General features: G+C 45.5%; 2 protein-coding genes across 7 annotated transcripts; both read right to left on the reverse strand.

Moving 5' to 3' along the window:
- Positions 1-61,538: 61,538 nt before the first annotated feature.
- On the reverse strand, positions 61,539-108,398 carry GNAS (GNAS complex locus). Of its 6 annotated transcripts, XM_070419687.1 has the most exons (15): positions 106,924-108,398; positions 106,244-106,734; positions 105,890-106,018; positions 73,629-73,701; positions 70,673-70,717; positions 66,525-66,579; positions 66,324-66,443; positions 65,609-65,706; positions 63,290-63,344; positions 63,115-63,188; positions 62,973-63,031; positions 62,750-62,870; positions 62,447-62,577; positions 62,294-62,361; positions 61,539-62,038 (listed from the first exon to the last, which is right to left on the reverse strand). In XM_070419687.1, the coding sequence occupies exons 1-15, from the start codon at positions 108,396-108,398 to the stop codon at positions 61,892-61,894; spliced, it is 3,141 nt and encodes a 1,046-aa protein (XP_070275788.1). In that variant the 3' UTR covers positions 61,539-61,891. The 6 variants fall into 6 exon arrangements, with proteins under 6 accessions (XP_070275788.1, XP_070275789.1, XP_070275791.1 ...); XM_070419688.1 differs by lacking the exon at positions 105,890-106,018; XM_070419690.1 differs by lacking the exons at positions 105,890-106,018; positions 106,244-106,734; positions 106,924-108,398 and adding an exon at positions 77,244-77,566.
- Positions 73,629-121,527, reverse strand: LOC139013592 (neuroendocrine secretory protein 55-like). Its single transcript, XM_070419693.1, has 2 exons — positions 120,431-121,527; positions 73,629-73,701 (listed from the first exon to the last, which is right to left on the reverse strand). Exon 1 carries the CDS (start codon positions 121,199-121,201, stop codon positions 120,473-120,475), a length of 729 nt encoding a protein of 242 aa, XP_070275794.1. The 5' UTR covers positions 121,202-121,527; the 3' UTR covers positions 73,629-73,701; positions 120,431-120,472.
- Positions 121,528-127,478: the final 5,951 nt, after the last annotated feature.

Genomic DNA, 127,478 nt, shown 5'->3' on the forward strand with positions numbered 1-127,478 from the left:
AACATTAATTATATATAATTGAAAATATAATATTTCACATATATGTGTAATTATAAACTATATTGTAAAAGTATGTGTACTAATATATTATTAAAGATCCATAATATCATGTAATCTGACACAAATAGGATTTATGACTCTTCCAATTATTAAGAGAATTAAAGTATTTTGACAGGGTCTGGCCCTCAGTAGCATACATTTGACGGCCATGGCTGTGGATACAGGAGTAGGAAAGGCCTACAGTGCCCGGCAGCTGGTGGAGCCTGTGCAGCGCTGCGCTCATGACTGTAGGTACCTAGCGTGTGAGTGTAAAACACAGAGCAGCCCTGGCGCGCAAGGTGGTTGATACACACGGCACTCAGTGACCTTTCCTTGGGTTTTCTCTGCCACGAAACCGTATCATCCACACCTCGTGTCGCCATCACCTTCTACGTTCTCATGATTTTAATTCCAATAGTTATCAATGTTTTAAACTGTACTGGAAGCAAAACCTGACCTTCAGAGCAAAATGAATCTGTAGTGACTGCAGTGGGCACTGTTTTGTTCTCACTGAGTCGAGAGCAGTAAGAATATCGCTGGCTGTTGGATCCGTACACAGACCTTAGGGAGGTGCCCAGGGCTCAGGAAACACCCAGAGAGACCCCAAAGCTCTAAGGCTTTCCTGTCCCCGTGGGGCTGTGAGGGGGCGTCCCAGTGAGCCCCTCAGGATGGGAGTGGTGCTGGCCAGGTCACCTTGCTCACCCTTTGCGTTCCCGGGCTAACACCCTCTCACCAGGGTCTGGGTCCTGTTTGCTGTGACTCAGTTCCTCTCCTACTTTGTACAGAAGTCTGTCAAGAGTCAGGCTCAGGAGACAAAGTCTCAATTTCATTTCAGGAAGAACCAAATGAGCAGGAAGCACTAATCTACGTTAATCTAGCAGAAACTGTAACTAATGTAGAACAGTATAATAAACTGTATATAATGCAATGTGGTATATCACCTTATATCTGTGTATTTATATATGAAATATGTTATAAATAGCAATGCATAGTGATATAAAAATATACTACTTAATAATCTATAAAATAAGTATATATAATATATACTTTTATGTATATAAAATGCCCAACACGACAGCAATCTTCTAAATGTTACCAACTTGTTGAACCAGCTTTGACAAACCCAAACACACCGTACATAAGATTAACTCAAAATGGATTAAAGCCTGGCCAGAAGATACCTATAGATACCTATATCTATTTACATATCTATATCTATATCTATTTACATATATATAATATCTATATCTATTTACATATAGATATAGATATAGATATAGATAGAGATACAGATACAGATACAGATACAGATATAGATATAGATATAGATATAGATATAGATATATAGATATATATCCTTGGGCAAGGGAAACAAAAGAAAAAGAAACACCAAACTAAAAAGGTTTTACACAGAAAAGGAAACCATCAACAAAATGAAAAGACAACCCACTGATCATCAACAAATCAACAAATGACAATTGCTGGCGAGGATGTGGAGAAAAAGGAACCCTCGTGCTCTGCTGGTGGCAATTCAGACTGGTGCAGCCACTGTGGAAAACAATATGGAGTTTCCTCAAAAAATTAAAGTGGAATTCCCATTTGACCCAGTAATACCACTTCTAGGAATATATCCCAAGAAACCAGAAATGCCCATCAGAAAACATATATGCACCCCTATGTTCATAGCAGCACAATTTACAATAGCTAAGATTTGGAAACAGCCTAAGTGCCCATCAGCAGGTGAGTGGATTAAGAAACTGCAGTACACCTACCAGGGGTCCTCAAACTACTGCCCGCAGGCCACATGCGGCCCATTGAAAACATTTATCCGGCCCGCCAGGCGTTTTTGCCGCCGCTGTGTGCATAGGAATTTGTTCATAGTTTTTTTTTAAACTATAGTCCGGCCCTCCAACAGTCTGAGAGACAGTGAACTGGTCCCCTGTTAAAAAAGTTTGAGGACCCCTGATACACAATGGAATACTGTGCTGCTATAAAAAAGAAGGAACTTTTACCATTTGCAACAGCATGGATGGAACTGGAGAGCATTATGCTAAAGAAAATAAGCCAGTTGGAGAAAGATAGATATCACATGATCTCACTCATATGTGGGACATAATGATCAACATAATTTGATGAACAAGAATAGATCCAGAGACAAATGGTAAGGGAGGGGGGTTAGAAAGCAACCAAAGGACATATAAGCATACCCAATGGTCACAGACACTGGGGCAGTGGGGGCTTCCCCGGGGTGGGGGCTCAATTGGGGAAAAAGGACACACATGTAAAACTTTAGACAATAAAAGAAAAAGAAAAAGAAAAGACAACCCACTGACTAGGAGAATATATTCACCAATGATACATCTGATACAGGAAGTTAATATTCAAAATTTATAATGAATTTATAAAACACCACATTAAAAAACAAACCATCCTAGTAAAGGGCAAGGGGCCTTAGCCGGTTTGACTCAGTGGTTAGAGTGCTGGCCCATGGACTGAAGGGTGCTGGGTTTCATTCCAGCCAAGGGCAGGTACCTCGATGGCAGGCTCTACCCTGGCCCTGGTTGGGGCACATGTCACAGGCAACCAATCAATGGGCCACTCTCACATCAGTGTTTCCCTACCTCTGTCTCTCCTCTATTTCCACTGTCTCTAAAAATCAATAGAAAAATATCCTCAGAGGAGGTTTAACTTCATTCATTCATTCATTCATTAAAAAAATAAAGGCAAAAGACCTGAATAGACACTTCTACAAAGGCACATAAAATGGCTAATAGACATATGAACAGATGCTCAACGTCACTAATCATCAGAGAAATGCGCATTAAACCACCCTGAGCCTGTCTGGTGAGGTTCAGTGGTTGAGCATCGACCCATGAACCAGGAGGTCAGCGTTCCATTCCTGATCAGGGCACATGCCCAGGTTGTAGCCTTAATCCGCAGTGAGGGGTGTGCAGGAGGCAGCCTACCAATGGTTCTCTCCCATCATTGATGTTTCTCTCTCACCCTCTCCCTTCCTCTCTGAAATTAATAAAACTGTATTTTTTTTAAAAAAAAACACAATGAGATATCACATCACACCTGACAGAATGGCTATCATCAATAAATCAACACACAACAAGTGCTGGTGAGGATGTGGAGAAAAGGGAACCTTAGTGCACTGCTGGTGAGAATGCAGACTGGTGCAGCCACTGTGGAATCCAGTATGGAGCTACCTCAAATAATTAAAAATGAAATCGCCTTAAGACCCAGCAATTCCACTTCTGGGAATATATCCAAAGAAACCCAAAACACTACTTCAAAAGAATATATGCACCCCTATGTTCATCGCAGCATTATTTACAATAACCAAGATTGGGACGCAGCCCAAGTGTCCTTCAGTAGATGAGTGGATAAAAAGGCTGTACATTCACACAGTGGAATATTACTCGGCCATAAAAAAGAAGGAAATCTTACTCTTTGCAACACCATGGAGCAACCTGAAGAGTATTCTGATTATAAGTGAAATAAGCCAGTCAGAGAAAGACAAACACCATATCATTTCACTTATATGTGGAATCTAATGAACAAAATACACTAACAATCAAAATGGATCAGACTTATAGACACAGAACAGACTGACAGCTGTCAGAGAAGAAGGAAATTGGGGGGCTGGGTGAAAGAGGAAGGCGTTAAGAAGGAGACAAACACCTCAGAGACACAATATTAAAAGAATATTACCATTTCCATATGATAATGAAGTGGTTATAGTTGTGTATGGAAGCAGTTATGGAGTTCTATTTGGGGTAATTTCTCAACTGGTTGTACAGTGAGCTGTCATTTTAGGGTTGAAGGCTTAGTACTTTGTTATCATGTACTGCTGTTTGGGATTAACCTGTGTTACCTGATGCGTTTTCCGTTGCCGGTTATGAATTAAGCAAAGGCCTCTTCTCTTTGGTGAAATACAACCTTTTCACTTGGACTCTTGTACCTGGAGACGAATAACAACTATCCTGGCTGTTCCAGTGACAGTAATTCTACTTCTGGGAAAGGCAAGAAAATTTGAGTTTTTCATGAAAACTTTCTGTCCCAATAGTCTGATTTCTTGCTCTTTTTTTACCATTTTTACTCAGACTCCTCAGAACCCTCACACTGCAGAGCCTGTTAATTACCATCCAACATGCTCCCTCTCTCCCCCTCCCCACTCCACTGTATTAGTTTGAAATATCACATTATTTTGTTTCTGTGCGTACACCTAAAAGATTACATGTCCCCAAAAATATAACTATAATTTCCCAAACATGCATAAAATGTTAACAGTAATCACACATAAAATATTAACACTAATATTTTTAAAACAGTACCAAATATCCAGTTTACTGTTCAGATTTTCCTGATAATTTTATAGTTTTCTAAATTGTCGGTTGTTCAAATCAGAATTCCAAATAAGCTGTATTTTGGAGGATGCCATCTGCAAAACCTAAAATGTTCTAGAGGCAAACAACCCAGTTCCTTCAACAACTAAATTGTAAGGGGGGTTTTAAAAAGGAGAAGGGGGGAAACACACAAATTAAAAAAGATTTAAAAGACATTTAGACCAAATGCAGCATGTGGGCCCCACCGCCCCAGGGCCTCCTCTGTTTTCTTCTAGAAGCTTTATTGTTTGCCTTCCACAGGCTATTGATGTCCCCATCTTGACTGAGGTATCACCGACAATTATAAACATGTATATGTTTACGACGTACAACCTGATGCTTTGATATATGTGCACATTGTGAAGACATCACCGCAGTCAGGCTAATTAATACATCACCTCACATAGTTACCATATTTTTTTTCTTTCTAGAAACAACACTATAAGATCCACTTTCAACCAAAGAACTTATATGCATGTACACATAACCAATGGACATAGATAATGTTGTGTTGAAGGCCTGTGGTGGAGATTGTGTTGGGGGGAAGTGAGTAAAGGGGGAGAAATTAGGGGACACTTGTAATACTGTCAACAATTTTTAAAAATGTATCTCCAAATGTATATTTGGAGATTACAAGTGGCCGTGCAGTAAGTGTATACAGCACAAACATGCTCCAGGACCAAACTGGAATTACAACTAAAATACAGAAAAACTTCCTGAATAATCAACAGAAGACTCCCAGGAGAGAATCCTGATAACTGAGGACAAAAAGTGGAGACCACATGGAGACTGGTGGGAGGGGCGGAGGCACAAAAGGGCTGGCCAGGGTCCCACAGACTGCAACTGAGGTTCTGGAGAGATATCTCAGCTGTGGGCGTTTGCCACTGAGAACTCTGGGATTTAGTGCCCAAGCAGGGCCCCTCATCAGAGTGCACCAGAACTGAGAAAGGTGCCCACATAACATCTGGCTGTGAAAAGCAGCAGATGGCTGGAAATTCAGGTACCTTCTTAAAGGGCCAATGCACAACATTTTCTGTAGAGCCACCCTCCTTGTGCTTCTGGAGAGGGAAGGCCAAGTGGACCAGAGCTTTGTGAGCGGAATCTAGGATCAGGGGCTCTGGGGTTAGAGATCAGAAAGCAGACACCCCAGTTTTCTGTGCTGAGTCATTCCCTCACAGTGCAGAGGTCATAATCACATGCAGACATTTTTTTATACAGACAACACAGCCTACGTGAGAAGACAGTTGATCCACTTTATTGGAAAAAACCTTGCCCCACAGGACAGAGTTGTTCAGCCCCATTAAGAGACTGAGGAATAACAATTAGCACACCGGCAGAAGCAATTGCCCCACCCTGTTTAATAAAAACTCTTGCCACAACTATGGAAGATTGCCTGAGCACAGTTCAAGACAAAATCCTATCAGTTTGTTGACACAAGCAGTCTCTGCAGGCTTTGAATCTTTGCCTGATCTAATTAGTCAGAAACTTTTGACATATCCTGCACTATAGATTGAGAGGCTTAGCACATCTACTTTAGACAGGTAGTGAAAACGAGGAGGCAAGGAAACAACCCCCAATTGAAAGAACAAGAAAATTCTCTAGAGGAAGAGATTAATGAAATGGAGATAAAAAATTTATCTGGTGCAGAGTTTAGACTAATGATGGCAAAGATAATCAGCAGCATGAGAAAAGCTAGAGTAACTATGAAAACAGAAATGAAGAATGACAGTACAAAAAGAGAACACATTGGGAATAAATACACAGCAGATTAGAGGAAGCTGAGGCTCTAATCAGGGATTTAAAAGACAGGTTGAAAAAAAATCCCTCAATCAGAGAATCAAAAAGAAGAAAAAAAAACAATTAAAACACAGGAGGATAGCTTAAGAGATTTATGAGACAATGTGAAATGCAACACTATTCAAATAGCAGGCATGCCAGAAGAGATAGAAAGGGAGAAAGAGAACATTTTTGAAGAAATAATGATAGAACAGTTCCCTAACCTGGTAAAGGAAAAAGTCACACAAGTCTGGAGGCACAGAGAACCCCAAGCAAGTGAAACCAAAACAGACCCAAGCCCAGACCATTAATGATTAAAATGCCAAAATTTAGAGATAATGAGAGAATCTTAAAAGCATCAAGAGAAAAACAAACTGTTACCTACAAAGGAGCTCCAATAAGTCTGAAACCTGATTCCTCTTCAGAAACTCTACAGGCCAGAAGGGAATGGCATGAAGTACTCAAGGAAAGGTAAAGCAAGGATCTGAAACCAATATTACTATATCCAGCAAGGCGATCATTCAAAATAGACAGTGAAATAAAAAGCTTCCCAGATGAGGAAAGGCTAAAAAAGTACATTATCACCAAGCCAGCATTACAAAAAATGCTAAAGGGACTGCTTTAATGAGAAGAAGAAATAGAGAGAGAAACCTGGCCATACAGAATTACAATGGCAATAGATATGTACCTATCCATAAAACCTGAAATGTAAATGGGTTAAATGATCTAATCAAAAGGCATCGGGTACCTAAATGGATACAAAATATGACTGAAATATATACTGTCTATAAGAGACCAACCTCAGAACACAAGACATACACAGAATGAAAGTGAAAAGATGGAAACAAATTTTCCACCAAAATGGAAAAGAAAAGAAAGCCAGAGTAGCAATACTCAGATCCAACAAAATACACCTCAAAATGAAGGCCATCGCAAGAGAAAACAAAGTCACTAAAGGGATTAATCCAACAAGAGGATATAAGCATGATAAACATATATGCACCCAATACTGGAGCAGATAAATACATTAACAAAAAAAACTTAGAGAGGACTTTCAGGGAGAAAGAGACAACAATACAGTCATAGTAGGGGAATTTAACAGCCCGCTGACTTCACCTGATAGATCTTCCAGACAAAAACTTTACAAGGAAACAGTGACTCTAAGGGTCACACTGGATCAGATGGCTTTAATTGACATTATAGGACATTTCACACCAAAGATGCAGAATATACATTCTTCTCAAGTGCACATGGATCATTCACAAAGATAGATCACATGTTAGGACACAAAACAAGTCTATACAAGTTCAAGAAGATTGAAATCATATCAAGCATCTTCTCAGATCACAGTGGAATGAAATTAGAAATCAACTACAGTAAAAAACACCCAAAAACACTCAAACACCTGGAGACTACAGCATGTTATTAAACAATGTATATGGTTACCAAGAAGATCAATAAAGAAATAAAAATTTTCATAGAAAAAAATGAAAATGAACAAACAATTACCCAAAACTCTGGAAGACAGGAAAAGCAGGCCTGATAGTGAAGTTTAGAGCACTACAGGCCTACCAGAAAAAAAAAAAAAAAAAAGGAAAGGGAAAGAAAAATTAATAGCAACCTATTTAACCCCACAACCTAAAGAATTAGGAAGAACAAGAAAAGCCCAGAGTAAGTAGAAAGGAGGAAATAATAAAGATCAGAGCAGAGCCATGACCTGTTTGGCTCAGTGGATAGAGCGTCGGCCTGCAGACTGGAAGGTCCCAGGCTCGATTCCGATCAAGGGCATGTACCTTGGTTGCGGGCACATCCCCAGTGGGAGGTATGCAGGAGGCAGCTGATCGATGTTTCTCTCTCATTGATGTTTCTAACTCTATCTCTCTCCCTTCCTCTCTGTAAAAAATCAATAAAATATATATTTTTTAAAAAGATCAGAGCAGAAATAAATGACATAGAGACCAAAAAACTAATAATTGTAAATGAAACGAAAAGCTGGATCTTTGAAAGGATAAATAAGATTAATGAACCCTCAGCAAGATCCATAAATAAACAAAGAGAGAGGACCCAAGTAAATAAAATCAGAAACCAAAGTGGAGAAGTACACACTGTCACCACAGAAATACAAAGGATTGTAAGGAAATACTATGAACAACTACATGCCAACAAGCTGGACATATAGATGAAATGGACCAATTCCTAGAAAAATACAATCTCCCAAAAGTAAATCATGAAGAATCAGAAAAACTGAATAGACCAACAACAATGGATGAAATAGAAGCAGTAAACAAAAGACTCCCAGCAAACAAAAGCCTTGTCCAGATGGCTTCACAGGAGTGTTTTACCAAACCTTCAAAGAAGAACTACACATATAATTCTCAAACTATTCCAAGAAATCCAAGAGGAAGGAACACTTCCAAGCTTTTTTTTTATGAGACCAGCATTGTCCTAATTCCAAAACCAGATAGAGACACTACAAAGAAAGAGAATTGCAGGCCAATATCCCTGATGAACATAGATGCTAAAATCCTCAAAAAATATATTAGCAAATCAGATCCAGTAATATATCAAAAAGATCATACATCATGACCAAGAGGGATGTGTTCCAGGGATACAAGGCTGGTACAATATTAAAAAATCAGGAGACCAAGATGGCGGCGTAGGTAAACACCGGAGACCGCTGCCGCAAACAACCATTTCAAAAATACAACTAAAAGACGGAACGGACATCACCCAGAACCACAGGAAGGCTGGCTGAAGAGAGACTCTACAACTAGAAGGAAAGAGAACAGCAAACCGAGGCTCAGAGGCGGCGCAGTGTGGAAAATACAAAGGTACCGAGGTGCGCGCGCAAAACGGGCTGGTGGCTGAGGGCGCGGTTGTCGTTTTCGGTCGGGAGTGAGTCTCAGACTCTGGGCTCCAGATCCGGGCGAGTCTCTAGGGACCCAGACTCAAACGGGAGAAGCGGGATTATCCGGCATCAGTTGGAACCTGAGGGCAGCTTTCTCTCCGAGGTTTGCAGCAGCTGCCAGGGTTCTGAGAAGCAGAGCCTCTGGGAACGGGACTGAGAGCGGCCATAACTGCTCCCTCCGCCCGCCCTGTTGATCCCGCCCCGCCCAAACCCTGCGCACAGCCATTTGCCGATCGCCTCAGGCAAAGGCTGGATTAGCGCCTCCCCAGAAGGCAGACGTTTTCCATACAGCTGATTCCTACAGCCAGTCGGCCTGGTGGTCAAATCCCTCTAGTGTTAACTACAACAATTAAGGCTTGGCTAGAACAAGACTGCGCACAAAGACCACAAGGGGGTGCACCAAGAAAGCATAAAAGATGCGGAGACAAAAAAACATGACAGAAATGGAGGATATGGAGCTAAGAATCGCAATTTTGAGGGCTTGCTATAAACTTGTGCAGAGCCTCACGAAAACTAATGAGACCCTCGATGCTACGATAAAGAAATTAGAAAGTAAGCATACACGGACTGAAATAAAGAATATTATACCAAATAGCAGACCAGAGGAGCACAAGAATCAAACCAAAGATTCGACAAAAAACACCCAACTGGAAAAGCAAAATGAAAAAAGAATCCGAAAGTGTGAAGATAGTGTAAGGAGCCTCTGGGACAGCTTCAAGCGCACTAATATCAGAATAATAGGGGTGCCAGAAGATGAGAGGCAGCAAGATATTGAAAACCTATTTGAAGAAATAATGGCAGAAAACTTCCCCCATCTGGTGAAAGAAATGGACTTACAGGTCCAAGAAGTGAAGAGAACCCCAAACAAAAGGAATCCAAAGAGGACCACACCAAGACACATCATCATTAAAATGCCAAGAGCAAAAGACAAAGAGAGAATCTTAAAAGCAGCAAGAGAAAGAGACTCAATTACCTACAAGGGAATACCCATACGACTGTCAGCTGATTTCTCAACAGACACTTTGCAGGCCAGAAGGGAATGGCAAGAAATATTCAAAGTACTGAATACCAAGAACCTACAACCAAGATTACTTTATCCAGCAAAGCTATCATTCAGAATTGAAGGTCAGATAAAGAGCTTCACAGATAAGGAAAAGCTAAAGGACTTCATCACCACTAAACCAGTATTATACGAAATGCTGAAAGGTTTCCTTTAAGAAGAGGAAGAAGAAAAAGGTAAAGATACAAATTGTGAACAACAAACATGCATCTATCAACAAGTGAATCTAAGAATCAAGTGAATAAATAATCTGATGTACAGAATGAACTGGTGATTACAATGAATCAGGGACATAGAAGGGGAATGGACTGACTATTCTTGGCGGGGGGGGAGGGGAATGGGAGATGCGGGAAGAGAATGGACAAAAATCGTACACCTATGGATGAGGACAGTGGGTGGGGAGTGACGGCGGAGGGTGGGGTGGGAACTGGGAGAAGGGGAGTTATGGGAAAAAAAGAGGAACAAATGTAATCAGAACAATAAAGATTTACTTTTAAAAAAAAATCAGTAAAAGTGATACATTACATAAAAAAATTGAAAGACAACAATCACATAGTCATATCAGTTGATGGAGAAAAAGCACTTGACAAAATCCAACACCCTTTCTTGACAAAAACCCTCAGCAAAGTGGGAATAGAGGGATCATACGTCAACATAATAAAAGCCTTATATGACAAAACTACAGTCAACATCATACTCAATGGGCAAAACAAAAACCATTTCACCAAAGAACATGAATAAGACAGGGATGCCCACTTTCACCACTTCTGTTCAACATAGTACTGGAAGTGTTAGCCATAGTGATTACACAAGTAGAAGAAATAAAAAGTAAATAAATTGGAAAAGAAGAAGTAAAACTGTCATTATTAGCAGATGACATGATACTGTACACAGAAAACCCTAAAGACTCCATCAAAAAATTATTAGACTTAATAAATGAATTTGGCAATGTAGCAGGATACAAAATTTTTTTTTTCGCTTAAAGTATTACAAAGGGTATTACATAAGTGTCCTTTTTTCCCCCCCGCCCTTGACAAACCCCTGCCCTCCCTTACCCCCCAGTGTCTTATGTCCATTAGTTATGGTTATATGGGTGCATACAAGTCCTTAGGTTGATCTCTTACTCCCCTCCCTCCTGTCCCCCAACCCTCCCTGGCCTTCCCACTGCAGTCTGACAATCAGTTTGAGGCAGCTCTGCCACTGTATTTATTATTGTTCAAAAGTTTGTAATGGTCTTAATTATCCATGAAAGAGTGAGATCATGTGGTATTTTTCCTTCATTGACTGGCTTGTTTCACTTAGCATAATGCTCTCCAGTTCCATCCATGCTGTTGCAAATGGTAGGAGTTCCTTCTTTTTAACAGCAGCATAGTATTCCATCGTGTAGATGTACCACAGTTTTCTAATCCATTCATCTACTGATGGGCACTTAGGCTGTTTCCAGATCTTAGCTATGGTGAATTGTGCTGCTATGAACATCTGGGTACATATATCCTTTCTGATTGGTGTTTCTGGTTTCTTGGGATATATTCCTAGAAGTGGGATCACAGGGTCAAATGGGAGTTCCATTTCCAATTTTTTGAGGAACCTCCATACTGCCTTCCATAGTGGCTGCACCAGTCTGCATTCCCACCAGCAGTGCACAAGTGTTCCTTTTTCTCCACATCCTCTCCAGCACTTGTCGTTTGTTGATTTGTTGATGATGGCCATTCTGACAGGTGTGAGATGGTACCTCATTGTTGTTTTGATTTGCATCTCTCGGATGATTAGTGACTTTGAGCATGTTTTCATATGTCTCTTGGCTTTCTGAATGTCCTCTTTTGAAAGGTGTCTATTTAGATCCTTTGCCCATTTTTTGATTGGATTGTTTATCTTCTTTTTGTTAAGTTGTATGAGTTCCCTATAAATTTTGGAGATTAAGCCCTTATCAGATATGACGTTGGCAAATATGTTTTCCTACGAGGTGGGTTTTCTTGTTGTTTTGTTGATGGTTTCTTTTGCTGTGCAGAAGCTTTTTATTTTGATGTAGTCCCATTTGTTCAGTTTCTCTTTAGTTTCAACTGCCCTAGGAGCTGTATCAGTGAAGAAATTGTTTTGGCATATGTCTGAGATTTTGTTGCCTTTGTATTCTTCTAGAATTTTTATGGTTTCCTGTCGTACATTTAAGTCCTTTATCCATTTTGAGTTTATTCTTGTGTATGGTGTAAGTTGGTGGTCTAGTTTCATTTTCTTGCATATATCTGTCCAATTTTCCCAACACCATTTATTGAAGAGACTATCTTGGCTCCATTGTATGTTCATGCCTCCTTTGTCAAAAATTAATTGAGCATATTGGTTCGGGCTAATTTCTGGACTCTCTATTCTATTCCACTGATCTATATGTCTGTTCTTGTGCCAGTACCAGGCAGTTTTGAGAACAGTGGCTTTGTAATACAGCTTGATATCTGGCATTGAGATCCCACCTACTTTGTTCTTTCTCAGGATCGTTGCAGCTATTCGGGGTCTTTTTTTATTCCAGATGAATTTTTGGAGAGTTCATTCTAGATCTTTGAAGAAGGCCATTGGTATTTTAATGGGAAGTGCGTTGAATTTATAGATTGCTTTGGGTAGTATGGACATTTTAATGATGTTGATTCTACCAATCCAAGAACATGGTATGTTCTTCCATCTGTTTATGTCTTCCTCTATCTCTTTTTTCAACGTCCTGTAGTTTTCTGAGTAGAGGTCTTTAACCTCTTTAGTTAAGTTTATTCCTAGGTATCTTAATTTTTTTGGTGCGATGGTAAATGGGATTGTTTTTCTAATCTCTCTTTCTGAAAGTTCACTATTGGTGTATAGAAATGCCTCAGATTTCTTGGGGTTAATTTTGTATCCTGCTACATTGCCAAATTCATGTATTAAGTCTAGTAGCTTTTTGATGGAGTCTCTAGGGTTTTGTATGTATAATATCATGTCATCTGCAAATAAGGACAGTTTTACTTCCTCTTTTCCAATTTGGATGCCTTTTATTTCTTCTTCTTGCCTAATTGCAATGGCTAATACTTCCAGTACTATGTTGAACAGGAGTGGTGAGAGTGGGCATCCCTGTCTTGTTCCTGTTCTTAGGGGAAATGGTGTTAGTTTTTGTCCATTGAGTATGATGTTGGCTGTGGGCCTGTCATATATGGCTTTTATTATGTTGAGGTATGATCCTTCTATTCCCACCTTGCTGAGAGTTTTTATCAAAAATGGGTGTTGGATTTTGTCGAATGCTTTTTCTGCATCAATTGATATGACCATGTGGTTTTTTTCTTTCAATTTGTTTATGTGATGTATCACATTTATTGATTTACGGATGTTGTACCATCCTTGCATCTCTGGGATAAATCCTACTTGGTCATGGTGTATGATCCTTCTGATGTACTGCTGGATCCGATTTGCTAAGATTTTGTTGAGGATTTTGGCATCTATGTTCATGAGGTATATTGGCCTGTAATTCTCTTTCATTGTGATGTCTTTACCTGGTTTTGGTATTAGGGTGATGCTGGCTTCATAGAATGAGCTTGAAAGTGTTCCTTCCTCTTGAATTTTTTGTAGTAGTCTGAGGAGGGTAGGTTTTAGTTCTTCCTTGAATGTTTGGTAGAACTCCCCTGTGAAGCCGTCTGGCCCTGGGCTTTTGTTTGCTGGAAGCTTTCTGATGACTGCTTCAATTTCTTCCATAGTTATTGGCCTATTGAGGTTTTTAGATTCTTCCTGATTGAGTTTTGGAATGTTGTATTTTTCTAGGAATTTGTCCATTTCCTCCAGGTTGTCTAGATTGTTGGAGTAGAGTTGCCCGTAGTATTGTTTAACAATCATTTGTATTTCTGTGGGGTCTGTTGTTATTTCGCCTCTATCATTTCTGATTTGGTTTATTTGGGACCTCTCTCTTTGCTTCTTGGTGAGCCTGGCTAGGGGTTTGTCAATCTTGTTTATCCTTTCAAAGAACCAGCTCTTGGTTTCATTGATTTTCTGTATTGTTTTTTTGGTCTCTATTTCATTGATTTCTGCTCTAATCTTTATTATCTCCTTCCTTCTGCTCACTCTGGGGTTTTCTTGTTGCTCTCTTTCTAATTCTTTGAGTTGTAGAGTTAGATGATTAACTACCATTTTTTCTTGTTTTTTGAGATAGGCCTGTAGAGCTATAAACTTCCCTCTCAGGACTACTTTCATTGTGTCCCAGAGGTTTTGGATTGTTGTGTTTTCATTGTCATTAGTGTCCAGGATGTTTTTAATTTCTTCTTTGATGTCATCGGTAACCCAATCAATATTTAATAACATGCTATTCAGCTTCCAAGTGTTTGAGTATTTTGGGTTGTTTTTATTGTAGTTTATTTCTAACATTATGCCATCGTGGTCTGAGAAGATGCTTTTTATGATTTCAATCTTCTTGAATTTGTGGAGACTTTGCTTGTGACCCAATATGTGATCTATTTTTGAATATGTCCCATGAGCACCTGAGAGGAATGTATATTCCGCAGCTGTGGGGTGAAGTGTTCTGAAGATGTCAATTAAGTCCATCTGATCTAGTGAGTCATTTAGGATTGCTGTTTCTTTGTTGATTGTTTGTCTAGCGGATTTATCCAGTGATGTCAGTGGTGTATTAAAGTCCCCTACTATGATTGTATTATTGTCAATCTCTCCCCTGATATCTTCCAGAAGTTTTCTTATGTATGTGGGTGCTCCTGCATTGGGTGCATATATGTTTACCAGGGTTATATCTTCTTGTTGTATTGATCCCTTTAGTATTATGAAGTGGCCTTCCTTATCTCTGGTTATGGCCTTCACTTTGAGATGTATTTTGTCCGATATAAGTATTGCTACTCCAGCTTTCTTTTCCTTTCCATTTGCGTGAAAGATATTTTTCCATCCCTTCACTTTCAGTCTGTGTGAGTCCCTTCTAATGAGGTGGGTCTCTTGTAGACAGCAGATGTATGGGTCATGTTTTTTTATCCATTCAGCCACTCGATGTCTTTTGGTTGGAGCATTTAGTCCATTTACATTTAAAGTTATTATTGAAAGGTACTTGTTTGTAGCCATTTCTTTTTGTGTGTGTGTGTGGCTGTTTTCTTTCTGAGCTTGATATTTCTTCTTTTTACACCAGTCCCTTTAGCATTTCTTGCATGGCTGGCTTGGTGGTGATAAACTCCCTTAGCCCTTTTTTGTCTGTGAAGCTTCTTATTTCCCCTTCAATTTTGAATGATAGCCTTGCTGGATAGAGTATTCTTGGATTCAGTCCTTTGCTTTGCATCACTTTGTAGATTTCCGTCCATTCTTTTCTGACCTGATGTGTTTCTGTTGAGAAATCATTTGATAATCTAATGGGAGATCCCTTGTATGTTACTTTCCGTCTCTCTCTTGCAGCCTGTAAGATTCTCTCTTTATCCTGAACATTTGCCATGGTAATTATGATGTGTCTTGGTGTGGGTCTTTTCGGGTTCACCTTGTTTGGGACTCTCTGGGCTTGTGTGACTTTTTTCTTCCCCACCTCAGGGAAGTTTTCTGATATTATTTCTTCGAATAGGTTTTCTAATCCATGTTCATCTTTCTGTTGTTCTGGCACCCCTATTATTCGTATGTTGTTTCGTTTCATGTTGTCCCAAAGTTCCCTTAGGCTCTCCTCCTGTCTTTTAATTTTTTTCTCCATTTGCAGTACAGTTTGAGTGTGTTTTGCTTCCTTGTCTTCTAATTCACTAATTCGGTCCTCCACTTCTCCCAGTCTACTGTTGATACTTTCAATGGTGTTTTTTATTGCAGCTATGTCGCTCTTCATTTCTTCTTGGGACTTACTTAAGTTGTTGATTTTTTCATCTGTTTCTTCTAGCTTCTTGCATAAGTAGTTGAGTTTTTCATCTGTTTCTTCTTGCTTCTTGAACATCCGGTGCATGTACTCTAGGAACCTTATTCTGAATTCTTTTTCCGTCATGTTGCATATCTCTGTCTCACTTAGCTGCTTTTCTGGCGAGTCCTCCTTTTCTTTCCTTTGGCCATGACAGGCCTACCTCGGAAAAAAAGAAAAAGAAAAGAAAGAAAATTAATAGCAACCTATTTAAACCCATAACCAGATGCATAAATACGTAAACAAAGAGAGAAGACCCAAGTAAAAAAAAATCAGAAACCAAAGAGAAGTAGCCACTGACACCAAGAAATACCAAGGTCTGTAAGGAAATATTATAAACAACTACATGCCAACAAGCTGGACATGTGAATGAAATGGACAAATTCCTACAAAAACACAATCTCCCAAAAGTGAATTAGGAAGAATCAACAAACCTGAATAGGCCAATAACAATGGATGAAATAGAAGCAGTAATCAAAAACTCTCAGCAAAAAAAGCCTTTGTCCAGATGGCTTCACAGGGGTGTTTTACCAAAGAAGCACTAACACCTATACTCCTCAAACTATTCCAAGAAATCCAAGAGGAAGGAACACTTCCAAACTCTTTTATGAGGCCAGCATAATCCTAATTCCAAAATCAGATAAAGACGCTACAAACAAAGAGAAGTGCAGGCCAATATCCCTGATGAACATAGATGCTAATATCCTCAACAAAATATTAGCAAGTCGGATCCAGTAATATATCAAAAAAATCATACACCATGACCAAGAGGGATGTGTTCCAGGGATACAAGGCTGGTACAATATTCAAAAATCAATAAATGTGCTACATTACATAAACAAATTGAAAGACAAAAATCACATGATCATATGAATATATTCAGAAAAAAACATTTGACAAAATCTAACATGCATTTTTGATAAAAACTCCCAGCAAAGTGAGAATAGAGGGAGCATAATTCAGCTTGATAAAGGCCGTATATGACAAACTTACAGCAAACATTATACTCAATGGGCAAAAATTAAAACCATTTCCTCTTAGAACAGGAGCAAAAAAGGGATGTCCACTTTCAACACTCTTATTCAACACTAGAGGCCCGATGCACAAATTCATGTATTGGTGGTGTCCCTCGGCCTGGCCGGTGATTGGGGCCGAAGTGGGGGCTAGGGGGTGTCTGGCCAGGGGGAGGGACTGAGGGAGTTGGGCCGACCTGGAATAGGGACCACAGGAGTTTGGCTGTGAGAGTGCATTGACCACCAGAGGGCAGCTCCTGCATTGAGCATCTGCCCCCTGGTGGTCAGTGCACATCATAGCAACCAGTCAACAGGTTGTTCAGATGTTTGGTCACTTAGGCTTTTATATATAGAGATAGTACTGATAGTCCTAGCAACAGTGATCAGACAGGAAGAAATAAAAGGCCTCCAAATTGGAAAGGAGGAAGTAACAATCTAATTATTCACAGATGACATGATATTGTACATACAAAACCTTACACACTACACCAAAAACTACTAGATTTAATCAATGAATTTGGCAATGTAGCTGGATACAAAAGCAACACCCAAAAATCGAAGCCTTTTTTATACACCAATAATGAATTCTCAGAAAGAAACACTACACAAGCAATCCCATTTACCATTGCAACAAGAGAATAAAAATACTTAGGAATAAACTTAACCAAGGAAGCAATAGACCTGTACGCAGAATACTACAGGACATTGAAAAAGAGATAGAAGAAGATATAAACAAGTGGAAGAATATACTGTGTTAATGGATTGGTAGAATCACCATCATTACAATGCCCACACTACCCAAGGCAATCTAAAGATTTATTGCATCCCTATCAAAATACCAACAGCAGATTTCACATCTCCAGAACAAATACTCCAAGAATTTATAGGGTACCAAAATGGACCCTGCATAGCCTCAGCAATCTTGAGAATGAAGAACAAAGTTGGAGGAATCACAATACCAGATTTCAAGTTATAATAAAAAAGCGCCATAATCAAACAGCCTGGTACTGGCACAAGAACAGGCATATAGATCAATGGAACAGAACAGATAATCCAGAAATAGATCCATGCCATTACACTCAATTAATATTTGACAAAGGAGGCAAAAGCATACAATGGAGTCAAGACAGTCTCTTCAATAAATGGTGTTGGAAAGATTAGACAGATACATGGAAAACAATGAAACTAGACTACCAACTTACACCATACACAAGAATGAACTCAAAATGGATAAAATACTTAAATGTAACTTGTGAAACCATAAAAATCCTAGAAGAAACCATAGGCAGCAAAATCTCAGACATCTCCGGTAGCAATGTTTATGGATACATCTCCCAGGGCAAAGGAAACTAAGGAGAAAATAAACATATGGGACTACATCAAAATAAAAGACTTCTGAACAACAAATGAAACCATCAACAAAATGAAACGGCAGCCCACCATATGGGAGAGCATATATGGGAATGATACATCTGAAAAAGTGTTAATATCCAAAATATATAAGGAACTCATACAACTTAACAGAAGGACGGCAAACAATCCAGTTAAAAAATGGGCAAAGGACCTAAATATACTCCAAAGTGGACATACCGATGGCCAAGAGACATATGACAAAATGCTCAAAGTCACTGATCATCAGAGAGATGCAAATTAAACTAACAATGAGATATCACCTCACACCTGTCAGAATGTAGTACAAGGCCGGTGGGAATGCAGACTGGTGCAGCTTTTATGGAAAACAGTGTGGAGATTCCTCAAAAAATTAAATATGGAACTGCCATTTGACCCAGTGATCCCACTTCTAGGAATATATCCTAAGAAACCCGAAGCACCAATCAGAAAGAAGATATGCATAATTAGGATTTAAGGCTCTTCCAATTATTAAGAGAATTAAAGTATTTTGACAGGGTCTGGCCTTCAGTAGCATACATTTGACGGCCATGGCTGTGGATACAGGAGTAGGAAAGGCCTACAGTGCCCGGCAGCTGGTGGAGCCTGTGCAGCGCTGCGCTCATGACTGTAGGTACCTAGCGTGTGAGTGTAAAACACAGAGCAGCCCTGGCGCACAGGGTGGTTGATACACACGGCACTCAGTGACCTTTCCTTGGGTTTTCTCTGCCACGAAACCGTATCATCCACACCTCGTGTCACCATAACTTCTACGTTCTCATGATTTTAATTCCAATAGTTATCAATGTTTTAAACTGTACTGGAAGCAAAACCTGACCTTCAGAGCAAAATGAATCTGTAGTGACTGCAGTGGGCACTGTTTTGTTCTCACTGAGTCGAGAGCAGTAAGAATATCGCTGGCTGTTGGATCCGTACACAGACCTTAGGGAGGTGCCCAGGGCTCAGGAAACACCCAGAGAGACCCCAAAGCTCTAAGGCTTTCCTGTCCCCGTGGGGCTGTGAGGGGGCGTCCCAGTGAGCCCCTCAGGATGGGAGTGGTGCTGGCCAGGTCACCTTGCTCACCCTTTGCGTTCCCGGGCTAACACCCTCTCACCAGGGTCTGGGTCCTGTTTGCTGTGACTCAGTTCCTCTCCTACTTTGTACAGAAGTCTGTCAAGAGTCAGGCTCAGGAGACAAAGTCTCAATTTCATTTCAAGAAGAACCAAATGAGCAGGAAGCACTAATCTACGTTAATCTATCAGAAACTATAACTAATGTAGTACAGTATAATAAACTGTATATAATTCAATGTGGTAGATCACCTTATATCTGTGTATTTATATATGAAATATGTTATAAATAGCAATGCATAGTGATATAAAAATATACTACATTAATAATCTATAAAATAAGTATATATAATTTATACCTTTATGTATATAAAATGCCCAACACAACAACATTCTTCTAAATGTTACCAACATGTTGAACCAGCTTTGACAAACCCAAACACACCGTACATAAGAATAAACACAAAAGGGATTAAAGCCTGGCCAGAGGGCTCAGTTGGATGAGCGTCGTCCCATGCACTGAAAGGTTGCTGGTTCGGTTCAGGGAGACATATGAACAGATGCTCAATATCACTATTCATCAGAGAAATACACTTTAAACCACCTTGAGCTTGGCTGGTGTTGATCAGCGATTGAGCATCGACCCATAAACCAGGAGGTAAGAGTTCTATTCCCAGTCAGGGCACATGCCCAGGTTGTAGGCTTAATCCCCAGTGAGGGGAGTGCGAGAGGCAGCCGATAAATGATTCTCTCTCATCATTAATGTTTCTCTCTCTCTCTCTCTCTCTCTCTCTCTCTCTCTCTCTCCCTTCTTCCCTGATGTCAATAAAAATTGAAAATTAAAAATTAACATGCCTTATGACCCATTATTTCTACTTCTGAGTATATATCCAAGAAACCCAAAACACACTTCAAAAAAATATATGCACCCCTATGTTCATCGCAGCATTATTTACATTAACCAAGATTGGGACGCAGCCCAAGTGCCCATCAGTAGATGAGTGGATAAAAAAAGCTGTACATTTACACAGTGGAATATTACTCAGCCACAAAAAAGAAGGAAATCTTACCCTTTGCAACACCATGGAGCCACCTGGAGAGTATTCTGTATATAAGTGAAATAAGCCAGTCAGAGAAAGACAAACACCATATGATTTCACTTATATGTGGAATCTAATGAACAAAATACACTAACAATCAAAATGGATCAGACTCATAGACACAGAACAGACTGACAGCTGTCAGAGAAGAAGGAAATTGGGGGGCTGGGTGAAAGAGGAAGACGTTAAGAAGGAGACAAACACCTCAGAGACACAACAGCTGCTGGGGAGTCGGGGGGAGGTGGGAGAGGGTAACGGTGGGTAAAGGGTGGTGGAAGGAGACGTGACGGGGGGATGAGCACACAGTACAGTGTGAGGACGGTGTGTTATAGGATTTTACACCTGAAGCCGATATTTTACTAACCAATGTCACCCAATAAATTCAGTTAAAACTTATAAAACAAAAATAAAGAAATACAAAAGAAAAGTTGCCACAATGGCTTATTTTAGGGCAGGGATAGACACTGACTCTCACAACTCACATGAATTTAAACTCTCACAGTGAAGGTGTGGGTTTCAGATGATGCTCTGAATTATACCTGCAGAGGGGCTTGCCTTGACCGGATATGTGAGTTAATTGTATGTCCCAATTTAAAACTCCTAATTGAAAAAAAGTAAGTGACTTGTGAATTCAGTATTTATTTGAGTCGGTTTGAAACCAATCCTTTCTTTTTTGTAGAAAGAAATACAAGACTGAGCTTTTCCTTTCAGCACAGGAGAGGGTTTCTCCAGGGGGAACCTGGAGTGCATGAGTCACATTGTCCCCAGGTGCACACCAGGGCCGCCTCTGCTTTCTCCACTACAGTCACTACTTATAACAGCAAAGGCCTGTCCTGGCCGGTGTGGCACAGCTGGTTGGGTGTCACCCATGCACTGAGAGTCACTGCTTCCATTCCTGGTCAGGGCACTTGCCTGGATTTTGGTCTCAATGCCCGGTGGGAAGTGTGTAGGAGGCAGCGAATCAAATTTTCTCTCTCACATCCCTGTTTCTGTCTCTCTTTCCCTCTCCTTCCCCGCCCCCCTCTCAATCAATCAAAAAATATTTTATAAATAAATTAATGGCCGAAACCAGTTTGGCTCAGTGGATAGAGCGTCGGCCTGTGGACTAAAGGGTCCCGGGTTCGATATCGGTCCAGGGCATGTACCTGGGTTGCGGGCACATCCCCAGTGGGGGATGTGCAGGAGGCGGCTGATGGGTGTTTCTCTCTCATCGATGTTTCTGACTCTACCTCTCTCCCTTCCTCTCTGTAAAAAATCAATAAAATATATTTAATAAATAAATAAATAAATAGATGGAAGGGCCTTAAGACAAATGTTTCAGCAGTAAAAGATAAAGTACTACTGACACTTTCATTTACTGCTGAAACTCTAATAAGAATATTCCCATTTCCATATGATAATCAAGTGCTTATAGTTGTGTAAGGAAGCAGTTATGGAATTCTATTTGGGGTAATTTTTCAACTGGTTGTACAGTGAGCTGTCATTTTTGGGTTCAAGGCTTAATACTTTGTTATCATGTACTGCTGTTTGGGATTAACCTGTGTTACCTGATGCGTTTTCCATTTCCGGTTATGAATTAAGCAAAGTCCTCTTCTCTTTGGTGAAATACAACCTTTTCACTTGGACTCTTGTTCCTGGAGACGAATAACAACTATCCTGGCTGTTCCAGTGACAGTAATTCTACTTCTGGGAAAGGCAAGAAAACTTGAATTTTTCATTAAAACTTTCTGTCCCAATAGTCTGATTTCTCTCTCTTTTTTTACCATTTTTACTCAGACTCCTCAGAACCCTCACACTGGAGAGCCTGTTACTTACCGTCCAACGTGCTCCCTCTCTCCCCCTCCCCACTCCACTGTATTAGTTTGGAATATCACATTATTTTGTTTCTGTGCGTACACCTAAAAGATTAGATGTCCCCCAAAATATAACTGTAATTTCCCAAACATGCATAAAATGTTAACAGTAATCACACATAAAATATTAACACTAATATTTTTTAAATAGTATCAAATATTCAGTTTACTGTTCAGATTTTCCTGATAATTTTATAGTTTTCTAAATTGTTGGTTGTTCATATCAGAATCCCAAATTGGTTGTATTTTGAAGGATGCAATCAGCAAAATCTAAAATGTTCTAGAGGCAAATACCCAGTTCCTTCAACAACTAAATTGTAAGGGGGGTTTTAAAAAGGAGAAGGGGGGAAACACACAAATTTAAAAAGATTTAAAAGACATTTAGACCAAATGCAGCATGTGGGCCCCACCCCCCCAGGGCCTCCTCTGTTTTCTTCTGGAAGCTTTATTGTTTGCCTTCCACAGGCTATTGATGTCCCCATCTTGACTGAGGTATCACCGACAATTATAAACATGTATATGTTTACGATGTACAACCTGATGCTTTGATATATGTGCACATTGTGAAGACATCACCGCAGTCAGGCTAATTAATACATCATCTCACATAGTTACCATATTTTTTTTCTTTCTAGAAACAACACTATAAGATCCACTTTCAACCAAAGAACTTATATGCATATACACATAACCAATGGACATAGATAATGTTGTGTTGAAGGCCTGTGGTGGAGATTGTGTTGGGGGGAAGTAAGTAAAGGGGGAGAAATTAGGGGACACTTGTAATACTGTCAACAATTTTTAAAAATGTATCTCCAAATGTATATTTGGAGATTACAAGAGGCCGTGCAGTAAGTGTATATAGCACGGACATGCTCCCAGGACCAAACTGGAATTACAACTAAAATACAGAAAAACTTCCTGAATAATCAACAGAAGACTCCCAGGAGAGAACCCTGATAACCAAGGATAAAAAGTGGAGACCACATAGAGACTGGTGGGAGGGGCAGAGGCACAAAAGGGCTGGCCAGGGTCCCACAGACAGCAACTGAGGATCTGGAGAGATATCTCAGCTGTGGGCGTTTGCCACTGAGAACTCTGGGATTTAGTGCCCAAGCAGGGCCCCTCATCAGAGTGCACCAGAACTGAGAAAGGTGCCCACATAACATCTGGCTGTGAAAAGCAGCAGATGGCTGGAAATTCAGGTACCTTCTTAAAGGGCCAATGCACAACATTTTCTGTAGAGCCACCCTCCTATGCTTCTGGAGAGGGAAGACAGAGTGGACTAGAGTTGTGAGAGCAGAAGCGAGGATCGGGGGCTCTGGGATTAGAGATCAGAAGGCAGACACCCCAGTTTCCTGTGCTGAGTCATTCCCTCACAGTGCAGAGGTCATAATCTCATGCAGACATTTTTTATACAGACAACACAGCCTACGTGAGAAGACAGTTGATCCACCTTATTGGGAAAAACCCTGCCCCACAGAACAGAGTTGCTCAGGCCCATTAAGAGACTGAGAATAAAGGCCGGGAATCCCGCCCGGGACCCAGGCCGGGGCGGCTGCTGCTCAGACCTGGACGCCTTCCTGGCCTCCCTCTCCTGCTCCCGCGCATGCTGCCCCTTTCCCAGGGGCTGTGGGCTGCTTCGCCTAGCAGTGGTTCTCGACCTTCTGGGCCTTTAAATACAGTTCCTCATGTTGTGACCCAACCATGAAATTATTTTCGTTGCTACTTCATAACTGTCATGTTGCTACTGTTATGAATCGTCATGTAAATATCTGATATGCAGGATGGTCTTAGGCGACCCCTGTGAAAGGGTCGTTCGACCGCCAAAGGGGTGGCGACCCACAGGTTGAGAACCGCTGGACGGGCTGTGGTTGTCCCAAACTCTGATCCCTTAGCCCTCCCTGGAGAGTGAGCCTAAACCTTTAGAATCAGACACTGAAGGAAGCTTGACAAACACTGTAAAGTGATCTAAGTTGTTTGCTCAAAGTTTGGACTTGAGTTTTGGGTTACGAACCCTGAACCATCAAGAAAGTTCCCGAGTTGGGAACTTACAAGATGGTGTGGTAAAGAATGTCCCATTGCCCCTGGGACACGTTTGAAAGCTTTTGCTGTTGAATGTTATTGTTATTGTGACGTTGGCCAGAGGGGGCAGAGGCAGTTGAATTTCTGTACCTACTCTCTCTCCTGCCATGTTTTTTTCTTGTGTCATTTTCTATTTACCTGAAGAAGAAGAAGGAGAAGGAGAAGGAAGAGGAGGAGGAGGAGGAGAAGGGGGAGGGAGGGAGAGGGGGAGGGGAGGAGGAGGGGAGAGGGAGGGGGAGAGGAAGGAGAAATTTTCATTATTAAGCAGACTAATAGCCACAGGTGGAAAAGCAGGTAACTGAAATGAGGTTGAAAGTTAGTAAAATTTAGGGACACGACTGCAGGCATGGATATTCATTAATAAAGCAAGTTTTGGGGCATGTCGAGAGTAGACTTGTAAGAGTCCTAGCTAAAGATGAGACAAGCTAGTTTGTAAAATTGTGTTAACACCTGTGTGCTAGTGGTTAGGATGGTTTACATGAGACAGTGTGTGCACTACGCCTGGAGTATCGCTCCATACAGGAGAGCTTAAAAAAATAAAAATAGTTTTCATTAATAAAAAAGAGAGAGAGAGAGAGACTGAGAATAACAATTAGCGCACAGGCAGAAGCAATTGCCCCATCCTGTTTAATAAAAAAAACTCTTGCTGCAACTATAGATGATTGCCTGAGCACAGATCAAGACAAAATCCTATCAGTTTGTTGACACAGGTGGTCTCTGGAGGCTTTGAATCTTTTTCTGATCTAATTAGTCAGAAAGTCTTTGACACTCTCCTGCACTACAGATTGAGAGGCATAGCAGATCTACCTAAGACAGGTGGTGAAAACCAGGAGGCAAAGAAACAACGCCCAATTGAAAAACAAGAAAATTCTCTACAAGCAGAGATTACTAAAATGGAGATAAGAAATTTTTAGGATACAGAGTTTAGAGTAATGATGGCAAAGGTAATCAGCAGCATGAGAAAAGCTATAGTAACAATGAAAACAGAAATAGAGAATGACACAGCACAAATAAAGAACACATTGGAAAAAACACACCGCAGATTAGAGGAAGCAGATGTTCTAATCAGGGATTTAGAAGACAGGGTTGAAAAAAAATCCCTCAATCAGAGAACAAAAAACAAAATTTAAAAAAAAAATTGAAAAAGGAGGACAGCTTAAGGGAGCTATGGGACAATGTGAAATGCAACACTATTCAAACAGCAGGTATGCCAGAAGAGTTAGAATGGGAGAAAGAGATGATGTTTTAAGAAATAATGACAGAAAAGTTCCCAAAACTGATAAAGGAAAAAGTCACACAAGTCCAGGAGGCACAGAGAACACCAAGCAAGTAGAACCAAAACAGCCCTACGGAAAGACACATCATGATTAAAGTGCCAAAAATTAGAGACAAAGAGAGAATCTTTTTTTTTTCTTAAATATATTTTATTGATTTTTTACAGAGAGGAAGGGAGAGAGATAGAGAGTCAGAAACGTCGATGAGAGAGAAACATCGATCAGCTGCCTCCTGCACAACTCCTACTGGGGATGCGCCCGCAACCCAGGTACATGCCCTTGACCAGAATCAAACCTGGGACCTTTCAGTCCACAGGCCGATGCTCTATCCACTGAGCCAAACCGGTTTCGGCCAAAGAGAGAATCTTAAAGGCAGCAAGAGAAAATCAAACTGTTACCTACAAAGGAGCTCCCATAGGGCTGACACCTGATTTCTCAACAGAAACTCTACAGGCCAGAAGGGAATGGCATGAAGTACTCGAGGTAATGGAAAGCAAGGATCTGAAACCAATATTACTATATCCAGCAAGGCGATCATTCAAAATAGATGGTCAAATAAGAAGCTTACCAGCCGAGGAAAGGCTAAAAGAGTACATCACCACCAAGCCAGCATTACAAAAATTGCTAAAGGGACTGCTGTAATGAGAAGAAGAAAGAGAGAGAGAAAGCTAGCCATACAGAATTAAAATGGCAATAAATAAGTACCTATTGATAATAACCTTAAATATAAATGCAATAAATATTCTAATCAAAAAGCATAGGGTACCTGAATAGATACAAAAACATGACCCAATTAGATGCTGTCTACAAGAGACCCACAACAGACCAGAAGACACACACAGAATGAAAGTGAAAAGACGGAAACAAATTTTCCATGAAAATGGAAAAGAAAAGAAAGCTGGAGTAGCAATACTCAGATCGAACCAAATAGACTTCAAAATGAAGGTCATCACAAGAGACAACAAAGTCACTAAAGGGATCAATCTAACAAGAAGATATAAACCTGATAAACATATATGCACCCAATACTGGAATATATATATACACACTTAGAGAGGACTTTAAGGGAGAGATAGACAACAATACAGTCATAGTAGGGGAATTTAACAGCCCGCTGACTTCACCTGATAGATCGGCCAGACAAAAACTTTACAAGGAAACAGTGACTCTAAGGGTCACACTGGATCAGATGGCTTTAATTGACATTTACATAACATTACACCCCAAAGCTGTAGAATATACATTTTTCTCAAGTGCACATGGGTCATTCACAAAGATAGACCACATGTTAGAACACAAAACAAGTCTCTACACGTTCAAGAAGATTGAAATCACATAAAGCATCTTCTCAGATCACAGTGGAATGAAATTAGAAATTAACTACAGTAAAAACACCCAAAAACACTCAAACACATGAAGGCTACAGCATGTTATTAAACAATGTATATGGGTTACCAAAAAGATCAAGAAAAAAAATAAAAATCTTCATAGAAAAAAATGAAAATGAACAAACAATTACCCAAATCTCTGGGAGACAGGAAAAGCAGTCCTGATAGCGAAGTTCACAGCACTATAGACCTACCTCAAAAAAAAAAAAAAAAAAAAAAGGAAAAGAAAAATTAATAGCAACCTATTAAACCCCACAAGTTAAAGAATTAGGGAGAGAAGAACAAGAAAAGCCCAAAGTAGAAGAAACGAAATAAAGATTAGAGCAGAAATAAATGACACAGAGACCAAAACAGGAATACAAAACATCAATGAAATTAAGAGCTGGTTCTTTGAAAGGATAACCAAGATTAATGAATCCTCAGCCAGATGCATAAATAAACAAAGAAAGAGGACTAAAGTAAATAAAATCAGAAACCAAAGTGGAGAAGTAAACACTGTCACCACAGAAATACAAAGGATTGTAAGGAAATACTATGAACAACTACATGCCAACAAGATGGACATATGGATGAAATGGACAAATTCTTAGAAAAATAAAATCTCCCAAAAGTAAATCATGAAGAATCAGAAAAACTGAATAGACCAACAAAAATGGATGAAATAGAAGCAGTAAACAAAAAACTCCCAGCAAACAAAAGCCTTGTCCAGATGGCTTCACAGGGGTGTTTTATCAAACCTTCAAAGAAGAACTAACACCTGTACTCCTCAAACTCTTCCCTAACAACCACAAGGAAGGAACACTTCCAAGCTTTTTTTTTATGAGGCCAGCATTGTCCTAATTCCAAAACCAGATAGAGACACTACAAAGAAAGAGAATTTCAGGTCAATATCCCTGATGAACATAGATGCTAATATCCTCAAAAAAAAAATTAGCAAATCAGATCCAATAATATACCAAAAAGATCATACACCATGACCAAGAGGGATGTGTTCCAGGTATGCAAGGCTGGTACAATATTTGCAAATCAATAAACGTGATACATCACATAAACAAATTGAAAGACAATAATCACATAGTCATATCAATTGATGCAGAAACAGCTGTGACAAAATCCAACATCCTTTCTTGATAAAAACCCTCAACTAAGTGGAAATAGAGGGATCATACCTCAACATAATAAAAGCCTTACATGACAAACCTACAGTCAACATCATACTCTATGGGCAAAAACTAAAGCCATTTCACCTAAGAACAGAAATAAGACAGGGATGCTCACTTTCACCACTACTGTTTGACATAGTACTGGAAGTACTACCCATAGCGATTGGACAAGATGAAAAAAGAAAATGTATTCAAACTGGAAAGAAGAAGTAAAACTGTCATTACTCGCAGATGACATGACACTGTACATAGAAAACCCTAAAGACTCCATCAAAAAATCATTAGACATAATAAATGAATTCAGCAATGTAGCAGGATACAAAATTAACACACAGAAATCTATGCCATTTTTATACACCAACTAGAGGCCCAGTGCACAAAATTCGTGCACTGGGGGGAGTCCCTCAGCCCAACCTGTGTCCTCTCGCAGTCCAGGACCCCTCACTCCTTACCACCCGCCTGCTTGCTGCCCCTTCCCACTCAGCTTGCTGCTCCTTAGTGCTGCAGCAGAAGCGGGAGAAGCTCCTGCCACCACCCCTGGGCTCACCAGCTGTGAGCTCGGCTTCTGGTTGACATCTGCCCCCTGGTGGTCAGTGCACATCATAGCGAACAGTCATTCTGGTCATTCTGCCATGATGGTCACTTAGGCTTTTATTATATAGACTAGTAGCCTGGTGCACGAAATTTGTGCACATTAAAAGGGAATTAATTAGCAGAGATATTTTAATATTGCTATTTGCCATTTCTCTATAATAGAAGTGTGAGAGATGAAAAGAAATTAGTAAAATGTATATGAAAATAATATATAAATTTATTAATAAATAAACAGTAACAAAAGGATATAACAACAGAGGCATGGTATAAAAACGACAAAAACATGATATGAAAACAACAAAAACATGATATAAAAACAACAGTGATGCAAACAATGACGGATAAAGTGATTAAACTTATTCTGATATCTCCCAGTACTCCACATTAAGAGTGAAAACACTTTCAGAGTACTTGACTATTTCCCTTGTGCTGAAGTATTTAGAACTTTAACTTTAACGTCACATGCTCTTTAAACTCGAGAGAAAGCAACATTTAACTGACCATGTGCAAAAACAAGTTCAGGTAGGAATATGCCTACTCTGTCTAGAGTTTGTCCTTGTGATTTATTAATAGTCATCACAAATGCTGGCATCACAGGAAACCGTCGTCGAATCAATTTAAATGGGAGGCCAGTGTTAGATGGGGACAAATTAATTCTTGGAATCAGAACAGCCTCTCCCTCTGCAGATCCTGTTAATACTTCAGCTTCAATAATGTTAGGTCGTAATCTTTTGATAATAAATCTGGTACCATTACAAAGACCCCATTTACTATTGAGATTTCTCAATAGCATGATGATTGCACCCACTTTCAATTTTAATTTATGACATGGCATTCCCAAAGGAGTAATACTATTAAGAAATCCGATGGGAAAATTTTCCTTTTCAGCATTATCTGTGGAATCAATGGAATCATCACTCAAATATGTGTGAAAATCTCCATCGAGTATATCTAAAATTTCTTCATTTAATTTTTGAACGTGCTCATTTTTTGGACAAAGAATTGCAGGTTTAGATATATTTTTAATATTATCTATAGATAAAGTATTTCCAAAGGTAACTTCAATAGATCCATTACAAATCATTTCATAGGAGATTTCAATAATATCCATTCCTAAATGAAAACTGCTATCAAGTTTGCCATCTCCAAGTTTTACTAACCATCTACTATAAACAGAATCCTCTGATCTCATATTTGTTGTAAGAGACAACTTTCTGAAACATCTCCAAACATTGCAGTACTTTAAACTCATTTGTACTATGGCCGATCACATAGCATGCGGTACAATACTGAGACATTGTCGAAACTCCCCTCCAAGAAGGAGAACTTTCCCACCAAATACAACATTCAAATTCATAATTTCTCTTAGTAATCTGTCTATGGAGTTTATAGCATGATTAGATGCCATGGTGCATCCATCAATAATGAGAAGTTGGGCCTTTTTAATAGTTTTAGCAACTTCACTCTTTATATTGAGTCTAGAAATTGAAGTTTCATGTAATGGAATCGGGAATTTATATTGGGAATGAGAGGTGCTTCCATTGAGAAGTAAATTTGCAGCAATTCCTGTAGATACCATGGGTAAAACCGTACCACCATGACGTCTAATATAATGTATTAAAACTTTACACAGATATACAGGTGAATAGGATTCCTAGCTGGCAGGCCCCTGACAGCAACCTGGCCACCTGTCGATTCCATGAGGAATGGGGTTCCCTCCTCCCTCTTGTCAGGGTCTGGGGTGCAGGTGAATGGGGTTCCTAGCTGGCATGCCACTGACAGCAAGCTATCCAACAGCAGATTCTGTGAGGAATGGGGCTGCCTCCTCCCTACTGTCAGGGTCTGGTTTGAAGGCTGGACTCAGTACTTCCAAGCTCTGCTCTGAGGGAGGGTTTCTGCCTGAAACCTCACCCTCCGGGAAACAGCTGGGGGAGGGCGCAGCCATTTCCAAGACGATCCCTGCAGGACTGACTCCCTTCCGGTTGGTCGAGCTTCTGGATGTGATGTTACACTCAGGGTTTTTATATAAGTAGATAGTGAACTTACAGAAAGGGAAATTTCAAAAATCATCCATTTACCAGTAGACCAAAAAATGAAGATACCTAGGAATAAACTTAACTAAAGAGGTAAAAGACACATACTCAGATAACTATAAGACACTGAAAAAAGAGATTGAGGAAGATATAAACAAGTGTAAGAATATACCATTTTCATGGATAGGTAGACTCAACATCATTAAAATGTCCATACTATCCAAAGCAATCTATAGACTCAATGCTCTCCACATTAAAATACTAACAGCATATTTCACAGACCTAGAACAAACTCTCCAAAAATTCATCTGGAATAAAAAAAGACCCTGAATAGCTGCAGCAATCCTGAAAAAGAAGAACATAGTAGAAGGATTCTCAATACCAGATACAAGCTGTATTACAAAGCCACTGTTCTCAAAACTGCTTGGTAGTGGCACAAGAACAGACATATAGACCAATGGAATAGATTAGAGAACCCAGAAGACGACCCAAACCAGTATGCTCAATTAACATTTGACAAAGGAGGCAAGAACATACAATGGAGTCAAGACAATCTCTTCAATAAATAGTGTCAGGAAAATTGGACAGATACACGCAAAAAAATGAAACTAGACCACCAACTTACACCATATACAAAAATAAACTCAAAATAGACAAAGGACTTAAATTTAAGACGGGAAATCATAAGAATTATAGAGGAATCCACAGGCAGCAAACTCTCAGACATATGCCGAAGCAATATCTTGACTGATACAGCTCCTAGGACAATGGGAACTAAAGAGAAAATAAGCCAATGGGACTACAACAAAATAAAAGCCTTCTGCACAGCAAAAGAAACCATCAACAAAACAACAAGAAAGCCCACTACATGGGAGAACATTTGCCAATGTTATCTCTGATAAGTGTTTAATCTCCAACATTTACAGGGACTCATACGTAACAAAAGGAAGATACATAATCCAATAAAAAATGGGCAATAGACCTAAATTGATACTTTTTGAAAGAGGACATACAGAAGGCTAAGAGACATATGAAAACATGCTCAAAATCACTAATCATCTGAGAGATGAAAATCAAAATGAAAATGAGGTACCATCTCACACCTGTCAGAATGGCTACCATCAACAAATGACAAATGCTGGCAGGATGCAGAGAAAAAGGAACCCTCCTGCACTGCTGGTGGGAATGCAGACTGGTGCAGCCACTGTGGAGAACAGTATGGAGTTTCCTCCAAAAACTAAAAAGGGAACTCCCATTTGACCCAGTGATCCCACTTCTTGGAATATATCCCAAGAAACTATAAACACCAATCACAAAGGATATATGTACCCCTATGTTCATAGCAGCACAATTTACAATAGCTAAGTGATACAACCTGAGAACAGCCTAAGTGCCTATGAGCAGATGATTGGATTAAGAAACTGTGGTACATCTACACAATGGAATACTATGCTGCTGTAAAAAGAAAGGGACTCCTACCATTTGCAACAGCATGGATGGAACTGGAGAACATTATGCTCAGCGAAATAAGTCAGTCAGGAAAGATAAATATCACATGATCTCACTCATTTGAGGAATATAATGAACATCATAAACTGATGAACAAAAACAGACCCAGAGACAGAGAAGCATCAATCAGACTGTCAAACCTAAGAGGGAAGGCAGGGGAGGGTGGGGGAAGGGGGAGTGATCAATCAAAGGACTTGTACACATGCATGTTAGCATAACCAATGGACACAGACAGTAGGGAGGTGAGGGCACGAGGGGGGATATGGGGGCAATGGCGGGATAAGGACACATATGTAATAGCTTAATCAATAAAGAAGCAAAAAAAAACGAAAACAGAGAATGACACAGCATAAATAAAGAACACATTGGAAAAAATACACAGCAGATTAGGGGAAGATGAGAATAGAATTAGGGAATTAAAGGACAGGGTTGAAAAAATCACTCAATCAGAGAACCAAAAAGACCCAGAGACAGAGAAGCATCAATCAGACTGTCAAACCTAAGAGGGAAGGCAGGAGGACAGCTTAAAAGAACTGTGGGACAACGTGAAATGTAACAATATTCAAATAGCAGGTGTGCCAGAAGAGTTAGAAAGGGAGAAAGGGAACATGTTTAAAGAAATAATGGCACGCCCTAGCTGACTTGGCTCAGTGGATAGAGCATTAGCTTGCAGACTGAAGGGTCCCAGGTTTGATTCCAGGCAGGGCACATGCCTGGGTTGCAGGCTCAATCCCCAGTAGGGGGTGTGCTGGAGGCAGCCAATCAATGATCCTCTCTCATCATTGATGTTTCTCTCTCTCTTTCTCCCTTCTTCTCTGAAATCAATAAAGAAATATATTTTTAAAAGAAGAAAGAAAGGAAGAAAGAAAGAAAGAAAGAAAGAAAGAAAGAAAGAAAGAAAGAAAGAAAGAAAGAAAGAAAGAAGGAAGGAAGGAAGGAAGGAAGGAAGGAAGGAAGGAAGGAAGGAAGGAAGGAAGGAAAGAATGACAGAAAACTTCCCTAACCTGGTAAAAGAAAAATTCACACAAGTTCTGGAGGCACAGAGGACCCCAGGCAAGAACAACAAAAACAGGCCCACACTCAGACAAACATGATTAAAATGCCAAAAATTAGAGACAGAGAGAGAATCTTAAAGGCAGCAAGAGAAAATCAAACTGTTACCTACAAAGAAGCTCCAATAAGGCTGACACCTGATTTCTCATCAGAAACTCTACAGGCCAGAAGGGAATGGCATGAAGTACTCGAGGTAATGGAAAGCAAGGATCTGAAACCAATATTACTGTATCCCGCATGGCGATCATTCAAAATAGACGGTCAAATAAAAGGTTTACCAGAAGAGGAAAGGCTAAAAACGTACATCACCACCAAGCCAGCATCACAAAAAATGCTAAAGGGACTGCTATAATGAGAAGAAGAAATAGAGAGAGAAACTTAGCCATACAGAATTACAATGGCAATAAATAAGTACCTCTCCATAATAACCTGAAATGTAAATGGGTTAAAGGATCTAATCAAAAGGCATCAGGTACCTAAATGGATACAAAAACATGACCCAACTATAGGCTGTCTACATGAGACCCAACACAGACCAATAGACACACACAGAATGAAAGTGAAAAGATGGAAACAAATTTTCCAAAAAAATAGAAAAGAAAAGAAAGCTGGAGTAGCAATACTCAGATCAAACCAAATAGACTTCAAAATGAAGGCCATCACAAGAGACAACAAAGGTCGCTAAAGGGATCAATCTAACAAGAGGATATAAGCCTGATAAACATATATGCACCCAATACTGGAGCACATAAATATATTTTTTAAAAAAACTTAGAGAGGACTTTAAGGGAGAGATTCACAATAATACAGTCATAGTAGGGGAATTTAACACCCCGCTGACTTCACTGGGTAGATCTTCCAGATAAAACTTTACAAGGAAACAGTGACTCTAAGGGTCACACTGGATCAGATGGATTTAATTGCCATTTATAGGACATTTCACACAAAAATATAGAATATACATTCTTCTCAAGTGCACATGGGTCATTCACAAAGATAGACCACATGTTAGGACACAAAGTAAGTGTCTACAAGTTCAAGAAGATGGCAATCATACCAAGCATCTTGTCAGATCACAGTGGAATGAAATTAATAAAAGTACCCAAAAACATTCAAACACATAGAGGCTACATAGCAGGTTATTAGACAATGTATATGGGTCACCAACGAGATCAAGAAAGAAATTTAAAAAATTCATGGAAACAAATGAAAATGAACAATTACCCAAATCTCTGGGACACAGTAAAACTGTCCTGAGAACAAAGTTCACAGCAGTACAGGCCTACCTCAAAAAAATAAATAAGTAAAAAAGTAAAGAAAAGAAAAAAAAATTTAATAGCAACCTATTTAACCCCCCAACGTAAAGAATAAGAGAGAGAAGAACAAGAAATGCCCAGAGTAAGTAGAAGGAAGGAAATAATAAAGATTTGAGCAGAAATAAATGACATAGAGACTAAAGAAAACAATACAAAACATCAATGAAACCAAGAGCAGGTTCTTTGAAAGGATAACAAGATTAATGAACCCTTAGCCAGATGCATAAATAAACAAAGAGAGAAGACAAAAATAAGTAAAATCAGAAACCAAAGCAGAGAAGTAACCACTGACACCACAGAAATACAAACGTTTGTAAGGAAATACTATGAACAACTATATGCCAACAAGCTGGACATGTGAATGAAATGGACAAATTCCTACAAAAATACAATCTCCAAAAAGTGAATCAGGAAGAATCAGAAAACCTAAATAGGCCAATAACAATGGATGAAATAGAAGCAATAAAAAAAAAACTCCCAGCAAATAAAAGCCCTTGTGCAAATGACTTCACAGGGGTGTTTTACCAAAGAGGAACTAACACTTATACTCCTCAAACTATTCCAAAATATTCAAGAGGAAGGAACACTTCCAAGCTCTTTTTATGAGGCCAGCATTACCCTAATTCCAAAACCAAAAATAGACACTACAAAGAAAGAGAATTACAGGCCAATATCCCTGATGAACATAGATACTAAAATCCTCAAAAAACATTAGCAAGTCAGATCTAGTAATATATCAAAAAGATCATACACCATGACCAAGAGGGATGTGTTCCAGACATGCAAGCCTGGTACAATATTCGCAAATCAATAAACATGATACATCACATAAACAAATTGAAAGACAAAAACCACATGATCATATCAATATATTCAGGGAAATAAACATTGGACAAAATCTAACATGCATTTTTGATAAAAACTCTAAGCAAAGTGAGAATAGAGGGATCAAAACTCAACTTGATAAAGGCCATATATGACAACCTACAGCAAACATTATACTCAATGGACAAATTTAAAATCCTTTCCCCTAAGAACAGGAGCAAGACAGGGATGCCCACTTTCACCACTCTTACTCAACATAGTACTGGAAGTCCTAGCCACAGTGATCAGACAAGAAGAAAAAATAAAAGGCCTCCAAATTGGAAAGGAGGAAGTAAAAATCTCATTATTTGCAGATAACATGATATTGTCCATAGAAAACCGTAAACATTCCACCAAAAGAACTACTAGATTCAATCAATGAACCTGGTAATGTAGTAGGATACAAAATCAACATGAAAAATCCATGCCTTTTTGCTACACCAATAATGAATTCTGAGAAAGAGAAACTACACAAGCAATGCAATCTATTATTGCAACAACAAAATAAAAATACTTAGTAATAAACTTAACCAAGGAGGCAATAGACCTATACTCAGAAAACTACAGGACATTCAAAAAAGAGATAGAGCCCTACCTGGTTTGGCTCAGTTGATAAACAGAATGCTGGCCTACAGACTGAAGGGTCCTGGGTTCGATTCTGGTCAAGGGCACATGCCTGGTTGCAGGCTCAATCCCCAGTAGGGGGCATGCAGGAGGCAGGCAATGTTTCTATCTCCTTCTCCTTCTCCCTTCCTCTCTGAAATCAATAAAAAAAAAAAAAACACAGTAAAATAAAAGAGAGATAGAAGATATAAACAAGTGGAAGAATATACCATTTTCATGGATTGGTAGAATCCACATCATTAAAATGTCCATACTACCCAAGGAAATCTACAGATTTAACACAATCCCTCTTAAAATTTGAACAGAATATACCACAGATCTAGAAAAAATACTCCAAGAATTTACAGGGTACCAAAATGGACCTCAAATAGCTGCAGCAATCTTGAGAATGAAGAACAAAGTTCGAGGAATCACTATACCAGATTTCAAGTTATACTACAAAAGAACCGTAATCAGAAGAGCCTGGTACTGGCACAAGAACAGGCATATAGATCAACAGAACAGAACAGAAAACCCAGAAGTAGACCCAAGTCATTATGCTCAATTAATATTTGACAAAGTAGGCAAGAACATACAATGGAGTCAAGACAGTATCTTCAGTAAATGGTGTTGGGAAATTAGACAGATATGTGCAAAAAAAATGAAACCAGAGCACCAACATACATCATACACAAGAATAAACTCAAAATGGATAAAAGATTTAAATGTAAGTGGTGAAACCATAAAAATCCTAGAAGAAACGATAGGCAGCAAAATCCCAGACATCTCTTGTAGCAACATGTTTACAGATACATCTCCTAGGGCAGTGGTCGACAAACCCTGGCTCACAAGCCACATGCGGCTCTTTGGCCGCTTGAGTGTGGCTCTTCCACAACATACCACGTGTGGGTGTGCACGTACAGTGCAATTGAATCTTCATGGCCCATGCACAGAAGTCGGGTTTTGGCCTGGGCGAGTCTATTTTGAAGAAGTGGTGTTAGAAGAAGTGGGGGTACGTTCACTGAGGTCGATCCCTCAGATTGAGGATGTTTTTAGGAAAGGCGAGCTTAGGAGTACCCTAATTAAGTTAATAACAATGTACCTACCTATATAGTTTAAGTTTTAAAAGTTTGGCTCTCAAAAGAAATTTCAATCGTTGTGCTGTTGATATTTGGCTCTGTTGACTAATGAGTTTGCCGACCACTGTCCTAGGGCAAAAGAAACTAAGGAGAAAATAAACAAATGGGCCAACATTAAAATAAAAAGCTTCTGCACCACAAATGGAACCATCAACAAAATGAAAAGGAAGCCCACTGTATGGGAGAACATATATGGAAAGGATACATCTAAAAGAGGCTTAATATCCAAAATATATAAGGAACTCATACAACTTAACAAAAGGAAGACAAACAATCCAATTAAAAAATGGGCAAATGACCTAAATAGACACTTCTCCAAAGTGGACATACCGATGGCCAAGAGACATATGAAAAAATGCTCAAGGTCCCTATCATCAGAGAGATGCAAATTAAAACGACAATGAGGTATCACCTCACACCTGTCAGAATGGCTACCATCAACAAATCAACACATGACAAGTGCTGTCAAGGATGTGAAGAAAAGGGAACCCTCTTACACTGCTGGTGGGAATTCAGACTAGTAAAGCCCTTATGGAAAACAGTATGGAGCTTCCTCCAAAAATTAAATATGGAACTGCCATTTGGACCAGTGATCCCACTTCTAGGAATATATCCTAAGAAACCCGAAGCACCAATCAGAAAGAATGTATGCACCCCTAGTTCATAGCAGCACAATTTACCAGTATAATAACTAAGATTTGGAAACAGCCCCTGTGCCTATCAGTAGATGATGGGGTACATTTACACCATGGAATACTATGCAGCAGTAAAAAAGAAGGATATCTTACCCTTTGAGACAGCATGGAGGGACCTGGAGAGTATCATGCTAAGTGAAATAAGTCAGTCAGAGAAAGACAAGTATCACATGATGTCACTCATATGTGGAATCTAAGTAATAAAATAAACTGATGATCAGAGTGGATCCAGGGACAAGGAAGCATGGAGCAGAGTGTGGAATGTGAGAGGGAAGGTGGGGAGGTAACCAACCAAGGACCTTGTATGCTTACAAGCATATCCCAAGGACACAGACAAAGAGGTGGTGAGTGCCTGGAGCAGTGTGGGGCGGGGGCCGGCTGGAGCAGGTCAATAGGGGAAATAAAGGGACATATGTAATATTACTACAAATTTTTAAAAGGAATTATTTTTAAAAATAATAGCAAAATAACATTAAATATAATACAAATTAAGTACCATTTAATGCAGAATATTATATCCCACTATGCATATGTAACTACAAGATGATGCAAAATATGTAAGTATGTAATATTATATAACAATATAACCACAAGCTATATTAATCTATCATAAAACATAATGTAGTATTGTATAATAAATTACATATAACGTCATACATAATATATCACCTTATACATGTGTAAATATAATATGTGAAATATGTTATATATAAATGTGCTAATATAAAAACATAACACAATATTAATTATTTATAAAATATGTTATGTAGTGTTGTATGGCATTAATTATGTACAATTGAATATATATTTCACATATGTGTAATTATAAACTATATTGTACAAGTATGTATATTAATATATTATTAAAAATCCATAATATCATGTAATCTGACACAAATAGGATTTAAGCCTCTTCCAATTATTAAGAGAATTAAAGTATTTTGACAGGGTCTGGCCCTCAGTAGCATACATTTGACGGCCATGGCTGTGGATACAGGAGTAGGAAAGGCCTACAGTGCCCGGCAGCTGGTGGAGCCTGTGCAGCGCTGCGCTCATGACTGTAGGTACCTAGCGTGTGAGTGTAAAACACAGAGCAGCCCTGGCGCGCAAGGTGGTTTATACACACGGCACTCAGTGACCTTTCCTTGGGTTTTCTCTGCCACGAAACCGTATCATCCACCTCGTGTCGCCATCACCTTCTACGTTCTCATGATTTTAATTCCAATAGTTATCAATGTTTTAAACTGTACTGGAAGCAAAACCTGACCTTCAGAGCAAAATGAATCTGCAGTGACTGCAGTGGGCACTGTTTTGTTCTCACTGAGTCGAGAGCAGTAAGAATATCGCTGGCTGTTGGATCCGTACACAGACCTTAGGGAGGTGCCCAGGGCTCAGGAAACACCCAGAGGGACCCCAAAGCTCTAAGGCTTTCCTGTCCCCGTGGGGCTGTGAGGGGGCGTCCCAGTGAGCCCCTCAGGATGGGAGTGGTGCTGGCCAGGTCACCTTGCTCACCCTTTGCGTTCCCGGGCTAACACCCTCTCACCAGGGTCTGGGTCCTGTTTGCTGTGACTCAGTTCCTCTCCTACTTTGTACAGAAGTCTGTCAAGAGTCAGGCTCAGGAGACAAAGTCTCAATTTCATTTCAAGAAGAACCAAATGAGCAGGAAGCACTAATCTACGTTAATCTATCAGAAACTATAACTAATGTAGTACAGTATAATAAACTGTATATAATTCAATGTGGTAGATCACCTTATATCTGTGTATTTATATATGAAATATGTTATAAATAGCAATGCATAGTGATATAAAAATATACTACATTAATAATCTATAAAATAAGTATATATAATTTATACCTTTATGTATATAAAATGCCCAACACAACAACATTCTTCTAAATGTTACCAACATGTTGAACCAGCTTTGACAAACTCAAACACACCGTACATAAGAATAAACACAAAAGGGATTAAAGCCTGGCCAGAGGGCTCAGTTGGATGAGCGTCGTCCCATGCACTGAAAGGTTGCTGGTTCGGTTCAGGGAGACATATGAACAGATGCTCAATATCACTATTCATCAGAGAAATACACTTTAAACCACCTTGAGCTTGGCTGGTGTTGATCAGCGATTGAGCATCGACCCATAAACCAGGAGGTAAGAGTTCTATTCCCAGTCAGGGCACATGCCCAGGTTGTAGGCTTAATCCCCAGTGAGGGGAGTGCGAGAGGCAGCCGATAAATGATTCTCTCTCATCATTAATGTTTCTCTCTCTCTCTCTCTCTCTCTCTCTCTCTCCCTTCTTCCCTGATGTCAATAAAAATTAAAAATTAAAAATTAACATGCCTTATGACCCATTATTTCTACTTCTGAGTATATATCCAAGAAACCCAAAACACACTTCAAAAGAATATATGTACATTTACACAGTGGAATATTACTCGGCCATAAAAAAAGAAGGAAATCTTACCCTTTGCAACACCATGGAGCCACCTGGAGAGTATTCTGTATATAAGTGAAATAAGCCAGTCAGAGAAAGACAAACACCATATGATTTCACTCTTATGTGGAATCTAATGAACAAAATACACTAACAATCAAAATGGATCAGACTCATAGACACAGAACAGACTGACAGCTGTCAGAGAAGAAGGAAATTGGGGGGCTGGGTGAAAGAGGAAGGCGTTAAGAAGGAGACAAACACCTCAGAGACACAACAGCTGCTGGGGAGTCGGGGGGAGGTGGGAGAGGGTAACGGTGGGTAAAGGATGGTGGAAGAAGACGTGATGGGGGGGTGAGCACACAGTACAGTGTGAGGACGGTGTGTTATAGGGTTTTACACCTGAAGCCGATATTTTACTAACCAATGTCACCCAATAAATTCAGTTAAAACTTATAAAACAAAAATAAAGAAATACAAAAGAAAAGTTGCCACAATGGCTTATTTTAGGGCAGGGATAGACACTGACTCTCACAACTCACATGAATTTAAACTCTCACAGTGAAGGTGTGGGTTTCAGAAGATGCTCTGAATTATACCTGCAGAGGGCCTTGCCTTGACCGGATATGTGAGTTAATTGTATGTCCCAATTTAAAACTCCTAATTGAAAAAAAGTAAGTGACTTGTGAATTCAGTATTTATTTGAGTCGGTTTGAAACCAATCCTTTCTTTTTTGTAGAAAGAAATACAAGACTGAGCTTTTCCTTTCAGCACAGGAGAGGGTTTCTCCAGGGGGAACCTGGAGTGCATGAGCCACATTGTCCCCAGGTGCACACCAGGGCCGCCTCTGCTTTCTCCACTACAGTCACTACTTATAACAGCAAAGGCCTGTCCTGGCCGGTGTGGCGCAGCTGGTTGGGTGTCACCCATGCACTGAGAGTCACTGCTTCCATTCCTGGTCAGGGCACTTGCCTGGATTTTGGTCTCAATGCCCGGTGGGAAGTGTGTAGGAGGCAGCGAATCAAATTTTCTCTCTCACATCCCTGTTTCTGTCTCTCTTTCCCTCTCCTTCCCCGCCCCCCTCTCAATCAATCAAAAAATATTTTATGAATAAATGAATGGATGGAAGGGCCTTAAGACAAATGTTTCAGTAGTAAATGATAAGGTACTATTGACACTTTCATTTACTGCTGAAACTCTAATAAGAATATTCCCATTTCCATATGATAATGAAGTGGTTATAGTTGTGTAAGGAAGCAGTTATGGAATTTGGAGAAATTTTTCAACTGGTTGTACCATGAGCTGTCATTTTAGGGTTGAAGGCTTAATACTTTGTTATCATGTACTGCTGTTTGGGATTAACCTGTGTTACCTGATGCGTTTTCCATTTCCGGTTATGAATTAAGCAAAGTCCTCTTCTCTTTGGTGAAATACAACCTTTTCACTTGGACTCTTGTTCCTGGAGACGAATAAGAACTATCCTGGCTGTTCTAGTGACAGTAATTCTACTTCTGGGAAAGGCAAGAAAATTTGAGTTTTTCATTAAAACTTTCTGTCTCAACAGTCTGATTTCTCTCGCTTCTTTCTCCATTTTTACTCAGACTCCTCAGAACCCTCCCACTGGAGAGCCTGTTAATTACCATCCAACGTGCTCCCTCTCTCCCCCTCCCCACTCCACTGTATTAGTTTGAAATATCACAATACTTTGTTTCTGTGCGTACACCTAAAAGATCAGACGTCCCCCAAAATATAACTGTAATTTCCCAAACATGCGTGAAATGTTAACATTAATCACACATAAAATATTAACACTAATATTTTTTAAGTACTTTCAAATATCCAGTTTACTGTTCAGATTTTCCTGATAATTTTATAGTTTTCTAAATTGTTGGTTGTTCATATCAGAATCCCAAATTGGTTGTATTTTGGAGGATGCAATCAGCAAAATCTAAAATGTTCTAGAGGCAAATACCCAGTTCCTTCAACAACTAAATTGTAAGGGGGGTTTTAAAAAGGAGAAGGGGGGAAACACACAAATTTAAAAAGATTTAAAAGACATTTAGACCAAATGCAGCATGTGGGCCCCACCCCCCCAGGGCCTCCTCTGTTTTCTTCTGGAAGCTTTATTGTTTGCCTTCCACAGGCTATTGATGTCCCCATCTTGACTGAGGTATCATCGACAATTATAAACATGTATATGTTTACGATGTACAACCTGATGCTTTGATATATGTGCACATTGTGAAGACATCACCGCAGTCAGGCTAATTAATACATCATCTCACATAGTTACCATATTTTTTTCTTTCTAGAAACAACACTATAAGATCCACTTTCAACCAAAGAACTTACATGCATGTACACATAACCCATGGACACAGACAATGGTGTGGTGAGGCCTGTGGTGGGACAGGGGCTGGCTGAAAGGGGGTAAAGGGGAGAAATTGGGGGAACCTGTCATAGTGTCAACAATGAAAAAAATATCTCTCTTAGCAAAATTCAAGTCTACAATACAGTAACTATAGTCACATCGCTGTACACTAGATCTACAGGACTTACTTGTTTGCATAACTAAAACTTGACCCCTTGAATGATATCTGTCCTTCTCTCCTCACCCTAGCCCCTGGCAACCACCATTGTAACTCTTCGCTTCTATGTGGTTGACTATTTTAGATTTCACATATAAGAAAGTTCATGCAGCCCTAACCGGTTTGGTTCAGTGGATAGAGCATCGGCCTGCGGACTCAAGGGTCCCAGGTTCGATTCCAGTCAAGGGCATGTACCTTGGTTGCGGGCACATCCCCAGTGGGGAGTGTGCAGGAGGCAGCTGATCGATGTTTCTCTCTCATCGATGTTTCTAACTCTCTATCCCTTTCCCTTCCTCTCTGTAAAAAATCAATAAAATATATTTTTTTTAAAAAGAAAAAAAGAAAGTTCATGCATAATTGCCTTTCTCTATCTGGCTTATTTCATTTAGTACAATGTCATCATCTTCATCCATATTATCATAAACAGCAGGATTTTCTTTTTTTAAAAGACTCAATAATATTCCATTGTAAGTATATGCGGCATTTTAAAAATCCATTTCTTCATAGACAGATTGAGGTTGTTTCCATATCTCAGCTATTGTGAATAATGCTGCAATGAACATGGGACTGCAGAAATCTCTTCAAGTTCCTCATTACATTTCCTTTGGATATATAACCAGAAGTGGGATTGCTGGACCACATGGCACTTTAATTTTGAATTTTTTGAGGAACCGCCATACCCTTATCTATAGATGCTATTGCAACTCACAGTCCCACCAACCATGTACAAGGACTTCCTACTCTCTCCATACTTACCACAGTTATCTCTTGTCTTTTTTGTAATAGCCATTCTAACCGGTGTGAGGAGACATCTCATTGTAGTTTTGATTTGCAGTTCCCTGATGATTAGTGAAGTTGAGCATATTTTCATATACCTGTTGACCATTTGTATGTCTTCTTTTTTCTTTTAATCCTCACCCGAGGATATGTTCATTGATTTTTAGACAGAAACAGAGACAAAGAGAGAGAGGGAGGGAGAGAGAGAGAGAGAGAGAGAGAGAGAGAGAATATATCATCGATTTGTGAGAGAAACATTGATTGGTTGCCTCTCATATGCACCCTAATTGGGGATCAAACTGCAACCCTTTTGGTGTATGGGATGACACTTCAACCAAGTGACCCACCCAGCCAGGACCTGTGTGTCTTCTCTTGAGCAAATCTATCCAGGTCCTTGTACATTTTATAATCGGGTTATTTGGTATTTTGGCTATTGAGTTGTGTGTGTTCCTTATACAGGCATACATCGTTTTGTTGTGTCTTGCTCAGTTTTTGTTGTATTTTGGTAATTCTCGCAATAGTTCCAACTTTTCACTATAATTATAGTTGGTACAGTGACCTGTGATCAGTGATCTTTGAGAAATCATTTGTGAAAGGAAGAATCAATTGATGTGGCAAACTTCATTGTTGTCTTATTTTAAAAATTGCCAAAGCCACCCCAACCTTCTGCAACCCCTCTCATCAGTCAGCTGGCATCAACATCAAGGCGAGACCCTCCACCAGCAAAAAAGATTATACCTCACTGAAGGTTCGGGTGATTTGGGGTGGGGGGAGGACGGGAGCGGGCTGGAAGAGGTTAATGGGGGGAAAAGGAGGACTTATGTAATACTTTCAACAATAAATATTTTTTAAAAAGAGCAAAATAAAAAATAAAATGCCTGATTTTAAAATCAAGGTATGTATATTGGTTTTTAAAGATATAATGCTATTGCCCACTTAATAGACTATAGCATAGTATAGCATAACTTTCATGTGCACAGGGAACCAAAACAATTAGCTTGGCTTGCTCTGTTGCGATAATCCCTTTATTGCAGTGTCCTGGAACCAAAACCGAGTATCTCTGAGATCTGCCTGTATTTTTTGGTTAACAACCCCTTATCAGATGTACGATTTGCACATATATTCTCCCACTCCATGGTTTGCCTTTTTCTCTGTTGATTGTTTCTGTTGTTGTGCAGAAATTTTCTCATTGGATGCATTCCCGTTAATTGATTTTTGCTAGTACGCTACTGTTCTGATTACAAAAACTTTGTAACACATTTTGAAATCAGAAAGTGTGATGCCTCTAGGTTTGTTCTTCTTGTTCAAGATTGTGTTGGCTATTTGGAGTCTTTTGTCATTCCACATTAATTTTAGGATTTTTTTCTATAAAGAACACCTTTGGGATTTTGATAGAGGTTGCATTGAATCTATAGATCATTTGGGGTAGAATTGACATTTTAACAATATAAATTATTCCAGTCCATGAACATGGATGTCTTTCCGTTTATCTGAGCCATCTTTAGCTTCCTTCACCAATGTTTTATAAATTTCAGTGTACCAGTGTTTCTCCTCTTTGGTTTAGTTTACTTCTGAACAATTTATTCTTTTTGTTGCTATATAAACGGGATTGTTTTCTTAAATTCCTTTTTGGAAAGTTTATTATTTGTGTATAGAAATGTAACTGATTTTTTTTATCCTTAACCTTACTTAATTCATCTATTAGTTCTAACAATTTTGTTGTTGGTGGTGTTGAGTCTTGAGCTTTTTACACATATGATAATGTCATTTGCAAACAGAGATAATTTTACTTATTCCTTTCCAATTGAATGCTTTGTATTTCTTTTTCTTGCCTAATTGCTCTGGCTACAACTTGCAGTACTATGCTAAACAAAAGTGGCAGGAGTGCCCTGGCCTGTTTGCTCAGTGGTTAGAGTGTCAGCCCATGGACCGAAGGGTTGTGGATTGGATTCCTGGTCGGGGCCATTGTACACTGTTGTAGGTTCCCCAGCCTTGGTAGGGGTGCATGTGGGAGGTGACAATTGATGTGTCTCTCTCATGTCAATGTTTCTCTCTTTCTCTCCCGTCCTCCCTCCCTTCCATCTCTCTCTCCTTCTCCCCTTCCATTCTCTCTAGAAATCAATGGAAAAAAATATCCTTGGATTAGGATTTAAAAAAAAAAAGTGGCAGGAGTGAGTATCCTTCCTTGTACCAGAACGTAGAGGAAAAGCTTTTAATTTTACCCCATTGATTATGATGTTAGCTTTGCCTTTTCATATATGACCTTTTTTGTGTTGAGGTAAGTTCCTTCTATACCGATTTTGTTGAGAGTTCTTTTTTTAAAAAATTTATTTCAGAGAAGAGGGAGAGAGAGAAAGATAAAAAACATCAATGATGAGAGAGAATCATTGATTGGCTGCCTCCTCTATGCCCCACACTGGGGATCTAGCCCAGGAATCTAGCCATGACCTCCTGGTTCATAGGTCAACTGTCAACCACTGAGCAATACCGGCTGAGCAAGAATTTTTTTTAAATCATGAATGGATGTTAAATTTTGTCAAATGTTTTTCTGCATCAAGTGAGTTAATCATGTGGTTTTTATCCTTCATTTTGGTAATGGGGCATATCACATTGATTGACTTGCATGTGTTGACCATGCTTGCATCTCAGGGGTAAATCCCACTGGGTCATGATGTAAGATCCTTTTAATGTGCTATAACATTTGATTTGTTGGTATTTTATTGAGGAATTTTGCATCTATGTTCATCAGGAATATTGGCCTATAGTTTACTTTTTTGTGGTATCTTTACTTTTTTTTGGTATCAGGGTGATGCTGGCCTCATGCAATACGTTTGGAAGTATTTCCTCTTCTATTATTTTGGAAGAGTCTAAGTAGGATTGGCATTAATTTATCTTTATATTTTTGCTAGGTTTTACCCATGCAACCTTCTGGTCCTAGACTTTTCTTTGTTGGAAGGCTTCTGGTTACTAATTCAATCTGCTTATTTATCATTGGTCTGTTCAGGCCTTCTATTCCTTCTTCTTTTCTTTTTTTAATCCTCAACCAAGGATATGGTTTTATTTATTTGAGAGGGAGAAACACTAATGTGTGAGAGAAGCATCAATTGGCTCCCTTCCATATGTGCCCCGACTGGGAATCGAACCCACAACACAGGTATGTGCCCTGACTGGGAATCAAACCTGCAACCTTTTGGTGTATGGGGCGATGCTTCAAAGAAATGAGCCCCCAGCCAGAGCTCTATTTCTTCTTGATTCAGTTTTGGTAGGTTGTATGTTTATAGGAATTTAGCTATTTCTTCTAGGTTATCCAATTTGTTGGCATATAATTGTTCATAATCATCTCTTATGATCCTTTTTCCCCCCTGAGTCATCTGTTGTAATATTTCCTCTTTCATTTCTGATGTTTGAAATTTTAGCATTTGTTTTTTTCTTAGGGTAACTAAGGTTTGTTTATCTTTTCAAAAAATCAATTCCTACTTTCCCCCTATTGTGTGTCTATGCTCTATTTGATTTATTTCTACTTTATATATTTTTTCTTTTGCTAACTTTAGGCTTGGTTTGTTCTTATTTTTCTAGGTCTTTGACGTATAACGTTAGTTTGTTTATTTGAAACCTTTCCTCTTTTTTAATGTAGGTTTTGTCACTATAAGCTTTCCTCTTAATACTGCTTTTGTTGCATCCTGTAAGTTTTGGCATACTGTATTTCATTTTTGTTTGTCTCAAGATACATTTTAGATGTCCTTTTAATTTCCTCTTGGACCAAATAGTTATTCAAGAATGTGCTCTTGAGTTCCCACATATTTCTGAACGTTCTCATTTTCTTGCAGTTATGCTTTCTAGTTCCATTCCATGGGAATCGTTGGATGGAAAGGTCCCTGGAATGATTTTGATCTCTTCCATTTGTTAGGACTTGTTTTGTGACCTAACATGTGATTTCTCCTGGAGGATGTTCCATGTGCACTTGAAAGAGTGTGTATTATTCTACTGAGTAGAAAGTCCCTTCCATTTCTTAGGTCTACTTGGTCTGTCATGTTGTTCAAGTCAGCCATTTGTTGATTTTCTTTCTGGATGTTCTATACATTATTGAAAGGCTATTGATTTTTGCATGTTGATCTTATAAACCTGTTCTTTACTAAATTCTCATATTTTAGTAATTATTTTTCTGTGAATATTTTGAGGGAGTTATGATATTTAATTATATCATTTGCAGTAAAGGATAGTTCTACTTCCTCCTTTCCAATTCACTGACCTCTAATTGCTTTCTTTTGTCTAATTGAATTGGCTTCCATGTTTGATACAATAAGTATGGTGATATGAGGCACCCCTGTCTTTTTTGTTTCTTACTTCTGCCCTTAGTGGAAAAGTTTTTAGAGGTTCATCATTAAGTAAAATTTTGGTTATTAGAGAAAAAAATATTTTATGTATATATGTTATATATGTATATGCATTATACTATACAAATTATATATATGTATGTTATATATAGTATACATATATGTTACATAGTCATATGACATTTTCATTAATTAAAGTTATTGAATTTCTAAAAATATAAATGGGTATTAAATTTTGGCAAAACTTAATTTTTCTAATATTGAACCAACATTGAAGTCATAGGATATATCTCATGTAGGCATGACATATGATTTTTTAAAATCTAACATTGTATTCTGCTTGCTTAAATTTAAAGATTTTTATATTGATACTCATAAGTGAGGTTAGTTTATCATTTTACTTTTAGATGCAATCTTTGACATGGTTTAGAGTCATTGTTATACTTCATAAAAATAATTTTGAAGTTTTCCTTTGGTTCTACTCTGGAATAATTTAGCTAGTATTGTAATTATTTGATCTCAAAAGATTTGATAGAATCCCCTGTAAAACTATGTGAGCCTGGTGCCTTTTTCCTTTTCCTCATTAAAAAACTTTAAAATATAATATACATACTGAAAACTGCACAAATCATAGATGTATTATAGTTCAATGAATGTTCTCAACTGGAATACGCTTATTTCATAACCTAAGTGCTGATGAAGCAGACACTTGCATCCAGGAGCCTCCTCAGGCTTCTTCCCAGCTTCCCACTCCAAAGTGCCTGGAGGCATTTTATCTCGCTGCTCTCCAACTATGCTCTATACTTTTTTCTGTGAAAACTGGGATTCAATTTTCATAAACAGTATTTATCTGGACAATTATCTATTTCATGTAGGCTTTCAAACTGACTTACACAGAATTACACAAATTAATCTCTTATGATTTGAAAGTTTTTTACTTATCTTCCATAATCCTTACAAACTATAGGCGGTGCACATATCTTTCTAGATATTTCTTCAAAATCTAAATGATAAATTCCTGTGTGTGTGTGTGTGTGTGTGTGACAGTGCTATTGAATAGGCATTTTTCTGTCAGCCTAGCTAGCTGTGTATCTATCCATATACCAATTTATCTTGCTAGCTGGTGGAGAGAAGAGAGAACATCAACAAAGCATTTGCATTCCTGATATAGGAGGGAGTTGACTGAGCTGCCCTTTTCCTCATCTTTCTGCCTTGGGCTAACGCCATGATACCATCTTACAGCCTTGAGAGAGAAGCCAAAAGACTTGTGGAGGCATTGGTGCTGCCACTGATGAGCTGCTGAAATCACACCAGGAACCACCTACCTGTGGAATGCTCGGTGAGTGAGATAGAAGCCTCTGTTTTTCTATGCCACTCCAAGTAAAGATTCTGTTATTTGCAGCTGAACACATACCTAATTGATACAGAGAATAAAATAGGTAAAACCAGAAAAGTTTACTCATGTATAGTATATGAATGTTTAAACACAGGACAATTATGATAGAGACACTCAATTACCCAACCCCAGAATAGCAATTATTGGGTAGCAATTACTCAAATTAAATGGTGATTGCAATGGCCTTTTAGTGTAACCATTGTTGAAAAAATAATTTGCATGAATTATTCACAGTGTTTTAGATGTAATTTACCTTTTTCATTTTTGTGCAGTGCAAATTTGGGTACATCTTGTAGAGATGCTAAGGGTACATTCTCATAGTTTCAAAATGATTACTTGAGATAATCCGTATCAAGGGCCTGGGACAGTTCTTGGCACATAGTAAAGTGCTCCATAAACATTAACTATAATGTTTTATTAACTGATATTAATCAGAAATAGTGCTATTTGTCCTTGGATGTCTAGTTCCTTCTTATCTTTGTATTCCCATAAGAAAAGTCACCTCCTCCAGGAGGCCCTCCTGGCTATTCTATCTAAAGTGGAATCCCTCTCTAGATATATCCCATTCCCCAATGTCCCCAACTTGACATTACATGTAGTTCTTTTGATTATTTATTTGGTAAATGTATATCTCCCCTAATCCAGTATAAACCCATGAGAGCAGTACTCCTAGTGGCTGGCAGTGATTACAGATCTCTACATTTGTTGAATTATAAGATGACTAAAATGACCAAGAAAACACACACATTATGGTAACAGAATGTCATTTGACAAAGAAGGGACATTTATTTTTATGTAATTTTGCCCGTATTTAAAAAAATACATGAAAGTGGGTAAAAATTCTGCCCATATCTAGGCCCTCTTTATATTAGGCCTCATTCAGGGGCTTAGTCATTTATTATTATTATTATTATTTCTCTAAAAGATCAATGAATAGACTTCTGAGGTGGAGGACGCAGTTGATTGACTCATGGGTGTCAGCAGCTCCCAGATAAAAAATGGCAGAGGAGTAAGTGGATGCTGCACAAACATGCTCCCAGGACCAAATTGAATTACAACTAAAATACAGGAAAACTTCATGAATAATCAACAGAAGACTCACTGGAGAGAACCCTGATAACCAGACTGGCAGCCAAATTGAGGAGACAAAGAAACAACCAACAAATGAAACAACAAGAGAATTCTCCAGAAGAAGAGATAAATGAAATGGAGATAAGAAATTTATCTGATCCAGAGTTAAGAATAATTATGGTAAAGATGCTCAACAGTATGAGAAAACATATAGTAATTATGAAAACAGAAATAAAGAAAGACATAGTACAAATAAAGAACACATTAGAAGGAATACACAGCAGATTAGGGGAAGCTGAGGACAGAATCAATGAAATAGAAGACAGGGTTGAAAATATCACTCAATCAGAGAACCAAAAAGAAAAAACAGTTAAAAAACAAGAGAGCTTAAAAGAGTGGTGGAACAACATGAAATGTAACAATATTTGAATAACAGGTGTGCCAGAAGAGGCGGAAAGGGAGAAAGGGCTAGGGAACATGTCTGAAGAAATAATGGCAGAAAACTTCCCCAACCTGGTAAAGGAAAAAGTCACACAAGTTCATAAGGCACAGAGAAACCCAAACAAGAAGAACCAAAACAGGCCCACACCCAAACACATCATAAATAAAATGCCAAAACTTAGAGACAGAAAAGGCACACACCCAGACTCAACATGATTAACATGCCAAAAATTAGAGACAAAGAGAGAATCTTAAAGGCAGCAAGAGAAAAGCAAACTGTTACCTACAAAGGAGCTCCCATAGGGCTGACACCTGATTTCTCATCAGAAATTCTACAGGCCAGAAGGGAATGGCATGAAGTACTCAAGGTAATGGAAGGCACAGATCTGAAACGAGTATTACTATATCCAGCAAGGCTATCATTCGAAATAGACTATCAAATAAAGACCTTCCCAGACAAGAAAAGGCTAAAGGAATATATCAGCACCAAGCCAGCATTACAAGAAATGCTAAAGGAAATGCTGGTTTGAACAGAAGAAATAAAAAGAGAAACTTAGGCTTACAGAATTAAAATGGCAATAAATAAGTACCTATTAATAATAACCTTAAATAAATATAGATTAAATGCTCCAATCAAATGGCAGCTGAATGGCTAGGAAAACATGACCCAACTATATGCTGTCTACAAGAGACCCACCTCAGACCAAAAGACTCACACAGGACAAGAGTAAAGAGATGGAAAAAAAACTTTTCTCTGCAAAAGGAAAAGAATAAAAAGCTGGAGTAGCAATACTCAGATATGACAAAATAGACTTCAAAATGAAGGCCATCATAGGAGATAATACTAAAGGGATCTATCAAACAAGAGGATATAACCCTGGTAAACATCTAGGCACCTAAAATAGGACCACATAAATATATTTTTAAAAACTTCTACAGGATTTTAAAGGAGAGATAGATAATAATACAGTCATATTATGGGGCTTTAACACCCTGCTGACTTCACTGGCTCGATCTTCTAGACCAGTGTACAGCAAACTGCATATCGCGAGCCACTTGCGGCTTTTTGGCCGCTTGAGTGTGGCTCTTCCACAAAATACCACGTGCGGGCCCGCACGTACAGTGCGATTGAAACTTCATAGCCCATGCACAGAAGTCGGTATTTTGTGGAAGAGCCACACTCAAGGGGCCAAAGAGCCGCATGTGGCTCATAAGCCACAGTTTGCCGACCACTGTTCTAGACAAAAACTTAACAAGGAAAGACTCTAAAGGACACACTGGATCAGATGGATTTAATTGACATCTATAGAACATTTCACCCCAATGCAGCAGAATATACATTCTTCTCAAGTGCACATGGGTCATTCACAAAGATAGACCATAAATTAGGACACAAAACAAGTCTCTATAATTAAAGAAGATTGAAATCATATAAAGCATCTTCTCAGATAACAATGGAATGAAATTAGAAATCACTACAGTAAAAAAATAAAAACCAAAAATATTCAAACACATGGAGGCTAAATAGCATTTTATTAAACAATGCATGGGTGACCAATGAGATCAAGAAACAAATCAAAAACTTCCTGGAAACAAATGAAAATTAACACACAACAATCCAAAATCTCTGGGACATAAGAAAAACATCCCTGAGAAGGAACTTCATAACACTACAAGCCTACCTCAAAAAACAAGAAAAATCAGCAATAAACTATTTAACCCTACAACTTAAAGAACTAGAAAGAGAACAACAAGAAAAGTGCAGAGTAAGTAGAAGGAAGGAAATAATAAAAATTAGAGCAGAAAAAACAATATAGAGACTAAAAAACTAATACAAAAAAATAAATGAAACCGAGGGCTGTTCCTTTGACAAGATAAACAAAATTGATGAACCATTAGCCAGACTCATCAAGAAACAGAGAGAAATGACCCAAATAAATAAAATCAGAAATGAAAGTGGAGGAGTAACCACTGACACCACAGAAATACAAAGGATTGTAAGGAAATACTATGAACAACTATATACCAACAAGCTGGACAATGTAGATGAAATAGACAAATCCTAGAAAAATGCAATCACCCAAAACAGAAGCAGGAAGAATAAAAAAACCTGAATAGGCCAATAACAACTGATAAAATAGAAGCAGTAATCAAAAAACTCCCAGCAAACAAAAGCCCAGGTCAGGACAGCTTCAGAGAGGTATTTTACCAAACCTTCAAAGAAGAACTGACACCTACAAGTATACTCCTCAAACTATTTCAGAAAATCCAAGAGGAAGGAACACTTCCAAAGTCTTTTTATGAGGCCAGCATTACCTTAATTCCAAAACTAGATAAAGACACTACAAAGAATGAGAATTACAGGCCAATATCCCTGATGAACATAGATGCCAAAATCCTCAACAAAATATTAACAAATCGGATCCAATAATATATCAAAAAGATCATACATCATGACCAAGTGGGATTTATTCCAGACATGCAAGGCTGGTAAAATATTCACAAATCAATAATGTGATACATCACATAAACAAATTGAAAGACAAAAATCACATGATCATATCAATAGATGCAGAAAAAACATTCAACAAAATTCAACACCTATTTCTGAAAAACGAACAAACAAACCTCTCAGAAAAGTGGGAATAGAAGGAGCATATCTCAACATGATAAAGCCCCATATATGACAAACCTACAGCCAACATCATACTCAGTGGGCAAAAACTAAAATTATTTCCCCTAAGAACAGGAATAAGACAGGGATGCCCACTTTCACCACTCCTGTTGGACATAGTACTGGAAGTACTAGCCATAGTGACCAGACGAGAAGAAGAAATAAAAGGTATCCAAATTGGAAAAGAAGAAGTAAAACCGTCATTATTTGCCGATGACATGATATAGTACATAGAAAACCCCAAAGACTCCAGCAAGAAACTACGAGATTAATAAATGAATTCAGCAATGTAGCAGGATACAAAATTAACACCCAGAAATTTATGGCTTTTTTATAACTCAATAATGAACTCACAGAAAGAGAAACTAAAAAACAATCCCATTTACCATAGCAACAAAAAAATTAAGATACCTAGAAATAAACTTAATTAAGGAAGTTAAAGGCCTGTACTCGGAAAATTACAGGACATTGAAAAAAGAGATAGAGGAAGACATAAACAGATGGAAGAATATACCGTGTTCATGGCTTGGTAGAATCACCATAATTACAATGACCATATTACTCAAAGCAATCTATAGATTTAATGCATTCCCCATTAATATGCCAATGGAATATTTCACAGACCTAGAATAAACTCTCCAAAAATTCATATGGAATTAAAAAAAAAAAGACCCCGAATAGCCACAGCAATCCTGAGAAAGAAGAACAAAGTTGGAGGGATCACAATACCAGATATCAAGCTATATTACAAAGCCACTGTTCTCAAAACTGCCTGGTACTGGCACAAGAACAGACATATAGACCAATGGAACCAAACAGAGAACCCAGAAGTAGACCCAAACCATTACGCTCAATTAATATTTGACAAAGGAGACAAGAGCATACAATGGAGTCAAGGCAGTCTCTTTAATAAATGGTGTTGGGCCCTAACTGGTTTGGCTCAGTGGATAGAGCGTTGACCTACGGACTGAAGGGTCCCAGGTTCAATTCCGGTCAAGGGCATGTACCTTGGTTGCAGGCACATCTCCAGTAGGGGGTGTGCAGGAGGCAGCTGATCAATGTTTCTCTCTCATTGATGTTTCTAACTCTCTATCCCTCTCCCTTCCTCTCTGTAAAAAATCAATAAAATATAAATTTTAAAAAAAATAAATGGTGTTGGGAAAACGGGACAGACACATGCAAAAAAATGACACCAGACCACCAATTTGTACCATACACAAAAATAAACTCAAAATGGATAAAGGACTTAAACAAAAGAAGGGAAACCATAAAAATCTTAGAAGAATCCATAGGCAGCAAAATATCAGACATATGTCGTAGCAATATCTTTACTCATACAACTCCTAGGACAATGGAAACTAAGGAGAAAAAAATGAGTGGGACTACATCAAAATAAAAAGCTTCTGTACAGCAAAAGAAACCATCAACAAAACAATAAGAAAGTCCACTGCATGGGACAACATATTTGCCAATGTTATCTCTGATAAGTGTTTAATCTCCAAAATTTACAGGGAATTCATACAACTTAACAAAAGGAAGATAAACAACCCAATCAAAAAATGAGCAAAGGACCTCAATAGACACTTCTTGAAAGAGGACCTACAGAAGGCCAACAGACATATGAAAACATGCTCAAAATCACTAATTATCTGAGAGATGCAAATCAAAACAACATTGAGGTACCATCTCACACCTGTCAGAATGGCCATCATCAAAAAAATCAACAAATGACAAGTGCTGGTGAGGATGTGGAGAAAAAGGAACCCTCATGCACTGCTGGTGGGAATGCAGACTGGTGCAGCCAATGTGGAAAACAGTATGGAGTATCTTCAAAAAGCTAAAAATGGAACTCCCATTTGACCCAGTAATCCCACTTCTAGGAATATATCCCAAGAAATCAGAAACACCAATCAGAAAGGATATATGCACCCCTATGTTCATAGCAGCACCGTTTACATAGCTAAGATTTGGAAGCAGTCTAAGTGCCCATCAGCAGATGAGTGGATTAGAAAACTGTGGTACATCTACACGATGGAATACTATGCTGCTGTGAAAAAGAAGGGACTCTTACCATTTGCAACAGCATGGATGGAGCTACAGAACATTATGCTAAGTGAAATAAGCCAGTTGGAGAAAGATAAATATCACATGATCTCACTCATTTGTGGAATATAATGAACAACATAAACTGATGGACCAAAATAGAGCCAGAGAATAAAATGTTTTACAATAGAATTAATCTTGTAATTTGCAGATTTTTAATACTTCCTACAACTTTTGTGATATTACACTGTGTTAGTACAGTTTTGGTAATATTATTATATTTAAAATCTTTTTTCTTAACATATTAATGTTTATTGCAGGTAATATTATTATACTTTAAATCATTTTTCTTGAAATATTAGTGTTTATTGCATGTAAAAAATAAAATACAAAATAAAAGAAAGTCATTTCAATAAATGATGTTGGGAAATGGTGCTTCATAGATACATGCCAAAAAATCGAAACTAACCACCAACTTACACCATACACAAGAATAAACTAAAAATGGATAAAAGACTTAAGTATAACTTGTAAAACCTTACAAATGCTAGATGAAACCACAGGCAGCAAATTCTCAGACATCTCTTGCAGCATTATGATTACAGATACATCTCCTAGGGCAAAGGAAACTAAGGAGAAAATAAACAAATGGGACTCCATCAAAATAAAAAGCTTCTGCACAGCAAAAGAAACCATCAACAAAAAGAAAAAGGAGCTCACTGCATAGGAGAACATATTTGGCAATAATACATTTGATAAAGGGTTAATATCCAAAATATATAAGGAATTCATAAAACTCAACAGAAGAAAAATAAACAATCCAACTAAAAAATGGGCAAAGGACCTAAATAGACACATCTTGAAAGAGGACATACAGATGGCCAAGAGATATATGAAAAAATGCTCAGTGTCCCTGTCCCTGACCATCATCATCAAGATGCAAATTAAAATAACAAGGAGGTATCATCTCATACCTGTCAGAATGGTTACCATCAACAAATCAACAAATGACAAGAGCTGGTGAGGATGTGGAGAAAAGGGAACCCTGGTACACGGCTAATGGGAATGCAGACTGGTGCAGCCATTATTGAAAACAGTGTGGAGATTCCTCAAAAAATTAAATATGGAACTGCCATTTGACCCAGTGATCCCACTTCTAGGAATATAACCTAAGAAACCCGAAGCACCAATCAGAAAGGATGTGTGCACCCCTATGTTCGTAGCAGCACAATTTACAACAACTAAGATCTGGAAACAGCCCAAGTGCCCATCAGTAGATGAGTGGATAAAAAAGCTGTGGTACATTTACACCATGGAATACTATGCAGCAGTAAAAAAGAAGGATCTCTTACCCTTTGAGACAGCATGGAGGGACCTGGAGAGTATCATGCTAAGTGAAATAAATCAGTGAGAGAAAGACAAGTATCACATGATCACACTCATATGTGGAAACTAAATAACAAAATAAATTGATAAACAGTGTGGATCCAGAGACATGGAAGCATGGAACAGAGTGTGGAATCTCAGAGAAAAGGTGAGGGAGGGTTGGTGGTTGGGAGGTAATCAACCAAAGAACTTGTATGCATATATGCATGACCCATGGACACAGTTAATGTGGCAGTGAGGTCCTAGGGCGGGGGAGCAGTTTGGTTTGGTGGGGGTCAATGGGGGAAAAAGAGGGACATATGTAATACTTTCTACAATAAATAATTATCTATATATATAAAAGGGTAATATGCAAAGTGTCCCCTTGGGAGTTCAACCAGGAGATTGGGAGTTCGATCACTGACTATGACATGCACTGACCACAAGGCAAGGAATGAAGGAAGGCCCCTGCTGGCAGCTAAAAGGCCCTGATCGGACCTCATCAACGGCCAGGCCTAGGGACCTACCTGTGCATGAATTTTGGGCACCGGGCCTCTAGTCTATATATAAAAGCCCAGCGACCAAACGGCAGAATGACCAGGACGACCGGTTGACCAGTTGCTGTGACACGCACTGACCACCAGGGAGCAGATGCTCAACGCAGGAGCTGCCCCCTGGTGGTCAGTGCTGTGGGTGAGTGGATAAAATAACAAATTGCTTGTTCTTGTACTTTGCCCATGACTGGAATGAGCGGCGTTCCCACAAATGGTGGATCCCCACAGGCCAAGCCCCCCCACCAATGCATGAATCTGTGCACCGGGCCTCTAGTAAAAAAAATAATTTTTAAAAATCAATGAATATTTATTTATAATAATTGGCCTCTGTACCTTTAATTGTGGCACAAATTGTTACTTTTATAAAAATACGTTGTTTTGTGAACTCATGGACATGTACAATAGTATGATGATTACAGGGGTAGAGGGGGATGGGCAGAGGGTAATATGCTAATTAGACCAGGTCAACTGGCCATCTTCCGAATGTCTGACTTCCTTCCAGACAAAACCATGGTGGTGGGGGCCAAGGCAGAGGCAGTTAGGGGCGAGATCAGGCTGGACAGGGAGCACAGTTAGGGGCGAGATCAGGCTGGCAGGGGGCTAGGGGCAATCAGGCTGGCAGGGGAGGGCAGTTGGGGGTGACCAGGCCAGCAGGGAAGGGCCGCTGGGGGCAAGATCAGGCCGGCAGGGGAGGGCCGTTGGGGGCTACCAGGCCGGCAGGGAAGGGCTGTTGGGGGCGACCAGGCTGGAAGGGGAGGGCCATTGGGGGCAAGATCAGGCTGGCAGGGGAGGGCAGTTGGGGGCTACCAGGCTGGAAGTGGAGGGCCATTGGGGGCAAGATCAGGCCGGCAGGGGAGGGCTGTTGGGGGCGACCAGGCTGGAAGGGGAGGGCCATTGGGGGCAACCAGGCTGGCAGGGGAGGGCAGTTGGGGGTGACCAGGCCAGCAGGGAAGGGCTGTTGGGGGCAAGATCAGGCCGGCAGGGGAGGGCCGTTGCGGGCATTAGGCAGGCAGGCAGGTGAGTGGTTAGGAGGCAGTGGTCCTGGATTGTGAGAGGGATCCCAGATTGGAGAGAGTGCAGGCAGGGCTGAGGGACACCCCCCTTCCGTGCACAAATTTCATGCACTGGGCTTCTAGAGTAGAGGGGATAAATGGTGATGGAAATTTTTAAATTAAATTAAAATATATGTGTGTGTTTTTTGCATTTAAAAAGAGATATAAAATTCAGCTCAAAATTTTAAAACTAGTGGTTCCTTGTAATAAAAAATTTAGGTGTAATTCTTCATAATTTGACTTTCTGAAGATCCTAGAATTTAAATTTTAAAGTGGCCCTACCTATAAAAGTTAGGTTTGGTACCAGATCAAAGGATAATGGCAATGAAAATGTTTTAAGAGAAGGGATGGACTATAAGGAAGGGAAGGGACCCTTACACATCTGAGTGACTGGAGTGGCCCCATGGCAACCCTCTGAACTGGTGGGCACTGAGGGAAGAGGACCCCACCCCCCTCTGCCACCTATCCATCCACCCGGTCATCACCACCACCGCATATGGAACCCATGGGGCCCTGCAGGAGTTCCCCTTGGGGTCACAGGTCATGACTCCTGACCACTGGCATCCTGGAAGGAGCAGCAGGAGACCTTTTCCTCTTTTCTTCTGTATATTCTAGAATAACATTATACAGTGTTATAGTCAAGTAGTCTGTCTACCTGAATTTGAAGGTCATTTTCCCCACTTACTAGCCATGTCTCTGGCCTCTCTAGGCCTCCATTTACTCATTGGTACAGTGGCAGTTATTGTGAGTCCATCTCATTGGGCAGATTGGCACATAGTAGGTGATTTCTATTCCCTCCTATAAATTCTCACAGAATTGCTGCCAGTTTTGACTAGCAATGAGGGGGGTCTTGGGGTATCATTTTCTTGGTATAACTGCTCTGTGGCCTGGGACTTTGTTTTCTAATTTTGGTGGATATGTGGCTAGTGCTGTGGCAATTTTATGTAGACTATTCAGAGAAGGTTCTGGAATTTCTACATAGACAGGTGGCCATCTTGAAAGAGAAGCTACAGGATTGGTGTTGAACCTATGTTTTCTGTTGGCAGAGCCTTTTCCTTGGGTGGGTGTTTCTGGAGTGGGCTGGTCTCGTGCTTACACTTGATAGCTGGCTCTGGGTTTTAATTAGCTGTGTTTCTTTGGAGAGCTTTGTGGGACTATGGGAATGTGTGGGCAGGCCTGGCTTGTTGTTTCATACCTTAGTCTACACAGCAAGCACACAATTTTTATGTGGACTGAATATTTCATAGGAAGCTTTGAGGTTTATGGAAATGGTATATTTGGTACTTTTTGTGCCCTCCTTGGGGTTCATTTTGCTTGATATTTAATTTGGTTGGGTTTAATTTGATTTGGGAAACAGGAAGTGGATTTTTGGCCTGAATTGCAGAATTAACTTGGTTAATGTTTCATTAGGCCAGTTTCAGAAATGTGTTAACAGTTGATGGTTGACGCTGGGGGCAGTCTCGGAGGGTGCAGTGGTTGACGCTGGGGGCAGTCTCAGAGGGTGCAGTGGTTGACGCTGGGGGCAGTCTCAGAGGGTGCAGTGGTTGACGCTGGGGGCAGTCTCAGAGGGTGCAGTGGTTGACGCTGGGGCAGTCTCAGAGGGTGCAGTGGTTGACGCTGGGGGCAGTCTCAGGTGCAGTGCTTGATGCTGTGGCTCCCACCCACCTGGGAAGTCACGCAATGGGTGACCACATGCTTAAGGGATGATCCTGGGGATGAAGTACGAGGGAACCCAAGTGGACCTCAGGTCCAAGCACCATCCCACCACGGCTTCATGGGCCCACGAGTGTGGACAACCACCCCCTCCCAACAATGGCGCAAGTTTCATTTGCATTTCATTTATGACTGAGGTTCCGTATTTACCCCCATATTTTTTTTTTTTTAAGCAAATTGCTTGTTCATGTACTTTGCCCATTTTTGTGATGGGTTTGCTTATTAATTCTTAAGAGCTTTTTGCTTATTAGGGAAATTAACCCTTTGTTACGGATTTTTATCTAGTCCCCACCCCCATTCATATTTTATTATATGTGATTTTAATTTTTGTAGGCTCCTCCCTCCCCCTCTTCCCTCCCCCACTTAGGGCTTTTGGATCTTAGGTCATGTTTAGAGTTATAATCTAGAAACCAAGATTTTAATTGTAAAAATAGCCATTTTAAAGTATCTTTTTATATTTAAACATGTAACTGATTCATTTGTGTATGGAATGAGGTAGAGATCCAGCTTAAAATTTTCCCCAATGGCTAGTTAGTTGATTTAATACCAAATCTACTTATTTGATAGCTCTTGGTACCACCTGTTTTGGGGAGATTCTGGGTCAACAGATACACTGGAGTGTAAGTTAGTAGAACCTTTGTATAGGGCAGTGAAGATCAAAGTGTAGAGTTATTGATGGGCCTAATGGTTTTTATGGGGCATGGGTTTGGGAGGAGGATGGGCTGGATGTTTTGTATTTTCTGCAAATTGCCTTCAGAAACCCAAAGGTTAGGTTAAGAAAGTGGCAAAATTTTATACCCACTTATAACCCTGGGGCCTTGTCACCTCAATGTGGGGCCTCCCAGCTTTTCATCACCACCACGGCCATGAACAACGGCGTTTGCTCGAAACTGCAAATAAGTCAAAGGAGTCCCGAACTGCTATTTTTAAATTTTTATTGATTTTTTAATGCTGCACAAGACAATATTTAATTCATTTAATTCATTTATTTCTTTTATTTCTGTTTGCTGCTGTTAATTTTAGTTACTTAAAGAGAGAGGGAACCATTTTGGCCTTTTTTTCTTTTTCTTTATCTGAAGGCCGCCTTAAGCTTTCTAAATTTGGAATATTTAAGCAAGCTGAAAGGGAAAAGGGGGTTTCGCAAAATCACTCAAGGGGGAGAGGAAAGGTTGCTTTGTTAATCATGCCCTATGGTGGGTGATTAACTGCGTGTACATTTCATTTTTAATTAATTGTGCTTAAGGCTTTAATTAAATTTGGGGGTTCCCTTCTTAGAGCAGCTCATACTGACGGAGGTGCATGCGCTGGATGATGTCGCGGCAGTCGTTGAACACACGGCGGATGTTCTCGGTGTCCACAGCGCAGGTGAAGTGGGGGTAGCAGTAGTGGCGCCCATCTCCACTGGCAGTGCTGATTCTCTGTGGCACAGACAGGGACACTCGGTTAGCACCCCCTCTGCACAACCTCATCCCCCGTCCGCTCCCCCAAGGATCCCTGACTAACATTAATTAAAACAAAACCAAGTCAAGGGGCACAAAAGCTAAAATTCACAGGGCAACCCATGAAATGAAACGGAAATACTGGATAGTTTAATCCCCACGTGTAGAATTCAGTTAATTTCCATCCCTAAGAATAAAAGCAATCAAAGAGAGAAGTAAAGACAGTCCACTCACCAGAAACTCATCGCGGATGAAGTACTTGGCCCGGGTCACGCGTGGGTCCTCTCCAGGCTCAGGAGTCGCTGGGAAGAATACAAATATTTTGTTAGCATATACATGATTGTATATAGAAACGAATATGCCAGTGAACTGCAGAGGGTCACGTACCATCCTCAGGAGTAGTGTAGCGAGCAAATTCTGGAAAGTAGTCCTCAATTTTCGATTTTCCAGCAAGGACTTTCTCAGCGAGCAGGTCTTGCTTGTTGAGGAACAGAATCACAGAGATGGTGCGCAGCCATCTGACAAAGAGGGAAGCAGGGTTAAAGCCCAGTAGGAGAGCATCTCTCCTTCGGGGCTTGAGATGCTTTCCCAAGGACTTGGACAAGATTCTGCTCTAACACAAGGGCTGGACATCAGTCCAGGCCTCCTGGGCAAGGGGCTGGGAGGGAACCTGAGGGCTGCTCCACCAACCTGTTGTTCCAGATGCTCTTGAAGAGGTTCAGAGCCTCCTGCAGGCGGTTGGTCTGGTTGTCCTCCCGAATGACCATGTTGTAGCTGCTGCTGGCCACCACGAAGATGATGGCAGTCACATCTTGAGCACAAGAAAGCAAGGCAATATGTGTCAGAAGCAAAACGATCCTTCACAATGACAAAAGCAGAGAGTCCTTAGACAGGAGAGAAGACGCTTCCCTACCATTGAAGCATTGAATCCATTTGCGGCGTTCGTCACGCTGGCCGCCCACGTCAAACATGCTGGAAGAGAAAGGACCCCTGGTTACTCTAAAGGGCAGGACACCATGATCTCAGTTTATCAGAAAGACAACCCATTCACTTACTGGAAGTTGACTTTGTCCACCTGGAACTTGGTCTCAAAGATTCCAGAAGTCAGGACACGGCAGCGAAGCAGGTCCTAAAACATAACCAAGGTCAATGGGTCTCACCAAAGCCAACCGAAATGTTAAAAATCGCCAATCTAGGGCAAAACTCTTGAAAGCTTGAGAGCGTGTGTACCTGATCGCTGGGGACATAGTCGTCCTGCTTGATGACATCAATCTTGTCCAGGAAGCTGGGAGGGAAAGGGGGACACAGGGGGTGTTGAGTGTCATGCCAATGTGCCCAATATTCCCGCCTCCATACCAGGTCAAGCTAATGGAAATGATCCCCGCAGTTAAATCAATGGGAATTCTGCTTGTGTTGGTTACACTGATGACTTGAAGTTTACACCTTAGAGCGGTTAGAGCAAACGGAATTGAAGATAAATGTATTTGCTGACCAGTAGATCTGGGAACCAGGACTGGGCTCCCAGGACCCCTGGCCTACAGCTGCAGTCTGAAGTCAGGCCTAGCAGACAGTGTGCCTTTGATAGTATCTAAGTAAAAACATTTTAAATGTGAAATTGTTTGGCTTTGACTAAATCAGCGGGTAATTTGAAAATTGTATACTTTCGCATCTCTCACTTTGGGTTTCCTCCACAAGCGAATGAAAGTGAAATGTCTGAGTTACTCAGAAGGGGTATCCCTTCCTCCTACCTTTTAAGAACCTCGATAATGAAAGAGAACAAAAGGGGTTGGCACACAGGGGCCCTTTGTGCCCCGACCACACTGAACAGGAAACACGCACAGCGTGTCCTTCCGGTCTGTTTGGTCCATGAAACAGGACAGTCCAGATATGAAATTTGTAGTTTTTAAAAAAGCTCAGGTTGAGCTGGGTCCTGACACGGCAGGGAGCAGGCACAGGGGGCTGGGGTCTCAGGGATTCCCATTAGTGGTCACTCTCTCCTCAGCTAAACTTATTGCTTTTGTGCTGCTCAACTAGAAACACCGTTAGGAAAAATAACTTCTGAAAGATTGGATTAATTTAATTAACGTTTAGTTAAACCCAGCGTTTTGTGTTTTTGGGGAGGGAGTCGGGTGGGTGGTGGCTGGAAGTGCTGCAAGTGGCTAATCAGAAAAGAAAGGCCAAAGGGGGGAAAGTCTATTTAAAGAAGTTCTGTAAGTTTTCCCCCTTCCTTATTACCAGGTTAGAGTTAGTCTGGCTGGAAGGATACACTAACTTGCCCAATCAGTCTTACATTACAGCACCAGTCCAGAAATAGCTCCCCAGCCGCCCTGGCCTCCAGCGTGTTGCCATGGCAACAGAACCACAGTTCTATAAATAGCTCAGCAGCACCAAATCTTGTGAGAGAGACAGCTGGAGCAGGGCCAGGTCAAACCCCAGCTCAACAAATAAAAATAGGCAGCTTAAGAAATGGGCAAGGTACCACTACCTCAACTTTAAATTAACATAAAGGCAGTGGAGCAGAAGCTCACTGGTCAGTGCTAACCAGGGCTTCGGGGTCCTCCTCCAGGGAAGACATTTTACAAGCTATGTCCTCTTTTTCCCAAGTTTCTTAAAACTTTCCATAAACTGGGGATGTTGCCACTTTCTTCTGAAATTGCAGGAGTACTTTAATGCTGCATTAAATAAGAAAAACTTTGAGTGGGTGGGGAGAGGTCAATGGGGGGAAAAGGAGACATATGTAAAACTTCCAACAATAAAGAATTAAATAAAAGAAAAAAAAAGGAAAAACTTTAAGATGGTGGAAAATTAAAAAAACACAACAAAGCAGCCTAAACTGCTGTGAAAGGGCTGTCCCGCCTCGCGGGCGCACTCCGGGGCCTGTACCTGTCCTCTGACTTGTATCCAGGGCACAACCAGAAACAATTCCAGGATTTCCATTTGTTTTTCGTTACTATAATTAGCACTTCCAGCTTTTAGTTCAAACTTTTGAGAAACTCAGGGGCTTTGTTGAAGAAGGGGTGGGGGTCGCAGGGACTGGCCAAGATGGGACTGTTTTTCTGTCCGTTGTGAAAATATACAAACTTGCTTGTCTATTAAACCCTTTGCAATAGCAAAGCAATTATCAGCTACCAAGGAGGGGGAGTGAGGGGGAGGGTGGAAGGTGGGCGGCGGCATCATTTTGTCATGTTTTTAAATTATAGCAATAAAGTAAAATATTTTTACATTATCCAAAGTGTGAGAGCTGCCCTGTCTACCTAATGCCTGGAGATCAAGCCAATTAATGACTTTAAGCTAATTAATTATAAATGTCGCCTTATTGCTAATAATGATCATTTTAACAGGCATTAATTATTTATATAAAATAATGTCACTGCACTAAAAAGTGCAATTAAGGGCTTTGAAAGCCAGTGAATGAGAAGCACTCTGCGTGCAGGTGGGGGCAGCTGGTCGGCCACCACCAGCAGGGCTCATTGACAAGCGACCTGGTGTGGACTGTGACCACTCCCTCAGTGTGTGCCCATGTCGTGCTGAGGTGGCGAGGTCACTTACTACTGGGCACAGTCAATCAGCTGGTACTCGTTGGAGCGCTCATAGCAGGCTCGGACGCCCTCGTCCTCCCACAGAGCCTTGGCGTGCTCGTAGAATTCCTGCAGGGGGCACAAGAGAGGCCGTCAGAGGCGGGGCCCTGCACCCAGGGGCCCGGCAGAGCTCTAGGGTGCGAGGGATTCAGGGTGACATAACTCATGGCTTTTTCTCTCCTAGATTTTTGGTGTGACGGGCACTTGTGGGGGTGGGAGAGCCCAGATTTACAAGGGGTGACAGAATTTTGCTCATTCATCTGGAGCCATGCCCTAGTGATTCTTAGTGGCTTTTTGTTTTTATTTATTTTTTCATATATTTTTATGGATTTCAGAGAGGAAGGGAGAGAGATAGAAACATCAATAATGAGAGAAAAATCAGTGATCGGCTGCCTCCTGCACGCCCCCTACAGGGGATCAAGCCTGCAACCCGGGCATGTGAGCCCTTGACTGGAATGAACCCGGACTTTCAGTCCGCAGGCCGACGCTCTATCCACTGAGCAAACCGGCGAGGGCAACTTTTTTGTTTTTAAATATTAAGGATCCTTATGGAATTAACTTCCCTAAGAATCACTGATGTGTTCGGCAGGACAAGGTGTGGCTCTGCCACAGGTGAGCCGTGTCACCTGGAGCTCTGTGGACCCCAAGGGGCGGCGCGGAGCACTGCGGGGCGGGGCATCGCTTACGGGAGGGAAATCAAAGTCGGGCACGTTCATCACACTCAGAATGTAGTCCACGCGGAACTGGTTCTCGGGGTTGGCCAGCTCCACGGGCGGCACCAGGTTGCTCATGGCGGCCACAATGGTCTGAAAGGGATTTAGCAGGCGGTCAGGGGCAGTTCTGTCTGACAGGGGGGCTAACAGAACGAGAAAGAACCGAGCACATACTTCAATGGCCTCCTTCAGGTTGTTTTTGATGTCCTGCACTTTGGTGGCCTTCTCACTACAGTGGGATTGAAAAGGAAAAAAAAAATCATATGGCATCATGTTGCCTAACAGGGCCGTTTTAGTCAAGACATTCCACTAAGGATAGTATTCTGTTCTTGAAGGAGTGGGTGGAGGGTCCCGAATAAAGGGGTCTCAAATGACCACCTCCCAGCTCTGTCTGGAGGCCATGCCCGATTGGGCTCCATCAGCAAATTGGCATCTAGGTAGTGACCAAGGCCTACTGTACCAGAGGTTGTACCTTGTCCATTACTCCCCTCACATGTGGTCCTGTTTGCTCCAAGCCCCCACCACACACTAGCACGGCCTCAGTGTTAGCATCTCTGCTTGGGGCGAGGGGGGCGAGGGGGGCGGGGGAGGGGCATTGTGTGGCCAGGGAGAAAGTTTCATGGTTCCACTTGGGGCTTCCTCCCACTGGCAGTGGCTGAAAGAGGTGGCCCGTTATTCCCACCTCAGGGCTTTTGCAGCCCTGGTCATTGACTTGTTTGCTTGATTGTTTACTTATTTAAATAGTCATTGTGTCTGTCACTGCAGCCAGCAGCAATGATTGGTTGCTAGTGCTGAGCCTCTGATGTGGACAGGATGGAGACTGCCCCAGAAGTCTTTTATGACCCGGGACTTTTGCACTGGGGGGTGGGGGGTGGGGTGGGACAGAAGTTAGAAGCCTTGTTGCTTTACACTCTTGATTTTAATTTGGACCTACATAATGGCCTTATCGAATTAACTCTTCCCTAAGAATCACGGAGATGTGTTCCTCAGGACACAGGTGTGGCTCTGCCACAGGTGAGCCTGTCACCTGGAGCTCTGTGCACCCCAAGGGGCGGGGCGAAGCACTGCGGGGCGGGGCACAGCTACGGGAGGGAAATCAATGTGTGGAATGATCCCGTTCTCCCTCGCTGGTAAAGGCCACGCCCTTGGGCTTCTGGGTACCCTCCCCCAACCCCCCTGCATAGCCTGCACCCCATTAGGTCAATTAAAATGCTATCTTTCCAAAACTGCCCTTCACTGGAGGCTGGGCCCGCGTGCTTTTAGGGGAAAGGGCCCCTGGCTTGGGGGCATAAACAGTGCCAGGTCCATTGCCCCCACCCTGCCTCTGGGCTTGGGGGGCGGGTTTGGAACCAAACACACCTGTGTATTAGACCCAGGGACATAACTGAGGAGGAAACTGAGGCCGAGAGGGAGTCTGAGTCCCGCAGAAGGGACAGAGCTTATTTCTCCTGCTGTAACTTTTAAAAGAATCTCTTGAGATGTCCTATCTTTGAAGCCTTCACCTGGTTGCCTCGCCCAGAGTCAGGGGATGGAGGTGGTGACCCCTCAGGAGGAGAGGGCAGAACACGAATAGAGGAAACGCAAAGGGGTTAATAGCAGCCAGTCCGCCAGTTAGTGTGGGAGGGAGGGGCCTGGGGCAGGGAGCTGAGGGGGCCGTGTGCTCATCTGCCAACAGCCTGCCCCCAAGAACAGGGTCTTTTCTGTCGTGTTATAGTCCCTGGTCATTTGCATGTGAGGGATGGACCCTCATCTTGAATGAGCTCATGGTGCCCCCTCCCCAGAATCACCGGCTTCCTGTTCAGCTGGCCTTGGAGACCCTGTTCCTTCACAGGGCGGGGCTGCGCGCTGCGGCGGCCTGGGGGGCGGGGCCGTGAGCCAGAGCTGCACTCTGGGGGCCTCTGGGGGCTGGGACGCGGGGAGGGGGGCCCGGGCCGCTGGCCCCGCCCTGCACAGAGGGGACTGGGAGTACTGAGCCCTCTGTGTGTTTGTGCAACTTGAAGCTCCTTCCTGCAACCAGGATGTCCAGACTCGGGGTACGGTATGCAGACGTCAGCGCTTTAACAGGACGTGTTTGACACCCCCGCCCCCCGGCTTATTTAGGGGTTCAAGTTCACCTAAGACCCCACAGGACAAGTTCACTTCTGTCCATTAGAAACAGGCCCCATCTCCATGGCAACGAGCGCCAGGACCCCTCCTTTGGTGTTAATGAAAACGAGCTGTCGGGGGACCAAGTGCCGGTGCCCGGAGCCGGAGAGCACGGTCTCCAGGGCCAGGCTCACTCAGCTCCATTTCCGGGTTAAGGAGTGGTGTGATAATTGGGAAAGTTCCCGCCTGAAAATACGGATATTTTGAGAACGTGTTCAGTCTTCTGCGTATGTGAGTGGATGTGGGAGTATATCAGTATAAGGCCGCTAAAATAAGAATCCGAAACCTAATTCGGGTGTGTAACGTTCCAACATCAAAGGCTGCCATCCGAGCAATTACTATGTAGACGGAGATATTACACTGGGGGCTGGCGGGCTCCGTCGTCACCCTTACTACTGCTTAATGAACTGAGCTCGATGGCAAGACTCGGAGTAAAACTCCTCAGGTGTCTCCTTTCCATGTGACACTCAAACACGGGGGCTGGAAGGACGGGGGCATGGTTGCTCCCCGCCCCCATGGAGGAGCAGAGGGCTTGGCTCAGATCCTAAGGGCTCCCCCCCTCCTCCCCGGGCCTCAGTGGTGGGGGTTCTCCATCTTTGTGCTTTTATGGGGACAGACAGACAAAAGAAGAGAGACAGAAGACAGACAGGGACTGCGGAGACATGCAGAGAAGTTTTATTTATCACTTATGTTAATATTGTATTTACTGCAGAACAGTCAGAGAAGAGCAGGCAAGGGTTAGAGGGCAGGGTTAGGCCAGCATCTAGCACACAGTTGTTCAGTAAGGACTTGTCACTACTTCTCAAATGCCAACTTTTGGTACAGTAAACTGACAGCAGTCACTTGTTACATAGATGCCTATTTGGATGTCACACTACATTTTGAACAATTAAGGAGTAAATGTCTACTTTGGATGTCACACTACATTTTGAACAATTAAGGAGTAAATGTCTACTTTGGATGTCACACTACATTTTGAACAATTAAGAATTTCATTCCATTTTTGTTGTTTTTGTGATTTTTGGTATTTTTCAATTTTTTTGTGTGTTTTGAATTTTTCAATTTTTTTGTGTTTTTTTTTCCCTCCCCTCAGTTATCTTTAGTTAGGTGTAGTCCCCCCTCCCCCCACCCCCACTCCCCTCCCCTCCCACCCTCCTCCCCACCACAACAGAATAGTATTCTTATTAGAAGTTCCTAAAACGGGTAATCCCAGCATGCAAGGGTGATAGGACAGTCGGGGGAAGGGGAAGAAGAGAAACCGTAGCCATCATCTAGGGGTAAAATATTCTAAAAGAAACAGATGAACAAACATGTGTCAGTCACTTTGTCCCGATCCCCATCTCCTTTGCCCCGCCCCTCCCAGCCACTTCTCTGAGATGTCCTAACTCAGTCCATGGCCCTGCATGGTCTCATGAGAAAGCTGCCGATGACAGCATGCTGAATGTGCAGGCACAGCTGGAGCAGGTTACCTGTCATGCATGCATGTGTGTGCTGGCATGTGATGGTGGTGGGGATGCAGGAAGTGAAGAAAAAATAATTGGATAATGAATGGGGGGAAAGATGGATGCCATCACTCATCTCCTGTCCTGCCCACTAGCTGACATACAGGCCTCGGATTACAGTGATAACTGTTCAAAGACCAGAGGCTTTTCGAGATCATTGAATGACTTATCCCCTCAGCCCACGTGCCAAGTACTTCTTTTTCCCAAATTAAGGAGGGTGTGGCACCTCGTATTTTAAGAGGAAATTTTTCTCAGAGAGGTCCGAAATTTTAAAATCAGACCACCCACTGGGTGATGGAATTTAGTAGTTTTTTTAAAAAGTAGCAGATTCAAATGAAGAGCTGGGGGGACTGGACAGGATAGAACCATAAGGAAAAGCAGCAATTCCCCAAATCCTGACCTAAACTGATGGTCTAAGGCTGGAAGCTGTAGCTCTCCCCCAGCTGGATCTAATTATCCTTGAAGGATGGCCAACAGAAAACCCACAGCAGAACTGTTTTTGCATGTCACGTGCCATGAGATGAAGTTGTTTATGTGTTGTTTGCAAATGTATATCAAGATGGATGATGGCCCCTGAATGATTTTTGCGTTCTTCCCGGGACTCTGCCCTCAGTTTCCCAATATGATCTTCATGTCTGTTTGTTTAAAAGTTTTTCTGTTTTTGAATGTGCCTACCCTTCGCTGTTGCTCCTGGCAGCCTGCGGGTCCTCTTCGCCGCCCCTTTTAAAGAGAGATTGAAAGCTCACCTAATCTGCAAGGCACCGCAATTCCACAAAATCCCCACCCAGCCTCTCTACATTCCTCAGCAAAGGGCCGCCATCCCCTTAATGCCTAGGTGGCCTTTTTGGCTAACGTGGAAGGTCTCCTGGGGCTGCGGGCCGTGGAGGGAGAATTCCACACCTTGGCTGCAGTATTAGCCGAGCCCTCTGGAGACTCTGGCCGGGACAGAAGGGACTGCTAATTATTTTCTTGTGCTTTCCCTACTGGTACATGCACCAGGGAGCCAGCGGTGACTTAATCTCCATTCTCTGGAGAACACAGCAGTACCTGCGAGGTCCTCGAGCTCCCAGACCTCCATCCTCAGTGTTGTACCTGAACAGAGGCAGCACACGGGTGACTTCCGCCTGTGACATCTGCCGCAACAGCAAGACCTCCCTTCCTGCAGCCCAGAAACTACCTATATGATGTTTTTATTTATGCATAACTGTTCCCCATAAATTGCCAGCAATTAAGACCATATATGGATTTCGAAAACCAAACCAAATAACAACCTTTCAAAACGCAGTCTTCCCGACTGGTGGGCACCCCACCCTGCAGGTCTGAGGGGCAGCCTGGCTAAGCGGGGGTTTGTCATCGATTAGCTGATTAGCTCGGCCGGCACTGATGGCGGCTTCTGCACTCGGTGTAAGGAAGTTAGCTGTGCGTTAGGGAAATCTGACTGTGACCTCTAGTTCTGAAAGTCAGATTAGAATTACAAGTTACTCTACACAGGTAACCAGCACGCAGTCTGCGACAGTGAAGGCAAGTTGAATAGCTCAGCCAGCACTAAGGAAGCGCACATTTACTCACGGGAGGAGGGACAAGACCCCGCACCCGGCGGCCCAGTTTCCTAGGGAATCCCTGGCTACAAGGGAAACCGTCTTTGTTGCAATACCCCAGCAAGGAAAAGGGAAAAAAGAGGCTCCTTGGACAAGATAAAAATAAGGCTTCCAGACTCACACTAAGAATTCCCTGTATGTCACTTTCGCAGGCTAAATTTAACATCCTTGAGCATTACCTATGGCTTCCTCTACAAAGCAGGCAAACTGGGAACTCACTTCCTCTTTTTAAAAAAAGAAAAGAGAGAAGTTCTGGTTTAAATGCCTGGACTGCATTACAGACTGGCTCACTGAGGGAGGAAAATCCTTTCTCTAAAAATTAAAAATAAATAAAGAGGGCAATTAGAATTATAAAACTTTAACTTATTCTCAGGATGTCCTATCTTCCATCGGACAGAACTAAGGTAAACAGTGGCTGCTGCATCCCTTTAAAAACAGGAGCCACGTCGTTTCAAACAAAATATTTATCTCGAGGGTCCGCAGGCGGGTCCGTTTCGGGTAACCTGCCTCCTGAAACGCTCCCCCTTAAGTTCCGGGGAGGGGGGCATTATGCCAGGTTTTTCTTTAAATGACAAATTCATGTAACTGGAAGTCTGTCTCCAGTTTGTTTATTGACCGGGGGCCATCTCTGGGGGCAGGACTTTACTGAAGGGTGTGTAAGGAATTAAGAATTTCAGAACTGGCTTCTGTGAGAGAAGGCAGCTTGTGTAATTAACAGCATGTATGGGCGTATTGACGACTCACTGGGAGTCGGCCATAAAGTTGGTGAAACAGCCCATCCCTCCGAACTCAAGGGGAAAGCCTAAAAAGCACCTCAACTGAAACATCCATTTGCATGATGTCATCCTTTTCTTACCCCCACCCCGACCGCTTGATTTAAGAAATTCTAGAATTTTCCATAAAGAGCTGCCTTCGGTGCAGTTTAACCTCTGAAAGGTGATAAAATTGTTTCCCTGGTACTCGGGGGACAGTAGGGCTTTTTTACTGGAGTTTATGGGGTCTGCTTGCTTTTGCGTGTATAACTAAATTAAACTGTGCCCCCATGACTTGGTGGTCCCCCTTCCGAAACTAAAGGGAATGCAACGGAGGGGTCAACTTTCACCTGGGTTAGAGGGGCTGGAACTGCTAACCAGCTAGTAATGGTGACCCAGTGCCCTCATACAGGAAAACAGGCCGGTCAGCTTAGTTGGGGTCCGAGGGGAGCAACTCCCTGACTAGCCGGAGGCTCGCTCCCCTCCGTCTGCGCCCCGCCCGGCAGGCATGACCCGTATTTTTTTCCATCCCTAGCACATGCGTTTTCTTTTCATCTTTATTCACATCGCGGTTCCGTCACGTTGCCTTAGACCACGATGCCTAAAAGGACGTTTCAAAGGCAAAAGTGCCCCTTGATCCAGCCAGAAGTACCTAACTCCTAGCCTTCCCATCATTTAAATATCCCCTCTACGTCCCTTCAGGCACAACTATTGATTTTTAAAGAGGAAAACGATGATTTGCCCATAACATTAATTCCAAGGGTGGGGGGGGGATGAGTAATTATTAACAAGGGCTGCCTCTTCTAACTTTGTTTTGTGCGAGAATATTATTGAAACAATGTTTCTTTAGTAGTTAAAACACCACCCTGCCTTGGTGCATTGCGGTGAAATCTGCTGGGGGGGGGGGGGGGGGTGCTCTGCAGTGGTGGGTGTCACCTGACCAAGGGGTGGCCACAGCCCGTGTCAGCCATGTTGGGGACCCACTGCACCAAACCCTGCGGCAGACCTGTCCCGGGGCCAGCCAGGCATTTTCCCTGGGGAAGGGGAGGTGTTTTCTTCACATGACACTGGTGCTTACTGCTATTACTATTATGATTTGTTGCTGCAACAAATATTAAAAGGAGGGAGGGGGAAATCCCTAAAGAGCTCTCCCCGGCATTTTCTAATATGCAGGCTGAAAAAATTAAGTGAAAATTGGCTGCCCAGTCTCCCAAGCTACCTAAACCTCCTCAAGGTTAGTATCCAGTGTGTCCCTGTCCCTGGTGCGGCTTAGACACTTACTCTCCATTAAACCCATTAACATGCAGAATCCTCATTTGCTTGACAATGGTGCTTTTACCAGACTCTCCCGCACCTAGAAAAGGAAAGTGAGTCTCAGGTTATGAAGGAGGCATGTTACACTCTGGGCAGTGAGAGGACTGCTGCTTTCCCGCAGAAGCGACACAGAGAAACAAACAAACAAAATAAAGACGTGCAATTTTCATAGACATTTTGACGCATCAAAAATATAATAAATGTCCAATTTTGTGTCCCTGCAGTATTTCACCATTAGAATAACAAACAAGAATTAAAGGTTTGGGCTGTTTTAAAATTTGTGGGGTGGGGAAGCAAAGGGGGAGGAGAAAGTGATGCAATTTTGTCATTTTGGGGAGGGGGTGCGAGAAAATTGAAGTTCAAACTGTGAAACTGAATCCTTGAAACTGAGAATTCAGGTAAATTGCACACATGAATGTGTAGAGCCATATAATTCATTGTTTGTCAGATGCTTCATGGTTAAATACCCAGGACCCACCACCAGTGCCCAGACACTGCAGTCTGACGCAGCACTTGCCTCCCAAGCACTGTCCCAAAGCAGATGCTCTCCGGGCAGGCACCCCCCCCACCCCAAGGCTACTGAAAATTCAGTGCCTCAAACCGCAGCCTGGCATTTTACCCACCACCACCCACCCTTCTCTGGATTCAGCAACCATGTTATACGGGAGGGGGGAGTGGTAGAAGACCACCAATTTTATCTTCTGGAAAAACACATTTTAATACCAAATATAGTGTTTGAGAACCACATTAACATGCAGCAACTCTAATAAGAGTTAAAAACTTTAATCGTAAAGAAAAATATACCTAGAAACCACTGCGTTTTCAAAGATGTCAAGCCCTTCCCAGCTAAAAGTAAGAAGGGTGCCATATCGCCATTTAAAATGACCTTACCTTTATAAGAATAGTGAAAACCACATTTCCAGGCTAAAAGGAGGGCTGCTATTTTTTTTTTTTCTTTTGTAAATACACACTGTCCCACAAATAATTCGTGTGAGCCGTTTTTTACCCTTCTCTCACACAAATCTGTTTGGGGTTTTTTTCTTTAACCCCCCCCCCCCCCCTTTACTTTTCTTAATTGTTTTGTTTTACTTCCCAGAGAGTAAAGCAGTCCTCCTTCTCCTGCCTTTTCACAAGGCTGTAATCAGTACCTGGAAAAGTTAAAATGTTTCTAAAGAAACATTGATTTCAAAGCAAACACTATCTTAATGAGTCTCACTCTCATACATTAAAATATTAAAGGCATTATTAGGAGATTCCATGAAGAGAAAGCATAAAATTACTCAAGAATCTCCAATATTCTTATTTCAGAGGTGTTGGGATTTGTAATACTGCTTTTAGAGGCACGAAACAGATCTGTGCCTCAGTTTCCACGTATATGAAATAAGAGAATTGGGCTGAAAAAGTTTTTTTGTGGTACGTAATTCACTATTAAATTAAGATGGATTAAAAAGAGGACTCCGGACATCATTGTTTCCTCTTTTTTTGGGGGGGGAGGGTATTTGGTGAGAATCACCTTAAAAATGCAAAATGTTTTGCACTGGTTAGGGCTGCAGACACCTGTGCCAGAGGCTATCAATAAATTGTGATAAAATGTAGCCATATAAGACATCTGGGGAAGGTGAGCCCAGTGATGCAAGGTGTGTTCAAAAGTAACAGTCCCAAATTAAGGGGAGACTTTGTGATTATTGCACAAAGGTGTTAGAAATTTAAGGTACCATTAGCATACTTGTTTCAAATTAGTATTCAGGTAACGAGATAGCGTCCAAGGAAAAGATTCTAGACTTTTCCAGGCTTATACTTTGAAATCAAGTTTATGCATATTATTCTTCACATAGTATAATTCTGCCTTTACAAGTTTTAAATAAGACCTCAACATATGTATCATTTAATTACTGAAATTGCAAGTGCACAAACACCAAAAAGACTTATTTACACTTAATAATTTTCTGCTTTATATAAACCTGGACTCAGGAGAACAAAGACATAACCCATCCAAACAAGCAAAGCAAACACCACAAAGAAAAGCAGCCTTCACACTTTATTCTTTATAACTAAGCTGTTTTGTTGAAGTGTGACCATGAACTAGGTCTTAACCTACCAAATTCACCATTCAGATAACCAAATTACCGAGGAAGTGGAAAACTTCCATACTAATTAATGCTTGTGTAATTCTTCTGGTCATTTCACCACTTTTTTTAAATGCTTTTTTTGTTTTATTTTAACTTCTCCCCCCCTCCCTCCCCAAAGCAGCACCTTTAAGAAAAAAAGGAGGAAAGGTCATCTCAAATTCCACCCCCCTTTTTGGCCGAAGTAAAAACCGCAATCAAGAGAGAAAACCCAGAACCAAACAACCAAATGTCACTTGACAAACAACTAATTAACGTCTTTTCATCTCCTCCACCTGGAAAAAGGGTTTCCTTAAAGCGCACTCGACCCCCTCCCCCCTTGAAAAGGACAAAAAACGCCATTTCCAGACCCAGAAGCCATTTACAGACAAATGTCATTTTCCAGTTCTGATTTGTGAATTGCCCCCCCTTTTCCACAAAGTACTCTCAATGTGGAGGACTAACAGGAAAATATGTGTGTTAATGGTTTATTGGGGGGAGGCGATGCTGCTGGGGGTGGGGGGGCGAGGGCAGCTGCTACAATTAATTCTCTTCTTTGCTTTTTAAAAAGCCTGCATGTCTGGAAGGGGGAAAAAAGGTCATACTGTAAAAATGACGTGTCATTTGGCTTCACTGGGCACTTAGCGTACCAACTCCATTTTTTTTTTTTTATTTGATTCTCCTTCCCTTCTTTCCACGGCCGGGCCGGGCCCAGGACACGTCTGCTCCGCGCACAGTGTGTCCGGCCTGAAACGCACCAAGTCGCGCCCAGCGCCGCCGCTCTCCCTCCTCCCCCACCCCCACTCCGGCGCCACGACTCGCCCGCGCCCCCTCCCCCTCCCGCACCACCTTTACACTCGGAACCCTTCCGAGGGGCTGATGTCACCCGCCCTCCCTCCTCGGCCACTTCCCCCGCCAAAGCCTCCCTTTGGGGAGGCCGTTTAGGCCACTGCGGCGCCCCCCGCGCCCCCCCTCCCCTTCTGGCCCCTCTTTCTTTCTCCCCTTCCCTCTCCGAACAAATCACACACCCCACGGAGGCGGGTCCCCCTCCTTCTGCCCGCCACCCCATTTCCTGTCCCCGAAACCCTTTTTGTCGCAGTCTCCCGAGCCCGGTGGGGCTCCCCCTCCCCCTTCCCAACAAGCACCCAAGTCCCCGGCGTCGTGTAGGCCTCGCGGAAAGAGAAAAGAGCGAGGGGGGAGGGCAGAGAGAAGGAAAGAGCGAGAGCCGGCCAGGGGAGGGGGACCCGCGCCCGCCTCGCCAAGCCCCCCGACCCCATTTTGAGCCCCGCCCGCCGATTCTGCGCCCCGGGGTCCCCCTTCCGGCCTCGTCCCCAGAGACAGAGCCCTCGGGCGGGCCACGGGCTCGGGAGCGCGCGCCCCGGGCGGGGGACGGGCTCGGCGCGCGCGGCCTGCGGGGCGCCCCGAGGGGCTCCCGAGCCGGGCCGGGCCGGGCCGGCGCCCCCCGCCCCGCCCTTACCCAGCAGCAGCAGGCGGTGCGTGGCCCGGTAGACCTGCTTGTCCTTCTGCAGTTGCTTCTCGATCTTTTTGTTGGCCTCGCGCTGCGCCTTCTCCTCGTTGCGCTGGTCCTCGGTCTTACTGTTTCCGAGACAGCCCATGGCGGCGGCGGCGGGGCACGGGGCGCGGCCGGCTGCGGCGGGTCGGGCACGGGCGGCCTCAGGCGGGCCGAGAGGGCTGGGGCAGCGCCGGGCGGGCGGGCCGGGCGCGGGCTCGGCTCCTCGGGGAGGAGCGCGCGGGGCGGACTGCGAGCCGCACGGGGAGGGTGGTGTCGGTCGGACGGAGGGGAACGAGCCGCTCCCCGCCCCTCGAGCCGAAGCCAAAGGGGCTGATGGCCGCTCCGGGCCGAGGCGGACCAGAGCAGGAGCTGCGGGAGCTGCTGCCGCCGCTGCCGCCGCCGCCGCTCTTATTGCCTCGGCCCGGGCCCGCCGCCCCTACCCAAAAGGGCCCCGGCGGGCGGGGGGAAGCGGGGGGAGAAGGAGGCGGCGGCGAGGGGGGTGGAAGGAGGAGGAGGAGGGATGAGGAGCAGCCGCGGCAGCAGCCGCGGCGGCGGGGAGGGCGGGAGCTGGCGGAGGGAGGCGCCCCCCGGGTGCCCGGGGAGGGGGGTCCCTCCGCCCGCACCCGGCCCGGGACGGTACAGGACAGGCCGGGCAGCCGCCCCCTCGCCCCCCAGGCTTGGGCCCCAAACGGGCGGGCCGCGGGGGGAGAGGGGGCGGCTCCGAGCCAGTGACGACCCCTCGCACGACGCCAACGCTCCACCCCCCAGGCCGCGTAGCCTTGCGGCCCCCGAGGCCACCGCCCCCCTCCTCCCGCAGGCGCCGCCGAGGGGCCGGGGTGGGCGGAAGGGGAGGGAGCACGAGCCAGAGCCCGGACTTCGGAAAATTTTCTAAAAGAGAGAGAGTTACAGAGAAAGCCAGAGAGCAGAGAGTGTGGAAAAAGCTAGGCGAGCACGAACCAAAGGACTGAGCAACCGAAAAGGAAAATGTGTTCACACAAACACACAAACTTAATAAAACTCCACACTACACAGCGATGGTGGTGGTGATGGTGGTGTCTGGTGGTGGTGGTGGCGGGGGTGGGGGGCGGGGGGGGGGACTAGATGAGCCTCTCCCCGCGCCCCCGGCGTCGGGCGCCATGGCCCGAGCCGAAGGACCCCGTGGCCCCGGAGCGGCCGCGGCCTCTGCGCTTGGTGCGGCCACCCCAGTAGGAGAAGAAGGCGCAGCCCAGGAACATTCTGAAGCAGCAGGTAGCCCCAAACACGAAGCCACAGCCACGGCCATGCTCCGTGCGCTTCTGTAGCAGGAAGTTGAGCACCCACGAGGGGCTGCGCACGGAGAACATCAGAAAGACCACGAGGGGCAGGTGGGCGCTCAGCTCGCTGGACTTCGGTGACCCCGGCTGCCACGCGACGCCCCCCACGCGGGGCTCAGCGTAGTAGGCGTCGTCCTCGTCCCAGAACCACTGGGCCCAGATCCTATTCACGCCCCCGATGCCGGCGCCCTCGCCGGCCCCTCTTGCGCCCTCCGCGGCGCCCGCGGCGGCGGCGGCGGCGGCGGCGGCCTCCGGGTAGCGGGCCGCCTCCTGGGCTGCTGACCCCTTCTTCTTCTTCTTCTGCATCTTCTCCAACTTCTTCCTCTCCTTCTCCTTCTTCTTCTCCGCCTTTCGCCTCTGCTCCAGCAGCTTCTTCTCGAGCTTTCTCCGCTCCTTCTCGGTCAGGAACTTCTCTGGGGGCACCTCGCACGGCAGGTTCTTGGGGTTCTTCCAGGGCTTCTTGGGGTCCCCGCACTTCCACAGTGCGGGCGGCTCTCTCGGCTCGGCCAGCGCTGCAGCCGCCGCTGCAGCTTCGGCAGCCACCTCGGCCGCAGCCGCCGCCGTCTTCTTCCCGCTGTCCAGCGCCCTGGCTTTGATCTTCCTGGCTATCTTCAGCATGGTTGCTGGGCCACCTCGGGTTGCCTGGTTCCCGCCTGGCCCGGGCGCCCTGCTTGCCCCTGGCCTCGGCCTGGCGGAACCCCGTGCGCCCCGTGTCGGGGGTCTCCGCTGCAATGCCCGACGCGCTGCCCCGGGGCCGCGGAGCGCGGCTGCCCGGCTTCGGGCTGCTGGGCTAGTTGCCTAAGAGTTAGCGCCAAAAAGGATGAGCAAATGAAAAAAGGGCGAGAACACACCAAAAAGCACCCAACAACAGCAAAAAACCAAAAAGCACCAAGAAATGTCAAACAACTAAAAAAAAAGTGCAGAGACGCGATGGCACGAGTTTGCTGTTACCCTCAGACGCTCCTTGGGTTGGCTCTTGGGCACGCCAATGGAGAGAAGAAGAGAGAAAAGAGAGAATTGGGGGGTGCCCGGGAGCCGAAGGGCAGGGAGGCAGCGCCTGGGCGCCCCTGCCCTGTCCCAGCGGCTCTTGCCCGCGCCAGGCCACTCGCACTTCGCGGGAAGCCACGGGGCACCGGGACTTACATGTGAGTGAAGTGCACTCACACGCAAGGCAGTGCCTGCCGGCCGCCCGCAGCCGCCCCGCGCCGGGACAGGGGTTCGCTCCAGCCGAGGCGCCGCAGCCCCGAGCCAGAGAGCCGGCGAGTGCCGCGCAGGGCCAGCCACTTGACGCAGCCCGCTCCGCGGTGCCGACGCGACTGAGTGTCCCAGCCGAAGACCAGCGCTCCTAACCAGTCCGATGACGCCCCAGCCTCTTCAGAGGACTGACCCACAGCGGTGGCCCCTATAAACCGAAGGGGAAGCCGAAAAATCGGCCCGCCGAGGACGTACCCAAATGGGCCGCCGCGCACCCTAGGGGTGTGGGCCGATATGCGGACGTCACAGGAGTGGGCAGGGGGCGTGAGGGGTGCAGTAGTGGGGGGCACGGGGGCGCCCAAGTTGGTGGGCACCGGACCCCGCCTCCCAGACCTGCCTCCCAATTTTCGGTGAGTGGTGTAGCCCTGGGCGGCGTGCAAAGTGTGCGACGGCGGCGGCGCTTACCCCTGCTGCGCGCCTTACCTCCAGCTTCCCGGTTAGTGCACGCGGGACCGCTAGCACCCCTCCCTCTGGCGGCGCGCGCCCGCGGAGGTAGGTGTCGGCAGCCTAACTACTTTCGACGCCTAGAAAGCGGTTCAGATCTGATGAGAGGTGCTATGTGAACGCAAAACTAGCATTGCTGGAAGCTGCAGGCAGCCGGCCGGCGACACGGGAGCCAAGCAGTGTTGGCCAAAGGAGGCTGCAGAGTCGGCGCGCCGGCGTCTTCCCAGGCGGGAGAGGTGGTGGAATCGGGTGTCCTGTTCTCCAGGCCTGGCCTGGGCGCCTCGGGGTGGCTCTGGAACAGAGGGAAAAGTAGTTTACTGAACACGAATTTGTTTGCAGAATGTTTACAAACTCTAGTGTCCCCACTCCACTCTTGCCCCCCACACTAGCATGTGGCAGAGAGCACTGGGTTAAGAGCAAGGACACCAAATTCTCAACCACGGGGCCGCTGCTCACTTCCTGAGACCTCGGTTAAATCACTTGCCGCCACTCCGGTGTCTGCTTAGGTACAACTCGTTCATTCAATAATGTTTGGTCCATGTGGTCCACCTTGTGCCCAGGTGAGCTGGAGTTGCAGGTGATCAGGCTAAGACATGGCATGACTGCCTCTGCTGCCCACCAGGCCTACCTGCCAATAAACTCGGACGGACAAAGTAACGGTAAACTCTCTCTCTCCCACCTTTAAACTTTTTTGACTTCTAAAGAGTCAGTAAAACTTCGGATGTTTGGGGGAAAAAAGAAAGGACGGAAGCCCACCTGTATACCGAAACACACAGCACACCTAAGGTCCTGGGGTGATTGTTTGCTACTCTGGAGCAAACTGTTGTGAATAGTTTTAAGTTTTCTTTGAAAATAGAACGACACTATTAACTCTTCAACAGGACTATTGAAATCCCCCCCTTACCCCTGTCTGTTCAACCCAAAGTAAAAGGTGTGACACCAAGTCACACACTTGGGATTCAGAACAGGAAGCAAAAGCTACAGGTCAGACCCCAGCCCCTGCAGCCCCTGCTCTGCCCCGGGTGGCCTCCAACTTTTCCAATTACACTGCACAGCTGTGCCTGACCCCCCCCACACCAAACTAAACTGAGCGGGACTTTGTCACACTTTGGATTTTGGCCTTTTCCACACAAAAATACACCTCCTTTTGGAAAAAAGCTCAAAGGCACGACTGTTCTAGGTGACTAGGTGATGCTTTGAACATAAACAACAGCAGATAAAGATATTGAACCTGAATGTGCTGGGAAGCCAAGCGGCAGTGAGACCTCGCAATCAATGACGAGTGACTCTGAGGTCGGGACTCACAGTCACCCACCAGCTAGCTCAGAAACAACTTGACAACGGCGCCTGAGTTTTATATCTTTATATACTAAGTAAAACTGCTTGGTTATGTTTCATTGATTGGTTGACTTAAAAAAAATTGGTGAAGACTTGGAAGAAGGAAGAAGAGGTCACAATTTCTTCTTATGCTCCATTTGTTCAAAAGCATCTTCCTCCCTGCTTCTAATGTGTCAAAGCACAAATACATTGTATTTAAGAGGAACAAGGTAAATAGTAACCAACACAACCGCCCTATTTCTGCCAGTAGCTACACATTACTCCAAGGAATGGAATGAACAGGGTCCTGATTTGGAAACTTCCCTGAGCTGGGTCACCACTCCCCTTTTTGAGGAGTCTCACACCTAAACTTTGAAAGCAGTGACTCTGTGCCACATCACATACTGACACCTACTGCAGGCAAAGCGCCATCCGAACGGGACTATTGTCCTAGAAATGTATGAAGCAAGGTCAGGCTTTAGTCATTTCAACTTCTAACCTAGCAGGCCATCCTTGAAAAAAGGTTTTGTTGGTTTTTTTAAAAAAATGTAGGTTTCACCTATATTTTATTATGACCGACCACTGATGGACAGATAAAGCATTTACTTTGTAAATAAATGACAGCAGATGGGACCCAGGGTTTACAGGTAAGCAAACGATACTAAGAGCTCGGGAACACAAGCCCATTTGTGGTCTGGTCGGCTTTCTGTTTTCACTCCACACAAAGGGAAAGATGAGATTTTACTTAATTAGCGTGGTGAGCTGGCACTGCATACAGTTTTCAGTCTTGTATTTGACCTACCCAGGCTTTAAAAGTTTTAATTTTTTTTAAAAGTCTTTCCAATTTGAAGGCCACCAAGTGTGACCTTTTCATATGAATTAGTAATTTATTTTACCAGGTCATTACCATTTTAAGTACCTGGTTTATGCTTTAAGAGGAGAACAATGCATTAGCATAATTCTTGGTACAGTGCAGGCTAGAGACTTTTGCAGTGGAAGGGGCCTCTCATTTGGCTCAAGGGGAGATGGAAGTGGTGGAAACTTCAGGCTCCAGAGAGGAGCAAAGGGTCAGAGTGTCCTGGGTATGAAATGGCCAGGGAGGGCACAGGTCCCTGGCTCAGGTGACTTGCTTCAGGCCAAAGCCAGCAAGTTGGGATAATAACACCCCAACCTAAAACACTAGGTCACTGAGTGATACAACCTGGTCAAACAGATGGTGTCACATGCTGCACAGAGGGACAGCCTAGCAGAATCTTTTCCAACACTGCATATTTTACCACAATGGGCGAATCACACGACAGTGTTTGAGTTTTGAGGTCTTGGGAGCTGCATGTTTATGGGTGGATGTGTTCCTGGGCTCTTTTGCATCTATTGAGTGAGACTGCCTTGTCTGCTTTTAGAAGCAATAGACTCACCACGGCTTAGAATCTTAAAAATATTATTACACTTAATGATGTAGTTCAGTTTTTGGACAAGAGTGTTCTTGACCTTCCATTAGTTTGGATCTTTGTAAAGTCCCGAGAAAATATAATAGTATTTTAACAGCATAGGAAACAATATACAGTTTTCCACTGAAGCAGAAACCTTAGGTGTAAGGTTTTAATAGTATTTAGTGCTTTCACTATCTTTAAAGCACTTTCTGCATTTTTATTTAACTAGAATGGCTGCAAGTGTGGTTTGCAAATGAATGTGACTTGAAACCTGTGTTGTATAGACACCAAAAGCAAGTATTATAAAACAAAGAAGCCAAAAAACCTTCCTAGGCCCAGTTAACCATGGTTAAGAAGGTTCTATTCCTTAGGACCATAATGTTCTTCAAACTTTAAGGTACTGATTACCCAGGGCTCTTCTTTTCTTGTCATATTCACTAGGCTAGTAACTCCAACCACAAGTACCCCTAAACTTGCCTTCTAAACTAAGCACAAATGTTTAAGTTAGCAACACTTCATTTCAGAAGACTTAAAATCAAGGCATTAACTACATGGTCATATGAAATGTCCTTATCTAATACTGATCAGCTAATTTTAAAATAACTTTTATGTAATCTAATTCAAACAGAGTGTGGAGGCACATTGCCCATTTTGATTGGACTGTTTCTTGAGCCACTGGCTTTGAGATACTGGTGAAGCATCTACTTAAAACCATGGCTCACAACATGAAGTCCCCTGGGGTTTGTGCACCTTTCCTGACCTTTTCTGACCCTGAAAGGTGGGCCCCATCTATAAGAGGAGCTTCCTGGAACCCACAGATGCCCCGTTCCCAAGCCATTAGTGCCTCTCTCACAACACCCCCAGGAGCCAACTCCAGAGTGGGTGAGAATAACTTTTAAAAAAGCCACCTCTTCCTCAAAATGGGGAAACAATAAAAAAAGCACCAAGTGCATTACTCTATTCCTTTTAAAACTTAAACCTAAATAATATAAAGCCCACAAATGTCAGCCTTGACTGAAGATTCTAGATGGACAGTTCAGAATGGGGGCATAATGACATCAACCATAGACCAATGGACCCACTTACTAGAGATTTTAATTGGTTAAAAGAAAAAGATGAGAAAGTGCCGCCTCTATAGCAGGGATCTTGACTTTCCTAAGCTAACACGTCTTTAACTTCCCTTGGGGGAAGTTTTTCCATGAGGATGAAGGTAAAGGGACACCTGCTGCTTAGAACACATAGCTTGGCCTTGAGCATGGGGAATGTAGAGAGAGGGTCAGTTAAAAATAGTCGGGCCAGCTAACTTCTGGTTTTATTTACAAGGTACCTTATTTATATCATATTTTGATCCAACATCTTACTAAACAAATCACAACAGGAAAAAACCCGAAAGCAAGTTGGCGCAATCGAGAGATGGCTGAAGTCCTCCAAGATCTCTTTAGATAAAAGAAGCCCTTAACCTGCTCTTATTTCACAGTTTCGTTTTTCATTGTGTTCAATTCTTCAAATTTAGCCCCACAGAGTTGAGTTCAGAGAGTTAAACACTGTGGCTTAATCAGGTAGTAAGTTTCCTTTCCTTAGAAATGGCTACATACAAATTTTACTTCTTGGGTTTTTACTTTATTTACCTACCAACCAAAGTGGTTGATCATTCTCAAACAGCCTGGCAAGTAGTTACTGCCTCAGTTTAGAACTGTGGTTCTTAACCTTGGCTGCACATTAGAATCACCTGGGAATCTTTTTAAAATCCTGATTTCTGGGCCTCATCCTCATCCTCATCAGCCAAAGTCTCAAGCATTTGCAGCCAGCCTGGGAATCAGATGAAAAGGAGATGTTTTTATGAGCTACAGGCTTCAGCCCTGCCCTGAGCCTCGCCCGGCTCTGCACCCGCCCAGGGCTGGGAAAGGGCCGCTGCCCACTTTCTTGAACATTCCTGACTCTAGTCTGTGGCTTTAGTCTCTGCTACCTTCTCAGATTACGGCTCCTTTTGTGCTAATTACACCGAAAAAATGGAAAGAATGTCACCGACTTTACAAAGAACACAAAGCAGGCTTGCTTTAAACACTAAATATAGCCCATTTCTTTGTGAGGCAGACAACTCAGCCTTCAAATCCACTGCAGATGGCCAATGCACTTATTAATATTAAGACCCAGGTGACAGAAGGGCTCAGCTCTCAGAGGACAAATTAAAAAGGTGTGTTGCTTCTGGGGGTTGTTTATATACATGAGAAGATCTGACTAAGGGCCAGAACTTTTCTCCTCTCCCACCCCAAACCTCATTGTAAACTAAGGTCTGTCCCCAAACAACGACAAAACACCCTCCAGAACAACAAAAAGCGCTGGAATAAACACTCGGAATGGAAAGGAGTCTGACGGAGGCTGCTCTCCACTAGGTGAGAAACGGTCTTAGGAAGACAGGGCGGGTAGGGCTTGCTGTTCCTGCTAACCCAGCGGGGTAGGGAGGACACCCCTCCCGCTTCTATGAAATCCTCTAAGGTTAACAGGTGAATAGCAGCCGCTCGGAATGCCTTCTTTTCCTAAGAAACGTGAAATCCTGAATGGCTCAAGCTGAAATCACGCTACAGCTGTGACCCTCAGGGCTGACTGTGGACGCCTGCTCAAGTGGCAGGTGTGTCCGATGTGTGCCCAGCTTGGTTGAAACGGCCAAGCCTAACTCAGTCTTCCCACCCGATTAACTGGTGGGGACTCTGGAGCCAGCCAGGAACGGGCCTTTGCCACACAGACCATGTGTGCTCAGCCGTCAATGAAAACGGCAGCCTGGGGGGAGAACAGAGGCTCTGCGGCCTGAAGAGAACAAGAAAATCAAGACAGACTGGGGAGCTGGGGGGGAGAGAAAGTGGGAGCCAAGAAAGCTGATCAGGACCAAACCCTTCCAGGTTTTGAAGCAAACAGGTCTAACCTATAATCGGCTTTCGGAGGATTTTAGCAATCGAAGCAAGTCTGGGATTCTAGGAAATGTGTCACCACCAAAATTGGTCTTATTAGAGGAAGTGGCACAAAGCTAGAACTCGGAGTCTAATCTGTAACACGCTAATTACACCTATTTTCATTCAGGGTGGCAGTGACCTAACACCAAGAACTAAAAACTCTAGGAAAGCAAGACTGGAGTACCTGGAGGATGGGGCCACAGGGCAAAGGTCACACTGATTCCCACCAAGGGGAGAAGTCAGGTGCTATTTGAGGGCCTTGGCCACAGGGAAGGAAGGCCATGGGGCCCTGAAGTAAACCCGGGGAGTCCTGCTGTGACCGCAGCGTGCTGGTCGCTGGGCAAGCCTGAGAGGTCAAAGGCCAGCCTGAGCAAACGGCTGGGCCCACAGGTGTCCTGGCCGCAAGGGGACAGGCGGCTGGGCTGTGGGTGGAGCCACAATGGGGGCCATCCCACCCCCACCCCGGCAAAGGCCCTGGCCAGATGGTGACAGCTGACGGGTAGAGAACAGCCCAGCGGCTGCAGGGCGATGATGGTGAAGGTGCCCACCCACTCCCGTCAAGCACTGCTAGGGTTCTGCTTCCTTATTCTGAGATCATCATCTCTACCTTCTGAGCTCCAAGGCTTTTAATTTTTTATTATTTTAAGTCTTTGTTGTTGATAGTATTACAGATGTCCCCTTTTTAAAAAATCCAAGTTCTGGGACTTTGTGATAATTGGACTCCCTGGAGACTGGCTCGCTGTGCAAGGACGAGGATGCACAATGTAGCTGGGACCCAGATCACCTCATCTGCAAGTTCAACAAACACTCCGCTGACCAGACCCACAACCATGAAAGGCATCCCAGAGTCAAGAACAGCCTGACCCGCCTTCCTATCCTGAGGTTACTAGCCCTGGCCTCAGGGGCACCCCGAGCAGGGTGACCAGAAGTCATTCTGGGCTTTAGAAGCGAGTTCTCCAATGGCTTCCCGTTCATGAGCCGCAATGATTCCAAGCACATCATTCCAGTGAGTTGCTAGGAGTTAGTTGGATGCAAAATGTGAAAAAATCCCAAACAAATGGTTGACCCGCGGGTACTTCATGTTTTAATCTTAGATAGAAAATACCTTTGTATTTTGTTTACCCCGCGCACTTTAAAATGAATGAAATAAATGTCTTTCCCTCAACCTGGCATAACAACTATCTGTTAGATGTACTGGGGGTACAGAGGCAGAGAGGGGAACTTCGTTAAAAAAGAGGGGGGAGACTAAAGGATAGAACTCCACAATAAAAATTTACTTTCTAAATGAATGCTGAAGATAGCAGGGATTTTGAGGAAGATATATGCATAATTTCTAAAATTTGTAAAAAAAAAAAAAAGAAAGAAAGAAAAGAAAAGGTAAACCAGAGGAACAAAGCCTGTCACTCAGAGTGGCAGCCCCAGACCTGGTCCCCGAGGTCCCGTCGCTCCTCGCAGGGCGCCGGCCGCTCCGCCGCTCCGGCTCCGGCTCCGGCTCCGGCTGCTCGGAGGGGCGCCCAGGAACTCCAGGTCGTCCCTGTTCCCCTAAAGGTCTCGGCCTGCGGAAACCGCTGGAAACACATTGCCGAGGCCCTGGGACGGCGACATGGGCATGAAGGCGGAGGTGGGGCTGGAGTCAGCACATGGGCCCGCCCGCAGCCGGGGATAAGGCTGAGAAGCAGCCCCTGCTTTGGGCTGAGCTGTTTGCAAATGGAAATGAAGAGCAGGAGATGGAAGACCAGAGGGAGAGGAGAGGCCCAGAGCTCCAGGACCTAAGATGGAGGACTAGGCCTGACCTGTAGGGCAGTCTAGGTGCTAAGAGGAGGGCAGCTCAGGGGCTAAGATGGAGGACGGGAGCTAAGATGGAGGACAGGAGCTAAGATGGAGGACGGGAGCTAAGATGGAAGACGGGAGCTAAGATGGAGGACGGCCGCTAAGATGGAGGACGGGAGCTAAGATGGAGGACGGCCGCTAAGATGGAGGGCAGGAGCTAAGATGGAGGACGGCCGCTAAGATGGAGGGCAGGAGCTAAGATGGAGGATGGCCGCTAAGATGGAGGGCAGGAGCTAAGATGGAGGAAGGGCGCTAAGATGGAGGACGGGCGCTAAGATGGAGGACGGGTGCTAAGATGGAGGACGGCCGCTAAGATGGAGGATGGGCGCTAAGATGGAGGAAGGGAGCTAAGGTGGAGGATGGGGGCTAAGATCTAAGATGGAGGACGGGGACTAAGATGAAGGAAGGGCGCTAAGATGGAGGACGGGAGCTAAGATGGAGGACGGGAGCTAAGATGGAGGACGGGGGCTAAGATGGAGGAAAGCTCAGGGGCTAAGATGGAGAACAGGAGCTAAGATGGAGGACGGGCGCTAAGATGGAGGACGGGAGCTAAGATGGAGGAAGGGAACTAAGGTGGAGGATAGGGGCTAAGATCTAAGATGGAGGACGGGCACTAAGATGGAGGAAGGGCGCTAAGATGGAGGACGGGCGCTAAGATGGAGGACAGGTGCTAAGATGGAGGAAGGGAACTAAGGTGGAGGATGGGGGCTAAGATCTAAGATGGAGGACGGGGACTAAGATGAAGGAAGGGCGCTAAGATGGAGGACGGGAGCTAAGATGGAGGACGGGGGCTAAGATGGAGGACAGGAGCTAAGATGGAGGACGGGGACTAAGATGAAGGAAGGGCGCTAAGATGGAGGACGGGAGCTAAGATGGAGGACGGGGGCTAAGATGGAGGAAAGCTCAGGGGCTAAGATGGAGGACGGGAGCTAAGATGGAGGACGGGCGCTAAGATGGAGGACGGGAGCTAAGATGGAGGAAAGCTCAGGGGCTAAGATGGAGGACGGGAGCTAAGATGGAGGACGGGGGCTAAGATGGAGGAAAGCTCAGGGGCTAAGATGGAGGACGGGAGCTAAGATGGAGGACGGGCGCTAAGATGGAGGACGGGAGCTAAGATGGAGGAAAGCTCAGGGGCTAAGATGGAGGACGGGAGCTAAGATGGAGGAAAGCTCAGGGGCTAAGATGGAGGACGAGCACGAAGATTAAAGCACCACCTTGGGTTGAAGGACTGACGTGCTGGTCCCACCTGGCTCTGGACAGAAATCTAGACCTGAAGGTGTGGTCCGCCCCAAAGAGCCGGTCCTCGGAGACCCTGGAAGGCACATCTGGCTTCAGATGGAGCAGGGGGGGGTCACCGGGCAGGTCCTGACCCGGAAGTGCAGTGTGCAGGCCCCGGGTCACCAGGCGGGCCCTGACCCGGAAGTGCAGTGTGCAGGCCCCGGGTCACCAGGCGGGTGTCAGCGGCAGAGGTGGCCCGCCTCCCGCGGAGGGGCTGGGCTCGCGGTCTGCACAGTGAAGGAATGAATGGACGAGCGACCGGATGGAAATGCCCGGGGAGGCAGACTCACCGCCCGGTGGATCTCGTCCTCCCTCTGCGGACTCCGCTCGGAGGCGCTACTGAAAGGCAAAAGGAAACAGGCGGCTCCACGCCTCCCTCGGCCGCGCCGAGCCACGGGGACTTATAGGTAAGGAGAATGGGTGCATGTCACCAAGGAGGGGATCCCATGCGCTCTGCCAAGTTGGACACCATCTAAGATGAGGTAAACCTCACAGCTGCCGCTGGTCACATCTGAAAAATGAATTCGTGACAACTGTTTTCATCCGGAAGCACGGCTTTCCTCAATTCGGCGCGCCATTTTATGCCAAGTCCCCATGGCACTGCCCAACAACCTTCCTTTTTCTCTGAAGACCCTCCGCGACCCCTTGCCCCAGCGATGCCTCGCGTCAGAGGCCCGTCTTATCCACATACTGGGAGCCCCTTTCCTCGACTGCAGAACAGCAACCCCCTTGCACCCCGGTCCCTCGCCGGCCATTCTGCTCCGTCCCCCAGCGATTCAAATTGAGCTCAAATCAATTAGCAACACATTTCTAACTCTGGGCCTTGGGAAAGTGAACTTTTCCTGGAGGAGAGAAGCTAAACCTGGAGAACAAATGGAAGCGTGGCAACCTGGCAAACTCATCTCTGCGGGCCATGCAGTGTTGGGGTTGTTTGTTTTTTAAAAAGGCAACATTGGGGAGAAGGGGGTCCCACCACAACAAATGGGGACAAGACTGGTTTATTTTTTCACTGGCGCTAACACACCACCACCGGACACACGGGCAGCTGACGGGACCTTTTCTCCACCAACACTGGAAAGGGGGGTAGCCCGTCTTGCCCAGCCCGAGAGAGGCATGTGGGTGCCAGGTCCATTCTCAGGCCCAGCACAGAGCAGTCCACATGGACTCTCCTGGCTGCCCCTCCCTTCCTCACTGCACAGAATTACCGCCCTCTCTAATGAACATGCCCAGGAGAATAAAACTTATTTTTCCAAAGTGGGGGGAAGGAAGAAAGGAAGGGAGGGAGGGAGGGAGGAAGGAAAAAAACAATGCCTATCTCCTGGGTCTGGCTGGAGCCAAAATCTGGAGACCATCAACCTGTCCGCCTCTAAGGGCTTGCTACCCATTGGAGCGTGCATGTGGTGTATGGCGTCTGCCTGTAGCTTTAGGATTTGCTGTGTTTCCTTTCGAGTCATTACTGAATTAAAAAAATCCATGAGAGATTGGATTTTTTTTTTTTAAGGACAAAAAGTCTACTGTGTGCCAAAGTTCTTCAAACCAAAATACTAACTGGGGTAAGGCATGTGAAAACACTTGGGGAATCAGGTTGTGTAAGAAGGGGGCTTATTACTAATTTAAACAAAAGCCAAAATGGAATGACCATTTTAGGACCAGGAGAGGGACATTCTCGGAAGCTGTGGGAGACAGGGCAAGGGTCAGGGCTCGGCAAACAATGGGGAAGGGAACCAGGGGCCTTTTCCCCAGCAAACACACAGGCCTCCCAGTTCCTGTCCTACTCAGTGGGCTCCTGGAACTAACATGGGACCCCAGGGGGCAGTGGGATGGGGAGATGACACCCCAGGCTTGCACTCCTCCTCCAGGCCACGCTCAGCCTGGTCCCTCAGCTGTGCTGGCCTCGGCCTGGCGCTGGCAGGCCTCCAGCTTCTGCCTGGGGCACCCTCCGTGACTTGCAACCTGATCCTGCCTTCCAGACTAGAAGTTCCTAGAGGGCAGGAACCCCGTCTGGTGTTGAGAGCTAAATTTAGCCAAGATACTCTTTCTCCCTTCTCTCCTTCCTTACAAAGAATTTAGTCTCTGTATTTATTTATCTCTTTGGAGATAAATGCACCTTCTCCTCTCTTTTGACAATAAAGACCTGGCTAAGGGGAATTGGTTTGTAACCTCTTAATAGTTCACAAGGATGCTGGGATTTCAAAAGTTCAGAGAAGGAAAAAGAAAAGAAAGGAATTCAGATTCCTGCCCCCTTTCCCCACCCCAGTGCTAGGACTGAGCAGGTGAAAGAACCGTGAAATGGAGAACATGGGCAGACCTTGAAGGAAATCTGTGTGTGTGTGTGGTGGGGGACCTAAATACAAAAATGTTTGTGTGCCATAGTTAATACCTTCTTTAGAACTATCCATCCATCTGGGTAAAGAAGAAGAGATAAGGAGAAATCAAATCATAGCAGGATAAGGGTGGGATAGGGATAAACAAATACAACTTCTGGAAGAAAAAGGGAAAGGGGCCAGGGGAACAATGGGACACAGATTCTCAGTCCCATGCAAGCAAAAAGTGGGCAGCTTGGCCCCAAGTGGAAGACACTGAGTTTTAAGAGAGTTTGATTCCCTGTAAAGAAATCCTGGGGGGTGGGTACTGGCAAACAAACCCACCTAATAAACAGATCAAAGCCCTCTGTTCCCCCCAAAGCACAGAATAGGATTGGTGTTAAGGCTATAACCCCCAAAGACCCAGGGCAGGATGAAACCTCAACCTGAGATATGACACAAGACCCCCCCAAAAAACAAACAAACAAACAAACATAGGCCTTTTTTCCTTTTGGGCTTCTTAATTTCATCTAGAGAATTCTAAGTGATCCTACTTCTTGTGAGTTGCTCAGCTCTCTGCTGACCTCTGGTGGGAGAGGAGGTCTCCTGGCCCAGAAAAGGTGTTAGAAACAGGGGTGGCCCACCTGCCCAGCTTCCCCAGCAACCCCCAAGAGCCAAAGGGACAGCTGCGGGGGGTGCTGTGGTCAGTGGCCTTGGCCATGGTTCAAGGCTACAAACTGGGAGGGGTGGAGAGGAAGAAGAGCAAGGAAGGCTTTAAAGAGGCCCAAGAACATTATGGACTTCAGGGAAGAATGTTGGAATAAAGTTTGTCAACTTAAAGGAAAGAACTGTAGTAGCAGGGTTGGGGGAAGCTTTTACCTGAAGTTAATGTTTTATTAGGTTTCTTTGACTTTTCAACTATCTAAGATGGGAGAGAAGGTATCTGAGAATGGTGGATGGAGGGTAACTTCCACAGGAAGGAATAAGTCACCATTACAGGACGCTGAAGGCCCTTCTCAAATAGATGTCATGATCTTACAGTTGCGGCAGAGAGGGGAGGGGAGTGGGATGGAAAGAAATGGCAAGGATGCCTGTTCTTTCTGGAACCAAGGACCTCTGCCCAGCCATCAGCTCCAACTTCCCCTGCACTGAAAAGCTGGCCTAAAGAAGGCAGAAGTGGCCTGCCCAAATGCAGGCTGGCCAGAGAGGAGGGGTGGGGGTCCCGTTCTTAGCCAGGGAAGACCCTTCTGAAAAGACTGCCCTCCTGCGCTGCTCATTTGCAGCACTGAGGAGTAGAGAGATACTGAGAACTAGCCCTGAATTTCAGAGACCCTGAAAACCCCAATGATGTTCTTGGAAATGAGCAAACAGTAAAGGATTCATCCTCAGCCAGTACCTTCTCTTTAAAAAAGCACTGATAACCACCCACAATCCTACTTCCTCCCCTCCCTGCATCTTCCCAGTTTGCATCAAATGCTATCTCCTCCAGGAAGGCTCCCTGGGTTTTCCTGCTCACCTTTCAGTTTCTTTTCTAGCCCTCCATTGGGGTGGAATTATTAATTATTTACAAAAGGACAAAAGATTGGTCTAAGAGTCCCTGCACAATGTCATTTTTGAAAGGATGCTTTCAACAAAGAGTGGGGACAGCCTACCTGTGCTAGATCAACTTTCCATAAGCAGATGAAAGTCTTAAAGTGAGAAGGATATATTTTTCAAGAGGAAAACTGGGGCCCAGAAGACAGCCATTTGCCCGAGGTCTCTGAACTGCGGAGCGTGGGCTGGCATCTGGAGGTCACTGACCGAGTGTTGTCCTGCTCAGGTTTACAGAGCCACTAGTCAAAGTGACGGGATTTGTCCCCAGAGATCAATTGCTCAACTGAAAACCCTTTCAAACTCTCCCAGGGCCTGGGCAGTTGGCTGTGTCCCGGGGAGAGGATTAGGGGAGGGGGATGCAGAGCGAGACTGAGGCGCCAGCAGGCTGAGTTCACAGCAAGGCTCTCAACAGTGAACACCGAGCGCCATCTGCCAGCCAACTCTGAGCAGCCTGGCTTATTTTATTGTTTTTACTTCCCAGCCCTAAATAGTTGGTGTTCTCATCTCTTTCCCTAAAAAAAATAAAAATAAATAAAAAATAAAAAAAGGATTTCCTGCTCAGAATCCCCCCCAAATAAGAATCTTTTTTTTTTTTTTTAATTTCAAGAGAGAAAAAAACAGGGAAAGCAAGAAAGAAATGAGAGAATTCCTTAGGGGGCTGGTTTCTGCTCCCCCATTTCTGTGCTGAGTGGACCTCCAGGGGGCGGGAGGCACAGCCCCTCTTCTCCACCGAAGGCAGACAGATTGATGGTCCTTTTCCAGAACCTGTGTCCTGGTAGAATGAAAGATAGGCTCCCAATGTTGAGCCCATCTTAGTACCTGAAGTCAGACCCTACCTCTGGGGAATGAAGGTTTTAGGGCCAAGAGAGAGAGGGAGGGAGAGAGAGAGGGGCCTGTGTACCTAAGAGTCAGGATAAGATGCCTGCATGTGTGCCTGCTGAGTGAGTAGGGGGCTCTGTCCAGAACACCCTTCCTCAAGCCTGTTCACCTGCTCACCTGGGCCATTACCTCTTTATGCAAAAAGCTGACCACAAACCCCACACATTTAAGTCCCTGCACTAACCATGGCAGAATTATCACAAAATGGAGCATTGTCAACAAGTTTAAGAACTGGCTTTTCTGGATGTCACTTGGCAAATTCTTGATTAGAGGGCTAGACTCAACCAGGTCCCAGGAATGAGAACTCCTAACATCTAAGCCAGTGCTCTCTTTCCACCATCCTAGACCCTCAGGAAAAGTTGGGGCTCCCCACCCCATCCCCCCACTGGGGCAACGTGGGAAGATAGCAAGGAATAATCACCATAAGCTCACCCCATGCCAAACAGCCCGGATATAAGTGATTTCCTAAGACCAGCCCAGAATGACTGGATCCCATCAGGAAAACTTCCAAAGGCTCCCATGTGGAAAGGGGAACCCTCTTTCAAGTGTCCATCTTAAAACCTGTCCTGGCCATTGGTGTGCAAAGCAAAAGTGACCCACTATGCTTCCCTTGTAGCTGCGAAAAGGGAAGAAATGAAGTCACATAAATGTTTAGTGGTGAACAGCTATTGGTTTTCTGACAACCCGCCTTTCAAAATCTTCCCCTAGCGTTTGCCATTTGTTTAGGGATTGGCCCGGAGCCTTCTGAACATTTCCTTGGAAGGATGCACTGGGTCCCAGACAAAATGTCGAAATCAACTCTCAGTAAACACCCCTCGGGGAATTTCGAGGATTCTGCAATAAGGAGTTATTGGTTGGAGGAAACTCTGCTTAGCTGAACTTGGAACATTTTGAAACATATTTCTAATTTCACACATCTAATACACAATCAAACTACCTGCCATAAAAAAACCAATAGTAAAAGCTAAAGTGTTTAAATTCATAATAGATGTCTGGAGTGTAGTAGGTTTCCCCCCTTAGATTTTGCAATTAACTTAAAGACCATAAATTCTAAATTCTCCAAAAAAAACTTTAAAAATAAATTAAATCTCTGATGAATCTGTAACAGCTGAAGGCTTTATGAAAAGACCAGATGGGGACAAAAAATGTAATGTTTTAGGCTCAAAATATAATGAAGAAGCAATCAAGTCTTCCTCCATAATGATTACTTGGGAGAGAGGCTGGGTAGGTGCACGTTGAGGGGTTAGACCAGTGGTTCTCAACCTTCTGGCCCTTTAAATACAGTTCCTCATGTTGTGACCCCAACCATAAAATTATTTTTGTTGCTACTTCATAACTGTAATTTTGCTACTGTTATGAATCATAATGTAAATATCTGATATGCAGGATGGTCTTAGGCGACCCCTGTGAAAGGGTCGTTCGACCGCCAAAGGGGTCGCAACCCACAGGTTGAGAACCGCTGGGTTAGACAATGTTTAAAAGTGAAATCATGACTTAGTCCAGTTATTCTAAGGTATTGGCTATAGTATCTGCCCTACAAATGGGGAAGTGTCCCCCAACCTATCAAAGACCAAGTGCAAGACTCCTGATCAGGAAATGTCCTTGGCATAACTGTGTTTTATTCCTGAAAGATCTAATGTTGCCTTTCTCAGTACAGTCACCAACAGGCAACCCTTCCACTTCCCCTCCCATCCCTCGCCTGCAAGGTAACTTCCTGCCTTGAGAAAGCCATTGCTCAGGGTTATGGTCACCTCCATGTAGTGGGCTGGCTCCCTATGGGCCTGAGACCAAGGCGACTCAGCTGATGGGGCCTACAACCGTGTTGCTGGTATGTACACATTGCCTCTGCAAGCCTCCATCGGTGTCTGTGGGACTCACACAGGGTGGGCCCCGCTGCCGGCTGACCTGTTCCCAGTCCTTACAACCTCGGCACCTTCCTCCATGACGCAGAGTGAATGAATTCAGCACACAGAGCGGGGACCCCAGCCTGCTACAGACCCCGCCCTCTGGAGCCCTAAAAGGTCAATGTGATCACCTAAGGCTTAAAATCTACTTCAGCCCTGCTGTGTCCTGACCCACGGATTAGCTACAGGGTTGTCTCAGTTATTCAGAGTCTTAGACCAATTCATTATTTGTTTCCCTAGGACCGTGGTCGGCAAACTGAGGCTCGCAAGCCACATGCAGCTCTTTGGCCCCTTGAATATGGCTCTTCCTAAGCCTTAGGAGTACCCTAATTAAGTTAATAACAATGTACCTACCTATATAGTTTAAGTTGAAAAAATTTGGCTCTCGAAAGAAATTTCAATCGTTGTACTGTTGATATTTGGCTCTGTTGACCAATGAGTTTGCCGACCACTGCCCTAGGATAATTTCCTTTAGTATCCTACTTTGGATCATCTGGGTCACCTTCTTTTCTGAGATTTCTGGAAATTACTTCTACCCAGGATCACCAACACTAGAAGAGTGGTTCTCAACCTTCTTAATGCTGCGACCCTTTAATACAGTTCCTCATGTTGTGGTGACCCCCAACCATAAAACTATTTTTGTTGCTACTTCATAACTGTAATTTTGCTACTGTTATGAATTGTAATGTAAATATCTGATACGCAGGATGTATTTTCATTGTTACAAATTGAACATAATTAAAGCATAGTGATTAATCACAAACACAATATGTAATTATATATGTGTTTTCCGATGGTCTTAGGCGACCCCTATGAAAGGGTCATTCGACCCCCAAAGGGGTCGTGACCCACAGGTTGAGAACTGCTGGACTAGAATAAAGGCTTCATGCTGGTTACTGTACTAACCTCAACAACCTTTCCTCTGAAGATGACTTTTCCTTTTTAAGGGGTTCGAAGTATGACATGTATGATTGCTACCTTTCCCAGAGTTCAATATTGATAATGTTAGGGCAGTAGTTGTCAACAGCAGATGATTTTGAGCTCTAGGGGATATTTGGCAATGATTAGAGAGAGTTTTGGTGATCACGCTGTGTGTGTATTTAGTGGGGGTAGGTTCCGTGTGTGCACACATGTGCATGCATGCATACACACATGCATGTGCGCATACATACACATGTGTGTGCACGCAGTGTGCCTGTGTGCCTGCATATGAACATGTGTGAATATTTTGCATGCTCGTGTGTGTATGTGAATATGGCTGCATGCACACATATGCATATTTGTGCTTGTGTCCATGTGTGTGTGCGCATGTGTGTATGTGTTCACATGTGTGCAGTGCGTGTGTGCATGCACTTTTTTGTGTGCTCATGTATATGTGCATGCAAATATGCATGCACGTTTGTGTATACATGTGTGTACTTGTGTGTGTCCATATGTGTGTTCATGTGTATGTGGGTAGATGTACATATTTGTGTGCCCATACATGTGCATGCACATGGATATGTGTGTATATGTGTCCATGTGTGTGAATGCATATGTGCATGCAGTGAGCACAGCCACATGTGTGTGCATATGTTGTGTGCTCATGTATATATGTGCATCTGAATATGTGTGCATTTTGTGTGTATGTGTGCATCTGTGTACACATCTATATATTTGTGTATCCATATGTGTGAGTGTGAGCATGCAGGCACGTGTATGTGCACACATATTGTGTGCTCATGTATGTGGGTGTATAAATATGTACACACATTTGTGTGTGTGCACTTGTATGTCTACATGTGTATATACGCACATATGCACACATATATGTGTGTTTGTGTCCATACATGTAAGTGTGTGTGTCCATGTGTCCATGTGGGTGTGTGCATATATCTCATGTGCGTGTGAATATGTGTGCACTTCTGTGTGTACTTGCATGTGTCCATATGAATGTGTATGTGTGTATATTTGTGTGTCCATGTATGTGTGTGTGCACGTGCACAGTGGGCATGGGCACATGTGTGCGCTATGTAGACATGTGTATGTGAATATGTGCGTGCATATTTGCATGTACTTGTGTTTGTGGTGTGCGTGCATGGGCATGTGTGCACATACTTGTGAGTGCATATGTGTGCACACATGGGCATGTGCACATGTGTATATATGCATATGTTTGTATTTCTGTGAGCACAGGTGTGCATATTTGTGTATGTGCTTGTGTGTATATGCATCTGAGTGTGAGTGCATGTGTGCACATGCGCATGTGTATATTTTGTGTGCTCATGTGTATATGTGCACGTGAATGTGTGTGCATGTGTGTCCATATGCATACATGTGTGTATTCACACATATCTGTCCATATCAGTGTGTATGTGTGCATGCACATGTGGGCATATGCGCGTGTATATGTGTGTTCATTTTTTGTGTGCTCGCATGTGCACGTGTGTCTGTGTGAGTGCATGTGCCTGTGCACATGTGTGTATGTGTGTGCATGTTTGTGTGCACAAGTGTGTATGTGCATATGTGCACGACTGTTTATATTTTGTGTGTGCATATATTTGTGTGCTCGTGTGTATATTTGTGTATGCATGCATGTGCACATATTTTGTGTGTGCACACACACGTGTGTTTGTGCATATATTGCACATTTGTGTGCACTCATGTGTGTGTGCATGTGTATGTATGTTTGTGTTGCATCTAGTGGGTGGAGGTCAGGGATGCTGCTAAATGCCCTATAGTGTACAGGATTGGCCCCATGATTAAATGTGGGGGAACCACTGTGGAGGACTTCTTTGTTAGAAGGAGGCCTTCCCAAATGCTACTAAATCTCAGCACAGAGCCAGCCAACAGGGAGAAATCACAGCTTAAAAAGAAAAGGCCGGGTCTGACTAAAGTTTGGGGGCTATAAAGCTTCAGTTTTGTCCTGAGGGTGAACGTGAAGTGGGACCCTCCCTGCCTTGCTGGCTCCTCCCCTCCATTCTCATTCCTACCATAGCTGTGACAGGTCTCCTCTACCTTATCCCACCTCACCATCTAGTGGCCACCTGCAATATCAACTCACAGTCACCATTTCCGGGCCCTTGGAGAGTCAGTCACTAAAAAAGTCACACCTGAGGGGGGCAGTGGGCGGGAGGACCCTGCAGGGGGGGTGTGATTTTATAAATAGGCTAAGTAAGCATCTTGTAGGCCGAAAGAAAGAACGGCTGCAAGGAATTAAGATGGACACTTTCTAAGATTTCAGAAGCCCACGAAGGCCCCAAAACTCAAGGTGCCAATGACAAATAAACTTTGACTTTGGGACCCCACAGAGCTTCTGCTTAGGTCCTTAGGACGCAGGAGTAGCTTCTATAAGCATAGGTAAGAAAATGGCACCCACTTAAGAGGATGTGTTCAGACGGTCAAGTAATGTAAGTACCTATATCTTCCTAAGTGATTCTGTCTATTTCTGACAGGTTGGTGGTTTTTGTTTGTTTGTTTTCAATTGGACCCATCAGCTACTTTTATAGCTAAAGAAGCTGAGGCCCAGGCATGTGGTCCCAGAGGTTGGGGTGCTGGCACGGACACCTGCTGAGAGCAGGCCCCTCATTTCGTTTCTTGTGGCAGAGCGCTGGCTAGCAGCCCTTCCTGGTCCTGGGCCACATCACAGGGTGTGACTTCAGTTTTTGTGCGTCAATCATCCTAAGCCTTAGTCCTTTCGGAAATCCCACAGCTGCAAACTTACCTGGATGCAGGTGCCCTGTTAAAAAAATCTTCACAGTCATTTGCACATCAGCAGGCAGTGTGATGAGAGGCAGGAGTGTTCAAATAGGACAGAGGAGAGAGGTGATGTGGTCTTTTGACTCAGGGGAGAAGCAAGAGCTGGACGATTTAACAGAGGCTCTCGCTGCCCAAGTTCATAGTTCCTTCTAAAAATCCACTCTCAGCATGACGCCCAACCTGTGAGAGCTTAACCGTGGGTACAAGACATTTCCTTCCCATTATCAACTCATTAAAGGAAGTTTAAGGTGCCGACTTTGTCCCACACACGAAATGTGTGTGACAACGTCGGAAATGCTGACTGACTCATCATAAATTCAGGATCAGATAACAATGGGTACCTTTTTACCTCTCTCCTCGCCCCAAATTGAATCATTAAGAAACATTTAGTGAAAGCTAATGTTTAACTTCTGTGGGCAGAACTCCATGAGTCGAAATGTTCACGAACTCTCTTGAGGTTTAACAAATTACTCTGCAATGCAATTTGGGATTTTCGCTCTAAGTGAGTAAAACGAGCCACCCTCCCTTAATTGTCACTGCTCTGTCACAGATCAGTTACCTAACATCCCTCCCTTATGCCAGCCCCCAGTAGCTGCCTGTGCAGAACAGCTCGGATCATCCTAACTGGATGATCGGAGCCCAGAGAACCCTGTCTCCACTGAGCGTAATGGTCAACCACACTTAAAAGTCCAACATTGCATTCTCGTGTAGTTCCCTACCTTCTTCTTGGCGGTCTCCTCCTCTTCCATTCGCAAGGGCTGGCCTTTTCCACCATGTGGCTGTCCGGAAGGAAACTGGAAACTAAAGACAATCTTTTTTTTTTTTTTTTTTTTTTTGCATGTGTAATAAGCATAGAACAATCTGCACTCAGGTCCCAGGGCTTGACCCCCACACTGACTTGATTTATAGACAGGGTCTAATACAGAGGTGGCGGGGAACCGGGTCCGGGTGACAAGTCAAAAAAATTCTCTCATCCTTTCTCGGCCACGCCACTCACCTGAGAGTGGCTTCACACAATCATCAATTTGGTAAGGTGTCATCTGTCTACTGCTTGGGCTCACCTTTGTTTACAAAAAGTGTCCAAAGAGTGTATCTGAAACTGAGGGGCAGAACAAGTGGGTACCTGGACTCTTCAAACTTAGAAGTGATCAGTCTCATGGGAATACAGAAAACAAAACAAAAACCTCACTGAGAGCAAAAGAGTTGAAAAGGAGAAGTAAATTTCTAAAAATGCTGGTTGCCATTCACTGGGCACTTCCCCGTGCAGGCCCTGGGTTGGGGACACCTCTCGAGGCTCCTCTCACTCTCTAAAGAGTAACTTTTCTCACTCTCTGGTAACTTCCCTTCTAGTCTCTGGCCTTCTTTTTAGAGGAATGAAGGGAAATGACATCTCCTCCCTGTCCAGAGGCTGGCAGGCCAGTGCAGCTGGGGCCTCTCGCTTGCCTTCCTCACTCTCCTGAAGGCCTCTCAGGGCCGGTGGACTGCATCCTCAGCAGGGCAGGCGCGGCCCATTCCTCTCACTCCCTGAAAAGACCAGCATCTCCTGCCCAGGGTGACCACAGGCCAGAATAGGGCTCCGATGGGATGAAGACCCTTTCCATCTAATTCAATGAAATCTGTTAAGGTGGGCGTTAGCAGGGCCAGTGTCTCAGAGTCCCTGTTACTGGAGGGCCGCCAGGGCTGGAGAGGGTCAATTAGACTGACTAAAGCAATTAGTTCTCTCCTGGACCACCTGTTTCCATTGATGGTGGGGACCCTGTTGTATAACTGACCCTGCCCTTTGTTTTGAAAAGTGCTACATCACCTGATAAATTTGATTTAAAATAGACAACTGTCAGGTTAATTTCACATTCCACTGGGACCCGGGAAAACCCCACTTGGCCCCTGGTGAAAGAAACCAAGAAGCACAGAGACCAATTTTCATTGGCTGTCACATGCTTCCTAAAAGTCACCTGATGCAAAGACATTTTAAGAGGCGTAATATTGCTGGGGGTGAGGGGTTTGTTTTATTTGGTGGGAAAATCAATTCTAAAAAGAAGAGGCATGGCCAGTGTGGAGAATTTCAAATCTAGTCAATTAGGTTATCTTCCTAAAAAGAAATTTATTTTCTTGCTTAGTACTGACCTTCCTGCATAAAAATCAAAGGTGATTTCTAAGATTATGCACTGACTCTCACTAAGCAGGAATTAGCCCTTACTAAGAGGAAGAAACACTTTTAAAAAATCACTCTGAAGGACTCTGAGCAACAGTTATTTTAATAGGGTCATTAGATCCAGGGCAGGCTTCTAAATAGTCTATTACACCAGAACACTAAAAATGTAAGGAAGATGCATAAAAACAACTGCATTTTAAAATTATTATTATTTTTAGTGGAAACCTTAGTCAGTAGGAAAGCTTTAGATCCTGAAGAAAACCACAGGGGGATTTTAAAGAGAGTCCAAAGAAAACCTGCATTTAAAAGAAAAAGGGGAAAAAAAAGCCCAACAAATGAGCTAAGACTGCAGTGTTGGCTGATGAGCTGAAGCAAATGGTGGGAACTGGATCTCACCATAGCAATGACAGGTGGCTCTGGAATGGGGGAGCTCCCGTTTCACATACACTCCACGGACATTTATAACCAGGAATCTGTCAGGCTTTGGCTGTAAATCAGAAAGCAGAAGACTGCTGGTCACCTGTCATCTGACAAGGGATTTTAAGAGCACACAGTACACTTGCAATCATGCTGTACATTTAATAATGCGATACAGCTACTGCCACGTTGTTGGATAAGCATGGATTCCTTCACTTACCTTGCAGTCCTTGAGCAAAAGTCCCTGACATTCAATCTCTGATTTGCCTATGAAATGGGGTCCTAGCGTGTTTTTATTGCCCAAGGCTGTTTCAAAGGACAAATGTGACTCCATGAAAGGCTTTTAAAAAAATACAATGAGAATGTGTTGTCATTATGCAGAATCATTGCTATTACTGGTTACTAAGAACTCCAGGGCCATTGTGTATCCTCTTCTGTGGGTCAGGAGGGGACACACAAAACAGCTTCATACCAGATTTCATGGTATATATGATGTGGATAAATTATAAAACCTAACCTACCTATATAGAAAAAACACACATTTTTGTTTGAGAGAAATCTAGGGAAAATTGGATTTTAAAACACAGGAATGAACTTCGGCCTTTGAGAAGCATGAACTACTATTGGGAGACAGAGGAGGGAAAATAATAAAAGTCCTTCTTAATTCTAACAGTGTTGTGGCCAGATAGGCCATATCCTCTCCATGGCACCAAACAGCTCAGTGGAGCATTTTGAATTCAGAAAAATGGGTGTATTGAGAAAAAAAAAAAAAAAGGCCTCCTACAAGATGGCTGCAATGCAGCACTGTTGCACCTGGTGGCTGGTACCATAAATAAATCATCAATTAATTGAGACTCACTGTATAAATAAAGCATCATGGCAGAATGGCCATTAGTACATAGAGCGTTTTGTCTGAACAATTTTAATAAATACAGCAGCTACTAAGAAATTCTAATATAGCAGCCCCTTCAATTCTTAAGACATGAGGAAATTTAGGTTCCAAAAAATGGTAAAGCCACCAAAATTATCCAAAAGGGCAACAGAAACATGGAAACAGTCTATTATTGGCTAGTGTCAAATAAAAAAAGCCTTCAACACTTTAGGTATTCTAGAATTCTAGTCATGTCATTGATTCTTTCTATCTACCTACTTACCTACACCTACCTACCTACCTTTTTCTCCTTTAAGGTTCCCTGAATACAGCAGAGGGAACATAGTCAATAATATGGTAATAACTTTGTATGGTGATAGATGGTTACTAGGTTTTTTGTGATGATCACTCTGTAAGTGTCGAATCACTATGTAGCACAGCTGGAATTAATATAGTATGTCAACTATAGTTTTTTTTAAATCCCTGTAATGTTAAGCTGTTCGGGCAATAAAAACACAGAGGGTACATATATACAAATGCACACACACATTTTTAAAGCCACAGATGAATCTGCGTGTCACAAATTCAGAGCCACATCAAAGGATGGTCATTTGTTCTGCATGTTCAGTGGCAGGAAGATGGATGCCTTGTTTTATGTGTTAGGAATAGAATGTCAGTAAAAGGCTTGTTCTAAATGTAAGGCCTCATTCTCCCTACTCTTCCCCTCCCCGGTGAGTAACTTAGACCCAGATGGAGTACCTCTCTTGGCACTTGGGCAAAATGAAACCTGGTCAGAAACCATAAGCCTGGCTCTCTGATTTAGGGTCATGCTACCTGTGGCTGAGGTTGGTCTGCTGGGCCACCACCCCGGAAGCAGAGCCAGGATGCTGGCAAATTTCCTGTGATTAAGGTTAACATGCCCCCCGCCCCCCATACAAAACAAGGGAACTTCTAATATTCTTAAGACTCTGCTTCAGACATAGACCATTTGCTACTGGGTTGATGTTTGTATCATCTATGGTATAAGCCTCCAGTGCTGATTTGAGTGGACTGTGCTCCTGGCTCTGCACCCTCCCTCCCCCGCTCAAATAGACAATTCACAAATGAGGCAACTGAGGCCCCAGAAGGCAAGGGACACTGCCCGCTAGGGGCCAAGTGCACACTGTAACTGACTCTCCTGTCTTTACCCAATTGTGTCTCCCTTCCCCATCATGGGTTTGCTCCCCAGAGCGATGCTTGGAATATTGAAATGGGACTGTTGTGGCAAAACCAGTTGTTTGCAGGAAAACAGTGCATTGTCATTGGAGGCTCAGTGGCTTTGGTGCAGTGGAACATCAGAAATTTAAGCTCCCTCTCCTCTATGTTCTTGGGGAAATGATGATGTCATTATCTCTATGGGTGGGCATCAATGACCATCACATTTAACACTGTGATTTGTGAGAGATGCACATCACAACAGCATACAGCCATGTCCATAATGTCATTAATTAAAACCAGGACACATTATAAAATACTTAACAACATTTAGCAAAGCCTGAGAAATGGTGATCGTTAAATCCCTTGAAAGGTCTTAGAGAATAAAATAAAGAAATTCACTTTGGAATTTTCATTTAAGCCACACATTCAGACCATTGCTAATTACTGCTGTGATTAACTGTGGCACAAAGAGTCAACGCTCCAGGTTTGAGCTAAAGGAGTCTTGAGGAGGCAAAGGGGGTGGAGACTGGGAGGGGCCAGGAAGGACTTGAAGATAAGGGAGGGGTCTTATTGTGGTGGGAGGTGTGGGGCCCCCACCCCAAAGCAAAGGGGGCACGCAGGCAGAGGGCCCCGAAAGGTACCCTTCTAATATGATTATGAACACAAGACCTTTTTAATTTTTTTTCATCACCAGCCCACTTGCAGAGGATCTTACCTTTGAGCCTCTGTGCCCCCAGCTAAAGCTGCCTGAAAAGATTCACATGCAGACATTTACAGATTTCACAAGTCATAGTCAATGTTATCACATTTTGTCCACACACTTAAGATACACTCGGAGCATTTTAAAAAATGATTTATTTTAATTGCATTTTAAACACGACTGCAGTCCACTCCCAACGCACCCCTCTTTTAATTAAGCCCCTCCTACTGCATGAGTGTGAAAGTGTAAATGCTTGGCTTACCTCGGGCTCGTCCGCAGGGGGGGGGGGGGGGGGAATTATTTCATGTTTTTAAAAGAGCCACGCCCCCGCCCCTCGGAACCAACCCCGTGTGGTTTGGATCCAGACTTGCCTAGAGCAGGTTGGTGTGCTTTCCCCGCCCCCACCCGACCCTCCCCCCACCAGGTGAGCCGAGTGTGTGCAGAATACCGAATTTACGTGTGCAGCCCCTGACGCCCCAGATACCTGAGTGTCTGGTTTTCAACCGTAAAGGCGGGAGGGTTTGGCGAACGAATGAGAAGAGAGGAAACGCTTAGCGCAAAGGGAAAAAAGAGAGAAAGACATATAGAAAAAAAGGTTATGGAGGCCATCAGGAGGCGGCCCCCTTCCCCTGCGCGAGGTGCCCAACACATTACCCAAGATGTCCCACAGCCTTCTCTCTGCATGTTCCGTGCCGCCCGCTGCAGAGTGCCAGCTCACAGGTACCACCAGAGAGTGCGAACGCGGAAAGTTTCTGCCCGCGCCATGGCGCACAACACAAGACAGCCCATTCCCCGTACAAGTACACAGTCGGCGGGTGATTTGGGGGTGCCAGGGATGGGAACTGGGGAACACTGGAGCGCAGATCATGCACAGGCGGACACAATATGGACACCAACACACACCAACGACAAGCTGTCTGAGTCCAAGCAGCCGTGCCAGGCGAGGCGGGGCGCGCCTTTCCCAACGACCCCATCCCACCACGGCCACAAACAGCTTAGCCGGGGAACCCCCGAGGCCCCTCCCCGGCAGTTCCTGGCTCACCTGAGGACCCCGCCTTTCTTGCCGTCCCCCACCCCAGGATTTGGGGTCGTCCTACGGTCGCTGGCCCTACCGCCGCTGGTTTGTCCAGCTGGAAACGACCCCCAGTGTTGTACACCACCTCTTTTCTCCCTGGAGGGCATATACTCCGGCCACCCCAGCCCACCCGAGACCTCCCCCCGCCCCCCACTCCCGGGGCAAAGTTAGGGCCCTCACTGGAACTTCCTAGCAGGCTCTTCTGGCCTTTGCCCAGCCACCCTCCTCCCGCCGCTAGGCCCTGCGCCCACGGGCAACCCTTCCACCCTTTCCCGGGTCCCGGGCGGCCCTGCTCCCCACGGGCAGAGTCCGCCGCATTACCTAGAAGCAGCAGGCGGTGCGTACACGTGTAACCCATCTTCTCCTCCTGTAGCTGCCTGTCGATGAGCTGGCTGCGCTTCCTCTGCTCGCGCATCTGGAAGCGCTGCTCCTGGGTTTCCAGGCACATCGGTCTGCAAGTCTCCACCATAGGAATCGTCGTGACCTTGGGACTGTGCGGGACTCTGAACTCGTCGTTCTCAGGTTGGCCGAAGCAGCTCTGGAAGGCCCGATCGAAGAAGTTGCGGAACAAGTTACACTTCGGCTTTGGTCTGGGGTGATTTCGCTTCTGCTGACAGCAGACGAAGCATCCGAAGGCCCTCTCGTCGGACTCATCGCTGCTGCTGGCCGATCCTCCGTCGTCGCGGTCGTCGCGGCCGCGCTCGGACCCGGCCCGCCAGGCATACGAGCGAGCAGGCTGCGGAGTAGGCGGATCGGCAGCCTGGATCTCGGGGCTGGGGGGTCTAAGGAAACGGGGGTTGGGGCGGGCTCCGCTGGCTGGGCCTGGGGCTGGGGCTGGGACTGGGGCTGGGGCTGGGGCTGGGGCTGGGGCTGCCCAGGCAGCAGACACGGCTCGAGCTGCTTGGGCGGCTCGGGCGGCTCGGGCCGCACGGGCAGCTGGAGCGTTTGGACCATAACAGGAGGCTGGGACTGCCCAGGCAGCTGCAGCGTAAGGGACTGGCCGGGGGGCAGGAGTGGCCCGGGAGGCGCTTGCGGACCGGGCGGCGAGACCCGGCCTGGCGGCGAGAGCGGGCCGGGTAGCAGAAGCTGCTCGGGCGGCGGGAGCGGCCGGGGCGGCTGGAGTGGCCGGGGCAGCGGGCGCTGCTGTGGCTTCTGGAGCTGCTGTGGCTTCTGGAGCTGTTGGGGCTTCCGGAGCTGCTGGGGCAGCTGAGGCAGCGGCGGCTGCCCCGGCGTCTGGAGCTTCGGGGGCGGCAGCAGGGGCCCCGGCGGCAGGAGCTCGGTCTCCGTCTCCGTCTCCGTCTCCGTCTCCGTCTCCGTCTCGGTCTCGGTCTCCGTCTCCGAGAGGAGGGAGTTTGTCTCCCTCTGCGGCTGTGGCTGCGGCTGCGGCTGCAGCGGCTGAGCTTCCTTCCATCTCGGCTGCTTCGCCTTCAACTGGGGGTCTCTCTCCCTCTGCTGGCTCTCTCTTAACTGGGGCTCCGGAGACCTCGATGGGCGGGCTGTCAGGCGCGATTGGGGGGCTGTCCATGTTGACGGGAGCGTCGTCGACCCCAGCGGGGGCGCTACCAATCTCGAGCTGGGGTCCGGAGACCTCCATCGGGGGGCTGTCGCCCACGAAGTGTGGAGGAGCTCTGACAGCCTCTCCGGATGTGCTGACGCTGGCTCCTGGGTCCCAGAGGGGGGGCTCGTTCGCGGCGGGAGCGAGGAGGATCGCACGCGGCTCCGCGACTGCCGCGAAGTGGCCGCCGCCACCGTCGTGGATTTGTAGGGTAGCTCGGGGGAGCCCAGGGGGTGGGCTGTCGTCCCCCAAGGCTGCTCCATCAAACGCAAATGGCATCGCCTCCTCAGGGGGAGGGCTGCAGTTTCCTCCGCAGCCTGCGTAGGCAGGTCTGCGGACTTGGGGCTCCTCTGAGGGGGCGCTAAAGACCCCCACGGCCGGGCCTCCTGGCGCGAGCGCGGAGATCTGCAGGAGAGGCTGGCTGCACGCTCCCTGGGCAGGCTGCTCGCTCTCGAAGGGCATGGCCTCTTCGGGCGGAGGGCTGTAGCTGCCCAGGTCTGGTCTGGCCTCCCTGCGGGCTCTGGGCTGCACCAGCACTGGGCTAAGGGCCCCCCTGGCGTTTCCAGGCTGCTCCAGGGCCGGCCAGAAGCCTCCCACGCTGGGCTGCTTGACCTCGAAGGGCATGGCCTCCTCTGGAGGTGGGCTGTAGCCTCCATGGGCTCCGGCTTCCTGGACTGCCTCACTCTGGACGTTGGGTCTGGAGGCCTCTGGAGGTCCACAGGCCTCGCCTTCAGTCTCGATGGGGATGGGCTCCCTGGGAGGCGATTGGGCCTCCATTTCTTCGGCTGCGCCAGGCCCAGCACTGGGGGCAGCTGCCCCTGAGGCCTCCAGAGATGGTTGCTCGGGCTGTTCCTCGGGCTCAAGGGGGATATCGCGTTGTCCTGACATATTATTGCCGTAGAGGCAGTTGCGCATGCCCATAACACGGTGACGGCCTCTTAAAATAAATTTGGGGCCCCGTACGACGGAGCACCCAACCAAACTAGGGTGAAAAAAATATTTCCAAAATAAAAAAAATCAAATTACCAGCCAGACAGTTCTTCAACCTCACTTTCCAACCCCTGCTGGTGCCGGGGTTCAGGCCCTCATATCCTAGACTATGGTAGAAGCAACTCTATGGTTGCTGGTGGAGTCTTAGCTCCTTCCTGGCCTCTTTTCATGTCCTCAGGCTGCCCCTGCCCCCCTCCTGACCTGCCCTGGTCCCCCTCCTCAGTCTCTGTCTCTGTCTCTCTGCATTCTGCAGGCCAGCCCCGCCTGTTGGGATCTGAGGAGCGTGTCGATTCGGTCCGAAAGTCGCACGTAGTGCTCTCTCTCCGCCACCAGAGGACGCCGGCCGGAGCCCGGGCGGCTGCAGGAGCCGGCTTCTGTCGCCGGGAGCCCCGGCCTGGGGTAAGGGGGCGACGGGCGCAGGCCTCGCAGGGATGGTTTGGTTCTTCTACTCCTCTCCCCGACTGATTTGGAGTCTATCTCCTCTCTGCTCCCCTGGCCAGAGAGAGAGCTCTCCTGCGTGTGGGACACGTGACGCAAGACGTGGGCCCGGGATGCTGGAGCGCAGGAACTGAAACCCTCCCTCCCAGGCGCCGCTGACGCTCCTTGGAGGGAGGGGGGAACTGCATGAAGGTTTCGTAACCCCAAAATACTCCTGAGCCCAAGAGTTGCAGCCCCCAGCTCAGAGCAGCCTTCCATCCTGGGCCCCAAATCCGGCGCACAAGGCTTTAGGACGGGGGCAAGTGCGCGCGCGAGGATGCGACAGGTGGTCGTGAGCCCACCGATGGAGAGGACAGGAGGCGAGGGGCGAGGGGATGCTGAGTTTGTGCACACAATTTGTTTTTAAAATGTCTTGGGGCACTTTCCATCGCCGCTGCAGCTTTCGTTTGCCGACTTGCCGAGGCTGGCTCATGTAAATCACTGACATGTCCCCCATCCCCACTGCGCTCCGAGTGTCTCCGCAGGCGCTGAGGGTCGCGCGGGCCGGGTTGTCCCGCGTTTATGTGGACAAATGATTCAGGGAATAAGAGGGTCTCGGGTATGAACCACGGAGACCCTCTCCAGCGGTCGCCCCAACCGGTGGTCCGCAGACCACTGGTGGCCCGCAGACCACTGGTGGCCCGCGAGGTCCGAAAGGTTGGCGACCGCTGGTTTCAGGAAACCTTCAGAGCAGTGGTCGCCAACCGGTGGTCCGTGAGGTCCGAAAGGTTGGCGACCGCTGCAAGCGGTAACTGCGGCGGCACGGCTGGGAGGGGGGCGGGGGCGGCGGGGATGCGGGATGAGCATGAGGACCCCACAGAGTGCAGGCCTCAGACTTCTGGGGTCCTACTGTTCTGGGGAAGGGTTAAAGGGGATTTCAGTTGGGATTTATGGCTGATTTAGGGTGCTTTCAGAGACTGGTCAACCCTGTGCGCACTGAGCCCAAAGGCACACATCATGCCGCGCCAAGCCGAGCCCTGCTGTGCAGACTAACAGCGGCCGCGATGTGGTACTTCCTGCCTCGGGCGCCGCCGCAGCATCACAGCTCCCTCCCCTGGCTCCCCTCCAGCCCCCTTCCAGCCCCTCTCCCGTCCCCTTTCCAACCCCTCTCCTCTTGCTATGGGGATCTGCCGGTAGCCGCTTTATTTCCCAACTGCTAGAGCCCGCAGAGGCGGCAATAAGCCTGGTCATAAACCCCGCGGCGGCGGACTGCGCTCGCGTCTCGGTGGCGCGCGGTGGGCTCCGAGCCGGAGGGATAAAGACGCACACCACCTGGGTGGGCTCCGCGCATGTGTACTGCCCGGGCTCCGGGGTCTACCGTCAGATTAGAACCAGGGGGGAAAAATGCTGCTTGCGGATCACGTAAAATCCGGGACACGGGCATCAGGTCTGTGTTGCCAGCGGGTGACACGGGCTTGCGAGTCACCTGTAGGTGGCCAGGGGACATGTGGATCACATGTGGAGCGGATGGAATGAGAGTAGCACAGGGTGCGCTGCGGCGAGGGAGGCGCGCCGCCTGGATCTCTGTATCGACGCGCCGCGGGCGGGCGAACCACTCACAATTCAATCTCATTGCATCGAACGCTTCCCTTTCAGAGTGAGAAGACCCCCGCCACAGCGCGCATCGCCCCCTCGTCTGCCGTCCGGCGGGGCCGCGCTGCGCCGAGGAACACAGACAGAGCCCAACCCTGGGTAACGTTTGGGTCCCCCGACAGAGGTATCATCTCGGCTCAGGGGGTCTACACACTTCCAGATGCCAACACTGAACTTTGGTCCAAACCTCGGCCAACTACACCCACGCGCAATGGCTCAACCACTTGAACACTCACTCAAGGTGCCAACTGGGTCCCAACAGTCAACTCGCTCCCCTTCGACCCCCAGCGCTGGGTCAGCCATTGGGCTGGGGTCACGCCAATCAAGGCTGCCTGGCGAATGAGCAGGGGGCTTCGAACCGGAAACCGGATATGAGTGGGAGGTCCCTTAGGGGGCGCCGAGTTGGAACGCCCTAAGAGGTTGTGCTGCTGGGGTGCTTGGAAGCGGTTGGTATGGCGGTCAGGCCTGCGACGCCACGAGGTCAGCCGGCACCGCGGGTCATTCTTCCCGACTCCACAACTCACCAGGCTGGGAGGGGAGGTCGGGCTCACAGGGGCCAAGCCTCGGGCTCACTAAGAGCGGTGGGCAAACACCCAACACGGGACGGGCGGGGGCGAGGATTCCCAGGGCCTGGCGGTAGACGGCCAGGACCCCGAGGACAGAGAGCTGCCCGCCCCGTGCACACGAGCAGCCCCGATGGATAAGGAGTTGGGGAGACGGGGATGCTGAGCTCTGCCGAAGAGCAAGGTTAGTAGATGCTGGGGTTGGAGCGCCAGGGAGGCCGCGCGATGGGGCCCCCAAAGGATGATTGCACTCCCGAGGCCTCGCTCTCGCCCAGACCACTGTTCACCAAGGAACGGGGACAGGGTCCCTTTGTTCGACGCGCTCATGGGCCCGCGGGACCCCTTTGTTCCTCGCTCTTTCTGGTACCTTGGTTCTTTAGCAGGACCCATGCTTGTGCAGCGGGTCCAGGCATCTCCAGCCTGTGGAGAGCACATGTTTTGAGGGGATAAAGATTGGGCCAGATCTCCATTCTAAAGGGTAAACAACACAGACAGGAAAGAAAAGATCTCCAACTGGGGGGACCTTGGAAGTCTTGATGAAGATAATGGCATTTCAGATGAGCTCCCCAGGAGGGACAGAGGGCTTGCTGTATGCATAGGCGGTGGGGGATGGGAGGTGTTGGCTGGCGCTCAACAAAGATGGCTGGGAACAAGGGGCAGGGCTGGGTGGAGAGGGCAGCCCACCCTGTGGGGTCTTGGAGGAGCAGTTGGAAAAAGTTCGATGGGTCTCCAGGATATCATGACGCATCAGAGCAAGCAATTTTGAGGCTCTTTTGGTAGGAAATGGAAGTGCTGATGTTTTTTTGTCCGAGTGCGGATTTGAGGCTAGTTTTAGGAAGGGCGGAGGCAACGTGGAGGATGGTCTGGAGGAAGAGGACATGGGGGGCTTGTGTCTGGTCGTGACCTTTAAAGGAGGGAGGCCCACAACTTGTGGAGGAAGCAGCAAGGCTGAAGGAAGGGACTTGAGAGAGCCCAAAGGACCCGCTAGAATGGCACGAGAGGTGGCGGGGCCAACGTTTGGCACCTGGATGATGATGGGACAGGAGTGGGGAAGGGAAGTCAGGGAGGAGCTGGGGGGGAGATGCCAAAATGGCGGAGCTGACTTGGTTTTAGACAGCAGAGGCGAAGGAAGGATGGGCAAGTGGGTGGAGATTTTTACAGCCTGTTGTGGAGGATGGGTCTGAAGTTTAGAAGAAAGGTAAAGACCCCAAATTCAAAGTGACAGTCATCCCTGTTAGGACATGAAGTCACAGATCAGATGGTAATACCCTCCAGGGGAGAGAGACATTTGGTGACAGAATCGCAAACGCTTTCAGTACTGGAGAGGGCACAGCAAGAGGCTAGGAGGGGACTGGGGGCCTACATCAGAGGGCAGAGGAGGAATTGGTCAGCTCAGCTAATCTAGACAGAGTTTTCTTAGCCTCTGTGTTGTTGACATTTGGTGCCGGGCACTTTGTTGTGAGACAACCCTGTGCACTGTAGGATGCTTAGCATCCCTAGCCTCTACCTACTAGATGCCAGTAGCATCCCCTTAGTCACAACAACAAAAAATGTCTAGACTTTGCCAAATGTCCTCTGGAGGGCAAAACTGCCCCCCACCCACCCCACCCCCACCCCTGGTTGAAACTACAGCTATAGGCTGAGAAACAACCCTTAGCCTTGAGTAGAAATCACCCTAATTTAAAGGTAAATTAGGACTAAAGAAAAAAGTCCAGTATTGAATTCTGATGTGTCTTTTTGCCCATTTTGACTTTTCTGTAGTGACTCCAGACTCTGAAACCCCCAATTTCTTGGGTGAGTGGGGCTCAGAGTTGAAACTCCACTGCAGATCAGAAGTGTGGCCGGATGTTTAAGGTGCTGACTCAAAAGGCAGCTGGGAGCCTGGCCACAGGGACCGGAGGAAGCTGGTTTGGTAAGAGCTGGGGGCGGTCAGCTGGTGGCTTGACTGGGGCTGCTCTGATTGATGGGACTACCTGTGAGTTTTTAGGATCTGCCACTGTGATTTTATCCAAGTCTGGATGGTTTTCTATCAAGGAAAGAGGTAAATATTTCATAGGGATGAGGAGGAGGAGAAGTCAGTTCACGTAGCTCAGGAGCTGGCCGGCAAGACAGGCTGGTTAGAGTTCCTGAAAGCTGGCTGAGCTGGGGTGAAGGACCAAAGCTGCGTGCCAGGGTCTGGGCCCTGTCCCTTCAGGGAGGGTATGACTTGGAAGGCTACAGGGAGTGCTGTGTCCATCAGAGGAGGGAAAGGATTGGCTGTCAAAATCCAGGTGAGGGTTTCCTGAGTTCCAGCTACTGAAGGAGAATGGGAGACACCACCATCTCTCAGTTAAACTCCTCGAATGGCTCAGGTGCCATAGGTAGCAACTGGCTGACTTTTTGTAAATAACTAACCCAGATGCAAAGAACTGCACCACTACCACCTGCAAGGATATGGCCCCTTCCTTGGTGGTCCCAGGGGGCACCCTGGGCTTCCCAAACTCAGTGTTACCACTACACTGACACCTCCACGCCAGCACGTGTAATCAGCAAACAGCTGTTAACATACATTTGGGGATTCTTAGTGCCAAATGCACGAGGCACATCCAAATTTTAAGGACCTGCCAATTTTCTGTCTTAGTTCATCCCTGTATCCAAGCAAGCCAAAGCAAAGTAGTGGAAGAGGGTCCTTTGCCAGGGAGTGGAGGTGGGCAAGAGGGAAGGGAGCAGAAGCCAGGAAAAGCATGTTTTGGGTGGTGGCATTTCCTCCTAACTGTGGCATTGCGGGGGGGGGGGGGGGGAGGCACTGCAGAAAAGCTCTGCAGCCCCGTCAGGTCATTAGTTATCAGTGGGTTTCTTTCCAATGAGGAAAAGGAGAGCCTCTTCACCAGCTGTGAGGAACTGGCCAAGGAGAGAAGGTGGGAAGGAGAATTCAGGTGACTATGACGTTTCTTAGGCTCCCAGTGACTAGTGTTTTCTGAGTGCTGACTGAGTAGCAATAAGACTTGAAGCTGTTCAATTAAATTACTGTTCAGTTAAGACATGTTGCATCCCTCCTTCTACCTTCCCGCACCTCCTCGGCCAGCCTTGGCCGGTGGAGGCAGCAGCAGCAGCCTATTGCTGTCTGCAGAAGGGTCTGTGTGACCAGGCTGTTTTAGGCAAATGCCAACTGAAGGGAAAATGCTTCGAATGGATGAGGGGTGGGAGCTGATTTAAAGACAGTGGAATCCAGATTTGGGAGAAGACTTGATCTACTCGGATTCAAAGGCCCCATGCTGGAGCCCAGAGACGGGGTCTCCCACACAGAATGTGGATCCCTTCGTCAGCTCCCCGCTGGGAGCTCAGCCCGCATCTTGGAGGGGCTAACCCACTTGTGCTGCTGCTGGGCTAGAGGCTGTCATCTGACCACCGTGCTGGTGCAGCGGTCCAGGCATCTCCAGGCTCCCTGGTGATGCAGCAGAGAATTTTGAGGGGAGAAGTGGCCATTGCAGAAAAGATGAACAGTGCCACAGGAAGGGGACTGAGAAGGGGGCAAAGTAGGGGTTGGGATGGTGAGAGGGAATCCTGGAAGATACATTTGGCTTTAGTGGAAGCTCTGTTTAAAATTTCCGTAATTCATGGTGGAAATTCCAGGCACCCTGGGGGCTTCTGGGCACCATAATTTGCATGTAAGGGGAATGGTATATTTCACCTTTGAGCAGAACCCCAATTACCTAGAGTGAATTTCCTGATGAAATCTAATTGAGACAGCGACATAAGCCAGGCACTCAGAAAACAGCTCTTGCCTGGGGGGAGGACAGTTGTGTCCTCTTCAGCTGGTTGGCAGTCCTTGGCCCTGTGCCGCCGCCCCCCCCCCCCCCCCCCCCCCCCACTCTGCAAGTTTAAGAGGCAGGGCCTCTCTATGAACTAAAAATCCAAGATTTGAGATTTGAACTATAAAACAAGATTTCCTAGGGTTTAAACCTTTCTGCTTGGTTGAAGCAGTTGAGCTACATGTATGGAAACTCCACTGCACCCAAGAAATTGAAATTTCTGGGCCAGGTCTGTAAGAGAATTGGGGAAAGCAAGGTCAAGGGTAGCACATCTGAGCACCCTCCACCAGTGGCCCTCCACTGCCGCTCTGCCTATCAAAATGCTCTCTCAAATGCTGAGCTGACAGTGCCCCTCTGAAGACTGCCACTAATCCTTCTCTCCCCCAGTCTCTCTCTCAGACTACTCTGGAGAGCCCTGGCATTTGTGGGCTGTGGACCCATCTCCAAATCTGCTGTTCCTCCCTGGTGGTCTTGTCTCCTTGCATCCTCCAGTTTTCTGTACCTGCCCCCACCCCACTCAATCTCAAACCTTTTCCTTTTGCCATCCTCAAATCTACCCCCACATTACAGCCACCACCCACCCTCTCTGTCCACAAAGCCCAGTCTTATCTACTCTGGCCTTTCTGATAGCTGTAAACTTGTAGCATGCTCATCCTAAAATAAGAGCTGGTCATGTCCACACACACAGCCAGGAAGGCAGCCTCCTCAATTCTACCCTGGGATAGGGAGCTGGCAGCTGGCGTGCAGGTGGTATGATTCCTCTCGGATGCCCTGTCTCTATGGGCTGAGTGCTGTCAACTCGTGGCCTCGGGAGGACTGTCACTCAGCTGTTTACTCTGGCTCCTCTGCCTTGTGAATTAACTAGGCACTAGTACCAGCATCTGTACAGGGGCTTTGGGGAAAAAACAACAGATTTAAAAAGGGAAAACAAGCATCAGTAAAATTCACCTTCTGTATAGCCTTGTAATATGTGGCAAAAAAAAGAAAGTTAAATAGAAAACAAAAATGAAATGTTAAATCACTTAATTTGACATAACCAGCTTTTAAAAACAGTTTCCTGGCTTAACCCATGCATTGGTAATAGAGGCAGAATTGGTTTGGGGCCGTGCAAAAATCTTAGTCATTACCAGGTCCTGCAGTACAGAAACAAACAGTATAGCATATGGAAGTATCTGTCTGTATTAAATTTCATGGGAAAGGCGAAATTAAGAAGAAATGTCTGAAAAAGCTCCTGGGAGGGAGTGATAATGAAAAAGAAAAAGGTTGAGAAAATTGGTTTATCCTAACTGGCTGCAGCCTCTGAGCTGGCTTCTCAGGCCTAGTCTAGTCAGGACTCTGAGAGGTGTTACTGAAGAATGTGCTCAACACCTGTGGTCAGTTAAGACTCGTGGTCAGCATGGCCCGCACACCGCCCCCTCTGAAAGGCTTGTTCTCAGACACAGGAGCTGGGAGGGCGAGGGGGGCAGGGGGACAGGGGGACGACAAGCACACATCAGACCAACACCTAGTATCTGCCCCCTTTTCTCATAGGTTAGTCATGGGACACCATGGAATTCTGTATTCTCTAACTTACCTCCTGAAAGCATTTTGCCACCAGTTCAAACTCAGATTTGACAAACTAAAATGAGATGAACACAACATAGATTTCTTCACAACTGGTGCTTTTCATTTGATCAAACATTGAAAAAAAATTTTGTTCCATTTAATTTTAAAATTATTGATAGAGTCAAACTGGGGAACTCTGCTGAAAGGGATGCCGGGAGCATCTCCTTCAGAGATTTCATTTTCCCTGTGAAGAAACTGAGGCAGAGGGGTGCTGGGTCTGAGCCCGGGCCACTGGGCAGACTGGGACCAGGCCTCAGACCTGAGATTTCACTGCCCACCTCTGGCACCAGGATTTAGAAAGAGGCATACGTAACGTCAAGCCCTGAAGAGCAGGACTAGGAATTGCATCCTTCATTCTGGAACTTGGGGATTAAAGACCTAATTCGAGACTCATCCCTTTTGCTGGGCTGTAACGTCACTCGCCTCTGGAAGCTTCATTTGATTTTAGTGATTTGTTTTCTGCTAAGAGACATGCTTTCCCCACCACCGTGCTTTCTGCTGTTTCCTTTCAATAGCTTCCCTCTGCGTGAAGAGCAGCGATAATACAAACACATTAAGTAAAATTCATGCGGATTCTTTAAAAAAGACCTCACTCTTACACTGAAGTTTCCACTTTCTTCATTAAACCTGTATCACAGCTGCTAAGATCCAGGGCTAAAGGGTCAAAGGGCTGTAAGCAATTGGGTGGGGGGGAGGGGCGCAGAACTTCTAGCTCATTAAAGAAACATTATCTTACACAGTTCCAAACTTCAAAATTCCCAATTCACGAATTCTGATAAACATAGATGAAAAGTTGCCAAACTTTTAGAAGGAAGCCTACAACAGATTGTTGGTACCACACAATATTTGAACATAGCTACATATGTTCAAATCATAGAACATGATTTTCCAACTTGGAAAGTTATAAGAGCAGCTTTGTCAAAGAAAAAGCAAATTTCCATTAAGCAAATGATTAATGTAGTAAAGGAAAAAACCCTATATACTGGAGCATACCATCACATTTAGCTAACTTTATTCTCTCCTCTCTCCCTCTGAAATATGACTGGCTGGTAACTCACCTATGTGGTTAACTACATGGTCTGCACTTGTGGAGAATTTCCCCCCCAGGCTGGCCCCACCTAAGTTGAAAGGGCAAGCAAAACCCATTCATATGCTAACCAGTGTTGCAGGGTGAGACAAAGGGCGGTTGGGAGACTGTTGAGTTGGGAATGCTTGGAGAACTTGCCAGAAACATATCTGGAAAAGAAAGGCAGCTGACCCCAAGTGGCTCAGGTTTGAGTGTCTGTGTAGCAAAATCCCCTCTCCTTGGGGGTGCCTGGGTGCTTTCCCAGGGGCTTGGCATAGTCCTCAATTGTTCTGTGTGGTCCCTAATGGCCTTTGCACCCAGGAGCCAGGATGGAAGGAGGAAGTTGGGGGAGGGGAAGTGAGTGGAGGAAGTGTGGGGTGGGTAACAGGTTTTCACAGTTTGTGAAAAGGAGTGTCTGAAAGATGGCAGAACTATTTGTGTGTTCCTAGATGACACGGGGGCACCCCAATAATGCATTTGTACATAGCTTACAGTTAAGAAAGCCAGCACCCCACATGCTGACTTTCTGTTTAAAAAAACACACAGACTAAGACTAGGGTGGGAGGGATGGGTTAGGCACTGAGAACTTTTTAAAAAATCTCTTCATCCTGCAACAAGTCAACAGACTCTGCAGAAAACCTGAAAACCCAGATGCCCCAACCTGTGAAAACAGCCCCCACACTGAAAACCATGCCCAAAGCCAGCCGGGCCGCAGCCTTGTTACTGGAGACTTAACAAGCTCAGGCTACTAAGACGCTACCAAAGGGAAAAACAACAACACTTAATGCCACCGAAAGGACCCAGCACCACTGTTTAAGCAGGAATGTCAACTTCAGGGAGCTTCCTCTCACTCAGGCCATTCCACTCTTTCGAGGCCGGCAGGACCCGACCCTCCTGTAAGTCCACGGCAGCCTCCTGGCTTCGGACACTCCCACGCCGCCGCGGGGAAGCCCCTGGCTGACAAATTGCCCGCCTGGTATTTACTAGTGAAAACCACAACCGCAGCCGGCAGTCATTAGCCCGCGCCGCCGGCGCAGCCGCGCATAACCAAGTCCCGCGGCTCTGTGCCCCCTTCCCTGGGAGGAGACCACCGAAAGTGGTCCTTCTGGCCGCACCCTTTTCTTCGTGGAGCCTAAGAACCCGACCGTCTTTTCAAGCCTCAAACCGCTTCACCTTTCCCCCAAATCATTCCCATCATTATAGTCCAAACCGGCACCTAAAAACGAGACGCGCGCGCACGAAGAAAAGATCGGTTTCCAAGTCGGGAGAGGTTTTGTAAATACATTTCTCTTATCGGTCTTCCCCCCCAGGATTGGCGAGGAATGTGCTACCGCACCGACGATGTGTTACCAGACTGCGGCCAGTTTTGTGCTCTGACATCAGGGCACTTTAACTCCAGGTTAGATTCCAAACTTGGCCCCACCGAGCTGAAAATGGCCGGTGTGCGCCGCATCCCCTCCCCGAGGCTGCCGAAGCCGCCGGCCCCTTCCCCCTCTGGGCCGATCGCCCAGAGACTTGCCTCGGATCTAAAAACCTTTCCCCAGCTCGGCGGGTGCCGCGCTCTTTGGGGACTGTTTGTAGAGTATCCTGATGATCAGTGTGAACCCCTGTCCCAGCCCGTTTCTTGTCCGCTTTACCTTTCCGCAGGCGAACACCTCGCGGGTCTCAGCCCTCTCTTTCACCTCCAGAGCCTTGCGCAACAGCCCAAGACCTCTCCAGACAGGCTGCACCCGGCTCCGCCTCCGGAACAGCTGCGCCAAAGGGTTGGCGATACCCCGACGTGACCAAGCCCGCACCACCAACCCCGGTAGCCTGTAGAGGCACCCCCCGAGACGCCTCTACCTTCTCTGCCTGACCTCCAAGTACCGGTATTGGGCGCGGGGAACCGCCTCCCGCTCTGAGAAGTCGGCTCTAGGGCGCCCGGGCAGGTGCGCACGCTCTTTGCGGCGGGCTCCCGCCCAGCGAGCGGCCGGAGATGAGTGGTGCGGCCAGGACTGGCGAACAGCCTCGCAGGGCACTGGCACCAAGGATCCTGAGGATCCAAATTGGCAGCGCCGGGACTTGGGCTCTTGGCCCTGAGTGTCTTAAGCGCGGCGCGCGCCTTGCCCGCAGCCGGCTGTCTCCGGGACTTCTCACCCAATCGCGGGCTGATTACTTTTCGCACATTGCAACACTGTCGCTACCGCGCGGCTGCTCCGGCTTTGTGAAAGTTGGCCCGCGCACCTCAGAACCACACCTCAGAACCACATCTCCGGCGCCCGCTAAAGCCTACTGGTTTGAGATTAGTCTTTCTAGGAGGGAAAAAAGCGCAGAAAACAAGTCACTTACCCGTGCCTGTAGGGTGTGCAGTTAGAAATTTGGGGCGCACCGGGGATTCAGTCGTGCGTCCTAGAGACTTCAGGTCGTCTCCAGCGGGGCGCGAGGTGCGCCCGCTGTTTAACAAGCCTTTGGCCATCCGGGCGCCCTGCGGCGCCTTGGAGAGATTCAGGGAGCCCTTTCGAGCTCTCGGAGACCTCAGGCTGTCTCCAGCGGGGTACACCCACCGTCTAACAAGCCTTTGGCCATCCGGGCGCCCTCCGGCGCCTTGGGGAGATTCGGGTAGCCCTTCCCAGCTCTCGGAGACCTCAGGCTGTCTCCAGTGGGGTGTGAGGAGCACCCGACTTCTAACAAGCCTTTGGCCACCTGAGCGCCTTGGGGAGTCCTTTCCAGTCCTTCTGGCCTCCCACTTCCCCGGCTGGCTAGCTGAGCCCGCTATCTTCCCGCCTTCCTCCTAACCTGCCTTTCCAACCTGCATTTCCTTCTCCCTCTCTTCTTCCCGCTGCTCCCCCACCCACCCCAGGCTCCCCAGTTCCCCGGTGGGCAACCTACCTGAATCAAAGAAAACAAGGAGAATCTGGACCGTGTCCTCCATTAGAAACGCCGGATGGGGATGGGTCCCCTTCTGGAAGGGGACTCCGGGGATGGGTCGCGGCGGGTGGGCTTCCTGGGCTTGCAGCCGCCTCCCTGCTGCTTCTCCTTGGGCTTCTCAGACTCTTCGGGGTCCCTCAGGTCCCGGTCCCGGGGCCCGGGGCGAGGCTCCTCCCCCTCTCTGGAGCTACGGGGCTGCTGGCTGCGGGGCTGGGAGCGAGTCGGGGAGGCGTCGGGGCTGCGCACCCGCAGAGCTTGGAGGCGCTGGGTGAGGGACTGGCCGAAAGCTCTCTGCCTGAGCGCCGCGGGGCCGCGCTCGTCCTCGGGCTCGGTCTCGGGCTCTGTGGTGGGGGCGGTCTCGGTCTCGGTGTCGAAGTCGATGTCAGACTCAATATCAGATTCAGACTCGGTCTCAGATTCGTAGTCGAACTCTTCCTCGTAGTCAGGGCACTCGGGGCGGGACAGGTCCTGGTCTGCCTCCTCCTGATCCGAGTCGGAATTTGGGGGCTCGGGGATCACCTGAGCGGCGGAGCGGTGGTGGGCGTTAAGGAAGCTTCGGCGGGCAGCCGCGCGCTGTTGGGCGCGGGTGTTGGAGGTGGCGAGGGCGCGGAGGAGCGCGATGGAGCAGGAGAGCCAGAGGAGCGCAGTGGCTGCTCGGCGGCCAATGGGTGGGCACAGATCGTTGTAATTGTGGCGAGCTCGGCGCCAGTGAGCCCGGGACCTGCGATCCATTCTCTTAAGCGCACACCAAGAAGCTGGCCCGCTCTCTGTCTCTGCAGAGAGCGGCTCCGGTGCGCATTGGCTGCTAGAGCCGAAAAAGGTGCACCTTACGAGGTGAGAACCTGGGTCTGGAGGTCCCAGCCCCACCTCGGTGTAAGAGCAAAAAGGGAGCACCCACCGCTCTGACCACTCAACTTTCTAAAGCTCCGCGCCTCTGCTTGCCTCTGAGCAAAAGGAAGGGATGGGGGAAAGTCTGTCTCCTCCTAGGCTCCTCTCTCGAAGTCTCAGACTCTGCAGTCTAAGATTCGGGGAGGTGCCTCCGCAGATCCTCTCCCTGGGAGAGGAGAGAGGAGACTGAGGCGAGGAGAGACTGGTGGAGAGGTTCTGCAAAGTTGCGCGCCCGGACTTCTGCCGGGCATGTGCAGTAAGGAGGCGGGGGCGCCTCCCCGCGAGCTGCGCGCAGCGGTATCGAGTCTGTGGCGCAGACCCTAGTGGGCCGGCAGGTGGCAGGAGGGAACCTTGTTTGAACGGATTTGGGGGAAGCGAGAGGGCGGGGTGGCGGGTGCCAAGGAGCAAGCGATCCAGCCACAGGTTAGCAGCTGGGCATGGGTTCTCCATGGGGTTCGTATCCTCTCCCCAACTTCTCCAGTGTTATCCTTAAAATGAACAAAGCCGGAAGCAGCTCAAACGAAACCTCAGACTTGCAGACATTCAGGGGAAATGAGGGTCTGTACAGGAGTATTAATGATCCTGCCTGGACATTTTCCAAGGGCTTAATCGTTTGAGGATAGTAACCTCAGGCAGTCATTAATCATGAAACCACCTTTGGCAGAACTGTTATAATGACTGTAATCTGAGAAGTTTCCCAAAAGTCCCCCCCCCCCCCCCCCCCCCCCGCCCCCATCCCCTGCAGTCTCAATCTGCTAATTACTTCCTTAGGAAGGGTCTCCGTGCAGCAGTGATGGTTCACGAGCCCATGGGTGGACTTCTAGGAGCTCTAGTGGCGAACGTGGCCGGAAGACAGACTTGGATCAGCTGGAACCACCACTTCCGGGCAGTCTTTCCTGCACTGATAAGCAGTAGGCACAACCACATGTGCCCTCTGTGGTGGGGAGGGGTGATTCGGGGTGTTGGAAACCTCATTGGGTATTCCTTAACGCTCTCATAGTTTTTCAACAAAATTAATTCATTCCACAAATATTTATTGAGTGCCAATCTCTTCTAGGTGCTGAAGGTAAAGTTAAAAAAAAAAAGACAAGAGAAAAAAGTCTTAGATTAAGGAAAGGCTGTTTAGAATTAATCTGCTGTGAACCAGAGCATTACACAACTCAGAACGGCTTACCCACTAACATTGTTTACTCCAGCTCTGATTCTATGTGAGAAGCGGTTGGATCAACCAGAGCATTAGATATAGGGACAGCTAAATATCCCTGGAGCATGTTGTTGGACCCCAAAGGCTAAAACGTTGGAGGAAATTAGTAGGCCTCTTTCTCGGCCCTGGAAAGTCCAGTAAGCACCAGGTCCTCCAGGCAGCCCTGGAGTGAGTGGTCCTTGCTCAGGAGAGCAGGGTTCCTTGGAAGCTCTGGAGTTCCATCTGCAACTCGGGCACGGGAGCGCCCCGTTGCCATCATGACAAGACCAAAGGTGGTGAAATCAAGGCAGAAACCATCTCCTAGCGTCCATAGAAGCATTAACAAGGTTGCTTCACTTGGGACACATGGTTTCTTTGTGTTTGAGTCAACATAGGGGACACTAGAAGAGCCACAACTCCCTAACATTCTGCTTTTCCCTTTTAGTCCACCTGGCAGCCCTCCTGGTGCTCCTTCTGGTGGCTGGAGAGTCACGCGCCCCAGCGGTTACTCAGCAGGTGGGATTCGCCCTCGGACCTCCCAACACCGTGCCTGTATGAAGACCAGCAAACCCAGAGTTAAGACCTTGATAAGATCTAACCACTGCTTTGGATGTGTTGAGGTTTTGTTTCTGCATCTTGGATGCCGGCATTCTTGAATGTTCCTGACCTGGCTTCTTGGCTGTGTCTCTCTTACATCTCGTGTTCTTCGAGTTAGTTTGTAGCGTTAAAATACTGATTGGTCTAATAAAGTGGGATTGATTGGCAAACCCCACAAAGGCTAACGTCTGTATTCTAGTTGTGCTGTACTCTCTCACTTTCTAGAGAACCTGACAGGTTTTATTAGCACAAGTTCCTGGATGGCTCCAGTCACTGTGTGGATATTGTTATGGGACACTGGACAGGGCATAGGAGCCATTCATCTTAAATCATGATTGCTCTGCCGAGAGGGGGTTGTTTTCAAGGTTCTGCTCACAGGACCTACCTGCTTTGTTTCTCTCAATTAGCACAGCCCATTGACAGTGTATGGTGCATAAAGACATTGTTCGGGTGGGGTTCAGGGCACACTGGGGAAAGGGCCAGGAACATGTGGGTGCTGGTGGATGCCCTTTGAATGGAGGGGAGCACCCACTGCCGGCGACACAGTGGGTTGCGGTTCTTTAGTATAGGTTCTTGGAAGTGCTTGTCTTTCGGAAGCAGTGCTCTGTGCTGTAACGGAGATGGCAGCCCAGAGCTGGTCCGCTCACAGACACACCGAGATTGCCTGAATTTTTAACATGTGCATTACAGAATACATATTTTTTGACTCGCTTTTGCATTAGTAATGCACATTCTTTGCAAGATTCATTTTAATCGACAAACACATGTTGAATAGACGGTGCATCCTCAAGCCCCAGATGCGTGCCAGAGTCCAGCCGACAAGGCTCCAGGAGGAGCAGGAGGACCGCGCTGAAATACTCTTCCATCTCCCGCTCAGGCTGAGGCCAAGCAAATGGATCTGTGCAGAAATGCTCTTTAAAATGCATTACGTGCATGACTTTAAAAGTGCTTGCTGCAGAGTGAATTTCAAAAAGGAGCAAGCGGGTGATGAACGACCTCGGCTTGTTAGCAGGCTGAGGAACAAGGGGCTGTGTCTGTCTGCCGGTAAATAAAGTGTGGACATCTATCCCCTGCAGGGCCGTGCGGGGAGGGGCCTGAACCTGTTGGACAGGACAGCACAGTTTCCCATTGTCCCAGTGTCTACAGTCAGGTGTTTATTTGGATGAATTTGAAGAATGTTGTCTTCAGCCCCTTCAAGGATTGTCCTGTGGAAAGGGCATTAAGATGTGTTTTGTGTGACTCCAGAGACTGAATTAGAACTGATGGGTGGTAGTTAAAACAGACAGATTTCAGCCCAGCCCAAGGAAGAATGTTCTAACAATTAGGGCTCTGCTGTCAGGAGGTGGTTGGCTCTTTGTCAGGAGCAGTCTTAAATCAAAGGACAGATGACCACATATTGGAGATGTTTTCCGTGGGACTCATGAGCCGAGAAAGCTGGAACCCGATGCAGCACAGGTTCTCATTCCATGAAAGGCACGTGGAGGCCCTGGAGACGGGCTGGGGGCTCTTCGACTCCACTTCTATTTTAGAAGCACTGGAAAGTATAGTGGCTCAGTGACAGGAAGGAATGTTTGGGTGGCGTTTCAGGACACAAGCAAACAGGTGTATGTTGTGGAACTTTCATAACCAGGCCAGAACTCCCTTGTTGAAGCAAAGAAATGAGACAAGTCTGTTCATTATATCAGTCCTCATTGCCTCCCCTCCAGGAGTGGTCTTAGAATTTAAAAATTATATTGGCTGTTTAGCAGTCATGCATTGAGTCACTTCTGAGACCAGGACCCTATTCTGGACATTGGGGAGTTGAGGAAATGGAGAGGGAACAACCGCCATCTATACCGTAATGCGCATGTTAGTGTGAAGGGTCCCAAATATCCAAAAGGGGGTTGCCAACAGGTGCCGAGTAGTGCATCCTACACCAGCTACACGAGCCCGAGAGGGACGGTGGGCACGAAGGCAGTAATGGTGGCCACAGTCAGAGGGGTGCTCATCTGGTGGTTTCTGAAAGGTGCGGGTTTCTACCTGGTCTAATTTGGAGATTTTCTTTTTTTTTTAAAGTTTGTGGGAGGATTGCTTGCCATCCCCCATCCCCGTGTGACTACCCTGTGCAAAGCCCTGTGTGGTCGCTCAGGGCAAAACAGATGAAGTACCCAAGTTCTCTAAAGGCCTGCCTGGCCGTGGTCACAGGTCCTGTGGACACCAACACCTTTTCCAAGATGAGACACAACATAAAAGGTTGGTTCTCCTCTGCCAGGCGCGTGAGTCTGATCACTCTTGAGCGTATTTTTTGCACAGTCATTGGAAAGGACCATTGTGGAGATGGAGAGCTTTTCCACCTTTCCTTTGGGCAGGAATGAGCTTGGGAGTTTAAGTGCAATCGGCCCCTCCCACTGCGCCATCCCAGGGGGGCTGGGGACAATGTAGGCACATGTGGCTCGTTTCTTGGATGCTACATCGCCATTGTTCACAGTGCACTGATATTGACAGGTTCTCACCAGTAGAAGTGGTGACAACCCTGAGCTGATTTTGTGATTTTGAGGGAATGCCATCTAAAGCCAAAAGCAAACATTGGGAGAAATAATGGTCTTTTTGACATAACTGGGTTCTGTCTGGGCCATTGTCAGGATGACAATACCCTGTCTGTGCCCTTCATTTTAAAAGGAGATGGGATCAGATGCCTGTGTCCACAGCTGTTAGCAGTTGTCTTTTCAGGAGTGGCCTTACCTTCCTCTCACCGTGTCCTCCATCAAGGTTCCCCCTCCCTCCCTCTGCCAGGGGAGGAGCAATTTCTAGGCTATTGATCCATCAGGAAGCTTCTGGAAATCCCTCACTTGGGCAAAGCATAAACTGGGGCAGGCAGGTCCTCCTTGGGCATGCTGCCTCCCATTCTCTGCTTTCATGTGACCCCTGGTAACTCTGAACTCTGACCCTTTGCCTGGCTTTGTCCTGTCCAAAAGAGGGCACTGAGATCTGTCTGCCCAGCACCAACTTCCACTCCAGCTCTCCGGCTCGTCCCCGTGGCCAGCTGAGACATCAGTGTCCGGAGATGCCGCAGCCCAGGGGATTATCTCCAATGTCCCCCTGTGCCCTGCTCGCCGGCTTCCTCCTGTAGCTGGGGGCTATGGGTGAAACACGGCTGATTACAAAGGATGACTCAAGCTCAGTCCCCTGGCTCATGGCTGTGGCTTTTCTCCGGCTCTCCTGGTCATCCCACCTTTTCCTCCAGCCATGGCACTGACAGAGGGCCTCAAAGTTGTTTTTCTCTCCTCTGCTAAGGCTCTGACTCACCCCTTCAGACGTGGGGCGGGGGAGTGAGCAGGAGTGGGGGGAGAAAGGCTTAGTGGTGTCATGGTTCAGGCACAAGCTCATAGAAATCCTTTCAGCTCCAGCTCTTCAAAATATGATTAGACCAATTTTACATGTCTAGTCACTGAGGCTCCGGTAGATTGGGACTGTTGCTATATGTGCAAAGTGAAGTGGAGAATTGAGGCAATTATCTTCAGGCAAATGACTCTGGGCTCTGTAATCAGTCCATCCCGATAACCACGGGAAGTCAGCTTCATTCACCGCAGTGGTGAGAGGTAAAGAGAATTCTAAGGTATTTGTTTGTTTGGGCACTTGCTTTGTTTTTCCAAAAGGCAGTTGGTAGTAGGGTGAGTGGTTCTCTCAGGTGCAGGACACTGACAACCACGCAGTGTGTGGGAATTCACCGGCATGGCTCATGCTCAGCCCCCCGACCCCCCGACCCACCTCCGCTTCCAAGGCGCTGGCATCCGTTTCACTCCCATCTCCTCTGCCACCCTCTTCCCTTGTCATAAGGCTCCTGAGAGGTTGGCCGGATGATGGACAAGGTCACTGACCTTCTGTGCCAGAATGATACAGATTCTAGCAGGGCTCAAGGTCAGACAATTACCACACACATGAAAGAAAATATCATGAGAGTAGAAGAAAGGACAGGTCTTCTCAAAATCAGAAATGAAAACTCAGGCTGGTGATGACTTCCAGACCCTCCCTCCTCCATCCGTTGTTTGGGCTAAAAATCCATGTGAATTGTGAGTTTTCCCTTCGCTGGTTTAGAAATTCCCTCATCAAACAACCATTACTTCCTGCCAGCTCTTCACTTGGGAAGGAGAAGGAGGAGAAGCCCATTGTTTTTCTAAATCATCATTGTCCTTTAGGACAATCTGGGTAGTTAGGAAGCCACGGACGGGCCAGAGGTCTGTGAGGACCTGTGGGTGCCAGGTGGGTGGGCAGGCAGGCAGGGCCCTTGCTAGGGAGCCCAGGCAGGAGATTCCCCCCACACACACTCACTCACACTCACACTCACACTCACAGAGCAAGAGG

The sequence above is a fragment of the Myotis yumanensis genome, unplaced genomic scaffold (genome assembly GCF_028538775.1).
Source record: "Myotis yumanensis isolate MYYU_CA2020_CCGP unplaced genomic scaffold, mMyoYum1.0.hap1 SCAF_7, whole genome shotgun sequence".
Lineage (NCBI taxonomy): Eukaryota > Metazoa > Chordata > Mammalia > Chiroptera > Vespertilionidae > Myotis > Myotis yumanensis.

Bases quoted from the DNA above. Each gene is read 5' to 3' on its own strand.
- GNAS (XM_070419687.1), bottom strand. From the start codon at position 108,398: ATGGGCATGCGCAACTGCCTCTACGGCAATAATATGTCAGGACAACGC. The intron at 66,580-70,672 runs GTAGGCACATTC...ATCCCACTGTAG, and splicing joins GCCAGGAGCAACAGCGAAGG to TGAGAAGGCCACCAAAGTGC. The intron at 63,189-63,289 runs GTACACACGCTC...GTTATGTTTTAG, and splicing joins ACTATGTCCCCAGCGATCAG to GACCTGCTTCGCTGCCGTGT.
- LOC139013592 (XM_070419693.1), bottom strand. From the start codon at position 121,201: ATGGATCGCAGGTCCCGGGCTCACTGGCGCCGAGCTCGCCACAATTAC.